Below are 144179 nucleotides of genomic sequence, written 5' to 3'. Positions count from 1 at the left end.
CCCTATCCTAAGAGGATGCTGCTGCTGCTCCTGCTGCTGCTAAGTCACTTCAGTCGTGTCTGACTCTGTGCGACCCCAGAGACGGCAGCCCACCAGGGTCCCCTGTCCCTGGGATTCTCCAGGCAAGAACACTGGAGTGGGTTGCCATTTCCTTCTCCAAAGCATGAAAGTGAAAAGCGAAAGTGAAGTCGCTCAGTCGTGTCCAACTCTTAGCGGCCCCATGGACTGCAGCCCACCAGGCTCCTCCATCCATGGGGTTTTCCAGGCAAGAGTACTCGGATGTACCATAAAGTCCAAAGACCTTTCTTTCTGTGTTCTTCCTGAGTTACTGTATCCATGTCCCCAGTTTCAATTACCAACTACATGTTAGTGACTAGGATTTCTTTCTCCAGACATTTGAGATGTTCTCTGGGCTTTTAGATCTATGGAATTCAGGACAGGGGTCTGAAAAGTGAAAGTGAAGTCGCTCAGTTGTGTCCGACCCTCAGCGACCCCATGGACTGCAGCCTTCCAGGCTCCTCTGTCCATGGGATTTTCCAGGCAAGAGTACTGGAGTGGGGTGCCATTGCCTTCTCCGAAATGTACTGTCTACATCTCACAAAATCCCTTACATCCTGTGGTAGGCTGCCTTCCAAATATATCCACCTCCTAATCCTTGGAACCTGTAAATGTTAATTGATATGGTAAAAGGGAATTTACATATGTGACTAAATTAAGGCCTTGAGATGAGAGATAATCCTGGATTGTAGCATATCCACTGTCCTTGTAAGCAGGATGTAGGAGGCTCAGAGTCAGACAGAAGATGAAGTGATGATGGAAGCAGAGACTGACATGATGTGGAGTGATTCGTTACAGCAGCAAAAACAAACTAATACAGCCCATCAACTTTCTCCTTTCACATTGCCCCTGCCTGGCTCCTATCCTCTATCCATTGCAACCTTTCCACGAGAGTCTCCTGCTTCCAGCCTTGAATCCTCCATAAGACCAACAAAGTTGTCTTTCCCCTCCTCCATGCCCTTGGATGCCCTCCATCATGAAGGTAAAGTCCTGACCCATCATTAGCTCAGCTTTCTGGGTTGGACCCCTCCCCTGTCTCTCCTCATCTGCCTCAATACCTTTAGACTGCTGGCTTCTGAACTCATCTCCTAGTTGAATAAACCCTTGTTCTCCTTCTTTCTGACAAGTGTTTTCCCCTACTTTTTTTCTTTTTTGCCAAACTCCTATTAATATAGCAAAACCCAATGCAGATATAACTTGCTCCAGGAAGACTTCCTTGACTTTCTCCCCAACCACAAGAGGATTAATAAGAGCCCACTTGAACTTCATACAACATATGTTCCTTGACCAAATTCCCACTGTTGTAATTTCCCCAGTAATCCTTCTCCCTACAAGGGAGCTGAGCTCTTTGAAGACTGAAACAGTTTCTTGTTTGCTTTTGAATCCTCAGGACCTAGGAAATACTCCATACATGTTTATTGAATGAGAGCAAATAAACGTTTCTCTCAATTTCAACATTCTATGATTTTATGCTACTGTTTCTTAGGCTTTTCTCCAAATCAGCTGTTCCCTACAAAGGAACAGAAAGACAATTATTTTTTTTTCCATTGCTAGTTCCTGTTAATTCACTCAAGATAAATAAAAATTAATAGGCACTCATTTGTCATGTGGACTTAATAATCCAAAATTACATTTGTCTTGGCCCAGAGTGTTAATACATCACATAGTATTTGTAATTTATGAAGAAAAATTTATGATCCAGCGTCTCTCTCACTTGAATGAATACACACACGCACACAGATCCTGGTTGGGGTCTGCAGGAGCTAGAGCAGGAACACAGCACTGAAGTGTGGACTCTGAGAATCCCAAGGAAGGCCCCTCCCGCACCAGGACACTGGTCATCAGCAATGTCCGCAGTCCTCGGGCCAAAGCTGTTCAAGGAAAAGATGTAGCCAAAGGAACAAAACCATCTTTTTAGCTCCATTTCTAGATATTACACCTCAAGACCCCACTCCTTTCCAAAGACGTATGGTCACTGCCCTAGAAAAGGTTTTTTGGTTGGCACTTCTCTCCCACAGTCCTCTGCCACTTGCCAGGATTCTCTGGGCTGATAGGAAGCATCTTGCCCTCACCCCCACCACCCTTCTGCTTGCTGTTTTCCAAAACCTGTTGTTACCCGCCCCTGCCCAGGGAGGACAGAAGAGGGGAGGTCAGCAGGATACCCAGCAGCCCCTCAGGACCTTCCATGTAGAGTGGGATTACGTATAATATTTGAATGAAGAATTCTGCTTCTAAAAGAACCTCAAAAACCACAGGTTGGAAACTGACACCTCTGATGTTTGAGTTTGATTCTATAGTGAGTATTCTTTCAGAAGAAGGAAAGGGCATGAAGGTTTCATCCACAATCAGTGGCCCACAGCCTTTCACATCCTCTGATGGTTGAAAGGATTTCAGACGATTCTCAAGAGGCAGGGGCAGGAAAGACACAAGTTCCTTAACAGGATGTTGGACAGGGGTCAGTGTGGTTTGGAAAATGAAGCAGAGGATGCGCAGCCCTGCAGATCTGAGTTCAGACCCCAGCCTTGCCCGGCAGCAGCCACGCTGGACTCTCCATTATCACTTAGACATCCTGCCACCCTGACACACAGGAACAGGGAGCTCCCAGGTTCCCCTTCTGCACGGGGTCTTGATGAGCTGCTCTGCCAACGATATCCTCATGTGCTTTTCCGGAAGCGAAGGAGGGGAGAGGACATTCTTCTCTGGAGGCGCTGGAGGCAGACCCACCGGCAATGTGAGCATTGCCTATGCTTCCCAGCCAGCGCCACCCGGACCTGCTCACAGCTGAGGGGTCAGCACGAGCCTTCAGGACGTTCCACCCAGCTTCCAGACCAGCTCTGGAGAACCGTCCATTTTGGAACCTGCAGGATGACCTTCAGGGATGGCATTGCTGCCTCAGCCTCTAATGCCCTGAATGAACACCCTTCATACTTGGAATACACAGCAATTCTGCTCTGGCCTGGCCACCCTCTCCTCCCCTACCAGGCTCCTGTTTCTCTGCCCTTTTACCTGCCCCCTCCAAGCCCACCCCACCCACAAAGGTAAAGAGCCATTTTATTTATGGCTGGTTCTTTGTGAGGGGCTTCCCTGGTGGCTCAGATGGTAAAGAATATGCCTGCAATTCAGGAGACTGGCGTTCGATCCCTGGGTCAGGAAGATCCCCTGGTGAAGGGAATGGCTACTGACTCCAGTATTCTTACCTGCAGAATTCCATGGACAGAGGAGCCCGGTGGACTCCATGGGGTCACAAAGAGCTGGACGTAACTGAGTGACTAATACTTTCGCTTTCCTTTTTTCTTTGTGAGTAATCGTGTCCATGAGACCGACCTGCATGAGGTTCGGCAAACAGTTAATATTATGACCAATAAAAAAAAAGGAAGAGATGGAGCTGAAAGGGACAAGGTAATGAAAAAGAAGAGGTTGGACTTTTGAGAGAGGACCTGATCCCTGACAGGCCTGGCAGGGAAGGGGAGCTCCAGGAGGCAGAGGAGGGAGAGTGTGATGGTAAAGGAGGAAGGGCTCAGCAATGAGTCTGGGGTTGTGGGCCCCGCAGGTGTGCAAACAGAGTGGAGCTGGTTGTTGAAAGCAGTTTCCACCTGATGGCTTCGTTTTCCTGCGAGGCAGGCAGCCCGCGTTGCACTTGGCCTTCTTCACAACCAGAGACGGATGATGCTTGCTTGTCTGTTCCTCACTTCAGGCTCCTGTAGGGCAGGGCCCTGTCTGACTTGCTCAGGACACAGTGGGTGCACAAGGTGCGGGGTGCTGGGATGGGGGGTGTTGAAGATAACACTGGAGGCTAGAAATGGCTGTGGAGGGGACTAGGAGATGGGGCTGACTGCTCAGGAGAGGATTGCCAGGCAGCCCGAAGAACCCAAGGGGATGTGGAGTCCTTGCCTGCTTGTGATGCAGCAATTCCAGGGGATTGTAACAGGGGAGAGGGCTGCCCTTTGGCTCCATTGACAGGGGCAGTGAGAAGCAAGCAGGGATAAAGGACCAGGGTATGGGTATACAAGTATCGACATGTGGTTCCCACAGTCCAGGCTGATGCAGCAGAAACTGACTAAGACAGGAGGAAACTGAGGGACTAGAAGAGAAGAGAAGGATCAGAAGCCTGGAAGACTTGAGGAGACCGAGTATGGTCAGGAAGGGACCTGGCAGCGGCCCATGGGGTAGAGGATAGGCTGCTGCCAGGCTGAGTCCCAGAAAGCACCGCAAAAGAGGATGGCAAGACCCAGCGGCCCCTAACCTGGCTGACTGCCAGCATGCCAAGTCAAACCCAGGGTCCCGTTTCTGGAGTTTCTGGTACCTGGGAATGTAGATTTTATAACCTTTAAGTGGTGCTGATGGTAGCCAGCTTTGGGAATCCTTGGCATTTAGGGTAGAACTGAAGGAGTGAGTGGTGGCATGAAGTGGTGATAATGGCCATCAGATCTGAAAAGGTTTAGGAGGCCCAGGAGGTGTTGGTGATGTCACACACAAGGATAATGAAGGCCCCTGGGATGATGGCAGGCCTTCGGGAGGAGAAAGACTGTGATCAGGCGCCAAAGCCCTGGACGAATACAGGGGCATATAATCACAGGGATGGTGGATATGGGAAGTGTCCTTGCAGCCTGAGCCTCCATAAAAGGATGGAGCTGAGAGGAGGCAAAGAGCATCATGCAGAGCTGCAGTCCCCTCAGAGTTACAGCCAGTCCCACAAGGCCATACAAGGTGTAGACTCTGCACCAGCCCTTGCGGGATCCCACGGAGCTTCAGGAAGGGAGCATGTGGGCACTGCATTGGCACTGGAGCGTGGCATCTAGTGGGGAAGGGACAGCCTCTGCGTCCTGTCCAGTCCTTGGACAGTTTTCAGCTCCAGTAGCATAAGGTGTCCGCCAGAGGCCTTGAGGAGCTTTGAGCCTGAGGTCCTCCCTAGCACTTCGTGCAGTTTTAGGGCCCAGTGGTAACTGTGAAACCAAGCTGCCCAGCGCAGCCACCCCATATTCTCCCTGGGATCTCACCCCCACCTGACACGGCTTAGTGGCACATACCCGGGGGCAATACCCTTGACACAGCCGATGGCTGCAGAGGGGGTGGGGCCGGAGGAACCGGGCGGTGAGTGCAGTGTGACGTCAGCACAGGGGACCCCAGGCTTGCCTGAGAAGACAGCTGGCTGCGCTGCCTGAGCGCCTGGACAGAGAGTGGGGTGCCATGTGGCATCCTTATATGTGCCACTTGGTGAGGGCCCTGGGATGCTGAGGCCACACACACACTGTGTCATTTCTCAGTGGGCATCCACGTCACAGCCCCCCACCTGCTTACCTAGAATGCAAACTCTCAGGCTCCACTCAGGCCAACGGCCTCAGGAGCTCTGGGCAGAAGGGCCAAGAAATCTGCACCATTATGCCGGCCTCTCTAAAGCACTGCTTTGCCCTGAGGTCTTGTTACCTCTGAGGAAAGTATCATTGGGCCCATTCTACAGATGAAGACACAAAAGCTCAGAGAGGTTACCTGATCTGATGTCTTACAGCTATTAAATGTCTGAGTTGGAATGCAAAGCTGAGTCTTTTGATCTCATGTTCTTTCTATTAGTCTCCATCTCTCAAAGAGAGCTGAACATAGGCTGGGCCGTGAAGCCGGGCAGGGTCAGGCGGGTGACGCATGCGGGGCCTGGAGGATGAACATTTACTGAGCACCTGTGACATTACGCACAGCACCATTACCAGATACACAGGCCACCTCACTATTCTCATAACAGCCTGGTGGGCTGAATGTTACTACTCTCACATTGCAGCCAGGACAACTAATGCTCAGAACACTTAGATCAACTTAGGGAATATGATCAGTAAGTGGAGGGACATGGATTAGAACTCAGTTATCCCTGGCTTGAGAGTCAAATCACTTTCTACTATAATTGCAACTGCTCTTTTTTAAACAGTAGAAGCCTCTACTCAGCTGAAATCTCCACGGAATCTCGGGATACAAAAGAGAGAGGAGCAAGGGTCTCTGGAGCCATCATGCCGAACCCAGAGCCGCCTTCCTCATCCCCCTTGCTATCTGCCCCAAGGCTTTTCCATCCACAACGACAGTGCCACCTGCCCTCTTGTTCTTGGCCACAGTGAGTGGCACAAGAGATCTTAATTCCCTGATCAGTGATCAAACTGGTGCCCCCTGCAGTGGAAGCACAAAATCTTAACCAGTGGATTACTAAAGAAGTCCCAAAACAGCCCCTCTGCACATGACCTTCCCAACAGGAAGAGAAACTCACCAGCAGGGAGTCAGAAACAGGCCAAACTGTCTCCAGCCAAGTTTCTAAAGAAATCAGGCAGTGGATCTGAGAAATTCTGAAGGACTTCCATGGCCCTATGAGACATCACCCTTTGGGATGTCCATGTATTCAGCAAGATTCTCGCACCCCTTCTCCTGTCCCATCTAAGGGACAGAGGTGTGAGGAAGGACAGCAGGGGATGAGAGTGAGGCCCCCTCTCTTGGGGTGCTGCAAGGAGAAGTGCGTGTGTTGACTTTGGAAAAAGAAAAAAAAGCCAAAACAAAACCTTTCTGTCCTTCTGTAGCTCCTTAAACACACTGAAACTGCTCAATTCCAGCTCTGCTCTAACTGCCCATGTCTTCCTTCCTAACTAAAAGTATTTCCTTCCTTTGAAATATCTGAGCACATAGGAGCCTTCCCTCCTCCTAAGATGCCACTTCCCTGGAGCCAAAGCCAATGAGTACAGTGGGCAGGACCCACATTATCCTGGCTGCCCAGGGATGGCCTTCTGCCTCCTGCTCCCATCATAGTAAAGGGGTCAACATGCAGGAAAGGAATGTCCCCCCAGGCTCACTTAATGGCAGGTGAGACTGGCCACCCGAGATGGAGACGGGGAGGACCTCACCCTTCACCCACTCCCGTTCCTCCACTGGGTCTCTGCACAAGGAGATGGCCCCTCAGGGATATTTGGCAACACAATGGCAGCCCACTCCAGTACTCTTGCCTGGAAAATCCCACGGATGGAGGAGCCTGATAGGCTGCAGTCCATGGGGTCGCTGAGAGTCGGATATGACTGAGCGACTTCCCTTTCTCTTTTCACTTTCATGCATTGGAGAAGGAAATGGCAACCCGCTCCAGTGTTCTTGCCTGGAGAATCCCACGGATGGGAGAGCCTGGTGGGCTGCCGTCTATGGGGTCGCACAGAGTCGGACATGACTGAAGCGACTTAGCAGCAGCAGAGACATTTCATTTGTCACGCCTGAGGAGGGGGAGCTACCGGCATCTAGTGAGTGGAGGCCGGGGACGCTGCTCAACGCCCTATAACACATAGGACAGGCAACCCACAACAAAGAAAGATCCAGCCCCAACTGTCACTAGGTCTGGCCTAGCCCTCCCCCCAAGCCCCTCCACCTCCAGACACCACCTCCTTTCTCGCTCATTTCCAAGGGCCCTGTCGAGGCAGCCCAAGCCACAAGTACGCATAGCTACGCAAATAGCAACTCCTTACTCACCCTGTTTGCTCAGCCAATATTGACTTTGCAGCCTAACACTGGTGCTATTGAGCCGGGGTTATTCTCAATATTGTTTGAGCAGCATTAGAACAGCCTGTGATAACCGGCAGCAGAACAGGAAGCTGCAGGCACCCCCCTCCACCCCCCACCTCCCGCACCCTCCCTTCCCCAGCCGCGCCCCCTCCGGAGGACACTCCTGTAAAGACAGAGGAACCTGTGTGCTCGTGGAGTCAAGCGGACCTAATGCCTGCTCCTCTGCTGAGCAAACACACAGAGGTTAGCAAGGGAGCACGCTCTCCGCTCTCCGCCTAAGTCAACACTCCAGGGAAGCTGGAGCAACTGAAAAGGTTACAGGCGAGGCTAACCTTTGAGGAGGGCAGTGAAAAATGATGGCGAGGCAGCCCCAGGCTATATGCCAAACCCTGTGGTTGGAAAGGCCCACAGGGACTAGGGTCCTTCAGTTCTGGTGACGAAGCAGTATGATGGTGAATCCATCCATCAACGAAGCTCCCATTAGGTGAAGGCCTACCAGGTGTCAGACGTTGTGCGGATTAGGACCAGAAGCTTGGAATGAGAGGGCCCTTGTGAACAAGCCAATGCAGCCGCCATGTTGGAATGATGAAGGTCTAGGAAAACAGCCTCCTTCTTGGGGTTGGTCTTTGTTGTGGGGGAGTAACCAGCCACTGGGCATGAATTCAGAACTGAGAGCAACCTGGTCCTCAGCAAACAGTCTCCTTGCCAGCTGGATTCAAGTCCCCTTAACAGGAGCCAACAGTGAATATATTGGACTTTCCAGGTGGCGCTGGTAGTAAAGAACCTGCCTGGCAATGCAGGAGACAGAAGAGATGCAGGTTCGATCCCTGAGTTGGGAAGATCCCCTGGAGAAGGAAATGGCAACCCACTGCAGTATTGCCTGGAGAATCCCATGGGTGAGGAGCCTAGCAGGCTCTGGTCCACAGGGTTGCAAAGAGTCGGACATGACTGAAGCGACTTAGCAATATTACTAGCACTAAAGGTGAAAATGCCATAGAGAGGGGCCTTAAACTAAGTTGAGGAGAGGAGCTACAGTCGTCTCTATTTGAATATATCTGGGTGTAAGGAGATGGTTGTTAGGTTCTTCCTGAGAGCTGTCTAGGAGGGGTAGAGGGAACACGAGAGAGAAACCAGTAGCCAGGTCTGCACAAACCACGTGGATGATAGAAGAGGAAGGCATATCTCCGGCATTCCAGAGGGGAATGAAACAAAACTATGAAACTGATGTGGGATCAGGGCTCCTGAGGGATTTTAATGAGAATCATGACCACGGCCACCTCATATGGTTTTGTACCACCTGCCCAACCGCAACCAACAGCTCCACGTAAGAACAGACAAGCCAGAGAATGTTCACAGATGAGAAATCCACATGGAGTAAATGGGGCAGCTTTTCCTTGTCCACAGTAAAGCAAATCTAGGCTTAGCCGTATGTCTGGATCTGCGCCCATGGCATGTCTCTAGGTCAGCATTAAACAAGTTGCCAGAATCATCAAGGGGGCATTCTGAAAATTAACTCTGGCTGGCCCTAGTGGCCTGGGAGCACCAAAATGGTCATTTACCAAAATTAGTCATTAACATTTTCTACTAACTGCTCTCTCCAAAGGCTTGGAAAAAGAAAAGGGAAACTTCCCAAAAATCAGTTATCACGTAGGCCCTTAAGATGACCCAAACTCTAAGCTTCAGAAACTATTCATTTTTTTAAAAGTGCATGCTGGGCCTATCCTTCACATGGTGAAATATTTTATTCTACAGCCAAGTCATTCCACTCTTCCCCTAAAGCAGGCATGTTAGCCAATGTGCCTGCCAGGTCTGTGCCCCCTTCTCTGAGGAACACCTTCCCACCCAGGGGAGCCTTCTCTGTTGCCATATTTATCACCTGAATGCACTCTGTTGGAACAGAGGCAGATACCTGACTAAACAAAGACACCTCATTGGCTGGCCACTGACCAATCAGATTCCTTCCTCTGGGACTTAGGCTTTAGACGCTTGATATCAGGTCTGTGAGCTGAGAGATCACCTCCCAACTGAGGTGAACATTTTTGGACCTAGAGAAGGCCAGTCTGCAGAGAAAAAAGATAAAGCAGACCAAATGAGAGAGACTGAGGTAAAAGACCAGAAGGTGCCAGAGAACTAGGGACACGGAGTACAAGCAAGCACCTGTCTGGGGCTCTGGTAACTTTCCAGTAGTTCCACCTTGAGCTTCTCATGGGGACTGGTGTCATCCCTACCCTTGGGTTCACTGAGATTCCTCACAGCCTTCCAAAAAAAAGTATTTTTATCATTACTGAGAGCTAATTCTATAACTGTTTCTTGTAGCAAACAGTTATTGACCAAGACACCTATTAAGAAATGGCCTGTTTTCTGGACTAAACTTGTTCATCACTGAGCATTTCACCCCATCTTCTTCCCCACCCTTGTTCTAATTTGATTCCTTCCTCTCCTAGGATTTCCATGGAGATTTCTCATGCTTCCTTTGAGTGTCTTGGGTAATAATAACCCAGTGTGCCCCGATGATCAGCAGATGAATAAGCTGTGTAACCTAGACACCGCGTTCCACTCCGTGCTTTGTTTGCTCAGCCTACTTCAATAGAGGCTGTTAGACTACCAGTCAATAATTAGTCACTCAACAAATATCCATCAAGCTATATCCCAGCCCCACCAAAGACATGCTGAAAACATAAACTTTTAAAGACCACAGAGCAAATGTAAGCACATTTTTCCATTTTCCTGTCACAGAAGAGGAAAATTCAGATGTGCTATCAGCCCTAATGCGGCTAAAAGCTATGTTACACCAACCATCCGATCAGAAGAAGAAGTGACAACACGGGCACAGCTTTTTCTTCGCTAACTCTGGACGGGTATTAGCTGCTGTTGCCCATGAAGAGAAACAAATCATGGCCAGTTAATCCTCAAGATCAGTGGAAATATAGCTGTACCACCTGAAGTATCAGGGCTTCCCTCAGGGGCTGCCCACTGCCCTGACCTCTGCCAACAGGAGAAGACCTACAGGGCATTCATCCATCTTATTTTTATTGGGTATCCTTTTATTATGTGATAAGGAATCTCAAGGAAACATCTCCCTTCTCCACAAGTTGTAGTATTGTTCTATGTCTCAATTTTATTATTATTATGATAAGATTATAACCATTAACATAGTAAGATAAAACCACCTAACAAATCATCAGTCTTGCCCTTAATGCAATAAAATCTTTTTTTTTTCATATTACCTTCTACAGGTAGTATTTTCATATAGACATGACCCTAGCAAACATATCAGGTTGTGATTTGCTGTTTGGTCTTATCTGCCACTTTTCTATGTGTAAGCGATGTTCCCCAGGCTTGTGTTCCCCGTACATGACCTCCCAACCCACTAACAGCTCCACCCAGTCACGCCTCCGTGGGGTGCCTGTCTTCTCCTCCTCTGCTTCCCCAGCTCCTGTCTGGTGCCTCTGCTCTCGTAGAGCTTCAGGATGGCACTGCACTGCTTCTCCCAGAGCCCATTGACCAGCCAAGAAGACTCCTTCCAGCAGGGAGGGATTCTCTCTGCTGCCTGCTGCCCACCATCCCTCCTGCCTGCATGCTCTACCCATGCCCATCAGCTACCACTGCCTTCCTAGGTCCCAACATTTCCCCAGGGTGCTCTAGCCTTTGCAGGGGCCATCTCTCTCTTTTCTATCTTTGAACACCCAGCACTTGACACAGAACGTAACACAGAGCAGATTTCAAAAATATTGGGTGAAAAAAATGAGTGAATAAATGAACGAATGGTTTGTGATGAACAAATGAGCAACTGGGGCCCCCAGCTTCCTCCTTCTGCCCCTCCTTCCCCTCTACCTATAGCTCTCTGCCACTCTGACCAAAGTATGTACTTTGAGAGCTCATTCCTCAGACAGCCATGCCCAGACCCTGTAACTTGTACACAAGAAGGGTCAGCCTGCAGGGAACTGGGGCTGGTTCAGTTCACATGGCCTTGACAGAGAAAGGAGCAGCCCAGGGCTCTTCCCACAGTCGCTTGTTCCCTCTCACTCCTTCCAGTCCCACTTCTAGCTTCCTTTCCCATCTTGCTAAGAACTCCTCCTATCACATCTGGGCATTTCCCTTCCCTCATTCTCACTACAGGCAGATTCTTTATCATCTGAGCCACCAGGAAAGTCTGCCTTCAAAGGTGAATCCTCACCCGCAAAGGAGACCCCACACAGGCCCTCAAACCCAATGGGGATCGGAAGCTCGCCTCCCTCCCAGGAAGGGTCAAGGTTGCAATAACGTACATGCTCGCTGGGAGTTTGGGAAAAGTGTAAAGGTAAGGAAGTCACAGAAAGGGGGCCTGAAAGTTCCAGTGACACGCTTTCACAGGCAGGATCAGCTCCAGGTGGATGAGCAGCAGGTGCTGGCTGAGACATCCAGGTCTCTGCCTCCCACCCCATCTCATGCCCTTGTGCCCTGAACGACGTCAGAGGCCTCATCCCCGCCCATGAGCAGAGCTCTCATCCTGTAAGGGGATCTGGAGCCCTGTAGTCTGACCCGCTCAGTTTACAGCTGGAGAAACTGAGCCTAAAGAAAAGCCAAAGGACTGAGTCTCTCTTTCTCTTTAATTTTACACTGACTCCTGCTTTGCAAAGTGCCATTGGGACATATTTATCTCCCCCGATCAAATAATTCCATTTCTGAGACTCTCCTTTGAGGAAATAGTCATCCTAAGCACAGGAAAGGTTTGGACTCAAAGATGGTCGTCGTAGCATCATTCCACCTAAAAGTGCCAGACAAGGGGGCAGGCCAACGATTCCCCTGGATGGAAGACAGGTTGTGGGTGATCCAATAAAAATGATAGTTCCGTCCAGCTTTTAATAAATGGGAAGATTCTGTTATGACACTGGAGGGGAGGAAAAGATACCAATTTTTATATGAGCCGAACTATGTGAGAAAAGCAGCTAGCTGCAGAGAAGCAAGATCGAGAAGGGGGAAAAAATGGTTTTCTTGTGTATTTTGTACCTGGTGTATCTTTAAGTAGCTATCTAGTATAGGTAGTGAGTTATAGGAGAGTCCCCTCAAAGAGACAGAGTGGAAGAAAATGTAAATTATATTTTTAAATGATGATACTGGACAGCCAGTTTACTAGGAAAAGAAAAGTAGTCCCTGGCAACGTGAGCAGTTAAAGTTGCTTCTCATAATTATTGCAAAGGCCACTGTCAGAGCCACTCTTTCCTCTAATCACCCTGTAGGACCCTCGCTACACACATCCTGAGGATGTGAGGACACCACATCCTCATTGGAATGTATTCACGCAAGAAAACTGACCAAGTCCCTACTGGCACAAACAGTGTCAGGCACTGTGTTGGTTGCTGGGAATACAGGAGTAAACAAGCCAGATGAGTCTCTGCCCTCATCAAGCATACTGTCTAATGATCAGGATATTAAAAAGGTCTGTGCATAACTAGCATTAACTATGATAAGCACCACAAAGAACGTTCATCAATCGGGATTGAGTTTGGCTGCCGGGAATAGAAATTCAACAATAGTGATGAAAGCAAATGAAGGTTTTACCTCTTACATAAAATAAGTCTAGAAATAGGCATCCCAGGGCTGGAGTGATGGCTTCCATAAAGCCCTCAGGGACCCAAACTCTTGCTATGCTTCTGATCTAACATATGAGCATCCTTAATATCCTTAACCTAAAAGTCCAAGATAGCTGCTAGAGCTCTAATCGTTACATCTCTGTTCCAGAAATAATAAAGGAAAGACACAAATGGCAAAATGCAAAGGAAAAAATAGTCAGCTGTTTCTCAATTTCTCAGAAGCCCTACCCAGCAATTTCCTGTCAGGAAGGCTATGAGAAGAAGTCTTTTAACTGTACATGTTGCTTCCCTGTTAAATTGGGATTTGATAAAACAAGAAGGTAATCATGTACCTCAGGAAAAGACCAGCAATCTCTGCCCCAGATGATGTTGTGAGAGCAAAACACAGAGAGATTCCACCTGGTCAAGGTGGGAACTCAAAGCCATAATGTTTAAGCTGAGGCCCAAAGAATACAGGGGAGCAAAATAAGCAAAGGGTAGGAGAAGAATTCCAAGCAGAGGGCCAGAAGCTCAACCCAATGAACAACTCTGCTGTAAATTCCGCAAGGCCACAGGGAGAGCCTGAAGTGAGACCAGAAGTCATGGCTTTACGTCCTGACTCTGGGGAGCAGCACAGCCCCCTCTGAGCCTCTCCAGCTGTAAAGTGAGCACTCTGTACTAGGCTCCTATGAAATATTGATCAGGCCTCTGCCGGGTTATACTAGGGCAGGAAGAGGATGTACCACTTTATACCATAGCCCCACTCTCTTGGGGCCTTCGGACAAGGCGGTCAGAGGAAACTCATGCAATCTGAAAGCTGTCAGGGGAGAACTGGATCAGGCAAAGAAACCCAGCCTCACTGGAGGGTTCAGAGGAGTTCACATCTGAGCAACGTCAGCCTCACATCCACTCTGGGACCTCCCACTGCAGAGACCACAGTTCTGTTTGCAGGGGGGCCGGGAAGGCTGCAGGCCTCACCGAGGGCCTCCACTTGACCGAATTCTAGATGATGCCACACACTGGGGTGGACAGTGGTGGCGGTGTGGTGAGGACCACCACTTCCTAAGCATGTTCTGCAGGCTGGGCGCTGGCAGCTTTGCATTTATCATCCCATGTTATCCTTCCAATTGAGCTACTGGATATGTGTGAGTTATTTCCATTTCACAAATGAGAAAGTGGAGGCTCAGAGAAGTCATTTGTTCACTTGATGATTCAGAGTGATGGGAAACACTGGTGAGGTCACCGTGGGGAGAGTCCTTTGAAAACCCAGCTCTCTTCCCAGGACCATGTGACTTCAGTTAAGCTTCCCCTTGGGGTTCAGTTTCCTTATCTGTATAATGGGGTCAGTTTCCCTTCCTGCTTACAGCTGTCTCAGCTTTGGTGCCTCCAGTGTGTGCCACGTGCAACCACCCTCCCCTTGGCATTTCGTTGCATGTCCGTGACGGCCCTTCCAGATATGTGCTGTTTCACCCCAGGTCACGGACAAAGAACTGACTGGGCTTCTCTCAGCTCACTCCACCATGACGGATTGCCCCATGGCAATCCAGAAAAGACAGTTCCCTGTGCTAGGTGAACGCTGCCCCCTGCTTGACCTTTGTCCTCACCAACATCTGGAGCAGGGTGGGGATGCACAGACAGGCCCATGGCTCACGGGCCAGCCGTGGGAAGACACTTAAGGAGGCCCGTCACAGTGTTGCTATTCAGGTCAAAACACCTCCCTGTGTTTAAACAATTACAATCCATAATTAGTTGCCATCACAGTGGAACAAGCCCACTGTGGTTTCAAAATCACAGTGACTGCTTTATTTAGCTAAAGCAACCGCAGCTGGGGACCACTGGATTCTTTGTTAAAGAAAATGTCTCGGGTTTGGCTTACCAACCTTCTCTTAGCCCGTCTCTCCTGATCCCGCAGGCACACACCCAGCCCTCCCATTGCCCCCCCTACACCACTGTCTCAAACTGGGCTCCTCACACCCATCCTTGAGCTCTTCTATGGCTTATCCCTCTTCCTCAGTGTTTCTTCATTCCCTGTCCATCCTTTAAAGCCCAACCTGGGGCCTCCCCGTCCAGGAAGGCTGCTTTGACTACTGGAGCCGCGTTGGCCTCTCCCCAAAGCCCACTCCCATTGTTTCTTCACACATTAGTTGGCTCACTGATCTCCTGGGGGTCGGGGAGGGGCGCTGGGAGGAGAGAAGGAAGGGGGAGTAGACTGTGGAACAGGCGGGAGAAAGATATGCCATGATGCAGGCCTTAGTACCACACTCCTGTCTCCTGTGCTACAGGGAATAGGGAGCCAGGCTGGGTGGGAGGGAGAGGCTGATGGGGCCAGGCCAATGGGTCCTTCCTGCTCAGATGTCTAGGGGCGTCAGCAGGACTCCGGCTATTTCTGAAGGAAGAGATGATCAGGGCAGATATATGATCACGGAGGAGAGACTGGAGACAGGGCGCAGCTAGGTTCGCCCTTAGAGATGCAGAGTGAAGACAGTGTTTTTCTCTCAAAGGCCAGGACTTGCAAGACCTCAGGGCTGAGGACAAAAAATTCCCATGGTGTGGAGAAACATACAGTCACTCCCTCACTCCCTCACCAAATGTTAGAGGAAATGTGGAATTTGTCTTAAGAGAGAACAGCTCAGTGTGTTTCCTCCCAATAGGGCTTTCTAACAGGAATCTAGTGATGCAGTTGGACATCGGGGCTTGGAATCCTTGTTACTCTGAATGAGAGGTGGATTCACAAATAGTCAGCCTGGCCCAGGGAGGCTGGGATAGGTGGCCAGTCAGAGAGGGGCCCAAGAGAAGCTGATGTCTCTTCCCCCTTGCCCAGGGGGAGACCCCTCCCACACTGCTCACTTTTGGATGCCTTTAAGAGCCTCCCATTACTTCCCTCCCAGGCTCCAAAGCAGACACACCTAAAATTACAGGGTGACTTCAGAAATCAGGCAGCTCAGCCTTTATCTCATCATGAAACCCTTCACAGCCTCCCTGATGAGTAGTGGTCCAGGCACAAGACTATTACCCCATTCAACAGATGAGGAAACTGAGGCTCTGAAAGGGAGGACAACTCTTAGAAGGCTGTGAGGAGTCCCATGCTGTTTCGATTCTTGGCTATGCCCCACTTCTCATTCCTGTGGGGTCTGACTCTCAGCTGCTTGCCCATTGACCATGCTGCTGCTGCTGCTGCTAAGTCACTTCAGTCGTGTCCGACTCTGTGCGCAACCCCATGGACTGCAGCCTACCAGGCTTCTCCGTCCATGGGATTCTCCAGGCAAGAACACTGGAGTGGGTTGCCATTTCCTTCTCCAGCCCATTGGCCATACCTGCCCCCCAAAATATGACACCTAACAATGGCTTAAGGCATCAGGTCCAGTATTTCTGAACCAAAGGCATGCACCACTAAAGTATGGTGTGTGGGTCAGGGATCTTGGTCTACCGCCTGGAGTCTGAGCCTCCTTCTCGTGTAACTATCAGGTTGAACTGGTCTCATTTCAGCTCCAGTCTTTTCTGGTCCTCTAAAATATTTTTTAAGGGGGTGGGGGAGGGGAGCGTAACCAGTTCTATACATTACCCACTTACTTTTTACATGTTTCATATTCTTTTAAGTTTTTATATCCAGGGAGACAGGGGTGGGGAGGGAGCTGATGTGGGGTCAGCTCAGTGCCCTCTGAAGCAGCTGAAGGCCAGGAATTGGATTAAAGAGGTGAGGGGCCTGTATGAAACCAGAGGATGAGGTCTTCCTCCTTCCCAGTCCTCGGGAGCTCTGAAGCTGGAGACTCATGGGGCTCCGGCCCACTCCCCAACCAGCTCACCCACCAGTACTCAGGTACTGGCAGGAGGCCACTCAGGCTTAGGCAGCCCCTCTCCCCGAAGGGCCAGGTTAACTGCAGGCTCTGCCAAGCTAGGGGGCTTGCTCCCCCAGGCTGCCCTGTCCTGAACCAGCAGTTATGCTGACTGTGAATGGGACAGGGTGAGGTCCTCATGGGGCTGCTGACCGAGCCAGGCAGGCCTCCCTCTGAGCTTTATTCACTCAGACTGCGAGTCCCACCTTGCTCGTGTGGCCCTCCCAATGACCCCGCTGCCCAGAGCTGCTCCCCTCCTCAGAGCACCTTATATCATGTGTCCCCCTAGGCTGCCCACTGTTCCGCCTCATGGAATGTTTGCTGATAGACACACTTAGACCCAGAGAAGAGGCCAAGACCTGAACTGGGGACAGACCAAAGAGGGAAAGTAAACCAAGCTCTCCTGGGGAGTGCTGGGGCAAGTCAGAAAGAGAAGCATCCAGCAGACGTTCATCCTCCCCTGACCTGGTGTCCCAATTTCATTCATTCCTTCATTCAAAAGAGCTTACCTAACACCCTCTATGTACCAAGCTCAGTGCTAAATGCTGGGCCACCACAGAGAACAAGACACAGCCTCTGACTTCATAGTGTTTATAGATCAGTCAGAAGGGCAGATGTTAAACAAATAATTACACAATGAATTAATTAAGTGCTGTTCTAAATGATTCTGTGAAGAATAAGTAAGGGCAGGTGCTAAGAGAGAACGCTTGCCAGGAGGAGTTTACCTGTGTGAGGGTCCCAGAAAGTTCACAGAAGAAGAAATACCTTAGCAAAGACCTAGGAGATGGCAAAATAGAAACAAACTGTGCAAAGGCCCTGAGGCAGGAAGGAGGAGGGGACAGTCTAGAATCTGTGGAGAGTCAGTGTGGCTGGAGCTCAGAGCCATGAGGGGAAGAGGGGGGCTGTGATGAGGTTGGAATAGCAACAAAGAATCTTGTGTGGGTGGGTGAGGAGCCCATGAAGAATCTTAACAAAGAAAGAGTGCTCTGCTTTTGCACTTGCCCATGCGAAGAGTTGACTCATTGGAAAAGACTCTGATGCTGGGAGGGATTGGGGGCAGGAGGAAAAGGGGACGACAGAGGATGAGATGGCTGGATGGCATCACTGACTCGATGGACGTGAGTCTGGGTGAACTCTGGGAGTTGGTGTTGGACAGGGAGGCCTGGCGTGCTGCGATTCATGGGGTTGCAAAGAGTCAGACATGACTGAGCGACTGAACTGAAGGCAAATTTTCCTCCTGGCCTAAACCATCCCTCTTCTAAAAGGCAACAGACATTGGGACTTGCTCTTTCCAACCTGAAATCAAACCATATTAACAGCCTACATCTGCACCACTCCATCAATGATTGCAGCACTTTGCCACCCCTTATCTCTTTCCATACTCACAGAAACCTCATCAAGGAGGCATTTTTAGCCCCACTTTGCAGATGAAGACGTTAAGACTTAGTGAAATTCATGAACATGCCCAGAGGTCACCTGCACAGTGTTCTGCTTAAGACAACTACCAAATGTTACCAAGCAATAGAAAGTATCAGGCATTCCAAAACAAACGAAAATATTCAGGATTAATCTGCTTTTCTGAATTGCCCACTAATAGACACAGGGACAGATACAGATATCGGTACAGATGTAGAAATAGAAAATAGCTGTAGAATATCAAGAGTTTAAAGAACTAATTTTTTTTCTATAACTCTAGATCTTGTTGTTGTTTAGTCACTAAATCATGTCTGACTCTTTTGTGATGCCATGGACTGTAGCACAACAAGGTCCTCTGTCAATGGGGTTTTCCTTGAAAGGGTTGGCATTTCCTTCTCCAGGGAATCTTCCTGACTCAGGGATCAAACCCAAGTTTCCTGCATTGGCAGGTAGATTCTTTACCATTGAGTCACCTGAGAAACCAAACTCTAGATCTTAAGCTGCTCATTTTGGCTGATGAGCAAATTTTATGATCCTATGTGCTAGCAATGAGCAGGTTCTAAACTAAATTTCAATTCTTAGATTTAATAAATAAATAGGTTAGGGATGTCCCTGGTGGTCCAGTGGTTAAGATCCACTTTCCAATACAGGAACACGCATTTGATCCCTGGTTGGGGACCTAAAATCCCACATGCTGAGGGGCAACTGAGCCCATGTTCCACAACTACCAAGCCTGAGCACCACAGCTAAGACCCAACGCAGCCAGAAATAAGTAAATAATATATACATACAAACAAGGTTAAAGCTCTTCACTTAGAAACACTATTTCAATGTCTGATGCAATGTGAATTAAAATGATAATAAATAATAACAAAGGCATGAATCCTAAATCAGAAACTGAAGTGTGCAAGAAGTGCCACTTTCTTCCATTTTTCTAATGACCCCAGTCCAGGGTCCTGAGCCTCCTCGGAGGAAGGGTTTGAGCCTCCACTCCTCACGGATCCACTCTTACTGCCCGTGTTCAAGTGCAGACACGGAGGAGGCTTGCAGAAAGAGAGAAACAGACACTGTGTTGGAAAAGAAACCCCCTCCCCACAGAAAGCAAAGCAGGAGGAGGCAGATTTGGAGGCAGGGGTAGGGGCTGGGCAAGCCTATCGTTTCCACATAAAACCCTGGGAGCTGGAGTCAGGCTCAGCATTAAAAGTCTTACACTCATGCAAAATTCTGCTGCCAAAACTGCTGTGCAAAGGCACAGGGAAACTGAAATTTAAAAACTGAATCCTCAGTCCTATGGCAAATGAGTCATTCAGCAAATTGGAGTCATTTGGTAAATTGGCTTTTTGCAAATCGATTTTGGAAGGCTGTCCACTGGCCAGCAGAGTGTGCAGAGTCTGGTGGAGGAGAACACAGCTCCCAGGGAGCAGACCTCTTCCCTCTACCCCCGCCCCCCACAGGAGAGACCTCCAGGTGCCGCAGAGGCTTCAAGGAGATCTGATGTCAGGGGATGTGGGCAAGCCTGGGTGCCTTTCAGAGCAGCCTTAGGTCTGATCCCATGAGAAGCACCTCTCCCACCCACGAAATGGACCTTGAAGTCATTTATGGATAGTTAAACCTCAGACCTTAATGTATAAAACCCACCGATCCTCTGCACCTCTTAAACTTCTGGTCCATCCGAATCTGAACATCTGCTTGGCTGCCACGGATGGACGGGATGCACCTCTGCAGGATCCTGCACTTGGACCACACCCACCTTGGTTCTCCAGAGTCACTCAGTGCAGAAGGCTGGCAGACCCACCGACAAAGCTACTCACACTCAAGGGGAATCATCTAAGCAATCGTTTATCCACCTGTTCTTTACACCCAGTGTGCATGCTCTCCAAGGCTTCCTCCTGCTCTGATGTTTTGAGATTCTGAGGCACCGAATCCTCTCCTTTGGGTTACAACCTCCCGTTTTTGTTTTTGTTTTTTTTTAGTCCCTCAGTCATGTCCGACTCTTTGCAACCTCATGGACTGGGGCCCACCAGGCTCCTCACTCCACGGAGGAATGAGGTGAGACTATTGGAGTGCGTTGCCATTCCCTTCTCCAGGGGATCTTCCTGACCCAGGAACTGAACCAGGTCTCCTGCATTGCAAGTGTATTCTTTACCATCTGAGCCACCAGGGAAGCCTCCATAAATTACAGTAAAATAGAGTCATGGCATTAAGTCAGCAAATCCTGCCCAGCCAGCCACTCAGCGGTCATTTAGATCCACAGAGTGATAAGTGGGGGACGCACTCCTACTGAGTAGACACTACAGAGGGTCCATCAGAAGAAGGGAAGAGTGGCATGTAGCCCAAAATGGTGGGCCAGTGATGACAATGTTGATGAACTGATGTAAATGGAAGATGAGGACGTAGAGGAAGAGGCCTCTTTACAATACTCAAAATTCTCTCACGACCTCACCTTATCTTCACAAGGCACATAGGGAAGGTATTGAGTCCCATATTACAGAAAGGGAGGGTGAGTCCCATCAAGGTAAATAGCTTGTCCAAGTTCACCTACCCAATTTTAATCCAAGTCTTTCACATTCATATCCGGGAGCCATCTATGTCCACCCAGCTGCCCAGGTGACCACCTTCTACCCTGGAATCCTTTCACATCCACAAAGGACAGTGACCTGGCCCCTGTCAAAGACCGATGTGCCTCTGCTAGGCACCAGATACCAAAGGAGGCATCCTCTGGTGTCAAGATGACAAAGCAGGAAAACAATCCTAGACCCTATTTAGTATAAACTCTTCCCCACCAGAACAGAGAAGGAATTCCCAGCCTCACAGAATCCCATGCAACAGAGCCTACTGACTCTAGTGCAACATCAGGGCTGGTGGCCTCCCCCAGGCTGCAGCGCTGATGCCTGCCGACCCATCAGCTCCATCCCTCCCCTTCTGCTGCAGACAGTGAGGAACTGGCATAAATACGGCCAGACACAGGCTCTTATCACAAACTCTGCGGCTTGTTCTGCCCACAAACATATAATATTTCATAATCGTAGCATCCAGTGAACACCTCGCCACTCTTTGTTGAATGAATGCATGCACATATCCATGAACGAATGAAGAAAACTCTGGCCTACATACAGCATGTCCTCCTTGTCACAGCACCTTCGCATCCATTATCCCATCTTGTCCTCGGGATACCCAGGTGAATGCAGTATTGAAATCCCTGCTATACAGATGGGACGACAGAGGCTCAGAACAAGGACCATCTCACATGAGCTAATGACAGAGTCTGGCCTAGAATCCCAGCCAGGGTTCCCTATGCTGGCTGCTGACCTGGGCTATGATCTCCAAAGAGAGAAGCTTTGCCTCCAGAGCCCAGCAAGCTGCAGCATCCCTGGTCACCCAGCTCACCACCCGAGGTCACCCAGGAGGCTGGAACTACAGGAAAGCCCCCAGAGAAAAGGAGTTCTCACCTCTTGGCCAGGGAGTACTTCTGACTTTCCAAACAGTCCTCCATGTTTTCCCCAAGTTAGCTCATAATTTCCAGATCCAGATGCAGACCGGAAACCCCCCACCCCCATCCATTACCTGTCTGATCCTGACTCACTCTGGGGGCAAGGAAGTGGGAGGGGTGAGATGCCCAAGTTTCAAGTCTCACCAGTCTTTGGGGTGTTTTTTTTTTTTCCTGATGGCTTTATATTTTTAAAAACAGTTTTATTGAGATATAATTCATAGACCACACAACTCATCCATGTAAAGTACACAGTTTGGGACTTCCCTGGCCACCTCATGCGAAGATTTGACTCATTGGAAAAGACTCTGATGCTGGGAGGGATTGGGGGCAGGAGGAAAAGGGGACGACAGAGGATGAGATGGCTGGATGGCATCACCGAGTCGATGGATGTGAGTTTGAGTGAACTCTGGGAGTTGGTGATGGACAGGGAGGCCTGGCGTGCTCCAATTCATGGGGTCACAAAAAGTCGGACACGACTGAGTGACTGAACTGAACTGAACTGGCAGTTCACTGGGTTAAGACCCTGCATTTCCAATGCAGGGAGTGCGGGTTCGATCCCTGGTCGGGGAAAGAAGATCCTGCATGCTGCTCAGTGCGCCCAAAAAAATAATAAAAATTTTAAAAACAAATAAAGAGTACATTTGGGAGAAACCAATACAATATTGTAGAGCAATTATCCTTCAATTAAAATACATAAATTTAATTATAAAAAAGGAAAAAAATAAAGTGTATAATTCAGTGTCTTTCAATATCTTCACAGAGTTCTGCTGCCATCACTACAGTCAATTTTCATAGTTTAATGACCCCAAAAAGAAAGCCCACACTCCTTAGCGTCACCCCCAGTGTCCCAGCCGATGACCCAGCCGATGACCCAGCCTTAGATGACCGCTCATCTACTTTTTGTTCTATAGATTTGCCCGTTCGATTCTCATCAATCTTTAAAACAAAGCGTCTCTTCTTCAATCCCACAGTCATTCATTCATCAGAGTTTTCCTGACCACATGTTCCCCCAGGGACTGATTGCCCGGTGCTGTGTTCAGAGCCGTGCAGGCAGGGTGGACACGGCAGCCCTACATGTGGGGGTCAGCCCGAAGCCGACGTCCTCTCCTGCCACTCCACTGTCTCGCTCAGGCCAGGCGTGCCAAGGACCTTCCTGCCAGAGCTCCACCCCAGCTTCTCTGCCTTAGTCTTGGACATGTTAATCCTCCTTCACCTTGACCTCCGTCACACCATCCTCAGACTCCGTTGCCCACTCTCTTCCTTGCATATTCTATGCTTAGTCGCTCAGTCATGTCCGACTCTTTGTGACCCCATGGACTGCAGCCCACCAGACTCCTCTGTCCGTGAGGATTCTCCAGGCAAGAATCTGGAGTAGGTTGTCATGCCCTCCTTCAAGGGATGTTCCCAACCCAGGGATGGAACCCAGATCTCCTGCATTGCGGGTAGATTCTTTACCATCTGAGCTACAGGGAAGCCTATTTGCATCCTCTATCCCCTCGTTAAATGCCAGCGCTCCTCAGAGCTTGACCTGGCCCTTTTCTTTTATCTCCCTTTGTTAATCCCCTTTTAATCATCTCATTGACCCCGTAGGGATTCAGGCACTTCCAGATGCCAAGGACACCCATATCAGTTCTCCAAACTCTGAACCAAATGCCTGTTGGTGTAGAGGTGGCCTCTCCTGAGATGGCCACCGGAATCCCAAATTCATTGCATCCATACCTGAATCCATCCTCAGGCCCCACACCCAACCTGCTGCTCTTCTGCCCTAGTCTGGTGAGGAAGGTGTAGCCCCCAAACATCAGCCGCTAGAGTCAGGAACCTGGACGTCAGCCTCAGCCTCTCCTTATTCTTCATTACCCACCATGTCCAAAAGATCATCTGGTTGGATGGCTTCTACCCACCCAGTGTCTTTCAGAGCTGTTCCTCAACTTTACCCGCTGCCCGCCTTAAATGATCTCCTCCTCCTCCTTTCTGAGCTAGAACACTCATCTCCATATGGCCTACCAGCCACCTCTAGACTGCCTGCTCTAATCTGCATCCCAAGGCCCTCCCTAATCCAAGGTCCACCTTCTTCTCAGCCTCATCCTTACTCACATGCATTTGCTCCAGCAGCAATGAACGCTTCAGTCCCAGAACACACCCAACTTTGCTGTGTATTTCACCACTCTCCTGGAAAATTCTCTCCCAGCCCTCAACTGCCAACTCTTACTGCTTTTCCTTCAACAACCAGTCCAAACCTCACCTTCTTGTGAGAGCCCCACCCACAGGCCCCTTACACGCAGGGCACCCTGAATCACAAGACCCACTCAACTCAACCCCTTCAAGGACTGTGTTCTGCTCCTTTATCTCTGTGTCTAGTCCCTGGTAATGTTATGCCCATGGGGCCTCGATGAATGTCTGAAAGAATGAATGAATGAATGAGTAATCCAGGTGGGTGGACTTGATGGGACACAGAGCTGTTCACCAGGGACAGAGCATGACAGCGCCAGCAATCAGGAGAAGGGAGAAATGCACAAACCGTCTGCCTCGCCCTAAGCAGTTTACAACCAGCTCGTGGGAGACCAGGTTCTCAACACATCTGATGCACCAGAGTAGCTTACAGGTAGCACTTAGCTTCGGAGAAGGCAATGGCAACCCACTCCAGTGTTCTTGCCTGGAGAATCCCAGGGACAGGGGAGCCTGGTGGGCTGCCGTCTCTGGGGTCGCACAGAGTCGGACATGACTGAAGCGACTTAGCAGCAGCAGCAGCAGCACTTAGCTTACAGGCAGTATGCTGATTCCCTCTAGAGCTCAGAGGAACCAGATAACTGGGGAGAGCAGAGGAAGTCTTCAGAAGTGGCCTGTCTCCGGGCCTCACCCCAGCTTTCCAGAATCTGAACCGAACGAAGGTTGAAGGGTTGAAGGAGACAGTGTTTCTCCAGGGAAATCCCACCCAGAAGGCACTTTCCAGAACTCCAGGACTCTTGCTGGGAAAAGCTTGGTGTCTCCTTTTCACCTGGAAGCCTGACTAGCTAGTAAGGATCAGGAAAGGGGCAAAAAGACATTTCAAAGCATAACGGGAACGTTCCCTACCCCTTCATTCCCCTCAAGGTCATGGCTTAGAGTTCATCTGCTTGACCTTTTAGAAGACAGGTCTGACTAGGGTTCCAGAAACCAGGCCAGATCCCCTGTCCAAGTGGGAGGGAAGCAGCACCAGGAGACTCAGGAGGTAAGAGCAGCGCCTAAAGGAGGCTAGGGACTTCCCTGGTTGTCCAGTGGTTAGGACTCTGCACTTCCAACGCAGAGGACACAGATTCAATCCCTAGTTGGGGAACTAAGATCCCACATATCACACAGCACAACCAAAAATGGGGGGGTGGGGGTACGGGGCGGAATTTAATAAATAAATATGAGTTAAGAAAGAGGCTGGGAGGAAGGCTGGAGACTTAGGTGCCCCTGGCGACCTCTTCTGTTTGACTTTGGGCCAGCCAAGGTGAGATGTAATAGTCTGACGTGACTTCAGGCTTTATATCTGGAGGAATGTAAACACTGAAACACGCCAACACAAAAGGAAAGCAAGTGGACACAGGCAATCCAACCGCTCCTGGAAAATGTCACATCCAGCTAGTGACTCTCAGTGGCCCAGGTCCCCTCTCCCACCCCCCATCTGCACCCTTTTCCTTCCTAGTAGCTCTCTCTTCTCTCCTTCCCACCCCCTTCCCCAGTGCTGGGCTTTGTCCCCATTCCTGAGTGGCAAAACTTGCTCCCAGAAGCAAAGTTTCATGGCCCCAATCTCTTTCTTACAGCCAAGGAAACTGAGGCCCAGGGAGGGACTTGGAGGCACCACACAGCTGCCTGCCCACCCCCACTGGATAAAGCGCTTTGTACCGATCAGGCTCCCAGGTCCCCCCCTCACTGTGCTGCGAGTCTAGGAACAGCTGCTCCTCACCCTGCCCTCTCCAACCACCACTGCCTCCTTCCACCAAAAAGACAAACAGGGCTGCATCTGAGCACAAACGAAAGCCGTGTGGTGAAGAGACGGAAGTCTAGCTGGAGGATTCAAGGCTTGGAGAGCAGCAGCCTCAGGGAAGGCCTGGTGCACCCTGCCCTGTGCCGTGTGGGCGGCTGTGTGTAAGCCATGCCCAGCACGCTCCATCCTTCTCCCAGCTGCCCCTTCCAGCCTGATGCCGGGCCTGATGTCCAACAACTAAAGCAGAGTCTGGGCCAAGAGAGAAGAGGTGAGTGGAAGACCTGCTCTCTAGAAGCCTCAGTGAGTGAGGCCCCTTGCCTGCTGTTCCCTGGTGTTCTCTGAAGCCTACTGGGGGGTGAGGCTGCATCACGCAGACACTTGCCCACAACTGCAGTGCCACGGAAGAGGAGCAGGCCCTGAGATCGCCACCTGCCTCCAGGGCCAGCTCCCCCAACACCAACATCCTGGATGGCACCAAGATGAGAGCGCTGACATGGGCCTCTGGCGCCCTCTGCTGTTCAGCACTCCTGTCCCACAGCCTGAGGGGCAGCCCTGAGGCTGTGGGGAGACACTCAAGGAGTCACCAGTCCCTGAGGTTGCCCTAGCTCCCAGCAGCCCCCCCATCTACCTTCCCAAAAGGAGCCAGGACAAACGCCACACATAAGCCCCGGAAAGGGCAACGTATCAGTCAGGATGTACCAGGGTGCATCATGGTAACAAACACTCCCCAATCTGGAACAGCTTGTAACAACTTTTATTTCTTGGAACTGGGTTGTCTGGGGTGATGCTCCTTATTCCTTCCTCCAGGATCCAGAACAAAGGAACAGCCATTGTTTTTAATGTTGCCAGTGAGAGAAGGCAGGAGACTGAGGGGCCTCCGTAGATCTTTAAAACTTTCGCTCATAACTCATTGTCCAGATAAGGTCACACGGCCCTGCCCTACACAAGGGGCCCGGACGTGCAACCCCAGCAGGTTGCAGTAACCTGCAGAAGTCCAGGCATTGGAAATATTCAGAGAACAACATGATGATTAGAGGTCAGTTCACTCTTAGGGTCAGCAAACATGTGGCTCCTTCTCCCTCCGTACAGCCCGCAATTCCCCTCTGGCGTACTAGCAACACAGGTACCATCCGTACAGTATCAGGGCGGCATGTTGGGGTATCCTCATCAGCAATGAGATGCCATAACTCCTGTATCACTCACAGATGGGGCATCTCTTGATTTCAGGTCGTTACCTGGAAATCAAAGTTATCTGCCTCCCTTAAATTCAACATTCAGTGAAACAGCAAGGACAAGGTAATGTCAGTGATACGCCCAGTTAGAAAGCGCGTAATTGGGAGACACATCTTGGCAGACGCTGCTCCACAGTCATCCTGACATCCCACGGGCAGACATTTAAGGGTCGCTGCCCTAGGACTGGGGCATCTTCCTTGCTCAGGGACTGGGACTGTTCCTTGGGTATCTCTCCCCGTGGTTCTTTGTGCCCCTTCTCCCCTGGCTGACTGGCTCCCTGGGTTTCTTCTTACTCAGAAACTTGGGGTGTTTATAGCCCTGTAATGGCCACACCACCCTTGCGTCTACTGGACCTCTGAGTTCCAGTGTGACACACTTGCAATGTCCCTTAGATCTCAGTTTGAATTCCAGAGAGAGAGAGCCTGATTGGCCTAGTTATATTATTTAGAACCAGGCACAGGAGTCATGATTACCCTCCAGCTTATGCATGAATGTGCTTGAGAAGGGACCACATGCTGCCCACATAGCCTGGGTTGCCCCAGAGATAAGAACATGGAAGACAATGGATGCTTATTTTCTCTAGACAAATTGCTTAGAGTTGCCTTTGAATGACTCTGAAGAAAACACACAATAAGGGGTGAGAAAGTGGGGTTTGGCCTTCTCCCACCTCAGACTGCTAATTGTTTTCTTTATTTCTCCAAGTCTCAGTTTCCTCATCTGGAAAATGGAACAACAATCTCTGTTTCCCCACTCACCCCTTTTGTTCCCTCAGGTACCCAGTGGAAACAATTGCAGTCTCTGGGATTGCCTGAACTGGAACACAGTCTGGATTTACCTGTCACCTCTCTCAGGAAGTTTTGCATTTGTAATAGAGAACTCTCAGAGACTGAATAACCAGAGAAAGGCACTTCTCTCTCTCTTTACTTTTTGGTCACACCCCGGGGCACGTGGATCTTAGTTCCCCAACCAGGGATCGAACCTGCACCCCGTGCATTGAAAGGCAGAGTCTGGACCTCTGGGGAAGTCCAGAATTCATCTCTAATAGTGAAATTAGCTGTGAGAGAGGTGAAAGGGGAAATAGTTCAGTAGAAGGGAGGGGGGAGAGATGGGGCACTCAAGATCACCTAGATATGAAGTCTGCTCTCCCTTGCTGACTTTCCATTTCCTCCTTTGTGGGAGAAATGAGTCAAGGCTGATCTTGAATGACAACTCTTTTTACCAGAATCCTCGGGTCATTTTCGGTGGTGAACTTGCGTTTGAACCATGTGTGTGGGCGTGGTGCCCACTGCACTCTCTGTCCCCTGTCTTCTAAATTCTACCCAGAAGTGATTCCGGCATAGTGTTGATGATAGCAAAGCTATTACAGCCCACATTTCCCAACCTCAGGGAACGTGATTGCTGGGGGTTTTCTTCAGGAAACTCATTCCTTCCCTGGTCTGTGATAGTCTGAAGATCTGCTGTGTATGTTTATTTCACCCTGTTTCCGAAGCAGAAGTCACATACAAGGGATGACGTGCACTGTCCGTGGGTCCTTGCGCTCAGAGCCCCAACACGGGTTTAAGCAAATATCTTTTGTAGGGTGTATCAAAAAATAACAATAGGGCTTCCCTGGTGGCTCATTGGTAAAGAATCCACTTGCCAGTGCAGGAGACATGGGTTCGATCACTGGTCTGGGAAAATCCCACATGCCATGGCTCAACTAAGACCATACACAACTATTGAGCCTGTGCTCTAGAGCCTGGGAACGGTAACTGCTGAAGCCCTAGAGCCTGTGTTCTGCAACAGAAGCCACTGCAGTGGGAAGCCTGCACACGACAGCAAAGAGTAGCCCCCACTCAGTGCAACCAGAGAAAAGCCCATGCAGCAGAGAAGACCCAGCACAGCCAAAATAAATAAATAAAATCATTTTTAGAATAACAGTAACTAATATTGGTACAGTGCTTTTCAGTCTATGAAACATGGCCACATGTATTATTTTATTTAAGACTACTGATAACTCCAAAAGGGTAATTATTTCACAAAAGCATAAACCGAGGTTCAGAGAGGTTAAGTGACTTGTCTAAGATCACACAGCTAGTAATAAAAATAATAATTGAGATTAAAATTCAGGTCGTCAGACCAAGTACCCCTTCCACCTAATCAGATGGTGTCTCTCCCATACCCCCAGCTTGATGGCCACAATCCTTATTCCCCAGGAATTTATGCCAGAATCAGTAAGAATAGACTTAGGGCATAACCTCCCCTCACTTTCCTGGGAAAGGGGACAGAGGGTCACAGCATCACCACAAAATGAGTCACCTGGATCTTTTTGAACTGTAATAAAAAGGGGGAAAAAAGATTTTAAGGCCTGTCCACATGCTGTCCTATCACTGGCCTGGCTCTCTTTGGAGCAGCTGAGCTGGTTCTTCTTTGCAAGGCCAGGCCAAGTGGAACTCTGTCCACCCACAGTGACAGAACTTCCCCAGGACCAATGCCTGCAGATCTCTCCTCTCTGCACTCCAGTCTGGCACAGTCAGAAGCTAGTTGCACCCTTCTCTGCACCTCTCTACACCTTTCTCTATCTGTAAAATGGGAATGATCTCCACTTTCCTGTCACCGTTCTCCACTAGGAATGGAGAGGAAGACAAAAGGACACGAGCCACAGTTTCTTAAAGGATTTGGTCTTTTTATAGAGGTGATAACTGAATAAAAGGTAAGAGCAAGAGTGATCTCAATGCTACGTAGTAAGAGGACTCCAGAGGAGAAATTAATTCCATGGAATATTCTAGGGAACCAAATCTTCTTCTTTTTTAATTTCTGGCCATATCTCCTAGTCCTTGACCAGGAATCAAAGTCATGCTCCCTGCACTGGAGAGCCAAGTCCTAACCACTGGACTTCCAGGGAAGCCCCATGGGGAACCACGTCTTCTAAATGATTAGAAGCTCTTTTGATTACAACTCTTGTGGCTACAAACCCTTCTACTCCAGAAAGAGAGCCTTTCTAGGGTTGTGACTGGAGATGGCCTTGCTGGTGTGGATTCTGCCTGGGGCCCACCTTCCCAGGGCGAGACCAAGGGGTGACTGTGGGAGACAGTGCCAAGTAGACCTGGAGCTTGGAGAGATTCCATGGCAGCTAGTTCTGAGTCCATAATTTCTTCATTCCTTTGGTTTCTTTCTCAAAATGGTCAAGTATGGTAAAATCTCAGTTGCATATGGGCAGTATTTCACTGTACCACAGCCATAGAAAAATGTACTCAAATGTGTATGAATAATTGCCATTATTTCTGTGGATACATCTTGCCAGTCACCATGATCTGGTACCTTTGTCACTTTGAGAAAAAGCTCTCAGAGACATGGTTCCTCTATCTGAACAATGAAAGAGTTGCCTTTCATTGTCTTTGAGGCCCCTTCCAGAATGAATACTTGCTTGGAATAATAAAACAAAACATCAGGGCCTTTAAGACTCAGAGGGGGAGAAAGAATTCACCACCACTCATCCAGGTTTAGTGGGAATAGATGATGTTGCATGGATGAACCATCTCTGCCTGTTTCCCTCCCTATTGTCTTTCCTTTGAGAGTCCTAACACATAACCCAACATTGCCACTGCTTACACAAAAACTGGCCATCGTATTGAGACCCTCGGCTGTTTCCTATCATTGTCTGCTTCTCTGCTGATGATCCCCCAGGAACTTGCTAACATGTGAGCTTCCTGGGGGCAAGAATCACATCTCCATCTGTATTAGGTCTTCTAAAGAAAACAAATTAAAGGCAATCGGATAGATAGATCAGATCAGATCAGAGCAGTCACTCAGTTGTGTCCGACTCTTTGCGACCCCATGAATCGCAGCACGCCAGGCCTCCTTGTCCATCACCAACTCCCGGAGTTCACTGAGACTCACGTCCATCGAGTCAGTGATGCCATCCAGCCATCTCATCTTCTGTCATCCCCTTCTCCTCTTGCATCCAATCCCTCCCAGCATCAGAGTCTTTTCCAATGAGTCAACTCTTCGCATGAGGTGGCCAAAGTACTGGAGTTTCAGCTTTAGCATCAGTCCTTCCAAAGAAATCCCAGGGCTGATCTCCTTCAGAATGGACTGGTTGGATCTCCTTGCAATCCAAGGGACTCTCAAGAGTCTTCTCCAACACCACAGTTCAAAAGCATCAATTCTTCGGCGTTCAGCCTTCTTCACAGTCCAACTCTCACATCCATACATGACCACAGGAAAAACCACAGCCTTGACTAGACGAATCTTTGTTGGCAAAGTAATGTCTCTGCTTTTCAATATGCTATCTAGGTTGGTCATAACTTTCCTTCCAAGGAGTAAGCGTCTTTTAATTTCATGGCTGCAGTCACCATCTGTAGTGATTTGGGAGCCCCCCAAAATAAAGTCTGACACTGTTTCCACTGTTTCCCCATCTATTTCTCATGAAGTGATGGGACTGGATGCCATGATCTTCGTTTTCTGAATGTTGAGCTTTAAGCCAACTTTTTCACTCTCCACTTTCACTTTCATCAAGAGGCTTTTTAGTTCCTCTTCACTTTCTTCCATAAGGGTGGTGTCATCTGCATATCTGAGGTTATTGATATTTCTCCCGGCAATCTTGATTCCAGCTTGTGTTTCTTCCAGTCCAGCGTTTCTCATGATGTACTCTGCATATAAGTTAAATAAGCAGGGTGACAATATACAGCCTTGACGTACTCCTTTTCCTATTTGGAGCCAGTCTGTTGTTCCATGTCCAGTTCTAACTGTTGCTTCCTGACCTGCATACAGATTTCTCAAGAGGCAGGTCAGGTGGTCTGGTATTCCCATCTCTTTCAGAATTTTCTCTTTCACAAAGTTTATTGTAATCCACACAGTCAAAGGCTTTGGCATAGTCAATAAAGCAGAAATAGATGCTTTTCTGGAACTCTCTTGCTTTTTCCATGATCCAGCGGATGTTGGCAATTTGATCTCTGGTTCCTCTGCCTTTTCGAAAACCAGCTTGAACATCAGGAAGTTCACAATTCACATATTCTGAAGCCTGGCTTGGAGAATTGTGAGCATTACTTTACTAGCGTGTGAGATGAGTGCAATTGTGCGGTAGACAGATAGATAGACACATATGCATATATGTGTGCATATGTGTATCTGTATATATGCTGAGGGCTGGGAAAGTGAGGGAGGGAGAGAGAGAGAAATAAATTTCTTTTAAGGAATTGGTTCATATAGTAACAGGCTGGAAGGTCCAAAATTCATAGTGTAGGCTGACAGGCCAGACGTTTAGGTAAGAGTGAATGTTGCAATCTCCCATTTAAATTCCACAGGATATCAGGCCGGCAACTTGGGCAGCATTTCTACAATGCAGTCGTGAGAATTCCCCCTTCTGAGAAACTCAACTTTTGCTCTTAAGGCCTTCAACTGATTGGATAAGACCCACCCACTGGATGAAGGGTAATCTGCTTCACTCATTAACTTAAATGTTAATTACATTAATAAATAATTACGGCAACATCTAGACTGATGTTTGACCAAATGGCTGATCATCATAGCCCGGCCAAGTTGGCACATAAAATTAACCATCCACACTACCTCTTGTTCACTTTTGTGTGCCCACCTGGCTCTTAGGGGTGGCCAAGCTTGAGCAGATAAACAGTGAGGAGTCCTCAGGGTGCCAGGATATGTCCTGACTTCTCTCTGCTCTAATATTTCTTACCTTCCCATTTTTAATAACTCAGGTCTCCTGAGTCAAAGACTCAGCCCCATTCAGCAGCACCCACTGTTCATCCCTTGACCACAGTCAGTGGATGTTGCAGAAAGAGGTGTTAAGCCTGGATTTCATCCTTGGCTCCACCACCCTTTAGCCCAGGGACCCTGAGCAGGGAGTTTAATCCCTTAGACAGTGAGTTCCATATCTGTGAAGTGGGGCATGTGATGCCCAGGCTGCGGCGGGATTTTTGTGAAGCTCAACGGTATGATGCACATGACATCCCAGTGCAGTGTCTGCCATGAATGAAGCACCCCATCATCTTAGTAATGATTATTTTATTGCTTCTTCACACACAATTAAAACTCACTAATTCAGACCTATCAGAGAGGGCAGTCAATGGCTGGAAAGTCCACATTAAAAAATAATTTAAAAATAATGTCATTTTATTACTTTAAAATATATTACTCAATCCAGGCTAATAAAGTGTTGCACGGTGAGCCCTTGGGGGACTCATGTTAATGAACAAATAAGAACAATTTGAGGTTAGTCTATCAATTATTGGTGTGGGAAAGGGTGTCTTGAAAAGTACTTGAAAACAGTGTACTATCCTCTGTAGATTAAGTGTTTCTCCTGCAATCATCGTAATGCATTTTATTAATTCAACAGCTTCTCCCTACCTTGAGAGCCCTCCAGGCAATTCGGGTGCAGGACTGACTGGGTTTCTACAAATTCTTACTCGGCAGTAACTGAGTATGTTATTTCACTAAGTTAGGTCAAGACCTTTATTTTATGTTCTTGCCTTTTCTTAGAATTCTGTTTCTTAGAATTCTATAGATGACCATCTTCATCTACAACTCCCAGAGGTAGAACTGTTTTTATCAACTAGCAAAGATGCTAGACTTGCACACCTGGACACTGGACTTGGATGGATCTGGGCTCAAATCCCAGCTCTGGCTTTTGTAAGCTGTGTGACCTCAGGCAAGCCACTTACCTTCTCTGAGCCACGGTAAAATGGAGATAAGGTGACCTCCCTCACAGGGTTGCTTTGGGATTCAATAGAGTGATACAACCAAAGTTGCTGAAATATTGACCCTGGTATAGGTGCCAATCTAGAGATGAGTCAGGGGTTATAGGCATAGTCTGAATGAGGCGCTAGGGATAAGGAATGTTGAATTATTAATCTGCATGCTGGGCCAGTCCTTGGGTGAATGACTAAAGTTACCCGTAGACAAACTATGATCCTAGGGCAGAAGCCCAGGAATTATTGTTATTATTATTATTAGCAATAAAAATGACAATTTATAGCTTATAAGAGCTATCCAGCTTCTCCCCAAAGTTCCACTGAGACGATTTATATTTGAGGAAGCTGTACAAGGGCCACGGCATTTGTCTGTTCCTCTAGGCATTCCAAGTCTGGGTTAGTTTCACTCCCAGAGACCCACATGCTCCAGGTCAACTCAGTCCCTGCAGAAAGGCTGTCTCTGAGTGCAGGTAGGGGTTGAGCCCTTGACTGTACCATGCATCAGGGTCAAGAACCACCCGAGAAGGGGAGTGTCGTGGAGACCTGGGAACAGGACATCAGTACTTCCTCTGGGGAGGGGCAGGAGCTCTCCAGTCGCATTAGTCTGTCCTCACTTCATCTGACCGGGAGGTTGGGTTAGAACCGCCTGCCTCAGTTTCTCAGAGGAGGGAGCTCTGAGTCCTAGAATGCAGGGGGACCTGCTCAAGGTCACACAGCTGATGAGCGCAGCGTGTCAGCCTCCAAAGGTTCTCTTCCTGTCTCAGATTCTGCAAAGGCTCCCAGCTTCCTGTGAGACCCTTCGGGCCAAGTTCTCGCACCCTCCTTTAACAGCCCAGACCATCACCCACCAGCCTCTCTCTTGGAACTGCCTCTGCCCTTTCTCTAATTCCAGTCACGCTCCTGAATGTCATTGCGCCCCATGAAGGCAGTCCTGGATCTTATCTGATTTTGCTGACCCTTGGCCAGCACAAGGACTGGGCCTAAAGAACATACGTAATAGGGGTCTGTTGAGTGTGTTGACAAAGTTAATAAGAATTTCCCAGAGACTTCACTGGTGGTCCAGTGGCTACGAATCCACCTCCAATGCAAGGGACACAGATTCAATCCCTGGTCAGGGAACTAAGATCCTACACGCCATGGGGTAACTAAGCCCATGCACTGCAATTACTGGGCCCGAGTTACACAACTAGAGAGCCCATGTGCCACAGCTAAAACCTGATGCAGCCACATAAATAAATAAATTTTTTTTTAAATGTCCCAGGGGCCTGTGGAGAAGTAGTGGACCTGTTTGCCTGTTTGCCTACTTCTAAACATTGCTAACTAAAGGTGGACGGAGGGGCTACTTCGAGCTGGGCAACCCAGGGATAGGTGACAACCCCCCCAGGTCTCCCTGCCCTGTCCCCTCAGGGCCAGGCTGCAGGAGAAGAGAGGATTCTGAGCAGCCCAATACCACTGATTTGAGCCAGGCTACATGGATGCTGCTCCTTATAACAAAAGAGCCCAAAAGAGGTTCTTCTCAAGGGAGTTGGAGCCAGTTAAGGAAGAGGGTCTCCTGGTAACTGACTCTGCCCCCCCTTGGCCCCTGACTAAGGACACCTCCGGCTCCCACGCAGCCCATGTAGTCCAAACAGAGATGGCAAATCAGGGCTGTAACTAGACTGCTTGACATCCGATCATGTTTTTAACTTGAACCTCTTCCATACAACATAATTATTTCCCATAAGAAACATGAAATGCAATGAATAACAATAGTATAGGTACACTAGACAGGCTCATTAGCATTTCTTCAGAATTTTGTTAACTACATATGATTTTGAAAGCAGTACCTACTTTTAATATCTCCAGTCATGGTTTCAATTGCCTCCTCTTTGGCTCTTTTCATTTTTCTTGGTTGAGCTCCACTGAATTCATGTCATTTATGGCTGGCACAGGTGCCCCACTTGAAATTTCTTTAGATCTTCAGAAAAATGATGAACCAGTTGCCATTTTCACAGGAATGCAAGACATTGCAAGTTACCCCAAATCCCTGAGACAAAAAGGCACGATTATTTACACAGTGGTTTTTATACATGCCTACCAGCTTGAACTTTAATCCTTTGGTTGCTGACGTAATAATAACAATTTATGTAAACAATTATCCAGTAACCGATAAGAGCATTTTAATAAAGCTAAAATGTCAACAAAAAAGTACAGTTTATTGATAAATCCACTTTCTGGATTTTGTTCTGTCTTTTTAAAATAATTAAAAAATAAACTTCACTTTAAAAGATCTTATCAAAACTCAGTAAAATATTTCCAGCATGAGCTAAAATATGCACTTACTAAGCAAAAATATGACAACTCACAGTTCACACTCTTGTGCTGTTTCAAATTTTCAACAAAAATAAACCAGGGATCATCCAGAATGGCTGAATTCAAGAACTCAGGTTACCTTTTTCTATCTTTACAATCACTGCATCATCATGGTTCATTTCCGATCTACTTCTTAAGCACACGCGTGTGCAATACCCTAGGAGGCTGGAGGTACAAACTGTACCCGCAGAGAAAGCAAACCATTCTGTAGCCTGTGGGTGGGTCCACGTCTGGGGAGCCGGCTCTGTAACCCGTTCTCCAGATTAACTTCTGTGCACAATAAAATGTTTGTTAAGGGACAAGCAATGAAACTGTCCTAACGTGAAGGATTTATTATTATTATTCAACTCCACCATACTACGATTGTTTACAGCTTAGGCCAGGGAAAGATTTTTCATGGAGGAGAATTTCATCACTGACGTTGGTTACAATTGCCAGTGTACAATGACAATAAAAGCAGGCCAAATTTCAGCCAAATGTATTGTTTTTTATAAAACTCCTCTGTACCTGCTTATCGCCTGCACTGGAGGACGGCGCCCCTCGCCCCACCCTGAGTGCACAGACCAAGACGCCCTAAATAAAGCCCCCCAGGGTGTCTTTCAGAGCTGGCTGGCAGGAACTGCTGTGTATTTTTCCTTCGTAAACAGTGAAAAGCGTGAAACTGATTGTGTTGCCCTTACTTCTTTGGCACCAGGAAGCTCAGAACCAAATTCATGAGACACCTTGGGGGACCTTATGGAATTTTAACTTCTCCCCTTTAATTCCACCCCCTAAGTGCTTAGATGTCAACCTAATGTATACCTTTCCAGTTCTAATATTCAACTTACTATTGTATTTCCAAGTTTTCAAAATCACTTCCCACACAGCCTCATTAACGTGCAGCCTCCTTCTGTTTGAACTTTTCCTTTTGCATCTCAGTGGCTTTAGATGGGGTTCGCAACCTCCAGTTTGCCGCAGTCCCCACCACTCCCTGTAGCCTGTCTCTTTCACACCTTCTCTGCTTAGCCTCTGACAGCCTTGGATTTTACAACCCATGTGTGTGTTCTTGTTTATAGATTTTTGCAAGTCAATTCCTCTCCTTCGTGGAATGGAGAGGGAACTTAGTCCAACTCAGTCTGGTGTGAGACATGCCGTGATCTGGAAAGAGGGGCACTGTGTATCTGGCACCATGCCAGGCTCTTTTGCATCCTCTCATTTAACCCCTCAATAACTTGTTGAGAAAAACACTGGTACCATTCTCTAAGTGAGGCATCAAGGCTCCAAGGAGTGAAACACCTCATCCCAAGTCACAGAAATAGGACAGAAAGCCAGAGGGGTCTGGAGCCTGCTCTGATGAGGGTGGAAGAGGACTGGAATTCTCTTAGAGGGAGCAGGAATGCCTAGGGAAGAGGTGCCCCCACCACTTCCTGGCTCCACACAGCTCCCGCAGAGATAACCACCAGGAGGCCCAACAGTGCCCACCCCAGGGTCTCTGTAGTCTCAAAGGCCCTGTCCTCAGAGGGACACCTGCTGGGCTTTCGCGCTCTGCTGCTGCCATCTGGAAATTCTTAATTTTTGAATAAGGAGCCACACCACCCCCATCTTGTCAAATGACAGCAGCAAGGTGGCCCAGCCGCCACCGGGCTCCCCTGCTCACGGTGTACGGAGGACTCCTAGCACATGTAAAGGCTTCTGGGAGGCCCCACTCATAGACCCCAGCTCCTCCTCCTCCTAGACTGTTTACAGCCAGAGTGCCTTGGTGTCACTGATACCCTAAGCTGTCCGTGCTTTGCTCTAGATGGTCACCACAGCAACCAGAGGTTAGCCTCGGCCGCTGAATGAATCAGCAAATATTTATCAAGCACTGTGCTAGCAACTACGGGGGAAGACGAGCAGCTTCACTGGATAGTCCAGTTTTTTTAAGTATTTATAATAAATGCCCTAGAAGCAAGGGGGCAGGTAATGTTTGTAAGACTCTTCCCTCCCACCCTGGAAGCCGTAAGGTACACACAATAGATAGTTTTACAGGCCCAGACCTTGAAGCCAGAGACTTTGGGGTTCATGCCCCAGCCCCATCAATGGCAGCTGTGCATACTCTCTAAGCCTCAGTTTCCCCTTTACAACGCGAGGACACTCACCCCTGCCCACCTCACAGGGCTCTCTGTCTTTAAGGACAAAGTGAGCTCATGTATAACAAAGAGCTTTGTTGACTGTGCAAATGTTAGGTTGTTCTTTCAATAAACATTTATTAAGCATTTTCTCTGAGCCAAAGCCTGAGTTGGACATTAGGGCTTCTCAAATGTAAACGTTCTGGGCTCATTGGGATTCACTCTTTCTTTTTTCCACTGAGGTGAAAAGTCACGTAACATAAAAGTAACCATTATAAAGTGACCACTTCAGTGGCATTTAGTGTGTTCACACACTTAGCAAGTTCTAAAATGGGAGAAGCCTGTACCCATTACACAGCCCCCTCTTTTAAGGGTATATTTTCTCCTTTTATTACTTCTTATTTTATATTGGGCTTCCCTGGTGGCTCAGAGGTTAAAGCATCTGCCTGCAATGCGGGAGACCCGGGTTTGATCCCTGGGTCGGGAAGATCCCCTGGAGAAGGAAACGGCAACCCACTCCAGTATTCTTGCCTTGAGAATCCAAAGGATGGAGGAGCCTAGTGGGCTACAGTCCATGGGCTCACAAAGAGTCGGACACGACTGAGCAACTTCACTTATTTTATAGAATCCTCCTGCCGAGCAGGAGATGCAGGTTCAATCCCTAGGTCGGGAAGATCCCCTGGAAAAAAACAGCAACCCACTCCAGTATTCTTGCCTGGGAAATCCCATGGACAGAAAAACCTGGAGGGCTACACTCCATGGGGTGGCAAAGAGTTGGACACAACTTAGCAACTAAGCCACAGAAACAATAGTCAATTAACAATGTTGTGATAGTTTCAAGGGTACAGCATAGTGACTCAGCCATGCATGTACACGTATCCTTTCTCTTCTAAACTCCCTCCCCTCCAGGCTGCACTTAACACTGAGCAGAGTTCCCTGTGCTATACAGTCGGACTTCGTGGGTCATCCACTTTAAATATAGCAGCATGTACCTGTGATCCCAAACTCCCTGATCATCCCTTCCCTCATCCTTCCCTCAGGATTTATTTTCTCTTGCTATCATTTTGTTCTCCTTGGGAGTTGATTTCCTGTGCTTGATAATATCCTGATGTCCCTCTGATCACCTATGACTCCAAGTCAACTCCTGGATCCAACCTGAAGCTTCATAAGATAAAACCCAGTTGCCTTTGCCAGGGCTGGGGAAACCAGAGCCCCAAGCTGGCCATTTTTAATTACACCAGGGCTGGATGAGCAGGTAATCGCTGTGTGTTGCAGTAAATTACGTCTCATAAAGAAGCTATCATGTTTGCTCATGTGCCCTGCTTTCCTGGAATCAGTTCCCTGTCTGCTGCCATCACCTCTTCCCAGTATCCTGTGCTCTTGGCGAATGTCCGTCTTGTCAAACCAAGGAGAGTCAGGTGCAGCGGGAGGGGGAGGCATTCGGGCAAATATTGGACTTGGCCACACTTGCTCTCCATATCAGGAACCCGATTGGCCGTATTGATTGACAGATGCGGGGACCAACTGTTTGGAAAGCTGAGCCCCCTCGGATTGGGGTAGGTGTTTCGGCAAACAGCCCTAATACTGGGCAAACAGGCCTGTTGGAAGAAGTGCCCGGCGTGTTAGCAGAGCAAACCCAACGCTGAGCAAACAGCTTAAAAGAATGTGACCACCTCCACGTAACCTCAGTCGAGGTATTGATCCCACTGGAGGCCGAAGAGGGGCTGAGCAGGGAGCAGAGACACACAAACCCCGGCAGAATGTAAATGTTATCTTTAAGCTGTGGTTGTCAGGGCCCTAATGGGCATCTGTTTGGAATTTGTCTTCCTGCAAATCTTTAAATCCAGGTCAGGGCCACGCGCAGAATTTAATAACAACTTTTCAGAGAGATCGGGGCTTGGGACTGATTTCATTTTTCATAAGCCCAACTGGGACTTTCTGATCTTCTTGGAGGTAACAGCCTCACATAGAAACTTTCTAGGTGCAGGTTCCAAGCCAGGAAGAGGCAGATCTTCTGAACATTAGTCTATAGGTTACCAGAGAGGAGAAAATCCAGAAACAAAGGTTCTTTCTCTGACCCATGGACTGGCCATGCATGGGAGCTGGTCGAATGGAAAGAATCATGGAATCGGTACCAAGAAACGAGGGCTGGCTGTAGCTGCCAGCTCCACCTGGCTGGGCCTTCTATCATCACCTCCTGAGGCCTCAGCTCCTGCATCTTCCAAGTGGAGGAAGCAGACCTTGCTAGGGATACAGGAGGGCTCAGGTTAGACAAGACCAGTCTGAGGACATTCTTGCCTGAAAACACTGCCTCCGTGTAAGGTACTGGGCTGTTTGCTGTGAGACCCTGAAGGATGTACTTCTTGGCCCCAAGACCCTCTGAGATCACCGTGGAATGGAATGGACCACAGCCTTGGCTATCATCTGTTGTTTTAGACAAGTGGCTACCTGGGGGACCCATCCGAGAAGTTGGGCAGGAAGAAGGAAATACACAACGTTTGCACATTCCTTGAAAACCTAAAAACCAAGCTTGCTTGTCTTTTAATATTTCTGTAAAAGAATGGAGTGGGAAATACCTGCTCCTCAGTGTCCAAATAACATAAGAGGGCTGGAATCACATGTCATGATTGGTCCACAACTTCTAAGAAGAGTCACAGAAGAGTCACAGAAAGAATAAAACCTTTCCCAGACTGGTCTGGTCCCCTTGAAACTGGGCCTGCCTCAGCCACGCATATTCAAACAAAGAGAGGGCCCACCTACGCTGGGTCTTAGCCTATTCAGAGGACTCATTCCTGTCTTCAGTGGAGGCCTTGAGCAGTGTGGGTAATCCCAGGTATTACTTTTCACTTCATTGAATATGAAAGAGTAAAAGGAGCTTATAAACCATTTTGCCATCTCTGACTTCTGGCATTTGGCCTCATGGTGATGAGAAGAATCAAAGAAGGCCATGATTCAGAGAAGGGAACGCTACTAATGAATCTCTAAACAGACACTTACTGAAAGGCTGTAGGATGCCAAGTAGTTGGGAGCAAGCATGGGCATCAACATAGAGTGCCTGGGGTAGGACCCCCAGCTCTGCCACTCACTAGCTGTGTGATCTTGGGCAAGTCACCTAACTTCTCTGAATGTAATATTCCTCCATGTAAAATGGAAATACTAATACTGACCAGAGTTCTTGATCTTCCTCAATCAACAGAGACTGATGGGAGGCCAGACAAAAAATTCAGGCAAGGCTTAATTGAGGATCCTTCTGCAGCATGGAGGGAGTGAAAACAAATAGGTTCCCGTGCTTGCTGTCTCCCCAAGGCATGCTGGGGATGAGCTGGTTCCTTATTGGGGTGAGGGTAATGGCGTGTCCAGGGGTCGGGTTGGAGGGGTGGCTTAGGTGGTTTGCTCATACTTCAGGTGGTGTTGTTGAGGAGGGGGGCGGAATAGGCAGTACCCTGCTTTCGCTCCTGGCTCTTCCAAAGTGGAAGTTGGGTTTTTCGATCCCTTTGTATCTTTTGTCCAGAATTTGCCCCAGCTGTGCATGCACGCGGTTATTTTCAGTCCCATATGGTTTCTTGGTATTTTGTTGCTGGAGGAGAGGTGTGTCCAGGTGAGAGCATTGCAGCACTGCAGCAAAGGGTCCCGGGTCCCAGCCTGTCTCACTAACATACCCCTGAAAGGATGTTGTGAGGATTCAATGGGCTACTGTGTACTGGCTCCTCGGTGCAGCCCCTCACCTATGTAACCCCTCAGGAAATAGTAGGGACTCTTTATTTCCGTGACATGAGCATGACAGACCCTAGGGAGAACACACTGTCTCTCTCCATATGTGACTGTCAGAGGACATCCTTTTCTCAGTGAGGAAGCCCACCAGTCCTGCCTGGAAAACCGACTGTCAGCCTGGGGTGAGCACGGAGATTGTACCAGGAAAGTCGGGAAAGTCGCTAAGTTTCTAAGAGCACAGCCTGGGAGAGCTTTTCAGATGGACTTGCTCCCCAGAGAGATACTCCAAGGCCTCCTGCTCCTGCACGCTCAGCCCCACCTGGACTCTAGGCAGCCAGAAGGCTGCTTGCAGAGGCAAAGTGTGCTTGAGAGAAACGAGCCACTCTGTTATCCTCTGATTAGAGATGCGGCAGAGGAAGCCCCCAGCAAGGAAGGGACTTGCCCAAAGTCATAAACAAGGTCGATGCAGCTAAGCAGCTGCCCAACAAATTATCTGTAACAATCAGGAAATGGGTGGTTAGACTGGGTCTTCTAAGGCAGGAACACTGACAGGGTATCGGGGAGAAGCGAGAGCTGGCCTTCAGAGAGGGGTGGATGGTGACCTAATTCATTCCCCTCGCCAGAAAGTTCTTAATTAACCAGAGTTCCCTAACTGCAATTAGAAACAAATAAGTGAACTGCCCCTGTGTTGACACGCCTGCCTCACCCTGGTGACTAACCCCCCTCAGTGACACATCTGTACCCACAAGCTTGTCCCCAGACCATTTACTTTGGGAACAGAGTATAACACAGGGACACAGTAAGGCAGGGGCATATTCCTAAGTAGTGACAACAAGATTTCCCAAATCTGCATGGCCTGACATCTGACATAAATACAGAAGAGTGAGTGAGTGAAAGTTGCTCAGTCATGTCCAGTTCTTTGCAACCCCATGGACTGTAGCCCACCAGGCTCCTCCGTCCATGGGATTCTCCTGCTAAGAATACTGGAGTGGGTTACCATTCCCTTCTCCAAGGGATCTTCCTGACCCAGGGATTGAACCCAGATCTCCTGCATTCCAGGCAGATTCTCTACCATCTGAGCCACCAGAAAGCCCAAATACAGAAGATTCCCCCGACCTGTTAAGGAGAAGGCTCTTAGCCAAGGTCATGAATTTGGCCATATATCCAGCACAGCCATCCCGCCTCCCAGACCTCAGGTGCCGGAACTGCCCTAGTGGCCCTGGAGCTCAGGCAGAGGTCAAGGTTCCAGGCCCCTGTTGGACCCCCACTGTCCCTCCCTCCCTTCTCTCCCCTCAGCTCTTCAGAACCATGACATGATTAAACGTAAAAAGGGGGAAACTTGTTCAATGAAACCACTGCCGTTTTCAAGGCCCAGGAAGCATATCCTCTCTGGCCTAGAGGTAGGGAACCAGGGCACACACCCATCACCCCAGCCCCTTGCCCTAACCATCCTCAGGTTCCAGGCCTTACTCTCACTTCTGTTGGGCAAAGTCCTCTTTTCCTGAACAGGGAGATGTCAGCTGCTGTGCAGACCTGGCAGAGCTTCTTTCTGGAGGCAGAAGGCCAGCTGAGCATGAACTTGGTAAGGGTTTCTGGGCACTTCAGCCCAGATTGGATTAAGGAAAAGATAGGGACAGTTCAGAGGCTTCCCCAGTGGCTCAGCAGTGAAGAATCCACTTGCAATGCAGGAGACACAGGTTCCATCCCTGGGTCAAAAAGATCTCCTGGAGAAGAAAATGGCAACCCATTCCAATATTCTTGCCTGGGAAATCCCAGGGACAGAGGAGCCTGACGGGCTACAGTCCATGGGATCACAAAGAGTCGTACGCAACATAGCGACTAAACAGCAACAACAGAGACAGTTCAGAGTGAGTCTTTAACCCAGTGGTCCCCAACCTTTTTGGCACCAGGGACCTGATTCATAGATGGCAATTTTTCCACGGACCGGGGGAAGGGGAGATGGTTTCGGGAGGATTCAAGTGCATCACATTTATCGTGCACTTTGTGCCACTGCTAAGTCAGTCTATCATGTCCAGCTCCTTGCCACCCTGTGGACTGCAGTCCACCAGGCTCCTCTGTCCATTGGATTCTCCAGGCAAGAGTACTGGAGTGGGTTACCATGCCCTCTTTATTTCTAATACAATGCCACCACTGATATGACAGGAGGTACTGGTCCATGGCTGGCCAGTTGGGCACCCCTGCTCTAAACCCTCCTCCATCCACGTTTGGTCACAGGAGCCCAGAAAGTCTTTATCCGGTGCCTGCTTTGTCTCACCTGCAGGGACCACCCCCTCTGAAAGCCTAAATCAAGAGGAAGGGAAAACCTCGCCCCCTGATTCTGCTGCTGCCGCGTCTCCAGGCACAAGCCACATTCCTGGGGCTGCTGAAGATGCAGGTTTGAAAACAGGAGCCACGGTTCCCTTCTATGTCCCCACCGTCTCCTGCCATCGCTGTACTCATAATTACCAACTGTTTACAGCAAAGGCAATTAGACTGACTCCCCTGATAGAAGGGGTTAATTATTACGAGCCAGGAAAAGAGGGACTTATTGTAAGCGGACCCCCATCTACCTGAATATATAGTAACTAGCACTGCTTTTGAAAGCACCCAGGTTAGAAGAGGGTTTTCACTTGAGAAGCCTCAGCTAATTACAACCCTAATGCGAACTACACAGCAGCAGCACTGCTGATGAATCATTGAAAAGGCTGGAGTGATGCTGAGAACGTTCAATTAATGATTCACTTCTGTAAAAACGTACTCCACGGCTCAGTGTCCGTCTCTGGTGCTTTATACTAAAATCACAATCTTGCCTTAAACCACTGAACCTTCCATACAGAGTCTCAATATCTTCGGAACTTTGAACTTTGAAGCAAGTAAATACAAATATTCACTGAACCAGGACTGACCTCGTGAGTCATGGGTCTGTGACCCACACAGCCACTCAGGGCTGGAGCTCAGAAGGCCCCTCATGTGGTTTAACACTCTGCTGTCACTCTCGGGACATTCTTAATAATTTCTGAGAAGGGAAATTATTTTCCCCCAGCATTTTCACTTTGCACTGGGACCTGCAAAATGATGTCACCAGTCTTGCACCAAACTCTTATTGAAAAAAAAAAAAAAAATGACGCTAAGAGAAAGCAAAACATGGGAATCCATACATCAAGCCCCTTTGCAATCATTTGAGTCAAAATGCTCCGTTCTTTGACATTTCTGAGCAAAAGAACATCTGAGCTGCAGAATCCCTTTTTGAAGAAAAGAATTTATTGCATTAAAAATTCCTAATGAGCATGTCTGAACCTGTCCTCCAAACTAAGCCCTTTCCTCCTGAACAGCTGCTGTCAGGAAAGCACCTTTCTGACTTGTTGTATCTGCAAGTCAAAGTCAGGGGGAGTCAGCCTTTGCCAGCCTGCTTCTCAGTTGTTCAAAAATATGCACCCAGGATTTCCCTGGTGGCGCAGGGATAAAGAATCTGCCTATAATGCCGGAGACACACATTCGATCCCTGATCTGGGAAGATCCTACAGGCCGAGGAGCAGTTAAGCCCGGAGCCACAACTATTGAGCCTGTGCTCTAGAGCCCGGGAGCCACAGCTACTGAGCCCGTGTGCCTCAACTGTAAAAACCCACATGCCCTAGAACCTGCACTCCACAACAAGAGAATGAGAAACCCAAGCACTGCAACTAGGGAAAAGCCCCTACAGCAACGAAGACCCAGCACAGCCAAAACTAAATACACTTTTAAAAAAATACTCACCCAGAGTGTCTATAGCAAAAGCAATTTTTGGAAACTCCAGCTCAAAGAAAGTTAATGTTCTGAATTGCAAGACTTCTCAGAACCTTTAAAGAGTTACCAGGATTCTCCACGGCTACTCAGACACCACTTCCCAAGCTTATTTGACTACATCAATCCACCCACCCACCCACTCACGGGACTATTTACCATCAGATTCATGGCACTTAAACTTCAGAGCCTCTCATCTTCCTAGGTCATTCCTAGGCTCTAGAAGGATCCTATCAAAGTGTTCATCGGGTCATCTGTTTATGTAACGTTCAAAGAAGTAAGACCTTGCTGTCTCTATCTTCTTAGAGAGCACCCCAAAAATTGTACGAGTTTTGGACCCCACAAAATGTGCATCCTCCTCTGAGCTCATTCCCACATCCAGAGGCCCCATCCCTATATTATGCCAAACATCTTAAAATGCACTCACAGCCCTCCTCCCTTTGATGTAATTTATAAGTAACTCTAGGAGTTGAGTCAGAGATAGCATAATGTCATTTGCTTAGTAGACATTTAATTAAACATTCTTTCATATTGGTCTTGCTCAGTTGCATGGAATGTTAATTTTGGAGGCAACATTTTTTGCATTTCCATGTGGCCATCATTTCTCAGGCCCTGGGGAAGCTAGGGGCCCTGAGTACCAGGCCTATAATACACAACGCATAAGATGGTGTTGTATTAGACTTCCCTGGCAGTTCAGTGGTTAAGACTTTACCTTCCAGTGCAGGGGGTATTGGTTTGACCCCTGGTGGAAGAGCTAAGAGTCCACGTGTCTTATGGCCAAAAAAAAAAAAAACATAAGTAGAAGCGATAATCTAATAAATCCAATGAAGACTTTTAAAAAATCTTTTTTTTAAAAGTTCCATATTATAAAAAAAAAATTTTAATGGTATTGTACTTTCCAGTCTCAACAGTTTGAGAAATGCTGCCTTAGATTATTTTCATAGTCTTTCCAATTCAGAGGAAATATCTATCTAGCGTCTAATTCAGACTAGAGGGAGATTAGAGTGGTGAGGAGAGAGCAGTCTGGATTATAGAAATGGAACTTTTTTATTATCAAGAATCAGCAGGTTTCCTTGAACTGGGTTAACAAGGTGCTATCTAACGAGACCTGAGGGGCTGCTTTAACATTAGGACAAGATTGTTGTGCAATTAGCTTCTCAAGTCTGTATATGGAAATGAAGGCTTTTAAAATTCTTGAAAACGGCTCTTGCTCTTAAGTAATTGAACTGTTTCCCCTTGATGCAATTCATTCTCTCCTGCTTGGACACTGCTTCCTTTAACTGAACATTAACAGAAATCCACCTTGTGAGAAGCACTCTACTCAGGGGGTAAGATATGAATAAGACCCAGTCCCTACCCTCCACCAGCCAACTGTCTAATCAAGAATTGGCACCCTTTTTCTGCAAAGGGCCAGATAGTAACTGTGTATGGCTTTGCAGACCATCTCTGTGGCAAGAACCCAGCTGGGCCCTTCTAACACAAAAGCAGCCTGAGACCATGGACAAATGAATGGGTGGAGTTATGCTCCATTAAACTTTCATTTCACAAAAGCTACTGGGCTATAGCGTGCTGACCCCTGGTCTAATACGGAGATAGACACATAAAGAATTTACTACATGAAGGTAAAACCTGAGTCTGTGCTAGCCTGGGACTGTGGGTTGCAGATGGGAGTGAAGAAGCAACTGATTGCCAGGGGAAGGAAGGACAGAGGCTTCCTGGAAGAGGGGTCTGAGTTTATGGAGCCATTGTGTCTCAGTTTGGGCCTTTATTCCCTGGTTGCTTTGTTCTTGCCTGATTTTCCTCCCCAGCAAGGCTGGCACTTCTAAGAGCTGGTGTCTTCTCATATCATTCAAGAGGTTTAAATAAAATGGGTGCATATGTCCTGCCTACAAAGTCAGCATCCGGTCACATAAAGTTAATGTTGTAAGAAGGAAACCCTGACACCAGGCTCTGTCCCCCAGCCTTCAGATAACCATTCCTTGTTTGGGAAACCAAACCACCTGTGCCTTTGAGGGACATTAAACAATGCAACCTCTTCCTGTACTGCAATCTTGGCTGTAATTCCTTTATTGTTCTGGAGACACTTTCTCTTTGCATTCTCAATATCCACATGTCATGTAGTTTATTGGGACTTGTTTGCTCAAGGCTGTGCAAACACAAGAACAAAGGCGGCTCTGAGTGTCACCCCAGCCTTTGCCATCACTTCTCTCACTGGGAGCTCAGCGGTCTTCAGCACCCCATCCCCTTCCAGCCTGTGCTGCTTGAGACGGGCCATCAGGACTGGACAGGAGATGAGGCATTCTCTGAATAGGCCTCCTGAGAGCATATCTTAAATCCGCCAGGAACTGGGAAAATGATGATACCCTAGCAATAACAGCAGGTAAATGGCTTCTGCACCCATTACAATGGATGGAACTGATAACAGCGAGACCCAGTGGTGGGTGGGTCAGAGATCTCACCAAGAGACAGCTAAGGAGTTTGGTCCCCGCATCACCGTCATCACCCCCTCTGCAAAGCCTCTCCGTATTAACATCTAATCTACCTGTGAATGCAGCGTGTGAGGTATCCAGAGTACCTTCCCTGAGCTCCTTCTTCAGAGACAGTCTGGAGCCCCCAATGTCCATTCACGCCTGGTATACACTCCCTGGGGAAACAACCCTCACATGGGTGACTCCTCGCCAACACACAGGGGACTCTCCAGGAAGCAAGAGGAAGTCAAACCCGAAAATGCTGGACCTCAAGTATACCTCCTCTCAGTATATCAAAAGCAGTTAGCACATGCGAGCATCCTGTCCCTCCCCTCCTAACCAGTTAGCACCCCAAGCTGCAGCTTTCTCATCTGCAAGAGTAAGCAAGTATCTGACACGACTGAGAGCTAAGCACACACAGCACATCTGTGACAAGCAATTCTCCAGTTTCGAACCCCAGACCCTGGGTTGTGGCAAGATGTAGCTCTCAGCACAGCCCCGCCTGAACCCAACTCCCTCTCCTGTCTAACACTGGCCAGGGTGGTCAGCAGTCCTCAGAGGAATCTCCCCACCAAGATGGCCCTCCTGCTTCCTCTCCACCTTCACAGGGCTTGCCCACCCTTCAAGCTCTGCTTCCAGGCTGCCTCTTCCAGGAAGCCTTCCCATGACCCTAGCTCTCCCACACCACCTCCCTCTCAATAACCTTCTCTCACTTTCAGGCAGGCTCACACAACTTCAAACCTAATAACACCCTGTCCAAGCCTGCAGTCTCATTGCTCTGCATGTGTTCATTATCTCCCCAGAGTGTGAGTTCGTTGGCTGGAAACTATGCCTTCTCTTTTAACCCCCTAAATGCACTGCACAGAGCCAGACAAACAGCAGGTGCCCAATATAAAGATTTGCTAATATAAATCCCAGGGATTTTAAAAAGGTCTGATCCTCCTCTTTTAAAATACATGATCATAGCTGTAACCAATACCTATAAGGCATTGCATATTTAAAAGATATGCCACATGCATTATCTCACTTAATCCACAACCCAGGGAGGTAAGTGAAATTAATCCCACAAGGCAGATGTGAAAACTGACAGCCAGTGCGTGATTTGCCTGAGAGCACAGCCAGTAAGTGACAATGTCAAAATATGAACCTAGATCTTATGACTTCAGAAGCCCACTCTTTTTTTCCCCATCATATGGGGCTGTGAGCCTTCAAAACCAAGAGTGGGTTCAAGGGATGACCGCCAGTTCTGCTATAGAGAAACGACAACCGTCTTTACGGGGACCGCAGAGAAGGCAAGTTTCCCACCAGACTTCAAAAAAGTAATGGAATCTGGATCAAAAGAGAAGTCAGAGGCGAAGTGGCAGGAGCAAAGGCATAGAGGGAGCAAGCAGGGGCATTCGAGGCAGATGGTGGATACCACCAGAGAGCATGGCTGGAGCTGGGCTTGTGGAGGAGCTGTAAGTAAAAGACAAAGCCAGAGGGGAGTAATGCACAGTCAAACCATAAGCATCCCTGGTGGTTCAGTGGTTAAGACTCCGCTTTGCAATGTTCGGGGCACAGGTTCGATCCCTGGTCAGGGGAACTAAGATCCCACATGCCGTGCAGCATGGCCAAAAGATAAAGAATTAAAACTAAGAGTGTCTCAAATCCCAAGTAGAAGATTGTGAGGATGAGATGAGCAGAGCGGAGATGGAAGGTGGGAGGCACTGGTGAGCCACCACTCTGCAGGACTCGAGAGGGACTAGTTGGGGAGAGAAGCAAGTACAAATAAGCCAAGGTCATTCCAAGCACCCGGGGCAGAGAGGTTGCTAAAGCGTAGGTGCCATTAGCCAACATGGGGGTGGCAAAAATTGCCACTGATTTTGACTGGGAAGGAAACAGGCAGTATCACACAATGTCAGATTTAATAATATCCTGTCGCCAGGCACTATCTCATTATTCCACACATGTTCATTATCTCCCCAGATTGTGTGCTAGCTGGCTTTCAGAAACTGTGTCTTCTCTTTTAGCCTCCACAGCTCCTTGTGCAGGGCTGAGCAGATAGCAGAGACCCAAGGAATACCAGCAGACGTACATTTGCAGACCACAAAATAGACCGAAACCCCAAGGTCACGAGAGGGCATTACAGAGAGACAAAAACTCAATATATTCTTAGAAGCACTTTGCAGTAGCAACCAGTAACATCCAACAAAGCCTGGGGATGAAACGCCTCCCATCAAGGTACAGAGCTCCTCTTCATGTGTGGTATCCAAGTAGAAACTAGACAATCATCAGCGGTTTCATGAAAGGAATCCCTGCATGGGGAGGGAGACCAGACAGAACAGCTCCTTCAGCCCCCTCCATCTCTCAGACGCTATCGTTCAAAAATGCTGTGAATTTGATCTCCGGTTTCTTTGGCATGTCCCATTCAGAAATAGCCAGACTGATTTAAAAAAAGAAATCTCCATGCCTCTTTCTATTTCTTTCAAACCCTTTAAATGTCAAGTTCCAGACCACTGCTCTGCCTTGCCGGGTGGTTGGATACCAAACCCATGAGTGCTGGGCTTAGAATAGCACGCCCGGCGTGGCCAGAGGAGGGGTCTGACTTCATGCATTCCTAATGCACGTCTATTTTTACAGCCATGAGACATGTCGCCTTCCTTCGCTGTTCACATCAATATCACACAGGGACGCTGACACAGGGCCATCTGTCCCCGCAGACACATTTTTGGGGGAGAGGAGGCAGAGGGAACCAGAGGGAAATAGATACACGTTTTTGTTCAAGTCTGAAAATTGACTTGGGATATGATAGCTCCAGACTCGAGCTGGCCAGAGACGCCTTTTGCCGATACCTCTTGGGAATAGAGTCTTATTTTTTCACTTCCTTCTGAAGTTTAGTACAGTCGGTCAGTCCACCTACCCACTCACTCATTCATTCATTCACTCATTCATTCATTCACTCATTCACCCATTCATTTGCCTAGGCTTCCAGCTCTGGGCCACACATAACTCTCATCATGCTTGACTCTTCTGGCAGAAGATCTAGGAATGACTTTAAAGAGCCACAGTGGGAGCCTGCACATGTGGGACTTTTTATGGACTCCAGTTCTTAAAGCCTTTGAGGACCCCTCCCACTTTCCAATCTCTCTTCTCTGATATTGAGGCCACTTTTCCCATGACGTGCTACTCCCGGATCCCTGGGGATCCTGCGGGACCTGTCAATCATATGAATCCAGCTTCCCTTGGTAATGATGAGGCTCCAGGCCCAGTCAATCAGAATAGCCCTCCACAAGGCGCTACTGTGATTAATTCAAGGAGGCACAAATGCTCCTGGTCTGGTCAGTTAGAGGCTGTCTTGTGACGTTTCTGCCAGAGCTAACAAGGAAAATAAACTCTCTCAATTGTTGTTGCTAAATTGAGAGAATATGAGTCCGAAACCACCCATCACCCTCTTGCCTGCTCCATAGTGAAGGGACTTGTGTGTGAAATAGAACCAGAGAGCACACAGGCCAGGAAGGAGGAGGAGAGAGAGTCCTGATGATTCAACTGACCCCTGGGCCCCCTCTGCAGAAGTCAACCCCAAACATAGCCATTTACATACGCCAGTACATTCTTTTTCCCCTTGTCCTCAAATGAATTGGATTTGAACTTGAAACCAACAATTTCCTCATTGATTTGCATTGACAACGTCCTTGGCCAGATGGGGTATTAAAGACTAGAACCTCAGGATGACTGCACTAGCCCTCTTTGCATCCAGAACTCTGATCTGGAAGGTGCCCTGGGTCAGGACACAGTTCCAGGGTTTTTGGTCCAGTCTCAGGCGATGCTCGTCAGCCCTGTCATGGGCACCACACTCCAGCAAGGCAGCTGCAGCTCACAGAGCATCTTCTTAGACCCCGCCCCAGACTTCAGCTGTCCTTGACTTGAAGAGCGTCTGGGTGGTACTGCAGTTTTTAGATGCATGGAGCATCTTTTGGCCCTTTTGTTCCAGCTCTGAGAGTAGACTGGCCTGGCCCCTTGTAAGGCTGGGGGATGCCTGGACATTTGAGAGAAGGGAATCTGAGAGGCAGGGCTCCTGGTCACTTGAGCATGTGGGGGCCCAAACCTTGCTCTTTTGGCCATTACTGGGAGGGGCATTGCTTTGGCTCTGAAGTTAGTTACCTCACCAGATCCGCCGGACCACAAGGAAGAGGTCAAGCCTCCAGGCTGTGAGTTGGAGCTTTTACAACATTTAGGAATGGGGAGGTAACTGAAAGCCACGGGACAAACACAGATGAAAACAAGACAAGAGAGTCTTGCCCTCTAGGAGCCCATGACCCTTGGTTAGAAGACCCTCTCCCAAACAGAAAGCTACAATGCAGTGTGGACTGAGGCACATCTTTTTATTTACTTTTTATTTTACTTTATTTACTTTGTGGTAAAATATACATAAACATAAAATTTACTACTTTAACCATTTTTGTGGGGTTTTTTGGAGGGGAATACACTGTGCATCATGTAGGATCTTAGTTCCCTGACCAGGGATTGAACCCAGGTTTCTGCATTGGAAGAGCAGAGACTTAACCACTAGACTTCCAGGGAAGTCCTTATTTTATTTTAACCATTTTTAAGTGTTCTGGCATTAAGTATATTCAGAATGTTGTATATCTATCACCACTATATATATCCAGACGTTTTTCATCATAGAGATGGCATCAGGCCTGAGTACAGAGAGCATTAGGGGTCAAATGGCCTGGGCAGACATGGCCCACAGTAGCTGGGTGGCACTGGGCAAGTTATTCTTCGATAACTCTGTTATCACAAAGTGCTATTCAGCCAGAGGGTCATTAGGGGATATTGCAGTGAGAATATAGTATTGCTGTTATGTGTGAGTTAGCTGTTCCGGCCCTTCTGTCCTCAGTGGGAACTCTGTTATGTTTTTTGAATAAAACTTGCAAAATGAAACACAACTGAAAATGGAAAAATCCCTGGCTGGAGCAGCTCAATTTCCAATGGCCTGGGACATCAAAGTGGCCCCAGTATCTGGGGATTGCTAAAGCACTCGAAATAAAATAGACATTGAACTCCAGCAGCTCATTTCCTTAACAAAGATTGGAGTGATCAGAGAAATGACACTGCAGGAATCTATTTTACAGACCAAGATTGGAAAAATAAGAGAAAATGAAATCCCATCCCTTCAATCTGCAAATTGAAGTTTTTCAACAACCTGGCCAAGAGTAATTGCACTGTGTCTGCTTATCATGCAGCCAGGTCATGTTAGCTGAGCTCCCCTCCAGAAGGGTCAGCTCACCCCAGGGGCCTCCAGGCTCTTGCTGGCCCAACCAGAGTCTGTGCTTTGACCCACAACAGATAGTCCTCTGGGAAATCCTTTGAAATTTCTCCAGAAATGCTGGCTCCTGGCACAGACAATCTTCCCGCAATAGCTTTCATAGTCTGACTCCATTCTAGGGCCTTATGCCTAAGGGACTCTATTCACCTACTGCCTATCACCCAGACGGAAAAGGGCTGGACAAATAATAGCCAACTCCATGATAGTCTTTAAAACATATTGATTCTCTGAACTATGCACATGATCTAAACCTGTATAGGAACACCCTATGAGCCAGCAACTCCTTCCTGGGTTTTGTTAGTTTGTATTAGTTAGCTACTGCTGCATAACAAACAGCCTCAAAATTTAATGGTTTAAAACAATGATAAACATCCTTGATTGCGGTTTCTGTAGGTCAGAGTAGTTTTGTGCAGTTTTTTTGGATGCTTCTAGCTCATGTGAGTTTGCAGTCAAGACATTAGTTGGGGCTATCATCTGAAGGCTAGCCTGAGGCTGAAGGACCCAGCTCCAAGGCATTTCACTCGCACAGAGAGCAAGCCAATGCTGGTTGTTGACAGGATGCCTGCTTCTCACCACATGCATATGAAGCTAGTGCCTTCACAGCATGGCAGCTGCTGTCCTCCAAGTGAGTGATCCAAGAGTGAAGCCTGTTTGTAAGATCATTTATGACTTCACCTTGGAAGTCACATTCCAGCTTTTCTGCAAAACCCTACTAGTACACAGGCCAGCCCTGTTCAAAGCGGGAGGGTGTGAATTTCAGGAGGCAAGAAACACTGGGCCGTCTTGGAGGATGACAATGACGCAGACACATATCCCACAGAAATCCTCACCAGGCTCATAAGTGGACGTGTGCCAGGATGTTCACCGCAACATTACACAGGGTGGCCAGGAGTGGAAGTGCTCTGGGCAGAGAAGGAGATGCGGAGGACATGCATGATGGGTACTGTGCAGCAGGTCAAAGAAAGGGATTAAATGAGCACATGGCAACATGGATGCATCTTAGAAACATGGTACTTTGTTTAAAAAAAAAGTAAACCATAGAGTGAGTTCTATAGCACCATTCCACTTACATCAGTTAAAACAACAAAACATTTTGCAGGGACATATACAGGCTACAAGATACCTGTTAAACCTATTAAAAATAGCTGCCTGGAGCACAGGGAGAAAAGAGAAATGGAAGGTTTTTTGTCATGCTGCACAGCATGTGGGATCTTAGTCCCCCACCAGGCACAGAATCTGTGCCCTCTGTAATGGAAGCACAAAGAAGCCCTGGGGATGGAGATTAACGGGACTAAATAACAAATGCAAACAAACGCATAGGGCTTTATGGGGACCGGTAAGAGGTGTGCCATTACCTAAGAAATAAATAACTCAATCCTCTGCCCCTGAGACTCAAAAGTTTTCCTTATGCCCCTCACACAAGGAAAGATACCCTTTTCCCTACAGCTGGGTGACCTGGAGTGACCCTGTCTACTACACAGCTCCCTTCAGAGTAGCTGATTTGTTGCTGTTGGTTGGTTGGTTTTGCTTTGCATCCAAACCTTTGTCTCCAATCCATGTTTTCCTTAAAATTTCAAACTCCATTCCCACCTGGGCATTACACAAATCAGTTCTCTCTCAGGGCAGGGCCCCACCATCCTCCCAGCCACGCCATCAGAAACCATGCTATCCTCCATTCTCCTGCCCTCTCACTCAGCCCCATGTCTCGTGGGGCACCCTGTACCTAGCAGTTCCAACTGTCATCATCCCTTGCTTAACAGATAGAACCTTTCTGTCTGCAACATGGAAACATGAGTGATACTTGTCTTTCGATCAGCTAAGACACTTTGAGTTGCAAGTAACATACAAATTACTCAAACTGGTTCCAGCAAAAACAAGCAAATGGGTCACCAGGCCTTGGTTTCTACCCTCAGACTCTGCTCTGAGCTCCCCCTTGGGAAGATATCACCCACCCAGAGCTCTCAGAGAGGCTCTCCTCTCATGGTCACAAGCTGGAGGCAAAAACTGGTCTATCCTTTCAACTTCTCATCCTTGAGAAGTTGAGGAAAGAGTCAGATCTTGTTCCCAAGCATCATTGGCTCTCCCTGGGTCATGTGACCATCCCTGAACCAACCACCATGGCCAGGGAAATGCTCTGATTGGCCAGGTCTGAGTCATATGTCACACCTCTGCACTGGGGTAGAGTCACCTACGGAAGCACAAGGAATGACAGTTGGGGAGGATGGCAGGACAGTGACCAGCTAAGTGGCAGATGGAACCCGGGTGGCTCCAGAGTTGACGATCACCACGACCTCATGGAGTGTCATGAGGATGCAGTGAGAACATGTGCCTTGCACATAGAACATTCTCAGCAAAAGTGACTCTCGCCAGCACCAACCTCAGTATCAGCATTATTCAGTTAATATTTGAGCATACTGATATTTTTAAAAGCTAGAAATTCCAAAATTTGGCAGCCCAAGTATATACAAACCCTCAATACCTTTAAAACTTCTCAGCAACTTTAGATAATGGGCAATTAGTACCACCCATAATTCTATTTTGCTTCCATAAATTAAAAAATTTTACACGTCACAGCTTTCTAATGAGTACATGCAGTATCCCAGAAAGCATCTCTGTTGTCAGTTTAAAACACTGTATTAAAGTGAATCAAAGTCTTGGGAAGAAGAAATAGTCCCATTTATCAGAACTCCTGTAGCTCTTCTGGTTGGTTCCACAGAAATAAGTCAAGCCCAAAATTTTATCCAGGATCTTGTCTTATTCTTCAAGTTTTTCTATGTCAAAATCTTCCTACTTCAACTAAGACCTGAGCTCCAAGAAGCTGAGAGCTTATCTACGCTTACCCCAAGTCCCCTGAAACAATCGTCCTGGGTGAATGTTCTGCCTTGGCCGGCTGGCTGATTGGTAGTCTGGCTGGCCAGCCCACTGTCTGGCCGTCCGGCTGACTGACAGTGCAGCCTGGATCCCGGTCGCTGGCAGAATTCCCATCTGTCTGCACAGCCCACACACCCCCAGCCCCCTGCCAACCAGGGCTCAGGCTCCGGCCTTTAGAGACTCCATTTGTGCCATTAATGGCAACTTCAGCGACAGCTGCCGGCAGCAGGCGCAACGCCAAACAGAGCCCGGCTCTGGAGAGAAGTCTTTTACTCGTCAAGCCAGCTGTAGAGACAGTGAAGAGAAGTGGGAGGGGGAACAGTTCTTCCTGAAAGCCAGCTCAGAGCAGGGAAAGTTTGGTCTGGGCCTTTTTCATCACTGAGTCAATCAGTTGGATGGGCCAGCTGGATGGCCACCCAGCCACACCAGAGCCAAACACCCCTCATCACGGGAACTAGGATCATCCCACCTGCTCCTCTCACTGCCAAGGAGTCCTTGTCCCACCTCCAAATCCAGATCACCCTCCTTATAGAGAGAGGAGGGGGCACCTGGGACTGAAGCAAAGGGACAAGCATTTAGAGCCTCCAGCCATCACCTGAAGCCTTGCACATGAGAAATGCAGTCTCTACCCCAGACCTCTTGAGTCAGAATCTGCCGTTTAACAATTTCCCCAGAGGATATATGTGCACATCCAAGTCTGAGAAGCACTGGTTTGGAGACTCAGGCAGTTATTTAATCCTTAAAAAAAATTTTTTTAAGTATTTGTTTATTTGGTTGCACTGAATCTTAGTTACAACCTTCAGGATCCTTCATTGTGGCACGCCACGTGGCGCAAGTGGTAAAGAACCCGCCTGCCAATGCAGGAGACATAAGAGACACGAGTTCAATCTCTGGGTCAGGAAGATCCCTGGAGGAGGGCATGGCAACCCACTCCAGTATTCTGGCCTGGAGAATCCCATGGACAGAGGAGCCTGGTGGGCTACAGTCTATAGGATCTCAAAGAGTCAGACACAACTGCAGTGACTTGCCACCACGCACATGAACTCCTAGTTGCAGCATGGGGGATCTGGTACCCTGACCAGGGATTGAACCCTGGCCCCCTGCATTGGGATTGTGCAGTTTTAGCCTGGACCACCAGGGAAGACCCTAATGCTTCAAAATTTTTATGGAGCTTCCGCTCTGTGCCTGGCTGTATTATAGGCTCCGCAGGTACTTTAGTGACAAGAGAAAATGCCTCAGCTCTGTGCAGCTTACTTTCTAGCGGAGAGAAACACAATCAATGAGATAAATACATAAAAGAGCGTGCTAGTGGGTGATAACTTTTAAGAGGAAAAACGAACAGGAAGAGCAACAAGCAGAGGATGCAAGCCGGGGAGGGAGCAGTTGTAAGGAGAATGCCTTGCTGAGAGGTGGTGATGGAGGGACGGCCTGGGAGGAAGTGAGTCCGAGAGGAGGGGCTGGGGAGTGACCAGATAGTTGCAGGGAGGGAATTCCCAGGAGTGGAACTTTCTATTTTAAAATCAAAGCAGGGGCTTCCCTGGTGGCTCAGTAATAAAGAATCAGCCTGCCAATATAGGAATCACAGGTTCAATCTCTGATCCAGGAAGTTCCCACATGCAGGGCCACAGAGCAACTAACCCCCTGCAGAACTACTGAGCCTGTGCTCTAGAGCCCAGGAACTGCAACTGCTGAAGCCAGAGCTCCGCAACAAGAGAAGCCACCTCAGTGAGAAGCCCGCACACCGCAACTATAGAGTAGCCCCTACTCTCTGCAACTAGAGAAAAGCCTCTGAAGCAATGCAGACCCAGTGCAGCTATAAATAAATAAATAAATAAATTTTTAAAGTAAATAAATAAATAAACCAAGGCAGTCCCGGGCAAACAGGGACAGATGGCTACCCTGGAATGAGGGCAAGGGTGGTAGATGCACTCAGAAGAGGGGGCACCCTCCCGGAGACTCACTACTCACAGCGCGGCCCTCGTCTGTGCAGCGTCATCCATGGGGAGTGGGCTGTCTTATTATTAGAAATGCAGAGTTTCAAGCCTTGCCCCAGACCTCCTGAATCAGAATCTGCATTTCCTAAGAGCCACAGGGAATCCAGTTGCACGTAAGCTCCTTCTGGACATCTTTTCTAATTAATTTTTTACTGGAGTATGGTCGCTTTACAATGATGTGTTAGTTTCTACTGTACAGAAAAGTGAATCCGCTATAGGTATACATATATCCCTTCCTTTTTGGATTTCCTTCCCATTTATGTCACCACAGTTCCCTGAGTTCCCTGAGGTTATACAGTAGGTTCTCATTAGTTATCCATTTGATACATGGTATCAATAGTGTGTGGACTTCCCTAGAGCTCAGGCGGTAAAGAATCTGCCTGCAATGCAGGAGGCCTGGGTTTGATCCTGGGTTAGGAAGATCCTCTGGAGAAGGGAACGGCAAACCACTCCAGTATTCTGGACTGGAGAAGCCCATGAACAGAGGAGCCTGGCGGGCTACAGTCTGTGAAGTCTCACAGAGTCAGATAGGACCAGGCGACTAACACTACTATCAAGAATGTATATGTGTCAGTCTTAAAATCCTAATCTCCTAATTCACCCCTTCCCCCACTTATACAAAGTCTAGAGATCTAGAAGATAAAGCTCTTCTAGACTTTTTATAAGGACTCTGACACTTCTTTTGAGCTGGGAAACCATCACCCATGACATGATTTAGCATTTAACAGGCTGCTGAGTTGAAAATAGATTGAGAGGGGAGGGGGGCCAATTAAGAGAGGCCTGATTACAATCCAGGTGAACAAAGATGGCAACTACTGGTCTCAGGCCGGTCACGATAGAGGTTGTGAAAGCAGTCGGATTCTAAACATATTTTTAAAGGTGAGTGTATACCACGGAGAAGGCAATGGCACCCCACTCCAGTACTCTTGCCTGGAGAATCTCATGGATGGAGGAGCCTGGTGGGCTACAGTCCATGGGGTCACTAAGGGTCGGACACGGCTGAGCGACTTCACTTTCACTTTTCACTTTCATGCATTGGAGAAGGAAACGGCAACCCACTCCAGTGTTCTTGCCTGGAGAATCCCAGGGACGGGGGAGCCTGGTGGGCTGGCGTCTATGGGGTCGCACAGAGTCGGACATGACTGAAGCAACTTAGCAGCAGCAGCAGCAGCAGCAGCAGCGCGAATACCAAGTCTCTGAGGAGATAAGTACATGAGCTACTTTTCACAACATGCTTTCTCTTAAGTTTACCTCCCGTGTATTTCTTGCAGTAATTTCCTTCCTTTGCCAACATTTGGTGGGGGTGGGGGAGAAGACTGGTGGCTGGAAGTCCCTATGCTGCTGGAATGAGGCCGGGTCCATGTGATACGCTCTCTGGTGAAGAAAACCCCAGGGGCTCCAGGAGTCCAAGGGAAGAACCACTCAGGCTGGTTGGGGGTAGGGTTCAGGGAAATGTTCCCCCAAAGGACTTGTTCTCACAGCAAAGCTAAATCTCAAGGAACCTGAGGTGAAGGATGTTGTAGATGCAGGAAGCAGCCCCTGTGAGTCCCCAAGGGCAGGAGAGAAGAACATTTCCAGATGTGGAATCAATGGGGTCACTCTGGCCCTGGGTCCTCAAGTCCCTGCAGCCTCCCCAGTGTCCATAGAAACAAATGCAATCTCTGTAGCCTGAAATTCAGTGCCATCCTCATTCAAGCCTAAATATATTTTCAATTTTATTTCCCAGTTCTCCCTTCCAGATCTAACTCACCACATGGACACACATCGACTCCTGGCTCCCCGCCAGGACCAGCCCTCCACCTGGGCAAGAAGGCCGCTGCCCTGGACTCGGCTCTTCCTGTGGCCCCTCTCTGCCCACACCCCTCTCCTTGGAGTGGGCAGTCTATGGGATCACAAGGAAGTGTCCACCTGAGCCCACATAACCCCTCAATGCTGTTACCAACCCAGGTCCTTGGGCTCTTTAGTCAATAGCAATTGATAAGAGGCCAGACAAGAAATTCAGGCTCGGCTTTCCTGGGACTCGTGCTGCAGATGGGTCAAAAACAGGCAACAGGCGCCCTTGCTTGCTCTCCACTCTCTGAGGAGGGCGGCCTCCTTCCTTAAGTGGCATAAAGGTGGGGTGAATCGGTGGGTCTGGGTCGGGTGAAGGGGCGGCTTAGGTGGTCTGCCCACCCCCTTGGTGGTGCTGAGCACAGGGATCACGCACAGCACCCTGCTTTTGCTCCCCACATCTCAGAAATGGGAGTTCGTGTATGGCCTTTTCGTATATTATTGTTCATAATTGCCTGGACTGCGCATGTGTGCAGTTATTTGTAGCCCCTTATAGATTCTTTTGTATTGTTGTTTGAGGAGACATTTGTCCAGGTGCAAGCACACAAGTAGAGAATCTCAGGTCTTAGGCTATCTCAGTGCCACATTTCAACATCTGGAGCCGCAGAATTCACTGCTCAGACAGCCCCAGCCTCCTTCCACGGCCTGCACAGGCCTCTTTCCAGGCCAATCCCCTGAAGGTGAACAGGGAGGGTCAGCATGTGCACCCCAGGCCAGCCATTTGCAAGGATTCGGACTTTGGATGTGTGTGTGCTGAGATGTCTACTCGATATGGGAGGGAGTCAGGGGTGAAAAGAGAAAGTAAAAGGCTACAGGCTTCCTCTTCTCCATCTCACCCCAGTGCAAAATTCCAAAGATGGTGAAAATTCTGAACAGGAATCTGCCTTCAGGTCATTATGAAGGTCCATGCATCCAGATGAGCAGAGAGATGTGTTTAACAGATTGATAGTGGGAGTTATGACTCTTTAATATTTAGCCATATGGCCTGTGGCCTCCATTTGGGCTCTTGTCTTGGGCCCCACAAAGGTTCCTGTCAGGCCTGTGCCATACGTACAACCCTGCTGCTCTCCTGCAAGGATGCTCCTCCCCTTCTCCACCTCTATCTGAACCCAAAATGCACTCAAGGCCCATGTGGAGATCATCAGTCACTTGAAACTGCCATCAATCCCATCTCCTTTCGACTCAGCTGGTACCTGAAACTTTCTCTTCTGGAAGAAACCCATTCCCTTTGGTTTAGATGGGGCTGAGCAACTAGGGACTATCAAAAAAAGGCTGTCTCCCCGTGATGGAGAGACAAGCCAGCAAGGGAGAAGAAAGCACAAACCATTGTGGAGCAGGAGGGAGACCGAGCTCAAGGAACCTCTAGCAGCTCCTGGATCCATCCAAACCTGATCCTAGAACTCCCTTGGCCTTCACAATTACCTCCAATAAATGCCCCCCTTTTTGATTAAGCCGGTTGGAGTTGGATTTCTGTTACTGGCAACTGAAAAGAGCCTTACTAATCATTCTCATTCATACACTCCGGTGTCAGAGCCTGAAGGAGTCTCAGAAGCCATCTGCCCAACTTCCTCTATTCAACATGTAACAAATCTGGGACTCAGAAAGGTGAAGTAGCCTGGCCCCGTTCACATAGTAAATCCAGGCCAGAACTGAGACAGGAATATAGATCTTATTTTTAAGCCATGACCCCATGTTTCCTCTCCATGTCCCCTTCCTCAAGTGGCCCAAACCACAGCAGTGCGACATCCTTCCTCTCAGCTTGAGGTGTGTTCCTATGTGTCTCTGGATCTTGTCCTGCATTTGTATTACCACTTCATTGGTCCCAGTGGGTGTTGTAGCCAAATTCAAACAGCAAATCCCCTAAGGGAGGAATCCCTGCCTTCCCTTAATCTGAAACACCCCACTGGTCCAAGCACGTCTCCCAGCCCAGGGTAGGCACTGAATGAGCCCTTGGTAATTTGCCAGTCAAAGGCCTTGATGCTTGATTGACCAAAGCCAGCCTCCTTTTCCATCCAAGGCTCCATCTTTGAGTTAATGTTTCTCAGAGGCAAGACTTTCTCAGTTCAACAGGCTATTTCCCAGGCCATTAGGAGCCACTACAATCAAAGGAAGCAGTGCTCTGTAGCTTTTTTTTCTCTGTTTCCTTTTGTTTTCAATTTTCTGCCTGTGGAGTCTTTTTTTTTTTTTTTCTTCCTCCTTCTTTAACAGCCCAACTTGCTAAATTGCACATCGCCAGCAATTCCTGTGAGTTTAGTCCTTAAGTGTTACATTTCTGTAACAGATACTCCAAAAGCTGCACTTATTTTCAGGAGGGGGTTGGTGAGGCACGCTAAAATTACATTTCCATTTCTGTTCCTATGTTTTTAAGCTGTTATTTTAGCATTTCTGACTAGTTCACAGTTGACACCTACTGATGGAAAATTAAATGAAAGTTGGCCAAGAAGGAGCCTTCTCTCTCCTCCCCAGGCTGAGAACTAGCTCCTTTTTTAACGAGACGCAGCTGTGGAGGGGCCAAAAGACTCTTAGCTTTGAAAAGGCAAGATCCTGCTGTCCTGTCCCAGCTCGGCTGCTCACTAGTTCTTGGACCTGGATTGAGAACCGGTTGATTCAGAGGAATCACCTACACTCTCAGAACCTTGTCTTCTCTGTCAAGTGGGAATCATACCTGCAGAAACTGGGTTATCGCGAGGCTTTCTGTTATGTGAAAATATCTGTCCAGACACTGACAACATGAATCTGATACCATGAAGATTCTTGGCACACATTAGGTGCTCAACGGATGTTAGTTTTTTGTAGGTCTTAGTTCTTTTTTGCTTAGCCATTTGATACCATTTGAATTGGCTTATGCTCCAAACTGGCTACCCAGGTTGTGCTAGGGGTAAAGAACCCACCTGCCAATGCAGGAGACCAAAAAGACATGGGTTCGACCCCTGGGTTGGGAAGATCCTCTAGAGGAAGGCATAGCAACCCACTCCATATTCTTGCCTGGAGAATCCCATGGACAGAGGAGCCTGGCAGGCTACAGTCCATAGGGTCACAAAGAGTCTGACACGACTGAAACGACTTACCATACACCAAACTGGCCAAGTGATTAAATATGGATGTTTTTTAAATATATTTATTTATTTGGCTGCATTGTGTCTTAGTTGAGGCCTGTGGGATCTTTAGTTGCAGCTTATGAGATCTTGCCGCATGGGAACTCTAACTTGCAGCATGTGGGATCTAGTTCCCTGACCAGGTATAGACCTTGGGCACCCTGCATTGGGAGCATGGAGTCTTAGCCATGGACCACCAGGGAAGTACCTCAATATGGGAATTATGTGATTCCTCTCCTTCTCAGGTAAATTAGCAAACCATGCCCCCAAATACAGGTGACACTAAGGCCATGGGGTCAGCCTCACCCTACTGTTCTGGAGACCAAGCCTAAAATCTGTAACTACGCACAGCAGAGGCAGCTCCCACCTTCCCCCCCTTCTCCTGCCACACCCCCACCTGGAATCTTTGTTCATACATTTCCACCTGCCCAATAGGCCCTTTCCCTGGCTAACTCCCCTTCAGACTCAGGACAGTTTCATTACACCTTGTCTCTGGGCTTCTACCATGCCTTGCACCTCCCTTTTAGGACTAGTATTGATGGTCTTGCCTGTCTGTGTCTCCCACTAGACTTTGAACCTAGCTGGAAAGAATTGTGCCCTGTTCATCTTTTATCTTTGGTGCCAGCAAAATGCTTGACATACATAGAAGCTCAAAAAATATTAAAGTATAAGCAGATTAATACATGAAAAATAGGTGAGGAAGCTTCCATAAGTAAAGTCAGAAATTCTCCTGCAATTAATATATAAATTCAATGTAACTCTAACCTATATTCTAATGGGGTTTTAATTCTGAAGTTTGTCTAAAGAGTAAATTCATAAGAAAAAGCAAAATAAACTTGAAAACCTATTCTTGAAAACATTAAAATATGTTATAAGGCTTTACCGATTAAAACAGTTGATTTTGGTAGAAGAGTGGGCAAGTGGATTGATGAATGTAATTCAAAAGTCCAGTTACTAATATATGTTAGTTGCTCAGTTGTATCCGACTCTTTGCAACCCCATGGACTAGTGCCCACCAAGCTCTTCTGTCCATGGGATTACCCAGGCAAGAATACTGGAGTGGGTTGCCATTCCCTTCTCCAAGGGATCTTCCTGACCCAGGGATTGAACCTAGGTCTCCTGCATTGCAGGCAAATTCTTTACCATTTAAGCCACCAGCGGGTTCATAGGTTCATAGGTATATACTAAAATATATACCTATGAAAATATGAGAATTGAGGAAGTGATAAGCATGGCGTTTTATATCAGCAGGAAAAGATGGCCTATTTTTAAAAAATAGAAAATCAATAATCAGCTGTTCATATGGAAAAAAGCAAAGATACCAGCCACAATAGGCTATACTGCGTCATGGTAATACACTGCCTCAAAACCTCAGTGACCTCACACACTGAAGGCTGAGGCATGGCTCAGGGCCCATGTCTGTTCGCATGCTGGTAGCGTGGCTCTGCTCGTTAAAATAGCACAGGAACCAGCTGATGAAGCCGCCACCATCTCAAACGTTGCCATGGAAGGGCTGGGCATGGACTGGAAGGTCTTACATTATCAATTAAGTGCTTGGTCCTGAAGTGACCCCATCGATTCTCCTCACAACTAGGGCTAGAGCTAGTCACACAGCCCCACCTGACCACAAGGAGTGCAGGAAGTCAAATTCTCCATATGCTGTAGAGAAGAGAACCAAAAGGGTGCTGTGGTGAAGAGCACAATGACTATGTACTGCCTTCCCCAGTTAATGCTTTGGTCCCTCAAAAAAGTACTTTTAATTTTTTTAAAGCATTAGAAAAATACAGGGTACTTTTTTTTTCTTTTACTCTTGGAACGGAAGATGACTTCCTATTCAAGGCATTAAATTCAGAAGCCATAAAAAAAAACACTTTTGCATGTCAAAATATAAATGAAGGTAAGGGATAAGTAATAGACCAGAGAAAATATTTGTACCATCATTCATAACTGACAAAGGGTATATGTCCATAATATACAAAAAGTTCTTAAAAATCAATAAGAAGAATCAGTATGTAGAATAATAGGCACAGGGTAAATGGCCTTATTTAGAGGATTTGGAAAAATAGACATGTTCATACACTTGTTAGAAGTAAAGTGATTTTTTTTTTCTTTTCCAAGAGTAGTTTGAAAGTACCTATGAACGTGTCAAATGTACATACATTTCATGCAGTAATTCCTCAAAGTCCTCATACAAAATACTATCTGTGAATGTGTAGTGCACAATGTTATCATTAAAATGTTATTTACAACTGTATTTAGACCCTGCTGATCATTACAGAATTACCAGTAATGGGAAAAAAGTATTAATTTTAAAACAAAATTTTTAAATTAATTCATGTATTGTGTTTGACTGTGCTGGGTCTTTGTTGCTGCATGGGCTTTTCTCTAGCTGCAGTGATCTGGGTCTACTCCTGGGTTGCGATGTGAGGGCTTCTCACTGCAGCGGCTTCTCTCGTTGCAGAGTACAGGCTCTAGAGCTCACAGGCTTCAGTATTTGCAGCACATGGGCTCAGTAGCTGTGGGACATGGACTTAGTTGCTCCGAGACATATGGGATCTCCCCAGACCTGGGAGCAAACCCGTGTCTCCTGCATTGACAGGTGGATTCTTTACCACTGAGTCATCAGGGAAACCCCAAAAGTATTACCTTTAAAAGGACAAAAAGACAAATATACTGCTTTTAAACAAATATGGTACCTGCATGCTTTGAAATACTATGCTGGCATTAAAAGTATGAGGTAGTGTTATAAGCATGGGCATGAGAAAATGTTCATGATACACTTATTGTGTGAGGTTTCTGGAACTCGCTGATCACCCCTCCTACCCTCCAATTTCTAGCATAGTTGTAAAGAATCCTAAGATCCAAGTAAGATCAGCTGTATCAACAATGATGTGGAGTGAGAGGACTCAGTGAAGTGTCCAGCCACATCCCATGAGCCCAGACCTGACTCTTTACAAATTAGAAATCAATTTTGGCTTTTTTCAAGAAGTCCCTATAATTACAATATTAGTTCTTCTGGAATTTTTAAACATAGAAAGAAAAGGGCTCCAGGGGCCACTTAGCCTTGGTGTAAAATGATATAATTAATTAGCCGACGCAGGGTCACCCACCAGGTGAGTGGCAGACAGGGATTCAAATTCAGATCCGATAGTTGGACGCCTCAAAGCACTTTCTCATTTCTAGGTTCCTTGTGTTAAGACAAATCACCAAGAAGCTGCACTCCTGGGGTCAAGTCTTTGATATTCTTCCCCCAAACCAAGTTCTGACTTTAACAGTGTGATTTGACCTTCATGACTATTACCTCTGCTTTTGCTCTAAAAACTGAATCCAAAGAGGTCCCTCCTGGTCAGCGTGCCCCTTGGGGAGATGGTGCTGGGTTCTTGGGTTGTCCCTTGCTCTAGCAGTGAGAACTCCCTTCCCCTGCTGGCGCCCCTCCCCTCCCCCACCAGCCTCCTCCCTTAGGAAGCACGGAATCATACTTTGCCTTTAACAGCAGAAGTCTCGTCAGAGTTATGGGATGCAGTTTTCTACACCCAACTACCTCTTTTTTCTCTATATTTTGTTCTTCTGTCTGGTGAGTTCCAAGCCCATGGTGCCTGTATTCTGTGACACTTCCATGTGGCCCAGGTAGCCAGGGATGAAGCCCAGCTCCACGAGACCTAGGAAGGTTCAGTTCTTTTTGCCTCAGTTTCCCTGTCTGTGCAATAGGAATGCACAGTATCTCCCATAGAGGTTAAAATCACTATTTTATTCTAAATGGTTGAATGTGGCAGTTTCATGTCACAAAAAAACCTAACTGCTTTTTTGACAAAAGTCAGCAGGCTATGAGGCTTCCCTGGTGGCTCAGCAGTAAGGAATCCACCTGCCAGTGCAGGAGACATGGGTTCGGTCCCTGGGTCAGGAAGATCCCCTGGAGAAGGAAATGGCAACCCACTCCAGTATTCTTCCCAGGGAAATCACATGGACAGAGGAGCCTGGTGGGCTCTAGTCCACTGGGTCGCAAGAGAGTCAGACAACTTAACGACTAAAAAACAATGACCCACAGTACGCTATAAATAAAGGCGATGCGCTTTCTCTTTTCTTGTACAATTTTTATTTTCTATTGGAGTATAGTTGGTTTACAGTGTTGTATTAGTTTCGGGTGTACAGAAAATTGATTCAGTTATATCTGTTCTTTTTCAGATTCTTTTCCTAGATGGTTATTAGCATATTGAGCAGAGTTCCCTGTGCTATACGGTAGGTCCTTATTGATTATCTATTTTTATATATACTAGTGTGGATATGTTAATCCCAACCTCCTAATTTATGCCCCCTCCACTTTTCCCCTTTGGTAACTGCAAGTCTGTTCTCTAAGGCTATGAGTCTGTTTCTGTTTTGTAAATTTATCTGTATCATTTTTTAGATTTCATATGTTTGATACCATGCTATTTGTCTTTGGCTTACTTCACTTAGTATGAGCACCCCTAGGTCCATCCACATTGCTGCAAATGGCATTATTTCATTATTTTTTATGTCTGAGTGATATTCCATTGTATTTGTGTACCACATCTTCTTAATCCAGTTCTCTGTTGATGGACATTTAGCTTGTTTCCATGTCCTGGCTGTTGTAAAGAGTACTGCAATAAACATCAGGGTGTATGGATGTTTTCGAATTTTCATTTCCCCTGGGTATGTGCCCAGGCATGGGATTGCTGGGTCATGTAGTAGATCTCCGTTTTTAGTTTTTTAAGGGTCATGCAGTATTGCTATTTTAGTTTTTTAAAGAGCTTCATACTGTTCTCCATAGTGGCTGTACTAATTTGTATTCCCATAAATAGTGTAGGAGGGTTCCCTTGTCTCCACACCCTTTCCAATATTTATTGTTTATAGATTTTTTTAATGATGGCTCTTCTAACTGCTGTGAGATGATAGTTTGATATAGTTTTGGTTTACATTTCTCTAATAATTAGCCATGTTAAGCATCTTTTCATGTGCTTTTTGGCCATCTGTAAGTCTTCTTTAGAGAAATGTCTATTTAGATGTTTTTTCTCCCATTCTGTGGGTTGTCTTTTCATTTTCCTTATGGTTTCCTTTGCTTGCAAAAGCTTTTGAATTTAATTCGTTTCCATTTGCTTATTTTTGTTTTTGTTTTCATTACTCTAGAAAGTGGATCCAAAAAGATATTCCTGTGACTTGTGTCTAAGAGTGTTCTGCCTAAGTACTCCTCTAAGACTTTTATAGTACCCAGTCTTACATTTAGGTCTTTAATCCATTTTGAGTTTATTTTTGCATATGGTGTTAGAAAAATGTTCTAATTTCATTCTTTTACATATAGCTGTCCAGTTTTCCTAGCATCATGTATTGAAGAGACTCTTTTCTCCACTGTATATTCTTACCCGCTTTGTCATAGATTATTTTACCATAACTGTTTGGATTTATTTCTGGGTTTGGATTTATTTGTGTCCTGTTCATTGATCTCTAAGTCTGTCTTTGTGCCAGGACCATGCCGTTTTGTTTACTGTAGTTTTATAGCATAGTGTGAGGTCAGGGTGGAGAAGGCAATGGCAACCCACTCCAGTACTCTTGCCTGGAAAATCCCATGGATGGGGGAGCCTGGTGGGCTGCAGTCCATGGGGTCACTAGGAGTCGGATGTGACTGAGAGACTTCACTTTCACTTTTCACTTTCATGCATTGAAGAAGGAAATGGCAACCCACTCCAGTGTTCTTGCCTGGAGAATCCCAGGGACAGGGGAGCCTGGTGAGCTGGCGTCTATGGGGTCGCACAGAGTCGAACACGACTGAAGCGACTTAGCAGCAGCAGCAGCAGTGAGGTCAGGGAGCCTGATTACTCCAGCTCCATTTTTCTTTCTCAAGATTGCTTTGGTTATTTGGCATCTCTTGTATTTTCATTAAAACTTTAAGATTTTTTATTCTACATTTGCAAAACTTGCCATCGGTAATTTGTTAGGGATGGCATTGAATCTGTAGATTTCCTTGGGCAGTATAGTCATTTTAACAATATTGATTCTTTCAGTCTAAGAACACGGTATATCCTTCATTTATTTGTGTCATCTTTGATTTCTTTCATCAGCATCTTACAGTTTTCAGAGTATAGGTCTTTTGTTTGCTTAAATAGGTTTATTTCTAGGTATTTTATTCTTTTGAGGCAACGGTAAATGGGATTGTTTCCTTAATTTCTCTTTGTGATCTTTTGTGGTTAGTGTATGGAATTGCAACAGTTTTCTCTGTAGTGATTTTGTATCCTGCAACCTTGCTAAAGTCATTAATGAGCTCTAGTAGTTTTCAGCTGGCGTCTTTAGGATTCTTTATGTATGGTATCATGTCATCTGCAAACAGGGACAGTTTTACTTCTTTTCCCATTTGGATCCCTTTTGTTTTTCTTCTCTGATTACCATGGCTAGGACTTCTAAAACTATGTTGAATAAAAGTGGTGATTGTAGACATCCTTGCCTTATTCCTGATCTTAGAGGAAATGCTTTCAGCTTTTCACCATTGAGTATGATGTTATCTCTGTGCTTGTCATATATGGCCTTTATTATTTTAAGGTATGGTCCCTCTTTGTATAGTTTCTGGAGAGTTTTTTATCATAAACCAGTGTTGAACTTTGTCAAATGCTTTTTCTGCATCTGTTGAAATGATCAAAGGATTTTTATTCTTCAGTTTGTTAATGTGGAGTACCACACTGATTGATTTGAAGATACCGAAAAATCCGTGTATCTCTGGCATAAATCCCACTTGATCATGGTGTATGACTCTTTTAATGTATTGTTGGATTCAGTTTGCTGGTATTTTGTGGAGAATTTTGCATCTATGTTCATCAGTAATATTGGGCTGTAATTTTCTTTGTGTGTGTGTGGTATCTTTGCCTGGATTTGGTATCAGGGTGATCGTGGCCTCACAGAACGAGTTTGGGAAGGTGATTCACTTCCTATCCCATCAGTCATTGTTGGACATAGATGGTTTTCTATCTGGTAACTTTGGAGGCCTGGCATACCTTGCAGTGACCTGGGGATAGGAAGGAGGGGCAGCCAGGGGGCAGCTGAGAACCTGAGGACAGGAGACAGGAGTCTCTGGAGGGACCCTGGGAAGCAGCAAAGGAAAACTTTCTCAGCTCGGATGTTGCCCCAGCACATCCTAAACCCTGAGCCTCTTCTGCTCCAGTTGTTCCCAAAGCCTGCCCAAATCCCAGCTGGTCTTCAAAAGGCAACTTACCAGACCACACTCAGCCTTGCCACCCCCTGGATGTATGCCTCACTCCCCACACCCCCATAGCATGGCTTTGCAAGGGGCCAGGATCTCTACCCACTGACAAATGTGCCCGCCTCCCCGCGGATGGTGTACTAGGACATGCAGACCCCTGTACCACCTGTGTAGCCCCCTAAGGCTTAGCTTGGTGACTGGAACAGAGCAAGGACTTAGAAAACAGTTGCTGAAATGAAACTTCACTGAGCTCACAGTTTTCCCTGGGGGCCAGTCCTATCATCCTAGTGGGATATTGATCTTATAAAGCTGTTCCACTTGGGAGGAAGGGAGGGAGCAGGGAAGGGAGATAAAAGAACTCCTGTAGGCAGGCACCAGAGGCAGCTCAGAAATTTCTATCCAGAGAACTGAGGGGCACTCCCAGTTGGGAAGGGGTTTGCTTAGAACTTCTCTCAAAGCCACATGGACATAGCAAGCTGACTGCTTTAACTTAGATGGCATGTTTATTTGGGGTGGCTCGGAGGGCAGCTGATAGAAACTGCAGCTGGAGCCAGCAACCCTTCCCCCAGCCATCCAGGCTCACAACCTGAAATGCATTCTTTAACGGCTAAATGTTAATGCAATCCTTTCCCTGGCAGGAACCCTCCAGTGATTTTAGATAACAAGCGCCAGCCTCTGATGGTAAACCAGGCTTCATCTTGGCCTCATCCATGCCAGGTGACCTTGGCAAACCCACTTAACCCCTGGGACCTCAATTTCCCCAGCTGTAAATTGAGCTCAGCTTCTGTGGCCCTCCTCTGCGTCTTGAGCCAAGCCCAAGAATCCTGCAACCCACCTCTTTGGAAACCTCAGCACAAAAGGGAGCGATTTAAAAGTGGAGCCCTGGTCTATGGTATCATGGATCTGAGACAGCATTCCACCCCCGTGAGAGGCATAGGCTGCAGCTGGGGGATTACAGAGCCGCCTCCGGAGGCCACCGCCGGTGGCACGCCAGCCCAAGAGGCCCCACTCTTGTCAGAATATTAACACCCTGGATGCATTTGTGTGTTACTCATGATTGCGACCACGGTTCCAAAAGGATTATGCAGCATGCATATTTATGAGACAAGCCCAGACAAAGACTACCACATTTTAAAAGATGCAATTATCTCTAAAAAGTTCAGCTTTATTTTCATGCTAATGAATACAATATTTTTAAGCAAACCTAATTGGTTTGCCTGGGCTCCCATAAAAGCTCTCAACTCATTAGAGCTCCGAGGTCCCCTTCAAAGGGGGCTTTAGAGGGAGCTGGGGGGCCAAGGAGGGGGCTGGCACCCAGGCAGCGTGTTTTCAGAACTTTTCAGCCCATGCATGCTGCAGACCCCCACCTCCTCCCCTTCCCAAACCCTCCCGCTGGGTGGATGGCTGGTGAGGCCTTTCAGGAGGGGCCACCCCAGGGGTCTGGCCCCTGGGAATGTGGAGAGCCTGGGGGCAAAGGGAAATGTCCTCCCTTCTCTCTGCAGAGGGAGCCAGTGTCCCCATTCTACCCCGCCACCCCACAACACTCACCACTGCCACAAAACCTCTTGCTCCCTGGTGGATGCTGGAATTCCACCCAGAGATGGGGTCTTCCGCCCGGCCATTGGCTCAGTCCTCGGGCTCGGAGAGAGGCAGAAAGAGAGCTTCTCAGACGCTAAGCCTCTGTCCCAGATACCCCTGTGCTGTGACATCAGATCATTAGCTTGTATTAGGCTGGCCAAAAAGCTCATTCGGGTTTTTCCATAAGATTGTACAAGAAACCAGAAGGATTTTTTGGCCAACCCAATACTTCTCCAGCACTTCCACACCTATTTTCTCATTACCAGCCCTTGTAAATTACATGTTGTTTTCACCATCTTACAAATGAGGAACTTGAGCCCAGAAGTTGCAGGGTAAGTTTGTGGCCCCCTGCAGACTCCAGGTACTCCCTATGACAAGCCGGATGCAGGGCTCTCTGAAAGAAAGGTTGTCTTGGCTTATTTCCTGCCTGAGTTCTTGTCCAGCTTCTTTCCTTTTCTTAGCTACCTCCCTGCACTTGGGTTGGGTCTTTTCCTTACATGCTTAAGTATCTCCACTGGTTTGCAAGGCACCGTGTATAGCTGTGTGGGCTGTGCAGTGTGCAATGCCAGGGGACGGAATAGTCTATGAGTGGCGCCCCCTGGAGTTGTGTGGCACTGCTGCTGCTGCTAAGTCGCTTCCGTCGTGTCCGACTCTGTGTGACCCCATAGACGGCAGCCCACCAGGCTCCTCCGTCTCTGGGATTCTCCAGGCAAGAACACTGGAGTGGGTTGCCATTTCCTTCTCCATGTGGCACTATGTCCTCCCTGAAATGCAGCCATGAAATTAAAAGACGCTTGCTCCTTTGAAGGAAAGCTATGACCAACCTAAACAACATATTTAAAAGCAGAGTCATTACTTTGCTGACAAAAGTCTATCTAGTCAAAGCTATAGTTTTTCCAGTAGTCATGTATGGATGTGAGAGTTGGACCATAAAGAAAGCTGAGCACCGAAAAATTGATACTTTTGAACTGTGTTGGAGAAGACTCTTGAGAGTCCCTTGGACTGCCAGGAGATCCAACCAGTCAATCCTAAAGGAAATCAGTCCTGAATATTCATTGGAAGGGCTGGTGCTGAAGTTGAAGGTGCAATACTTTGGCCACCTGATGCAAAGAACTGATTCATTGGAAAAGACCCTGATGCTGGGAAAGATTGAAGGCAGGAGAAGAGGATGGCAGAGGATGAGATGGCTGGATGGCATCACCAACTCGATGGACATGAGTTTGAGCAAGCTCCGGGAGTTGGTGATGGACAGGGAAGCCTGGCATGCTGCAGTCCATGGGGTCTCAAAGAGTCAGACACGATTGAGCAACTGAACTGGACTGGACTGACTGTCCTGTTATAGCCATGCGTTCCAGGAAACAAACTCACTCAGAAGGACAATGCAGATAGTGGAGTGCAGTTTATTACAATGGCGGGCCCAAGGCAGAGTCTCCTCTTAGCCAAGGACCCCAACCAACATTTGTGAAAATCTTTTATACCCCATGTGTATGTGTCTGAACCCACCACTCCAAATTCCTTGAGACTTACATAAACCAAGGAAAATACAATCCCAATAACCCATCATTCACGTGCTATGTACTCATGTGCTCAAACAGTCAAACAATTAGCCAATAATCAATAAACCCGAGGTTACACGACGATAGATACAGAAAAATTTATGGCCTGTTTGGAGGAAGGGGTGATTAGTGTATGTTTTCTCTTAGGCGATGAGTAACCTAGATACGATCTTCAAGGTTCCCCTGTCTTCAGGGGGTCTTATCCTTCTGTTGTTGTTTTCATAGGCACTAAACACAGAGTTCAGAGTCCATTGGAAAGGTGGCCGAGCATGATCAGCATGAACAGGCCTAAGATAGAGTCCAGGCCCTATGAATTCCTTCTTCACTCCCTACTCAGAGTCCTTACCTTCCACTGGCTTCCTGCTGGGCCATTTGGGGATCTTGGACCTGTGAGTTGAACAGGAAATCCAGGCAGCTGGATTCCAGAGTATTGTTCAAGTAATGACAGGCTCAGGCTCAGGGGGCTCAGCAGGCTCAGCAAAGGGCAAAGAAGAATTGGAACAGAAGAGAAACAATGGAAAATACAGTCTGGGGTAAATTCTGGCCCAGAAGTGAAGAGATAAGGGAGCCAGGCCTGACCCCACCACTAAGTGGCCTCATGACTCCATTTCCCCCTCCATGAATGAGAGTGTTGGGCCTGCTGATCTCTGAGAGCCCATCCAAGGGAAACATCTTTTTTTAAAAATAATATTTATTTATTTATTTGGCTGTGTTGGGTTTTAGTTGAGCCACACAGGGTCTTTCATTGCAGCCCAAAGGCTTACTTGTTCCATGCAATGTGAGATCTTAGTGCCCCAAACCAGGGATCGAACCCGCATCCCCTGCATTGGAAGACAAGTTCTTAACTACTGGACCACCAGGGAAGTCCCTAGAAGAGACATCTTTTGATTCTACAGCAGATTTTCCAGACAATCCCTGAAAGAAACAATGACATAAAACTAGAATGTTTTACGCCTTATAAATTAACCACGTGGAGTGTGATTCCATATACCCATCCCCACTCCTGGCTGGGAACACAATTCCAAGGTCAGGCTCAAGGTGCTCAGGGAGGTGGCCCAGGGGCCAGCAGAGCAAATAGGAGAAGCATCTAGAAAGGTGGGCATTGACTGAGCCTGAAAACCTAAGCCAGTTAACCCGAGAGGAGCAGGTAGGATGTTCCAGAGAGGGCTGCACGGCCCCAGCGACAAGGGGGATCCAGAAATGGTGGTAAGCTGAGTGGCCAGGCCAGGAAAGCTGACCAGCTGCTAAGCAAGGGGGCGAGAGCAGCAGGGAAGCCTCAGCGGGGGGCTGTGGTTTCCAAAGCCCCGTAGTCATCATCTCCTGTGATGCTCACAACTGTCTGAGCAGGAAACTGCTGCTTCTCATTTTATAAGGGAGCACACGGAAGCCCACAGGGTCGCGAAGAGTCGGGCTCGGCTGATCTACCAACGCACACACGGATGGAAGGACAAAGAGGCGAAGGGGCATGCGAGGACTCAGCACGGGCTGACCCTCAGTTTTGTGATCATTTGCCCTACATTACCAGGAGACCAGATTCAAAGGGTCTTGAATAATAAGATCAAGGTTTGGGATAAAACAGAGGCTTATGGACAATAGGGAGACCCTGAGAGTCTTTGAGGAGACAAATGCCCTGGTAACCCAGAGTTTAGGAATGAGCATGAATGGCTGGAAGGGTAGCAAGAAAAATGGAGGCAAGCCTGCTTAGGAGGAAAGTTGTTTGGGATTTAGTGAGAGATCTGTCCAAGGCCCTGTATGGTTTTGCCTTGGAGAAGCTGAGTTACGTGCTCTCCATTGGGCCTTCAAGAGGTTCCCAGGGGCATGAAACTGAATTCTGGACCCAGGATGTCCCGTAGGGACCCAACCTAAGCTCAGAGCCAAACCCCACACCCTAGTTGCTATGCCGCCTAATTGGCTTAGATTTATCAAAGTAATTTTTAAGGGAGAATTTTATATGAAGGTAATTACGCTCAGCTGAACTAATTTTATTAAACAATGCTGCCTTAATGACAAACAAATCTGTTATTAATTTGTAACCAAGCAGCTATTTCATTCAATTTGTAGCCTCAGTAATGAGCCCTGTGGCCAGAACAGCCCATAAGCACCCGTTTCGAAACAAGGCAGCATGGCCTGGAGGCCAGAGCCACAACCCGGCCCAGCCCGGCTGCGGACTGGGTGTAGCTCTCCCTGGCCCTCTCCTCTCTGGGCTGTCTCTCTGTAAAACCAGGGCTTGGAGAAGTTCCCAGAAGAAATTCCCACTTGCTGCTTCAGGGCCTGAGAGTCTGTTTGGATGGCCAGTACTTTCTGAGTGCCTCAGTCTCCTCATCTGTAAAGTGGGGAGAATAATAGTGCCCATCTCAGAGGCTAATTGTGAGGATTGATTTAGTCCATATAAAGCGTTGCAGCCAGTGCCCAGGCATGTGGTTTTATTGTTGTTTAGTCGCTAAGTCGTGTCTGACTCTGCGACACCATAGACTGTAGTCCGCCAGGGTCTTCTGTCCCTTAAATTCCCCAGGCAAGAATATTGGAGTGGGTTGCCATTTCTTTCTCCAGGGGATCTTCCCGACCCAGGGATCAAAACTGCATCTCTTGTGTCTCCTGCACTGGCAGGCAGATTCTTTACCCCTGAACCATTGGAAAGCCCAGACTCATTATATAAACACGTCTTATTTTTATTAATATTCCCAGAAGCAGGAATGTGGCCTGGGAAAGGCCCAGAGCCCACTGCCATGGATGGCATGAATGAGCGCTCCTGCTTCTCCTAATAGCTATCATCCCTTGATTCTGGGCTTCCTTAGCTCCGAGGCCTCCCACCTGCAGCTAGGAGGATAAGGACAGTGGAGACAGGTGAGGGAGTAAGGTTCCAGACTCTACCCTGCCCTCAGGTGACCCTGGGCATTGCCTTGGCCTCTTTAGCTCTCTCATGTCGGTTGACCACCCTGCCTGCCCAATTGCTGAACCATCCCAGGGCACGACAGGCTCTTCAGGTGGCACTTGAATGTGCAGAGTGGGTCAGGATAACCCGGAGCACTTATAGGAAAATGCGGATTCCTAGGCCTTGTCCCAAGAGTCTTGATGCCATGGATGTACCCCAGATCTATGCACCTGGTATACCTTCTTAAGAACCACTTCTGACACCCTCCTGTAGGTCTGCAGGGCACTCTATACCCACTGCCTTGGGGTCTTACTGCCAACGTTCAGTTGAGGAAAGAGTAGCTTCTTGGAGTTAACTAACTTGCATAGATAAGGGCAAGTGGGGGGCAATACCCATTGCCAGATCCATGGGTTCCCCATCCTCCAGAAAGCACTGGAGTGGGAAATGGGCAGGAAGTTTGTGCAGATTTCAGTCACCTTGGGGCTATGCTAACATGACGCCTCTGAGTCCACCTGCCTTACAGACCCACCATCTTGGTGGCTGCAGAGCATGAACCACTTGAAAGTCAGCCTTTCAGTGAGTGGCTATTTCCATACCATCCATGGACTGCCACAGTCTCCTATCCTGGGTCCCAAGAGCCCCCAGGCCATCACAGTGCCTGACCTTCTGCAGTTAGGGGAGGAATATTATATCTCTATTCCATCCCAAGATATAAATGCACACATACCATTTAGCCCCGTAGCAATATCTGAATTTTGTCCAGAAACTTCTTCCTGAAGTTCATTGCCTAGAGCCGTACAGATATGTAGAGCCAGCTTCACACAGCACCCTTTACCCAGATGGAAAGTGAATTCTGCTCAAGAGCATAGGCTGGGGTTGAGAGAGCAATAGAGACTCCCACTGACCCCTCTGCACTGGCGACAAGAAGCAGACCACGAGAGTTTGGGGGCATTTCACCTCAGCTGGGACCACTCTGTCATCAGAGAAGTTTCACACAAGGCCCTGGCAGTCTTTTCATGGTGTGCAATTGGCTGGAAATGAGGCAGGCAGACGCCTCCAGACCTGTCACTGGCAAAGGCAGACAGGAATTCTATGACTGGCTTGGACCAATCGTGCACCTTCCAAGCTCTGCCCTGAGAAAGGTGTTCGCTTACTTTGCTCTGATTTTGTCCCTTGGGGCGGCATGGTTTCAGATGCAGAGGGCCTGGCGTGGAGTCCCTGCTCTATTACATCGGCCGCACGAGCCTGGACCACGGGGTTGCCTGTGCAACCCAGAGCAAGTTCAGCTATCCTCTTTGTGAGAATTGCTACTTCACAGCATTCTGAGGACTAGTTGAATGTGCTTTATAATCTGTGGAGTGTTAGTCCCCTGTACATTCTGATCACTGCCATTTGCCCTGGGTTTTGGGTGAGGGACCAGATACCACCAGAGGTTGTTTTGTCCCCTCTTTCTTCTCATCTCTAATTTCCAACACAGAGCACTCAGCCAAAAAGAGGAGAATTGGGCACAGAGGCCAAATCCCCAGCATAGAAACAGTAGTGCCATTGTAAATGCCTCCAGCAACGCACCCCACCCAGCTGAGGGAGCCTCGTTCCCAACCCCGCTTAACAACGCACAGCCTGATTTAATACGAGCAGCTGATCTCATTGCTTCCATAGCAAGTTTAATTTGCTGGGAAAGCGAGTTGGTGAAGTTCTAATAATGCAGAGCTGCAAATAATACCGAAGAGAGTTTGCATTATGATAACTTTCCAATTAAAATGGATTAATGGAGGAGAAACGGCAGCAGTAGTGTCTAGACAACATATTACTAAATCCTTGGAGAGGGAGATGGAAAGGAGTTGGGGGAACGGGAGAAATAAACAGGGGAACTTCATGAGTTGGAGGCACCCTTGTGTGATGTGACAGGAGGTACCAGGAGGGGCTGCCTTGTCCCTGGTACCCTATCTGTTACAGAGCCTAGAGTTGCCATCAGATGGGAGAATCAGCCTTTCAGGACTCAAACAAAGGCCTTTGGTCTTTGGACATCCTTCATTAACATGCAAATAGCACCTAGTTTCCTTGGCTGGGCTGTCACTGGGATTAGACTGCTGCAGTGACCGGAGAGTGGTGTGCGACAGAGCGAAGGCGCTGACTGCGAGTCAGGGGCCGGCCCAGACCCGAGGTGCACACCCGTGGCGGCAGATGTGTCTGGGCTTCACCGTAGTAACTCCTCCTTGTGATGCTGACCCCTGACCACTGACCCCAGAGGGTCCATTCAGGACCTCTCTCCCAGGGACCTGTATCTTAAACCTGAGAGATACGAGGCCTAGAAGGACCTGGAGGCAGGGCTTGGTCAGGTAGGGGCTTCCAGGAGACAAAGGGCCACAGCCCGCCAGCCACCTGTGGTTCTTGTGCGGCCTCGGGCCCCAGCCTTCTGGGCCAAGCCAGTCAACTCTCTTGCCATTCTGTAATATGCCCCAGGATTCACTTTCCTCCCCTTTGCTTAAGTTACCTAGTCATTTCTGTAGTCTGCAAACAAAAGAAATGTAACTTCTTATCTGTGGGACCTAGGGAAAGTCACTTAACCTCTCTGAGTCTCCATTTTCTCTTCTGTAAAATGGGGATACACACACACCTGCCTTACCAGGTTGCTCGCCCCCTACTTTGGTTAAAATGTATTAGGGTTAGATCTCCATCTAGGTTCCTCTCAGGTCTGAAACTGGGAGGTTTTATAAGTGACTCCTTGAGGGACTGGAAAAGAGGTTGCGTGGAATCACAGGGACCAAGAAGCCCAGGAGCCCAGTTTAATCAGCATCACTACCTTACAGGGAAGAATCATGAGTGTCTCAACACTAGAACTGAGGTTCCTTCTCGAAATTTCCTTCCAGAAATCTTCAACCCTCCCCTGTGCCTGGGGAGTCTCTTGATTTCTTGCAAAGTCCATAGGCCCCTGAGCCAGTCCCTCATGGTGAAGTACTGGCCAGGTGCTGCCCCCTGCAGGCCTCCCTTTCTCATCAAATAAGCAAAGAAAAGGCCTACTGGATTAAACACAGTCGCGTGTGGAGTGTTTGGCATGCATTGTCATCCCCTACTTTATCTCATTCTCCCAAGTCCTTCACTGTCCACAGGTGGATATGAAACTACCATTGAAAACAAATAATTCTGAGGATAAGGGAAAATCAGTTCAGTCTCTCAGTCGTGTCCGACTCTTTGCGACCCCATGGACTGCAGCACGCCAGGCTTCCCCGTCCCGCACCAACTCCTGGAGCTTGCCCAAACTCATGTCCAACGAGTCGGTCCATCCATCGATGCCATTCAACCATCTCATCCTCTGTCGCCCCCTTCTCCTCCTGCCTTCAATCTTTCCCAGCATCAGGGTCTTTTCCAATGAGTCAGTTCTTCACATCAGGTGGCCAAAGTACTGGAGTTTCAGCTTCAGCATCAGTCCTTCCAACGAATATTCAGGACTGATTTCCTTTAGGATTGACTGGTTGCATCTCCTTGCAGTCCAAGGGACTCTCAAGAGTCTTCTCCAACACAGCAGTTCAAAAACCTCAATTCTTCAGTGCTCAGCTTTCTTTATGGTCCAACTTTCACATCCATACATGACTACTGGAAAAGTCATAGCTTTGACTAAACGGACTTTTGTTAGCAAAGGTTTACTTTTTAATATGCTGTCTAGGTTGGTCATAGCTTTTCTTCCAAGGAGCAAGTGACTTTTAATTTCATGGCTGCAGTCACCATGTGCAGTGATTTTGGAGCCCAAAAAATAAAGTCCTTTACTGTTTCCATTGTTTCCCTGTTTGCCATGAAGTGATGGGATGGATGCCATGATCTTAGGTTTTTGAATGTTAAAATTTAAGCCAAATTTTCACTCTCCTCTTTCACTTTCATCAAGAAGCTCTTTAGTTCTTCTTTGCTTTCTGCCATAAGGGAGGTGTCATCTGAGTATCTGAGATTATTGACATTTCTCCCAGCAATCTTGATTCCAGCTTGTGCTTCCTCCAGCCCAGCGTTTCTCATGATGTACTCTGCATATAAGTTAAATACGCAGGGTGACAATATACAGCCTTGACATACTCCTTTCCCAATTTGGAACCAGTCTATTTTTCCATGTCCAGTTCTAACTACTGCTTCTTGACCTGCACACAGATTTCTGCGGAGGCAAGTAAGGTGGTCTGGTATTCCCATCTCTTGAAGAATTTTCCAGTTTGTTGTGATCCACACAGTCAAGGGCTTTGGCTTTCTCATAAGGGAAAATATGAGACAAGAAATCCCGAGGGGATGAAGATCACCACTTACTTCATATTTAAGTCACCCCACTATCCCACCTACACACACATACACACACTGAGTCAGAACTGGGTCCAGTGCAGCCTTGAGGGGGAGAGAGCGGTCACATTCATTGCACACCTGCTCTGAGTCATGCATGCTATCCGCCATCATCTCATTGTTGGCATGATCTTTCAAGACAGGTAACACCAATCCCCATTTTACAGATGTTGAAACTGAGGCTCAGAGCATTGAACTTGCCCTAGGTCAAGCAGTTCACATGTGTTTGAATTCAAAGACTTCCCTCTTCACCAAAGGTTTCCGACTTTTTAAATGTAGAGGCTGTGTTCTCAAATTAAATCTCAGGCCCAGTGCATAAAGAAATAATAAAAGCAGAACTCTCTAGTTGATTGGTTTGGTGGTTGTCTACAGAAGTGAAGAGGAGAGCTTATCCACCCAACCTGTCTCTCAGCCCTCCCCTCTCCTGTGTCCTTTGGGCTCATACGCTGGGTTCTGCTTCCCTTCCAGGCAGGTTTTGTTGGAGGTCCTAGATCAAACCAGCAAGGTTTTCCACTTAACCGAAAAGAGCTCCAGCTTTGGGGATCTAGGTTGAAATTCTGGTTCTGCCACTTACTAGCTATATAAGTTTCTCAGCTAACCTGAGCTTCCTTAGAATACTGTACTATCAATAGAAAGATAATATGAGCCGTGTACGTATAATACTAAATTTTCTAGTAGCTTCATTTTTCAAAAAGGCAAACAGGGATTTCCCTGACAGGCCAGTGGTTAGGGCTCTGTGCTCCCACTTTCCACTGGGGCACAGGTTTGATCCCTGGTCGAGAAACTAAGATCCCACAAGCTGTACTCCAAGGCCAAAAAAATGGCAAAAAGGTGAAATCAACAATAGTATTTTATTTAACCCAATATATTTAAAACATCATGTCAACATGTAACAGTACATAAAATTATGAGTGAACTATTTCACACTTTCTCATACTAAGTCTTCAAAATTTGATACATGCTTTACCCAGTACATCTTAACTCACATTAATAAATCGGCATTGGAAACCTTTGATCTGGACTTAGATTTTGTAAAATTTGTAGTGAAAGAAGTAAATTCAATAAACCAAGTTGTTCCAAACATTTTTTAAAGTTTTCCAATAACTGGAGGAACTATTTGTTTTTAAATAGAAATTAAAATTTTAAAAAATTTGTTTGAGGCAAGAAACAGAGACCCTCTAAGAATGTCTTCCTACAATGGTCTGAGGGTGGGAAGGCTCCAGGAAGCTGCCATGGGGAACCAGGATAGGAGCTGAAGTCCAGCTGAACCTTCTGATACCTCTGGAGAAGTAGGGGCAGGTGAGGCCATGCTGAGCCAGCGCTTCTGACTCCAGGGGCCCCGCCAGCTCCTCACATGTCTTTGACCCATCCCCAGAGGTCTCTAGACACTGCCTCCAGATTGCCCAGATCCCCCAGTAAGTACTGCTGTCCTAGTCAACCAGTACGTTCACAATACCGGAAGAATATTGCAGAAAAGGCTCCTCTTCTGCTTGTTTTTTTTTTTTCCTGTTTTTAAAAATTGTGCTAAAGTATACATAAAATTGGGCTTCCCCAGTGGCTCACTAGTAAAGAATCCACAATGCAGGAGACACAGGAGATGTGGGTTCAATCCCTGCATCAGGAAGACCCCCTGGAGGAGGGCATCTCAACCCACTCCAGTATTCTTGCCTGGAAAATCCCATGGACAGAGGAACCTGGAGGGCCATGGTCCATGGGTTGCAAAAAGTTGGACGTGACTGAAGTGATTGGGCACGCATGGGCATACATAAAATTGACCATTGTAACCGTTTTCAGGTGTACAGTTCTGTTTTATTGAGTACATTCACATTCTTGTGCAACCACCACCCTCTCCAAAACTCTTCCGTCTTTCCCAACTGAAACGCCATATCCATTAAATTCAAATTCCCCTTCCTCCTTCTCCTAGCCCTTAGCAACCATCCATCTATTTCCTGTTTCTATGGATTTGACTCTTCTAAGTACCTCATACAATGGAATCATGCAATATTTGTCCCTATTTCACTTAGCATAATGTCTTGAAGATTCATCCCTGGTGCATGGTGTAAGTATGTGTCATAATTTCCTTCCTTTTAAAGGTTTAAAGGAATTCCATTGTATGCATATGTTACAATTGGTATTTCCATTCATCCATCAGGGGATACTTGGATTTCTTCTTCATTTTGACTAGTGTGATACTGCTCCTATAAATATGTGTGTATAAATATCTGTTTGAAACCTTGTTGTCACTTCTTTGGGGTATATACCCAGAGTGAAATTGTTAGATCATGTGATAATTCCATGTTTAATTTATTGAGGACTTGCCATACTGCTTTTCACAATGGACACACCATTTTACATTCCCAAAAGCAATGCATAAGGGTTCCTATTTCCCCATACACTTGTCAACACTTGTTTTCTCTTTTTTTTTAATAAAACTTCCATGGTCACTGGAGAAGGGAATGGCAAACCACTTCAGTATTCTTGCCTTGAGAATCCCATGAACAGTATGAAAAGGCAGAAAGATATGACACTGAAAGATGAACTCCCCAGGTCGGTAGGTGGCCAATATGCTACTGGAGAACAGTGGAGAAATAACTCCAGAAAGAATGAAGAGACAGAGCCTAAGCGAAAACAACACCCAGTTGTGAATGTGACTGGTGATGGAAATAAAGTTCGATGCTATAAAGAACAATACTGCATAGGAACCTGGAATGTTAGGTCCATGAATTAAGTTAAATTGAAAGTGGTCAAACAGGAGATAGAAAGAGTGAACATCACCATTTTAGATGTCAGTGCATGAAAATGGACTGGATGGGCGAATTTAATTCATATGACCATGATATCTACTACTGTAGGTAACAATCCCTTAGAAGAAATGGAGTAGCCCTCATAGTCAACAAGAGTCTGAAATGCAGTACTTGGGTGTAATCTCAAAAATGACAGAATGATCTGTTTGTTTCCAAGGCAAACCATTCAGTATCACAGTAATCCAAGTCTATGCCCCGACCAGTAATGCCGAAGGGGCTGAATTTGAATGGTTTTATGAAGACCTACAAGACATTCTAGAACTAACAACCCAAAAAGATGTCCTTTTCATCATAGGGGACTGGAATGCAAAAGTAGGAAGTCAAGAGATACCTGGAGTAAAAGGCAAATTTGGCCTTGGAGTACAAAATGAAGCAGGGCAAAGGATAATAGATTTGGCCAAGAGAACGCACTGGTCACAGCAAACATCCTCTTCCTATACATGGACATATACATGGACATCACCAGATGGTCGATACCGAAATCAGATTGATTATATTCTTGACAGCCAAAGATGGAGAAGCTCTAAACGGTCAACAAGACCAGGAGCTGACTGTGGCTCAGATCATGAACTCCTTATTGCAAAATTCAGGCTTAAATTGAAAGGGGGGAAACCGACTATTCAGGTGTGACCTAAATCAAATCCCTTATGATTATACAGTGGAAGTGAGAAATAGATTTAAGAGACTAGATCTGATAGACGAGTGCCTGATGAACTATGGACGGAGGTTTGTGACATTGTACAGGAGACAGGGATCAAGACCATCCCCAAGGAAAAGAAATGCAAAAAAGCAAAATGGCTGTCTGAGGAGGCCTTACAAATAGATGAGAAAAGAAGAGAAGCAAAAAGCAAAGGAGAAAAGGAAAGATATACCAATCTGAATGCAGAAAGTCCAAAAAATGACAAGGAGAGGTAAGAAAGCCTTCCTCAGTGATCACTGCAAAGAAATAGAACTATAGAATGGGAAAGACTAGAGATCTCTTCAAGAAAATTAGAGACACCAAGGGAACGTTTCATGCAAAGATGGGCTCGATAAAGGACAGAAATGGTATGGACCTAACAGAAGCAGAAGATATTAAGAGGAGGTGACAAGGATACACAGAACTATACAAAAAAGAGCTTCACGACCAAGATAATCACGATGATGTGATCACTCACCTAGATTCAGACATCCTGGAGGACGAAGTCAAGTGGGCCTTAGAAAGCATCACTATGAACAAAGCTAGTGGATGAGATGGAACCCCAGGTGAGCTATTTCAAATCCTGAAAGATGATGCTGTGAAAGTGCTGCACTCAATATGCCAGCAAATTTGGACAACTCAGCAGTGGCCACAGGACTGGAAAAGTCAGTTTTCATTCCAATACCAAAGAAAGGCAATGCCAAAGAATGCTCAAACTACTGCACAATAGCACTCATCTCACACACTAGCAAAGTAATGCTCAAAATTCTCCAAGCCAGGCTTCAGCAATATGTGAACTGTGAACTTCCAGATGTTCAGGCTGGTTTTAGAAAAGGCAGAGGAACCAGAGATCAAATTGCCAACATCCTCTGGATCATGGAAAAAGCAAGAGAGTTCCAGAAAAACACCTATTTCTGCTTTATTGACTATGCCAAAGCCTTTGACTGTGTGGATCACAATAAACTGTGGAAAATTCTTCAAGAGATGGGAATACCAGACCACCTGACCTGCCTCTTGAGAAACCTATATGCAGGTCAGGAAGCAACAGTTAGAACTGGACATGGAACAACAGACTGGTTCCAAATAGGAAAATGAGTACATCAAGGCTGTATATTGTCATCCTGCTTATTTAACTTCTATGCAGAGTACATCATGAGAACGCTGGGCTGGAAGAAGCACAAGCTGGAATCAAGATTGCAGGGAGAAATGTCAATAACCTCAGATATGCAGATGACACCACCCTTATGGCAGAAAGTGAAGAGGAACTCAAAAGCCTCTTAATGAAAGTGAAAGAGGAGAGTGAAAAGTTGGCTTAAAGCTCAACATTCAGAAAACAAAGATCATGGCATCTGGTCCCATCACTTCATGGGAAATAGATGGGGAAACAGTGGAAACAGTGTCAGACTTTATTTTTGGGGGCTCCAAAATCACTGCATATGATGATTGCAGCTATGAAATTAAAAGACGCTTACTCCTTGGAAGGAAAGTTATGACCAGCATTGACAGCATATTGAAAAGCAGAGACATTACTTTGCCAACAAAGGTCCGTCTAGTCAAGGCTATGGTTTTTCCAGTGGTCACGTATGCATGTGAGAGTTGGACTATAAAGAAAGCTGAGTGGCGAAGAATTGATGCTTTTGAACTGTGGTGTTGGAGAAGATTCTTGAGAGTCCCTTGGACTGCAAGGAGATCCAACCAGTCCATTCTAAAGGAGATCAGTCCTGGGTGTTCATTGGAAGGACTGATGTTGAAGCTGAAACTCCAATACTTTGGCCACCTGATGCGAAGAGTTGACTCATTGGAAAAGACCCTAATGCTGGGAAGGATTGGGGACAGAAGGAGAAGGGGATAACAGAGGATGAGATGGCTGGATGGCATCACCGACTCAATGGATGCGGAGACTCCGGGAGTTGATGATGGACAGGGAGGCCTGGCGTGCTGTGATTCATGGGGTCGCAAAGAGTCGGACACGACTGAGCAACTGAACTGAACTGAACTAAGTTATTCCTAAGTAATTTTTATGCTTTCACTTTCAGTTTTTTTGCTATTTTAAATAAATGGCTTTCTTGATTTTCTTTTCAGATTTTTCATTGTTAATGGATAGAAATGCAACTGATTTTTGCATGTTAATTTTTTATCCTGTAACTTTGCTGAATTTGTTTTTCCCTCTTTCTTTCTCATGCAGGGTGGTGGGTATATGGTTTTGTATGTCTGGAATATTTTATTAAAAAACAAATGCCCTGAGCCCAAAATATGCTCCTGCTAATGTAACTTTCTTCCAACTACAATTGGAGGAGGGGTCCGTCTTTGAGTTCTTATTGGCCCCATAGAGAGCCTATCACCTTTCTGTACCCTAGAAGATACCAACTTCCCAAAACGTAAAGAATGCTTCTTGAGGCTGAGCACCACCACCAGGGAACTGTCTAAAGAGGCAGAGGGGCCTCCTGACCGAGTCAGATCTCTGAGTGGGAAGGCGGGCTCCATCACTTGATGGCTGTGGCCCCCTGACAAATCCCTACTGGGCCTTAGTTTCCTCCTCTGCCAGATAAGCAGTTAAGACTCAGTGGTCTTTAGGGCCTCTTAACTATAAAGGAAGTAAGAGGTTGGGCAAATGGAGAGAGTATGGGTGGAGTCGCCAGGCTCTGGTGGCAGTGAGGTTCCTGTCCACAGCACTGCTCTGCAGGGTCCTCACTCACCGAAGGAAAATGCCCCACAATTTTCAGCAACTTGTCACTCCTTCATTCAATCTTTGTGGTTTTAAAACAACAATAAATTATGTGTACTATAATGATTATTATAAGATCCCCTTGCTGTGCAGTTTGTAAAGCACTTTCATATCCATTACTCATTTTACAAATGAGGAAACCAAATGCCAGAAAGGTGGTATCCCCTGCCCTAGCTAGACTGGTAAACAGCATACCTGACCTGGATTAAAATGAATCCTAGCTCAGCTGCCCAAAATGCTGTGTCAGTTCAGTCACTCAGTCATGTCTGACTCTTTGCAACCCCATGGACTACAGCACACCAGGTTTCCCTGTCCATCACCAACACCCAGAGCTTGCTCAAACTCATGTCCATCGAGTTGATGATGCCATCCAACCACATCATCCTCTGTCATCCCTTCTCCTGCCTTCAGTCTTTCCCAGTATCAGGGTCTTTTCTAAGGTGCCAGTTCTTCACATCAGGTGGCTAAAGTATTGGAGCTTCAGCTTCAGCATCAGTTCTTCCAACAAATATTCAGGACTGATTTCCTTTAGGATTGACTGGTTTGATCTCCATGCAGTCCAAGGGACTCTCAAGAGTCTTCTCCAACACCACAGTTCATAAGTGTCAATTCTTTGGTGCTCAGCTTTCTTTATAGTCCAACCCTCACATCCGTTCACGACTACTGGAAAAACCATAGCTTTGACTAGATGGACTTTTGTTAGCAAAGTAACATCTCTGCTTTTTAATATGCTGTCAGGGTTGGTCATAGCTTTTCTTCCAAGGAGCAAGTGTCTTTTAATTTCATGGCTACAGTCACCATCTGCAGTGATTTTGGAGCCCAAGAAAATAAAGTCCCTTACTGTTTCCACTGTTTCCCTCTCTATTTGCCATGAAGTGATGGGACTAGATGGGAATACCAGACCACCTGACCTGCCTCTTGAGAAACCTATACGCAGGTCAGGAAGCAACAGTTAGAACTGGACATGGAACCATAAACTGGTTCCAAATAGGAAAATGAGTACGTCAAGGCTGTATATAGTCACTCTGCTTATTGAACTTCTATGCAGAGTACATCATGAGAAACGCTGGGCTGGAGGAAGCACAAGCTGGATCAAGATTGCCAGGAGAAATGTCAATAACCTCAGATATGCAGATGACACCACTCTTATGGCAGAAAGGGAAGAGGAATTAAAAAGCCTCTTGATGAAAGTGAAAGAGGAGAGTGAAAAGTTGGCTTAAAGCTCAACATTCAGAAAACAAAGATCATGGCATCTGGTCCCATCACTTCATGGGAAATAGATGGGGAAACAGTGGAAACAGTGTCAGACTTTATTTTTGGGGGCTCAAAAATCACTGCAGATGATGATGATAGCCATGAAATTAAAAGACGCTTACTCCTTGGAAGGAAAGTTATGACCAACCTAGATAGCATATTCAAAAGCAGAGACATTACTTTGCCAACAAAGGTCCGTCTAGTCAAGGCTATGGGTTTTCCAGTGGTCATGTATGGATGTGAGAGTTTGACTGTGAAGAAAGCTGAGCACTGAAGAATTGATGCTTTTGGACTGTGGTGTTGGAGAAGACTCTTGAGAGTCCCTTGGACTGCAAGGAGATCCAACCAGTCCATTCTAAAGGAGACCATTCCTGGGATAGTTGACCCATTGGAAAAGACTCTGATGCTGGGAGGGACTGGGGGCAGGAGGAGAAGGGGATAACAGAGGATGAGATGGCTGGATGGCATCACTGACTCGATGGATGTGAGTTTGGGTGAACTCCGGGAGTTGGTGATGGACAGGGAGGCCTGGCATGCTGCAATTCATGGGGTCGCAAAGAGTCGGACACGACTGAGCGACTGAACTGAACTGAACTGAACTGAACTGATGGGACTAGATGCCATGATCATACTTTTTGAATGTTGAGTTTTAAGCCAACTTTTTCACTCTCTTCTTTCACTTTCATCAAGAAGCTCTTTAGTTCTTCTTCACTTTCTACCATAAGGCAGGTGTCATCTGTGTATCTGAGGTTATTGACATTTCTCCTGGCAATCTTGATTCCAGCTTGTGCTTCATCCAGCCCAGCATTTTGTATGAGGTACTCTGCATATAAGTTAAATAAGCAGGATGACAATATACAGTCTTGAGGTACTCCTTTCCCAATTTGGAACCAGTCTGTTGTTCCATGTCCAGTTCTAAATGTTGCTTCTTGACCGGCATACAGATTTCTCAGGAGGCAGGTAAGGTGGTCTGGTATTCCCATCTCCTTAACAATTTTCCACTTTGTTGTGATCCACACAGTCAAAGGCTTTGGCATAGTCAATAAAGAGAAATAGATGCTTTTCTGGAACTTTCTTGCTTTTTTGATGATCCAATGGATGTTGGCAATTTGATCCCTGGTTTCTCTGCCTTTTCTAAATCCAACTTGAATATCTGGAAGTTCATGGTTCACATGCTATTGAAGCCTGGCTTGGAGAATTTTGAGTATTACTTTGCTAGCGGGTGAGAAGAGTGCAATTGTGCGGTAGTTTGAACATTCTTCAGCATTGCCTTTCTTTGAGATTGGAATGAAAACTGACCATTTCCAGTCCTGTGTCCACTGAGTTTTCCAAATTTGCTGGCATACTGAGTATAGCACTTTCACAGTATCATCTTTTAGGATTTGAAATAGCTCAACTGAAATTCCATCACCTCCACTAGCTTTGTTCATAGTGATGCTTCCTAAGGCCCACTTGACTTCGCCCTCCAGGATGTCTGAATCTAGGTGAGTGATCATGCCATCGTGGTTATCTGGGTCATGAAGATCTTTTTTGTACAGTTCTTCTGTGTATCCTTGTCACCTCCTCTTAATATCTTCTGCTTCTGTTAGGTCCATACCATTTCTGTCCTTTATTGTACCCATCTTTGCATGAAAAGTTCCCTTGGTATCTAATTTTCTTGAAGAGATCTCTAGTCTTTCCCATTCTATAGTTTTCCTCTTTTCTTTTCAGTGACCACTGAGGAAGGCTTTCTTACTTCTCCTTGTCATTTTTTAAACTTTCTGCATTCAGATTGGTATATCTTTCCTTTTCTCCTTTGCCATTAGCTTCTCTTCTTTTCTCATGTATTTGTAAGGCCTCTTCAGACAACCATTTTGCCTTTTTGCATTTCTTTTTCTTGGGGATGGTCTTGATCCCTGCCTCCTGTACAGTGTCATGAACCTCCGTCCATAGTTCTTCCGGCACTCTGTCTATCAGATCTAATCCCTTGACTCTGTTTGTCACTTCCACTGTATAATTATAAGGGATTTGATTTGGGTCATACCTGAATGGTCTAATGGTTTTCCCCCTTTCTTCAATTTAAGTCTGAATTTTGCAATAAGGAGTTCATGATCTGAGCCACAGTCTGCTCCTGGTCTTGTTTTTGCTGACCATTTAGAGCTTCTCCATCTTTGGCTGCCAAGAATATAATCAATCTGATTTCGGTATCGACCATCTGGTGATGTCCATGTATAGGAAGAGGATGTTTGCTGTGACCAGTGTGTTCTCTTGGCAAAACTCTATTATCTTTTGCTGCTGCTGCTAAGTCGCTTCAGTTGTATCCGACTCTGTGCGACCCCATAGACGGCAGCCCACCAGGCTCCCCGTCCCTGGGATTCTCCAGGCAAGAACACTGGAGTGGGTTGCCATTTCCTTCTCCAATGCATGAAAGTGAAAAGTGAAATGAAGTCGCTTAGTCGTGTCTGACTCCTAGCGACCCCATGGACTGCAGCCTACCAGGCCCCTCCGTCCATGGGATTTTCCAGGCAAGAGTACTGGAGTGGGGTGCCATTGCCTTCTCCGGCTGCTGACCTAACAAACCTATTATCCTTTGCCCTGCTTCATTTTGTACTCCAAGGCCAAATTTGCCTTTTACTCCAGGTATCTCTTGACTTCCTACTTTTGCATTCCAGTCCCCTATGATGAAAAGGACATCTCTTGGGGGTGTTAGTTCTAGAATGTCTTGTAGGTCTTCATAGAACCATTCAACTTCAGCCCCTTTGGCATTACTGGTCAGGGCATAGACTTGGATTACTGTGATACTGAATGGTTTGCCTTGGAAACAAACAGGTCATTCTGTCATTTTTGAGATTGCACCCAAGTACTGCATTTCGGACTCTTGTTGACTATGAGGGCTACTCCATTTCTTCTAAGGGATTGTTACCCACAGTAGTAGATATCATGGTCATCTGAGTTAAATACACCCATTCCAGTCCATTTTCATTCACTGATTCCTAAAATGCCGATATTCACTCTTTCTATCTCCTGTTTGACCACTTTCAATTTAACTTAATTCATGGACCTAACATTCCAGGTTCCTATGCAATATTGTTCTTCACAGCATCGGACTTTACTTCCATCACCAGTCACATCCACAACTGGGTGTTGTTTTCACTTAGGCTCTGTCTCTTCATTCTTTCTGGAGCTATTTCTCCACTGTTCTCCAGTAGCATATTGGCCACCTACCGACCTGGGGAGTTCATCTTTCAGTGTCATATCTTTCTGCCTTTTCATACTGTTCACGGATTCTCAAGGCAAGAATACTGAAGTGGTTTGCCACTCCCTTCTCCAGTGGGCCACATTTTGTCAGAACTCTCCACCATGATCCACCTGTCTTTTGTGGCCCTACAAGGCATGGCTCATAGTTTCATTGAGTTAGACAAGGCTCTTATCCATGTGATCAGTTTGATTAGTTTTCTGTAATTGTGGTTTTCATTCTGTCTGTATGGCCATACCTGAATAATAGGTTGTTATAGGCAAGGGGAACAAGAGAGAATGAAGGAGGAAAGGAAAAAATTAAGAAACTCAAACCATCTATTGATTTAATACAGTTAATTTTCCATAGCGTATAAAAGAAATGGTAAATCAAGAGGTAGATTCAGAATGTAATGAAATAATACACATATATACACGGTAGTCCTGATCCAGTTTTAAAAGAAAAGACCAAGCCTACCCTCCTGTCCCACTCCAGCCCTGAGGCTGCTCCTCCTCTCTGTGCCAGAGCACTTGGCTGGTAAGAAATGGCAGGCCCCCTCCTTACACGGCATCTCTTCATTTGGCTGATCACATTCCTCAAGGCACACCCCAATTCCATCACTTCCCTTCCATTTATAATGCTAGAATAGGAAGACAACAGGTAAGGAATGTAGGTAAGTAGACATATGTCTACAAGATAAGAGAACAGTGGAAACAGAGAGATCCTGTGAGAGAGACAGGGAGATAAAGAAACACAAAGAGATTATTATTGACAGAATGTCTGACAAGTGTGCCAAGCACATTCAGTGGGGGAAAGAGTAGTCTCTTCAACAAAAGGTGCCAGGACAACTGGATATTCATATGCAAAAGGATGGAGTTAGACCCTTAGCTCACCATTTTTATTGCTGTTGTTTAGTTGCTAAGTTGTGTCACACTCTGTGCAATCCCATGTAGCCCGCCAGGCTCCTCTGTCCATGGGATTTCCCAGGCAAGAATACTGGAGTGGGTTACCATTTCCTTTTCCAGGGGGTTCTTCCCCACCCAGGGATCAAACCCACGTCTCCTGCATTAGCAGGAGGATTCTTTACTGCTGAACCACCAGGGGCTTTCCACCTCACTCTGTATTCAGAAATTAACTCAAATGGATGGACAACTTCAATATTAGAGTCAAAACTTTATAAAAAAAACAATTAGAAGAAAACATAGGGGTAAATCTTTATGGAATTGGATTTGGCAACAAATTTTAGACTTGACACTAAAAGCATGGATAGCAAAGTAAAAGATGGGTAAATTGGACTCACAAAATTTAAAAAATTTGTGCATAAAGGCATTATCAAAATGTGAAGAGACAACCCATAGAATGGGAGAAAATATTTGTAAATCATGTGCTTGATAAATATCCAGAATGTATAAAGAACACTTTGACACAAAGACAACAAGATAAGCAGCCCAATTAATAAAAGAGCAAAAGGGACTCACCCAGTAGTCCAGTGGCTAGGACTCCATGCTCCCAATTCTGGAGGCCTGGGTTCTATCTCTCACCAGGGAACTAGATCCACATGCCAAAACTAAGATCCTGCACGCTGCAACTAAGACCTGGCACAGCCAAATGAATAGAAATAAATAATTTTTAAATGTGAAAACCATTACAAAATAAAAGGGCAAGATATTGGAATAGGCATGTTTCCAAAAAAGATATACAAATGGCCAACAAGCACATGAAAAGATTTTTAACATCACTGGTCATTCAGAAAATGCAAATCAAAACCTCAATGAAATACCAAGTCAAACCCACTACTAGAATTTTTTTAAATGAGTATTTTTTAGTTAGTTAGGATGTGGAGAAATAGAAACCCTCACAACATCGCTTACACAGGGGGCTAGGGTTACAGAATGGCCCAGCTACTGCGGAAAACAGAACGGAATTTCCTTATAAAGTTAAACATAGAATTAATATGTGACCTAGCAATTCCACTCTTGTGTACCCAAAAAAAATGAAAACATATGTCCACATATAACCTGTACATGAATGTTCACAGCAGCATTATTCATAATAACCCAAAAGTGGAAATGACCAAAGTATGCATCAATAGATGAATTTAAACAAATTGTGGTACATCCATACAGTGGAATATTATTCAGCTATAAAGAGAAATGCAGTAACTCACATGTGCTAAAATTTGGATGAACCTCAAAAACATGAGTGAAAGAAGCCAGACACAAAAGTTCCCAAGTTATATGATTCCTTTTATGGAAAATATCCAGAATAGGCAAATCTGTAGAGACAGATTTAGTGGATTAGTGATCAACAGGAGATAGGAGAAGGAAGGAACAGGGCATGATTACTTAATGGGCATGGGGTGTTCTACTGAGGGGGGGTGAAAATTTTTGAAACTAGAGAGAAGCTGGGGTTACACAGCATGGTGAAGGCGTGAAGGCACTAAATGCCACTAAATTGCACACATTAAAATGTTTAAATGTAAGTTGTATGAATTTCACCACAGTTTTTCTAAGTGATGTAGAGATAGCTGGACCAAGACAGAAGCAGGGATCTGGAGAGAGGGATGGAGAGAGAAGAGCTGGGGAAACCAGGACAAGCTGCGACCTGTTACAAGAAATTTATTAGTACCATTCTGTCAGCGGGTTGCCAGCTAAATTTAATATAGATCTATATACAAAGAAAATGCCTCTTTCCACATAATGAATATTTAATCATGCATGGGTCAGGCAATTCCACAGAAGTAATTAAAAGCAGTCTTTTGTTTATTGCTCAGAAATGATAGTGACCCGCTGACCGGAGCTGCAGACACAGTGACATATTGAAAACGTTACCTACTGACATATGTTATTAAAGAGGAATTAAAGGTCACTTTCTTCCCCTCCCCTTAAAAGCTAATCTTTCCTAAGCCTTCTGTCTGCTTACATGCAGAGGACAGCTCCAAGGGGGGGGTCCACCTCCCAGATGAGGCTGGAGAGCTAGGCTGGCCCCCCTCCATCTACAACCTTCCCTCCACAACCATAAATTGAAACAGATGAGATGGTTATTGAGAAGACCATCGAGAGGAAATAGATGTGGAGTCTCTTTGGAAAGTTCTCCCCACTGGCCTGCCATATCCAGCCAGTTGCAAAAACCTGTCAATCTGACCAATTCTACTCCACTGATACTTTCTCACAGTGTCTCCTCTGTGCCCTTGAAGTTTTGTTCCTCCCTGTTCCAGTCTACTACTGACTCTTCCTGGATCTGTCAATCAAGGCACTACTTCACTCATGCACCTCCCATGGCTCCCCATTGTCCATACTCCTTCTCACCCTGGCATTAAAGGCCCCATGTCTGACCATGGCTCCAGCCGACCATTCTGCATCAGGGTTCTGGGTTGCCAACAGCAGAAAGTGACTGTGTCTGACTTAAGGCAGAAAGACCTTGTTTCCTGAGGACACTGGGGCACTCACAGAATCGATGGGAAACTAGGAGGTCAGCCAGCAAAGGGCAGAAATAAACTCACGTGGACCAGGGGGTGGTCCAACCAGGATGCCACTGCTGACACCACCCCTGCTGCCTTCATCCAACATCCCTGCAGCCCCCATGAACCAGCCCTCAGCGTCTCCACCTCCTCATGTCAACCTCCACACTCCCAGTCCTAGGTGGGAGTGTCCAACCAACAGAGCCTGGTCTCCTTCTGCAGCCTCATCACCACCATCCAGGGAGAAAGGAGCTGGTCCTCTTTGCTTCCACAGGGAGAGGCAAAGCCCTCACTTTCCAGACATCCTGCCTGTCCTACAGCTAAACCAACATTTCCTTCCTATGCCCCATCCTCTCAGTGCTCTCCCACCATCCCAACTCTGCTCTTGTCTTCTCTCCCCACAGGATGCCTCAGCCTCACCTCCTCACAACCAGTTGGATCATTCTTCCAATGACATGAGCAAATATCACCTCCCCTAGGAAGCCTTCCCTGATTGCAGCCACCATCCCCAATCCAGTTGTGATGCCATCTGGGTCTCTCTGGTGACACCGAAGTCTCTCCACTGTGTTTTATAGCTTGTCACACTCCTGGGTGACCCTCCTCTATGAGACTATATGTCCCCAGAAGGCAGAACTCATGACTTCTCTTAGCCCTAGAGCTCAGCATAGAGCCAGCCTGGTAGTGCTCAGATGCCTGGATGGGCCAAAATGAGGTCTGGCCCAGGATTTCTGTTGCATTCCTGGTCTGCAACAAATGGTTTGGATGTCCTTTATTTTCCAAGTGTGTTTTGCAAACTATAACACTGTAAGGGCCCATGAGGATGGGGATAACATCTTTTCCTTAGATATCCCCTCAATTGATAGCACAGGGCTGGTAGCACATAGTTGGTGCTTAATAAACACACAGTTCACTCTTCCCCTTTCTTGCCCCAATGTGTTTTTTTGAGCTTTCTAAAGTGCGTCACCATTAAGTTGATACTGAATCAAATCAAACCTAGAAGAGCTTAATAGCAATCACAACCTTGCCGGTTTTTTTTGCACATACCTTCTTCTAGCTCATGACAGAGAATGCCAGCTGTCAGTCAAAATCCCTTTCCCCTCCTCCAGAGTATTAGTAGTATAGCCCAGCATACCATGACCTGGTTTCGACCACATTTCCCAGGCTCCTCTACACTTAGGTGTGACCATGTATCCAAGTTCTTGACAAAGGAACATGAGAAAAGACTCCAAGCCTAGTGCTATTGTAGCCTGCCTTAAGGATTGCCCAAAGCTACCTTAGTGAGAATTCCTATTAAAAGCCTGAGTCAAAACAGGAAGTCATATGACATTCAGCAAGTCACTTTGCCTTTCTGGGCCTCTGTTTCTCCATCAGACTCCCTTCCAGCTCTCACACTGGATGAGTCTAAGCTGAATCTGCAATTTCCCTCCTCACCTTTCCCCTTTTCAACTGCCCCTACTCGCTGCCAGGCAGGTGGGCTAATATCGTGTTTGGGAAACAGCTGTCCCTGGATTCCCTTCTAAATCATCAAGTCCCAACTCTCTCTGACTTTTAAAGACCTGCATGCCTCCCTTCATAATGTTTGAATTATAGTTCAGTTCTTTTGATTTCCTGGATAAATGTAGTTTTCTCATATAGTCTGCTGCAGACTGCCTCTCCCTAGAATAGAAAATGCCAGAAAGCCATCCCAGGTGAGCTCCCTCTCCATAACCTGTAGCCATGGCCAGTACCACCAAGCCTTCCACTGACCTACCTTTGGGCTGAGGGGAGGCCAGCGTGGGAGCAAGGAGGAGCTATCCGTATATCCAGCAGGAAGATGTGGCCCATATATAGCAATGCAGCCATACCAGATAAAATATTGAGATGCTTCCCAGATGGCGCTAGTGGTGAAGAACCTGCCGGCAATGCAGGAGACGTAAGAGATACAGGTTCTATCCCTGGGTTGAAAAGATCCCCTGGAGGAGGGCATGGAAACCCACTCCAGTATCCTTGCCTGGGAAATTCCATGGACAGAAGAGCCTAGTGGGCTACCGTCCATAGAGTCACAGAGAGTCAGACACAACTAAAGTGACTTAGCACACATGCTAGGTTTGCCGTAGCTTTTGGGCTTTCCTGTAAAGAATTTGCCTGCAATGCAGGAAACTCAAGTTCAAGCCCTGGGTCAGGAAGATCCCTTGGAGAAGGAAATGGCAACCCACTCCAGTATCCTTGCCTGGGAAATCTCATGGACAGAGAAGCCCGGTGGGCTATATTCCATGGGGTTGCAAAGAGTGTTAGTCACAACTGAATGACTAACACTTTCACTTTCCATGAATAACCACTGCCCCCAGGCCGCAATGAGTCCAAGGCATCACCAACTCAAGGCACATGAGTTTGAGCAAGCCCCAGGACATGGTGAAGGCTAGGGAAGCCTGGTAGCATGTTGCAGTCAGTGGGGTCGCAAAGAGTTGGCCATAACTGAGCAACTGAACAACAACAGGCCTCCTCTGAATACCCCTAGGCTAGCCATCCCACCATCTCCCATCCTCACCTGGTAAAGGACATCCACACAGGGCAACAGTGTCCATATTATTATTCTGGATTTTGTGATGCTTATGGTATTTCTCAACTTTTTTAGTTTTTGTTTTATTATAATTTATTCTCTTATTCTAAATAAACATTCACTCTCGTATTCTTTTTATGAAACTGTCAGCCAGGTGTGGCCACAAGATGAGACAGAAAAGAGGCTCGGGAAAACAGTTTATTGTTCTCCTGTGTCCTAGGGACAGGAGGCAGGGTTCACATGCAGGGCCACATGGGGAAGCACCAGGCTCAGAAGACAGGAATGAGGGAGTGCTCATACCACGGCCTTTACTGAAGTTTCCATGGGAAAGGAGAGGCAGGGAATGGTGAGCGGCTCAGGATTGGCAAGTTTAAGTAATTCTAGCAGGTTTGGGCCATAGGTCTGTCCCTACCTACCTGAATGATTAAGGCAGAGAAATATCGCCTCTGGGATACAAGGGCCAGGCAGAGAAGGTCGAAGTCTGCATTGGTGAGTTCACATATCAAAGGCCTGCTCTCTAAGAACTGGCTAGCCCCCAGGAATGGCAGTCTCTCCTCAGCCAGAAAGGTTTTGGAAGATGTCAAAACGTCATAAAATATAATAAACTATAGATAGATATAGGTACAGGTACAACTTTATACCTATTTTTGTATTCATAACTGTGTATTCTTTTTCTTAGAGAGAGCCCCCATGGGGAGGGAAGGATTGGGAGTTTGGGATGAGCAGATACAAACTGTTATATATGGGATGGATAAGCAACAAGGTGCCACTGTATACAACACTGAGCTATATTCAATATCCGGTGATAAACCATAGTGGAAAAGTATGTAGAAGAGTGTGTATATGCGTAACTGAATCACTTTGCTGCACAGTGGAAATTAACACATTATAAACCGATGGACGACAATAAAACTTAAAAAAAAAAAAAAAAAGACAGCCTCAAGCAGCATGGGCCTCAATCCCTACAAAATCCTGGCTACCACCCCCCACCCCCCCGGCCACATCTTGGTGATCATTGGCCGCAGGGTGCAGATAATGCAGAGATACATACACCTGAGGGCAAAACATCCACCCACATTCCCTCCATCCATTTCGTGAGCTCCGCCTGTTATGGGTCATAGATTAATCTATGTCCCCCCAAAAGATATGTTGAAGCTATACCTCAGAATGGGCTTCCCTGGTGACTCAGACGGTAAAGAATCTGTCTGCAACACAGGAGACCTGGGTTCAATCCCTGCGTCAGGAAAATTCCCTGGAGAAGGGAATGGCTACCACTCCAGTATTCTTGCCTGGAGAATCTCAGGGACAGAGGAGCCTGACGGGCTACAGTCCATGGGATCACAAAGAGTCGGACATGACTGAGCGAGTAACACTTTCACACCTCAGAATGGGACCTTATTTGGAAATAGGGTTGTTACATGGGCCACTGGTGGAGATGAAGTCATGCTGGAGTCGGGTGACCCTATTCCATAATCCAATACGATTGGTGTCCTTATAAGAAGAGGAAGGGAAACACAGGCCAAAGAGGAAAAGATAGTCAAGTGATGAGGGAGGCAGAGGTTGAAGGGCTGTAGCTGCAGGTCAAGGATCACCTGCATCACCAGAGCCTAAAGCAGATTAGGGACAGAATCTGGGATAGATTCTGCCTAGCTCTTCAAAGAAGTGGGGTCCCGCCAACACCTTGACCGTGAGAGAATCCGTTTGTTGTTGCAAGCCCTCTTTGTGATGCTTTGTTACGGCAGCCCTAGAAAGCCAATACGCTCCAACAGGAAGCCCCTTTCTAGGTGATATTCAGAGAACTTCTTTCTCCAACTATTACCAGCACAGATGACAAAACAGAACACAAAACAGATGGCAGACAGAACTAGGGCAGTGGGTTTGAGGAAGTAGCAAAGGGCTGGACAAGCCCTTTAGGCCCTCAGCTCAGAGCACGAGATGGGAGGAATCAGCAGAAGGGTTTGGCTGCAACAGGAGAGTGAACCCTGAAAATGGCCCACTGTGCTCCGGGAGGCACCCAGTCCTTCCTCCAGACCAGGCTCCAAGGAGGTGCTGGGCCAAGTCCAAGGTCAAATTGCTCCCATTGGCAGCTGGAGCCACCTTTGTACCCAAGATTTGAGTGATCTCTGCTTCCTAGGTGGCACAGTGGTAAAGAACCCATCTGCCACTGCAGGAAATGCAAGAGACCCAGGTTCAATCCCCAGGTTTGGAAGATACCCTGGAAAAGGGAAATGGCAACCCACTCAAGTATTCTTGCCTGGAGAATTCCATGGACAGGGGAGCCTCGTGGGCTACAGTTCATGGGGTCGCAGAGTCAGACACGACTGAGCATGCACACACATGTCACTAAGTGCCAGGAAGCACAGTGACCCAGGCAGCTGGAGCCCAGGGAGAAGCCCACAGGCTGCTCATTCAGAGCCCACAGTCAGGGACCAGTGGATGGAGCGGCCGGGCCATTGAGTCAAAACTAACCGGGGGCACCACATGGCTGACCTTTCTGCTCACAGCTCTCCCAGCAGCCCGGCTGTACATAATTGAGGTCTGTGAACAAAGAAAGATGCCAGCTACATGAGCTGGAAAGGGACTTTAATATGTGATACCAGAGTACTCAGGGTAGAGAAGGGGGTCACACTCATGACCGGCAGGACCTGCCCTTAGCCCAGTTGTCCTCAAGATGAAAATGAAAGAGATCAATTCAATTATCTCAAAGGTCCTTTCTGCTTCAGTTTTCTCAACTATGGTACCCCATGCCCTGCCAGGGGCCTTGCACCCTCATGCTCCCTCCTAGTTGCCCAGCCCTTCATCCATGTGTTGCAGATTTCATGTCCTTAAGCGCATCATTACAACCTGCCAGGCCCCCAGCCCAGCCCAGCCCAGGTTCTGCTCTGCTGCAGAAATTCTGCAACAGCCCAAAAGCCATTAAACTAATCAAGTCATGAAAGTGGGGTACAGGCAACCTCTCAATAAGATTTTGCAATTAAAAAGGAGGCAGACTGGGGGACTTTCCTGGCGGTCCAGTGGTTAAGACTCCATGCTCCTATGCGGGGCACGGGTTTGATCCCTGTTCCGGGAACTAAGATACTGCATGCTGAATAGCATGTCAAAAAAAAAAGGAGGCAGGGTGCTTGAGATCAGGGGCCATGGCTTCTTTTATTCACCACTGAATCCCTAAGCCAACCACAGATATGACAAACTGCAGATGTTCAATATATATTTGTTGAATGAATGAATGGGAATCTCAGTCACTGCAACAGAATATGCAAAACTGGTATGGGGAGGAGCAGAGGCCTTCCTGCTGCTGCTGCTGCTAAGTCGCTTCAGTCATGTCCGACTCTGTGCGACCCCAGAGACGGCAGCCCACCAGGCTCCCCCATCCCTGGGATTCTCTAGGCAAGAACACAGGAATGGGTTGCCATTTCCTTCTCCAATGCATGAAAGTGAAAAGTGAAAGTGAAGTTGCTCAGTCGTGTCCGACTCTTAGCGACCCCATGGACTGCAGCCCAACAGGCTCCTCCACCCATGGGACTTTCCAGGCAAGAGTACAGGAGTGAGGTGCCATTGCCTTCTCCAAGAGGCCTTCCTAGGATGCTTCAACTCAAACTGTTAAACATAGGGTCTTCTGTCTCCCCCGAAGTTGGAGATTAGTATTGAGCCCGTTAATGCTCCAGCCTCTCTCATCTCCCAAGCGGCCAAAAAGATGGTGCCCCAATGCCTGACATCAACCCAAAACAAGTGGTGAGGCTTGCGTGGTTGTACACATTGCATATTTTCTCAACCATCTGGGGCTAAATACAAAACAATGAAAATGAAAAGAGGTGGGGAAGGTGACTTGTTGACAGGAGAAATCAAAGAAGAACCAGCCATCAGCTTATGTTTAGCAATAAGCAGGATAATCACATAGGAAATTAAAAGTGAGTCTCCTTGAAGAAGAAGAAGGAGGGGGGAAAAAAAACTATAATTGGTTCCCTCTGTTCTGAAGTCACAGCACCTGCTCTCCATCTGCACCCAGAGGAGAAGTGGCCAGAGGTCAGGGATTGGATCTGCCAAAACTCTTTCAGGCAGTCTCGAAATGCAAACACACGCACTTTAAAGTGCACAAAGCTGGACTTCTCTGGTGGTCCTGTGGTAGAGAATCCACCTGCCAGTGCAGGGGGCACGGGTTCAGTCTTTGGTCTGGGAAGAGCCCACATATACTATGGAGCCACCAAGCCCCGTGTACCACAGCAACTGAGTCCCTGTGCCACGACCACTGAGGTTACATGCTCTAGAGCCTGTGCTCCACGGCAAGAGAAGCCGCCACAATGAGAAGCCCACGCACCGCAACCAAGGGTGGCTCCCACTGGCCGAAACTAGAGAAAGCTGGTGAACAGCAACAAAGACCCAGCACGACCAAAACACAAAATGTTTTCATTAAAAAATTGACTTTTGAAAAATGCACTAAGCTTCAGTACTTAGAGGCCAACATTAGGACCCATCCTCCCATCTTTTATTTTTTACTAACCCTTCAATCACCTGGAAGGAGAATTTACAGGTTGAGGTATGGGGACCCTCTGATAGGCAATTATGGGCTGTGAAGTATGGTGCAAATGATGTTACTGACAATTAGATGTCAAAGTTCAGGAATGACTTATATAATTGTATAAATTGGAGAAGATTCGGAGTTAAAACTATAGCAACATCACTTTTTAAAATTTAAGTATAGTTGATTGCTGCCTCATAAGGCAGTTCTATTTCACACTGAGGAAACCAGAATTGAAAGAGACACGTGTACCCCTATGTTCATCGCAGCACTGTTTATAATAGGCAGGACATGGAAGCAACCTAGATGTCCATCAGCAGATGAATGGATAAGAAAGCTATGGTACACATACACAATGGAGTATTACTCAGCCATTAAAAAGAATACATTCAGTTCTAATGAGGTGGATGAAACTGAAACTGGAAGAGTGAAGTAAGCCAGAAAGAAAAACACCAATATAGTATATTAACACATATATATGGAATTTAGAAAGATGGTAACAATAACCCTGTATACGAGACAGCAAAAGAGACACTGATGTATAGAACAGTCTTTTGGACTCTGTGGGAGAGGGGGAGGGTGGAATGATTTGGGAAAATGGCATTGAAACATGTATAATATCATATATGAAATGAGTCGCCAGTCCAGGTTTGATGCACGATACTGGATGCTTGGGGCTGGTGCACTGGGACGACCCAGAGGGATGGTATGGGGAGGGAGGAGGGAGGAGGGTTCAGGATGGGGAACACATGTATACCTGTGGCAGATTCATTTTAATATATGGCAAAACTGATACAATATTGTGAAGTTAAAAAAAAAAGTATAGTTGATTTACAACATGGTGTTAGTTTCAGGTATATAGCAAAGTGAATCAGTTACATATAATTTTTTCAGATTATTTTTCCACCATAGGTTATTACAAGATATTGGATATAGTTCCCAACACAGTAAATCCTGTGGCTATTTATGTATAGTAGTTTATATCTGTTAATTCCATACTCTTAGTTTATCCCTCCTCCAAGCCTTCCCCCTTTGGCAACCATAACTTTGTTTTCTATGTCTGCAAGTCTGTCTCTTAATCACACATATGCCCTTCTGCTTTCTCAATGGACAGGCAGGGGTGGAGTCAACAGTTAGGATGCCAAGAATGCGATTTACTGACGGGTGAGCAGTCCTTGATGGTCTCAGCCATGGGTCTGTAGCGGGCAAAAGATGTATAGTCTCTAGTCCAGAATGTGGACCCCAGGAGGCAGGCAGAGTTGAAAACACATCTGAGAGAGGGGAACTGGCCTATCAGCAACCAATTTTAATGTAATTTTAAATTAAATTAAAAGGACCTGGGGCCAGAGGCCGGTGGAATCAGCTGATCTAAAAGTGAGCGAGGGCAGGTCAGAGGGAAATAGGGAGGGAGCCAGGTCCCTGTTGGCTACAGGCCTTTGTGAAGCTGTCCTGGCCTGCATTGCAACCCACCTTGCTTAAGCCAGTTTAGTAGAATCCTGTGACGTGCAAACAAAGGTGCCTCAGCCAAGGCCCATTCCTCCCCTCACCAGCTGCAGAGGGGTGGATAAGAGGGCTCTGTGGATCTCCCAGGGCCACAAGAAGTTAGGAGAACACATGGAACCCCCTGGGCTGTGCAACTGAGCTCCCGTCTGGAGAATCCCAGGGACAGGGGAGCCTGGTGGGCTACCGTCTATGGGGTCGCACAGAGTCGGACACGACTGAAGCGACATAGCAGCAGCAGCAGCAGCAGCCACATCATGCGTGGCTGGTGATGATGCCAGTGCCGTGTCTCTGCGGAAGGTGGCCCTGCTAGGCCCTCGCCCACAGGCAGAGGAGGCCACTGGGATCCTTCGCAAGTGGAACCCCCAGGAGCAGCAGAACCACATTATCAGCCTCAGACTCAGAGAGCAACCCAGAACAAATGCTCCTCACAGAGAGGAGAGCCCTGCCATGAAGACCCATGCTGGGTGCCCCACGGACACTGTGAACAGGGCAGAGTCTCAGGGCTTCTGTCGAGGAGGAACTTTCAAAGACCTGCTAAGCCAGCGCCCGTCTCACAGAATTAGAGGCCGGAGACCCAGGGAGGGAAGGACTTGCCCAAGACCACAAGGTGAATAACTTGTCACCTGCCCCTCCCTCGGGATAGTGTCTCCTACAGAGCCAGCTTGGTCTTTCTCTAGGTCACTGAGCCAAGTGTCCAAAGACTCAATTTCTTTCTTCCAAAGAGTTGCCGGTGAGATGCGGACAGAGGTGGGAGGGAGGTTTAAGATGGAGGGGACATATGTATACCTAAGGCTGATTCATGTTGATGTATGGTAGAGGCCATCACAATATTGTAATTATCCTCCAATTAAAATTAAATTTTAAAAAAACCACAAAGGGTTGATGAGCACGGTCAGCCCCCTTCCCCTCTAGCTTTGGGAATCTGTGATGTGAGGCCAGAGCCTGGTCCAGGATTGGCAGCTGGTCTGTCTCTACAGGACATCATGGGACAGTAGAAGGAATACTAGGATTGGTGTCCCAAGCTGTCTTTTACGTGACTCTTCTGTGTAACCCCAAAGGCATTACTTAACCTCTGGTTTCCAGTCACCTTGTTTGTACAGTGGGTGGTACAGTCTGTTGCTCTGGTTTCTCAGGCCATGAGGATTAAGTAGGATGGAGTCTGGGACCAGGCCAGCCACACCAGTGTCAAGGATGGATGGTTACTCTCTCTCCCCCAGCAGAGCCTGGGGCTCAACTGCCTGATGAGGCATTCCTGGTACCATACCCATCTCACAGAAATCACCTAAAGCAAATGCCTTCCCGCAGTGCCTGGCATGGGCCCTATACATCAATATTCAAAACAGCCCTATCTTGTTCTTATGGGGTATGGGGACCAGGAACCATCTTAGCTGAGGCTTCTAAATATGGGATCCCATGCTGCCAGGGACCCATAAAACATGGCCCTGGTACCTCCAGCCTATTATCAAGTTTTCAAAGTCTTACAGAAGATACTTCCCTAGGTAAACTCAAGGGCAATTTACTTTGCTTTGAGCTAGACTTCCCTGGTGGCTCAGATGGCAAAGCGTCTGCCTACAATGTGGGAGACCTGGGTTCGATCCCTGGGTTGGGAAGATCCTCTGGAGAAGGAAATGGCAACCCACTCCAGTACTCTTGCCTGGAAAATCCTATGGATGGAAGATCCTGGTAGGCTACAGTCCGTGGGGTCTCAAAGAGTCGGACACGATTGAGCGACTTCACCTCACCCTTAGAATGTTCTTTCAGAGTGTAGTAATAACATCATTATCTCATGTTAGCCAGAAGCTCAGCTTGGTAATACAGATGTTTCTGATTAATGTAAATGTGCACCGTTAACTAACTGTTATATGATACATGAGGTTTGTTTGGTAGGAAGAACTTTTTTCAAAAAATTTACAATCCCCAGCAGTTCCACTTTCAGGTATTTCTACTAAGAAATAACTACGAATACATGCAATGATTTATGAACAGGCTATCTGTTGATATATGGTGTACAAATATTTTTTTAATTCAACAACTGGTTAAAAATTATGGTGTCTTCAAATGATGGGACTATATGCAGTCACTAAAAATCACCTTATAGAAGAATATTTAATAACCCTGATGATTATAATTTGAATATTGTTAAGCAAAGGAGAAAAGCTTACAAAACAGTACATATAGTCTGATTTCAAATTTGTGCATTAAAATGAAAGATTATATAAACCAATGTTAAAAAGTTATGCCATCAAAAGTGACTTTTATTGTACTTTTCAAGTTTTTTACAAAACATATGTATGATTTTTATAATTTGGAAGGAAAGGCAGTAAATGTCCTTTTGAAAATCTCTGCAAAAATTGTCTCTAAAAGGGTCTTGAGAGCTGAGAGTTCAAGGAGACCCCAAGGGCAGGCACTGGGAAGCCTCCTCCCCAACTTGTAACATAACAGCTGGTTTTCAAAGCTTTCATACCACCATTTGTCAACATCGCAAGCTTGAAACACCAAGTGTTAGCGAGGATGTGGATCTGTGATATCCGTTACACGTTGCAGTGGAGTGTAAATTGGGCCAACCACTTTGCAAAACCCTTGACTTTTATCTCCCAAAGCTGAACACTCACATGCTTAACACTCGACAGGGAACGCATGTTTGTCGGTAGACATTACGATAGTGATCATAGCAGCACCATGTACAGTAGCAGAACCCCGGAAAGACCCTTGTTCATCAACACACGAATGAGTAACCTGCGGTGTGTTCCCACCATGTGCAGTGGTGTAAAATCAAGGTAACTGGTGCTTCAGTTTGAGAAAACGAAAAAGTTCTGGATTTGGATGGTGGTGATGCTGTACTGCACCATGCATATACTTAACTGCCACTGAATTTGACATTTAAAAATAGTTAAAATAGCAAGTTTTACATTATATGTATTACCATAATAAACAAATTCTTATACATAGCTAACTTAATCATGATAGCCCACCAGGCTCCTCTGTCCAGGCAAGAATACTGGAGTGGGTTGCCACTTCCTCTTCCAGGGGATCTTCCTGACCCAGGGATCAAACCCACGTCTCCCACATTGCAGGCGGATTCTTTACCACCGACCCACAGAGGAATCCCCCCCACAAAAAAATTACCATATATAATTAATCATGATGATACCAAGTAGAAAGTTGAAATTGCCAAAAATGACATACAACATGATGTCCTCTTTGTGCTCAGTCGCTCAGTTGTGTCTGACTCTTTGCGACCCCATGGACTGTAGCCCGCCAGGCTCCTCTGTTCATTGGAATTCTCCGGGCAAGAATACTGGGGTGGGTTGCCATGCCCTCCTCCAGGGGATCTTCCCAAACCAGAGATCAAACCCAGGTCTCCCGCATTGCTGGCAGATTCTTTACCAGCTGAGCCACCAGGGAAGTCCTTTATAACATTAAAACAACTAAAATTTAAAATAGGCTTTTTGAGAAAGCAAATAAAACACAGTACAACAAAATAAGCAAAGCAAGAGAATGATGAACACATTTAAAAGTGGGCATTTAATTTCCATGGGGTTTTTTAAGTATCCTTGATATTAATTTCTCAGTTTGATATTAATTTCTCATTTAAATATTTTCTTCTCTGCAATCACCCTCTGTGTTTTTTCAGTCTTTTTACATTCTTGAGGCTTTCAATGGCTGAGTCAAATATCCCTCTTGGTAAATAACACATTGCACTTGAAAACATGTGGGTTGTTATCAAATCTTTTGATATTGATTTCTAATATGATTTTACAGCGCTAAGAGAACAGATTCTATGATTTCAATACCTATAGACCATGAAATTTTTGCACCTTATTTTATGTCCCTGGATATGTTCCAGTGTCTCCTAGTTTATAATCTATGGGAATTTGAATAGAATTTCGTACCTTGCTGTGGTGTGAAAATTGTGTAAATCTTAATTATGTTGAATTGGTTCATAGTGCTTTTCAGGTCTACTATCCCCTTACCAGATCAGATCAGTTGCTCAGTCATGTCCGACTCTTTGCGACCCCATGAATCGCAGCACGCCAGGCCTCCCTGTCCATCACCAACTCCCGGAGTTCACTCAGACTCACGTCCATCGAGTCAGTGATGCCATCCAGCCATCTCATCCTCTGTCGTCCCCTTCTCCTCCTGCCCCCAATCCCTCCCAGCATCAGAGTCTTTTCCAATGAGTCAATTCTTCATATGAGGTGGCCAAAGTACTGGAGTTTCAGCTTTAGCATCATTCCTTCCTCCCCTTCTACTTTCTATTAATTCTATTAATTTTTGAGAGCTTGACATTGAAACTCCAACTAAAAATCTTTATCTACTTAAAAAACAATTATAATATATAGTGGAACTATGAAACTTTGTTCTGTATTTTCCAAGTCTCCTGTAAATGTGTTATCATACTTTCATAATTTAAAAAATTTAAAATAACAGAATCACAAACCTGGAAGTCTGGGTGGTTGTTACCTGGATTAGGGAGGGCAGCCTGATACAGGTTATTATTAAGATCCCGACGTTTGCTGGGTGGTGGAGCCACAGGTGCTTTTTACATTAGAAGAAAGAAAATGAAGCTGTGTAGAGGAAGAGAGGATGGGAGGGAGGGAGGAGAGGAGGAGAGAAAAGTGTTGTACACAGGCCAGAGGTAAGGGTATGCCAATTCTGGGCACCTAGGGTCCTTTTAAAAAGCTAAATGAAAAACAGAACTATCATATGACCCAGTAATCCCACTACTGGACACATACCCAGAGAAAATCATAAGTCACAAAGTTACGTGTACCCTAATGTTCACCGGAGCACTATTTACAATAGTCAGGACATGGAAGCAACCTAAACATCCATCAACAAATGAATGGATCAAGAAGATGTGGTACATATATACAGTACAATATTACTCAGCCATTAAAAGGAACAAAATGGGGTCATTTGTAGTGATATGGATGGACCTAGAGTCTGTCATACAGAGTGAAGTAAGTCAGAAAGAGGAAAAATAAATATTGTCTATTGATGCATATAATGGTACAGATGCACCTATTTTCAGGGCAGGAATAGAGATGCAGATGTAGAGAACGGCCTTGTAGATGGGAGCTGGGAGAAGGGGGACAAACTGAGACAATGGCATTGGCATATGTACACGTGCTTGTGCCTGCTAAGCTACTTCAGTTGTGTCTGACTCTTTGCGACCCTGTGGACTGTAGCCCACCAGGTTCCTCTCTCCATGTGATTCTCTAAGCAAGAACACTCCATGTGTAAAACAGATAGCTAGTGAAAGCTGCTGTATAGCACTGGGAGCTCATTTGGGGTGGGATAAGGAGGAAGTGAGAAGGAGGTCCAAAAGCGAGGGGATATATATATACATACAGTTGATTTATGTTGTTGTACAGTAGAAACTAACACAACATTATAAAGCAATTGTACTCCAACAAAAAACAAAAATGCTAAACAGAGCATATAATGTACTGTTTAGTAATATATAAGTGAAAAGCATTTGTAAAAATTAAATGCATAACTTTGGGGGAAGGTGTTCTAGAATAGTGCCTGTGCACATAATAGGTGCTCAATAAACATTTGCTGTTTGTTGGAGAGGGAAAAAGTAAATGGTTGTTTAATACAACATTTAACATAGTGATTGCTCTGGGATGAAGAAGAGGATATGTTTGGGGCTTCCCTGATCCTGGCATTCAGTATCTTAAACTCAGTCATGGATACACAATTGTTCATTATCATTCCTAAAACATACATAAGACTTTATATGCACTTTATGTATGTATGATTTATTTCACAATTTAAAAAGTGAAAAAGGAGAAAGGAAGCATAAATTAATTAAATAGAATGCAAAGAAACAAGAGAATTTTTAGTGCTCTCTGAAAACACCAATAAATAATCAAAGCTCTGGAAAAATGGATCAAAAAAGAAATAGAGAAGGCACCGATATTCAGAATGAAAAAGAGGATAAAACTCCAGATACAGTAGAGTTGTTTTTTTTTTTTAACTCTTTAAAGTATACTAGGACCACTTCTGGGCTTCTAAAGAATCCACCTGCCAATGCAGGAGATGCAGGCTCAATCCCTGAAGAAGGAAGACATCCCAGAAAAGGAAATGGCAACCTACTCCAGTATTCTTGCCCAGGAAATCCCATGGACAGAGGAGCCTAGCGGGCTACAGTTCGTGGGGTCATAAAAATGTTGGACATAACTTAGCAACCAAACAATGATTTATCTATGGGCAATAAGTTTTCAGTTCAGTTCAGTTGCTCAGTCATGTCCGACTCTTTGTGACCCCATGAATCGCAGCACGCCAGGCCTCCCTGTCCATCACCAACTCCCAGAGTTCACCCAAACTCGTGTCCATCCAGTCGGTGATGCCATCCAGCCATCTCATCCTCTGTCATCCCGTTCTCCTCCTGCCCCCAATCCCTCCCAGCATCAGAGTCTTTTCCAATGAGTCAACTCTTCACATGAGGTGGCCAAAGTATTGGAGTTTCAGCTTTAGCATCAGTCCTTCCAAAGAACACCCAGGAATGGTCTCCTTTAGAATGGACTGGTTGGATCTCCTTGCAGTCCAAGGGACTCTCAAGAGTCTTCTCCAACACCACAGTTCAAAAGCAACAATTCTTCGGCACTCAGCTTTCTTCACAGTCCAACTCTCACATCCATACATGACCACTGGAAAAACCATAGCCTTGACTAGATGGACTTTTGCTGGCAAAGTAGTATCTCTGCTTTTCAATATGCTATCTAAGTTGGTCATAACTTTGCTTCCAAGGAGTAAGCGTCTTTTAATTTCATGGCTGCAGTCACCATCTGCAGTGATTTTGGAGCCCCCCAAAAATAAAGTCTGACACTGTGTCCACTGTTTCCCCATCTATTTCCCATGAAGTGATGGGACCAGATGCCATGATCTTCATTTTCTGAATGTTGAGCTGTAAGCCAACTTTTTCACTCTCCGCTTTCACTTTCATCAAGAGGCTTTTTAGTTCCTCTTCACTTTCTGCCATAAGGGTGGTGTCATCTGCACATCTGAGGTTATTGATATTTCTCCCGGCAATCTTGATTCCAGCTTGTGCTTCCTCCAGCCCAATGTTTCTCATGATGTACTCTGCATATAAGTTAAATAAACAGGGTGACAATATACAGCCTTGACGTACTCCTTTTCCTATTTGGAACCAGTCTGTTGTTCCATGTCCAGTTCTAACTGTTGCTTCCTGACCTGCATACAGGTTTCTCAAGAAGCAGGTCAGGTGGTCTGGTATTCCCATCTCTTGAAGAATTTTCCACAGTTTATTGTGATCCACACAGTCAAAGGCTTTGGCATAGTCAATAAAGCAGAAATAGATGTTTTTCTGGAACTCTCTTGCTTTTTCCATGATCCAGCAGATGTTGGCAATTTGATCTCTGATTCCTCTGCCTTTTCTAAAACCAGCTTGAACATCAATAAGTTTTAAAAAAGACTAAGCCATGCTCTAGAAAAGTGTGTAACAAGATATCAAAATGGGACTTTCTCCATCTCACCTTCAGCTGAGGGTCCTGGGACCAAGAACTAGATGCAGTTGCAAAATGCTTTCCCATTTCTAAACGAGATGCCAAACCACCTCACCTCTGTAGGCTGAGCAAAGGTTCTGTGAAACCAGTTCTGCCAGTACTGGTCTTCAGCAGGTAGAGCTGTTTGTTGTTGTCGTTCAGTTACTCAGTCACTCAGTCGCGTCCCTTCTTTGCAACCCCAGGGATTGCAGCACGCCAGGCTTCCTTGTCATTCACCGTCTCCTGGAGCTTGCTCAAACTCGTGTCCATTGAGTCAGTAATGCGAGCTGCTAAAAGGGTACAAATTGGAAAGGCCTGGCAGAAAGGAGGGTGTCTTTGGTGATGGGCGGGTAGGAGCTTCCTCTTAACCTCAAACCAAGTGAGCTTGACCAGGACCACTCAGAGGGCTTGAAGGGCCCCCAGGACGAGCAGTCATAAAGGCTTCTGTGTACCTGAAAATCCTAAAGCCAGCCATGGTGAGCTAGCATCAGAGGGAGTGTGAGGAGCAAGGACTGACTTGGGGAGCTGCACTCAGTGGGCAAGGAAGCAAAGGGTCAGAGGGGAGGACATGAAGGGAATGGAGTCTGTCCTCTGGGGGACAGGCTCAAACAAATAGGGTCTGGCAGAGAAAACCAGAGAGCCAGCTGGAGTCAAGATGTCACCATGCCATGGGCATCACACCTGGAGGCCCAGTGGAGTAGATGGGGCTCCGAGACAATCCAAATAAAGAGCCTGCTTTAGACATCAGCAAGCCTAGAAAGTGCCAACCCCTCATAAGAGTACCTGTATGAGGTTCTTACAACAGTGCCCTTTCCCCCGTGGCCCCCTGCCCAGGCAGTCCCACAGATTGAATGTGGTAACCTATCCATCCGCCTATTTATACGTCTATCATCTATCTATCCTGGCCAAGGGACGCTTATCCCAGAAATGCAAGGAAGGTTCAACTTCAAGAAAATGTTTAACGTAATTCACCATATTACTGGAAAGAGAGAAGAAAAACTATATGAAAAAAAAGTTTGATAAAATTCAAACCTGTAAAGCAACTATACACAAATAAAAATTAAATGAAAAACAAAAAAGAAGAAGAAAAGCTCTTAGGAGGCCACGTGAATCAGCTCCAGAACAACACTGGAAGGGTGCCTTCCTTATAACAATTCACTGAGCTGTACGTTTATATATTTTTTTGAATATTTTGAAGTGAAAAAGATAAATAAATTGCACCGGATAAATGGCTAATTTTGGACTGGAATGGGAAACGTATAAGATGAGCCTAGAGCATCTTTAATGTCAGAAAGTAAAGAAAAAAATTCAAACTTACTTATACTTTAATTCAAAGCTTCATGTTAAAAACAAACTCCTAGAGCATTAGGGCCAGTGAGATCTTCCCTAACTTCCCAAAAGGGTATCCTTGGAAAACACGCAGCAAATCTCTCAGTGGTGAAACATCAGATGTATTTTCTTTACAATGACAAATCATGTTATCTGGTGCTAAATCTAACTAAAATAAATGCTCAAGACCTATAAGGAGAAAAAGGAATGTAAAACTGTATTGAAGGAAAGAAATAAACAATAGAAATGACACTTGCGTGTGAAGTCGTTTCAGTCGTGTCCAACTCTTTGCAACGCTACGGACTGTAGCCCACCAGGCTCCTCTGTCCCTGGGATTCTCCAGGCAAGAACACTGGAGTGGGCTGCCATGTCCTTCTCCAACAGAAAAGATAGAGCACATCTACTGATGGAGGGACTCTACATCTTAAAAATAGTGCATTTCCCCACTTCTGTCTATAAATTCAGTGCCATTCCCACTAAACTCTCAAAGGGTTTTTATCACAGAACTTGATAAGATTATCTTAAAGTTAATATGGAAGGAAAGAGGGCCAAGAAAATTTTGAAAGAACAAAATTGAGAGACTTACCTTGCCAGATATAAGGAATTATTATAAAGCTATTATAATTTAAAGTGGTGGTATTGCTCCAGGAATAAATAAATAAACCATGGAATAGAAGATAAAGCCCAGAAATAAACCCATAAACGTAGCTTATATGTAACAGAATTACAAATCAGAGTAATGAATTATTCTATAAATAATAGATGATTAGATGAATTATTCTATTAATGGTACTGGAAAAATTGTCCATTTGGAAAAAAAGTAAAATTAGGCCTTTTCCTCACATTGTACACACACACACACACACACACGTGACAGGAACACACAATCCAAGGAGATTAAAGATCGAAATGTGAAAAAAAAATCTTTTTTTAATTTTCAGAAAAAAAGGAAAAATATAGAAGGATATTTTATACCATCAGCATAAGATTTTTAATCAAATTTTTATCAAGATATATTAACTACAACTATAAAGGAAAGTTTTGTAATGTTGAAATACATTGAAATTTAAAACTTCTGTCTGACAAAAACTTTTGTAAATGATATTTGAAAGATAAGTTGCAGACTGAGAAAAGATTTTTTTTAATTTTATTGAAGTACAGTTGATTTATAATGTATTCATTTCTACTGTACAACAAATGGACTCAGTTATACATACATATATTCTTTCTTATTCTTTTCCATTATGATTTATCACAGAATATTGAATATAGTTCCTTGTGCTATACAGTTCAGCTCGATTCAGTCGCTCAGTTGTGTCCGACTCTTTGCGACCCCATGAACCGCAGCACGCCAGGCCTCCCTGTCCATCACCAACTCCTGGAGTCCACCCAAACTCATGTCCATCCAGTCGGTGATGCCATCCAGACATCTCAGTGGACATTGTTATTTACCCACCCAATATACACTAGTTTTCAGCTGCTAATCTAAACTCCCTATCCTTCCCTCCCCTCCCCACTCCCCCCTCTTAGCAACCACAAGTCTGTTCTCTGTCTGTGAGTCTATGTCTGTTTCATAGATAAGTTTGTGTCATATTTTAGATTCCACACATAAGTGATACCATATGGCATTTGTCTTTCTCTTTCTGACTTACTTTGCTTAGTATGATAATCTCTAGGTCCATCCATGTTGCTGCAAATGACATTGTTCATTCTTTTTGATGGCTGAGTAATATTCCATTGTGTATATATCACATCTTCTTCATTCATTCATCTGTCAATGGCTATTTAGGCTGTTTCCATATTCCAGCTATTGTGAATAGTGCTGCTATGAACACAGAGGTGCCTATATCTTATCAAATTATACTTTTGTCTGGGTATATGCCCAGGAGGGTGACTGCTGGATCATATGGTAGCTCTATTTTTGTTTTTTTGAGGAACCTCCATGCTGTTCTCCATGGTGGCTGTATCAATTAACATTCCCACCAACAGTGTAGAAGGGCTCACTTTGTTCCATACCCTCTCCAGCATTCCTTATTTGCAGACTTTTTGATGATAGCCATTCTCACCAGTGTGCAGTGCTACTTTGTTGTAGTTTTGATTTGCATTTCTTTAACAATTAGCAATGTTGAGCATCTTTTCATGTGCCTATTAATCATCTGTATGTCATCTTTGAGAAATGTCTGTTTAGGCCTTCTGTCCATTTTTTGATTAGGTAGTTTGTTATTAAGTTGTACAAACTGTTTATATATTTTGGAAATTAAGCCCTTGTTGATCACATCATTTGCAAATAATGTCTCCCAGTCCATAGGTTGTCTTTCATTTTGCTTATGGTTTCTTTTATTGTACAAAAGCTTATAAGTTTGATTAGGTCCCATTTGTTTATTTTTGCTTTTAGAGAAAAGATATTTGCCCACCAAAAGATTAGTATCCAGAAAATATAAAGAATTCCAACAAATCAGTAAGCAAAAAACAATGTAACAGAAGTGGGCCAAACATATGAACAGATAATTCACAGAAGAAACAGGGAGGTGAATAATCATATAAAAATATGCCTAACCTCACCAGGATTCACGAGAGCAAATTGCAACAACAGAGAGATTTTATTTCATACTGATTAGATTAGCCAAATCATGCAAGTCTGATAACAGAGTTATAAGCAATGTGGGAAAGGAACTCCTATACTTGTTGATGGGAGAGTGTGTTGGGACAGTCACTTTGTGGAGGAATGTGAGACTATCTAGGGCTTCCCTGGTGGCTCAGAGGTTAAAGCGTCTGCCTCCAATGCGGTTCGATCCCTGGGTTGGGAAGATCCCCTGGAGAAGGAAATGGTAACCCACTCCAGTATTCTTGCCTGGAGAATCCCATGGACAGAGAAGCCTGGTAGGCTACAGTCCATGGGGTCGCAAAGAGGCGGACAAGACTGAGCGACTTCACTATAGTAGATCTTAAGATCATCAAGCCTCACAACACAGCAAAACCAAATCTGAGTAACCACTCTGAAGAGAATTTCAGACGCACAGAGAGACAGGTGTGAAAATGTTCACTGCAGACCTATTTGTAATAATGAGAAAGCAGAAATAACCATTAGGAAAATGGAAATCTAAAAATGTGGTTTATTCACTCAATGAAATATCATACAACAGTTAAAATGAAACTAGATGTATGTATATTACCTCTCACATTTGCTCCTTTCACTTTATAGATTCCACCTCTTTGATGTCTGTAAGATCTATTTCCTCGCTTCCACCACTCTGACAATCCCCTGCCTCTGTTTTTGCTTAGATGATGCAACAGACACCTAACTGACCCCCACTCCCCACTGGCCCGGGACAGCCATCCAGCAGCCAAGAGCATCTTTCTTAGGTGCCCATCTGACATTGTCATTCACCTGCTTTAAAACCTTCCAATGACTGTGGCCTAGATGACAAGTGCAGATGCCATACCAGAGCTTACAAAAACCTCAACTTCCATCTCATCCACCCTTCTAATTCAGCCTCACAGGACTGTTTGTGGTTCACCAGACAGGCCAGCTGTTCTGCCACCTTGCCTGGATCACATGACATGCTCCGTCCACCAGAAGGGAGGTTTCCTTTAACTCAACACCTTCCTACCTGCACTGATCCACTTGGCAAAGTGGATCAGCCTGCAAGCATCCATCTTCAAAATTCAGCTCAAGTATCTATGTGAAGAATTTGTCCACATATGCCCACAGACCCCTCTCCCCACTTTTTGTTTCCCCAGTGATCCCCTCAGCCACACTTGAAGGCATAAGACTGAACTCTCTTCACTGGGAACCAAGGCAAGTCATTTCCCACTCTGAGTCATCCATCATTCCTTCTAGCCTCTCTGTAGGCCAGTGCCTGCTAGAGAGCAGGGTGAGAGGCCAGTTCTCACCTGGATGCCGGGGTTCCTCCCCAGTCTTGTCAAACAACATCACTTTTCACTTTCCCTGGCTGTTTCCCTGTTTCCTTCTTTCTCATCCCTGCATCAAGTTCATAGTCTGGAACCAACCCTGAAGACCCAAAAGCTGAGCCCAAAGATCCAGGTGCTCATCACAGGAGAGCTTCAGTAGGGGCAAACCCCTGAGCCCCACCCCAGGAGGATCCCTGTGAGCAGATGCTCAAAGCTAAACTCCATGTCCTCCTCCACTTCCCTCAAACATGGCCCAGAGAATTGGCTGAGGAGGAGGAGGAGGAGAAGGAGCCTGGCTCAGAAGAAAGGAGGACAGCCGGCAGAGTAAAGTTGGACACGGCCAAGCTGGAAGGAACAGTGTCACATCCTAGCGCATGTTCTCCTAGACATCTGCCTGAAAGCACAGGCTCCAGCTGATGGACAAGGAATCAGAAGTATGTAATATTGTCACCCCAGTCCTGCCTAAGCGGTGTTAGACTGTAGCCTTGTACAGTAAGACCTTTAAATTTTTATTAATTTACTTATTTTTGGTTGTGTTGGGTCTTTGTTGGTGTGCATGGGCTTTTTCTAGTTAGTGAGCAAGCGGGGGGCTACTTTTCGTGGTGGTGCATGGGCTTCTCATTGCAGGGGCTTCTGCTGCTGCCGAGCACAGGCTCTAGAGCACAAGCTCGGTAGTCGTGGTGCATGGGGATCAGTTGCCTGGCAGCAGGTGGAATCTTCATGGACCAGGGATCAAACCCGTGTCCCCTGCATTGGTGGGCAGATTTTAAACCACTGGACCACCAGGGAAGTACAGTAAAAACCTTTTTTAAAATCCTGTTGATGACACCTTCTGTCTATAGAAGGTTGGTCCTATTAAGTAGAAGTCTTTTTGCCTGGCAAGTACCCTGACAGGTTTGATGCATACACTCACAGGCTGGAGCAACTAAGTGCTAGAACTGCTCTGCAAAATAGAAGGAAATGAATTTGGACATCTAGGGAATGGAAGGGAGAAGGCAATGGCAACCCACTCCAGTACTCTTGCCTGGAAAATCCCATGGATAGAGGAGCCTGGTGGGCCGCAGTCCATGGGGTCGCGAAGAGTCAGACACAACTGAGCGACTTCACTTTCACTTTTCACTTTTATGCATTGGAGAAGGAAATGACAACCTACTCCAGTGTTCTTGCCTGGAGAATCCCAAGGACGGGGGATCCTGGTGGGCTGCTGTCTATGGGGTCACATAGAGTCGGACACGACTGAAGTGACTTAGCAGCAGCAGCAATGGGGAATGGAGGGGAGGAGTGTCAGAAAAGGAGAGGAAGAAAACAGTAAGTGGGGGAGGTTGGGCAGTTGGGGTGAGAAGGTGAATCAGCATTTTAAAATAAGAAAGATCAGGGTGAAAAGATTCTAAACCCCCTGCTGTGGGATGCTCTGTGGGACCCCTCTCTGGAGGTGGGAGAGATCTGGAGGTGTCACGTTCAAAGATCTTGGTGCAGGGATGGAGTGATGGATCATGTGGGGTGAAAGAGAGGGGTCTTGGATCTGTACCTTGAGAGCCTGGAGTCCATTGGGGATCTGTAGAATTCTTCAGAGAGGTGGAAGGGGCTTCAGAATCAGATTTCAAGACAGTCTCATCTCAATCCTAAGTGCCTTCAGCTGACATCTGGATCACTCATTAATTGCACAGCATCTAATAAATTTAGAAAACACTATTCACCTTTCCTAAGTCCATCAGAGCCCTCTAACCCATCATTTCCTCAAGAATAAATGGATATAAATAAGAAAGATTTCCTTGATGGTACAGTGGATAAGAATCCACCTGCTAGTGCAGGGTACACAGATCAACCCCTGGTCTAGGAAGATTCCACGTGCTGTGGAGCAGCTGAGGCCGTGTGCCTAGAGCCTGTGCTCTGCCACAAGCGAAGCCACCAAAATGAGAAGCCCACACACCACAGCAAAGAATAGGCCCTCCTTGCCACAACTAGACAAAGCCCATGTGCAGCCACCAAAGCCCAGTGCAGCCATAAATAAATAAATAGATTTTTGAAAAATAAAGAAAAATAAAAGAATAAACGGATGTGTGCACATCTACCATGCCTGGTGTTTAACCCCCCTTCCTTGCACTTAGCCACAGATCACAGTCATTCAGAGCTGTGGAGGCAGGAGAAATAAGCCCGGTGAAAGCCTGTTTAAAGACCGAGTATTAGAGACCCAGAGAGGAAGAGCAACTTTCTCAAGACCACACAGCTAATGGAGGAAGAGCTAGGGCTTAATTTTTTCTGCCCCCAGGTTTGAGCTCCCCACTCCCCTCCCTGAGGACTGCAGCTGCTGTGGGTTAGGATGGAGCCAATTTGGGTCTGAGAGCAATTCATTAGAACGTGTCCTGAGAGTCAGAGGGGGAGACAAGGAGGCCTTGTTTTCTAAGGGATTCTTCCCAGGGCTCCAAGCTCCAAGCAAACACATTCCTGAATCTTTGCCACCACATTTAAAACCAGAGGAGAAAAGTTATAAATGGGCTTTTTCTCTCTGTAGATAAGAGAACCACAGGATATCAGGTCTGTGAGAGACAGGCTAGCGAGATGTCTCCCTGCCCAGACTCCCTTCAGCCTATGAATCTGAATTCTCTCCGTGCACCTTTAGAGTTCCATAGGCAGAGAGGTGTGTGTTTAGTAGCTTCTTCAACGAACACTGTAAATATTCTTTTAATTTTTACTTCTTTTATCACAGAAAAACTATATATATTGAATAAGGTACATTGAATATTTTTCAAAATTCTGATTTACTTATCTTGGCAAATTTCTTGGGACCTGGATACACTGGAGGGAGGGTTATTGTACTATTCTTTTTATTTTTATGCATGTTTTCAAAATTTTGTAATAAAAAGTTAAAACTGCATGTGTATATTTTTTAAATCTGCTTCTTAAATGTCAGAAGAAAGAACTTCCATTGTAAATATTCTGCATGTTGGTTTAAAAAAAAACACACACCAATTTGCTATCAACAAACTCCAGTCTGTTGACCCGTGCTTATATCGAAGTTCTCATTTTTAAGTTACAATCAAAGGAATTCCTGGGCAGTCCAGCAGTTAGGACTCTGTGCTCTCACTGCTGAGGGCCCGGGTTCCATCCCTGGGCAGGGAACTAAGATCCCACAAACCATGCAGCACAGCCAAATAAATAAAGGTACAATTAAAAGTGTTTCCTTTAAAGTGGCAATTTGGGGCACTATATAACCTATACCGTAAGGTGAGGCAGCAACTAAGTCTCATTTCTCCTGTCACAATCATTTGACACTTGTGGGCAATCACACATGAAACATCGGCAGTGTGTGGATGGAGTCCATGTTGATCACTCACACTGCTGGGCTCTGTGTCTCCCAACAGAAGCGGGTACCCCCACAGCACCGCATCTATCCTGCTAACCTGTACCTGCCACATGCTCTTAGAATTCTTTATCGCTTATCTGCTCCCCAGCTACCTGCTGAGCTACATGAAGGCATGGATGAGGCTGGCCCCACTGTGGGTCCTGGGCTGGGACCCTGCCCCACACAGAGTGGGGACTCAATAAATAAATGTTAGATGATATAAAAGTCAAGCTGTGTAGGATTCTGGGCTTGGACTAGAGAATTGGGAGAAAAACAAGAGGGAAGTGACCTGGGACATGGAGCAAGATCGGGGCTCCTCATTTCACCTGATTATCTGTGGGGCCTCTGTCTTTCCATCAGCAAAATGGGAAAAAAATGATCTTTACTTTGCAGAGTCATGGTGAGGAAGAAAGATGATGGCTATGCGGTACCTGACACACAGTAGGTGCTACAGAAAAGGCTGCTGGACCTACAGTGATGATCCTGGGATGAAGAGGACATCTGATGCGGAGCTTGGGACAGTGGTGAGTGCTTTAAGCACAGTCAATGAAGGGTTACCTGCATGCTCAGTCACTTCAGTCATGTCTGACTCTTTACAACCCATGGACTGTAGCCTGCCAGGCTCCTCTGTCCGTGGGATTCTCCAGGCAAGAATACTGGAGTGGGGTGCCATGCCCTTCTCCAGGGGATCTTCCCAACCCAAGGATCGAACCCTTGTCTCCTGTGTCTCTTGCACTGCAGCCAGATTCTTTACCCACTGAGCTACCGGGGAAGCCCTACTGAAGAGTTTCCAGGCTGTAGTTAGCCAAAAACTCAAGACCTTTGAATAAAAGTCAGGGAGGAGAGAGAGAGTTCGCAGGTATTTATTGTTTTATATGCCACGACTTTGACTAATCCTCACATCAACCTGTGCAGTGTGTGGTCTGTGCCCAAGTCCGCGGGAGGGGAAGAGGAAGCATGAACACAGGGAGGTGCAGCCTCCCAGGGCGGCCAAGGCTGGAATCCCTGGCATTTGGAGCAGGAAGTGCTTCTGGGCTCCTAGTACTCTCCCTATTCTTTTTAAATCAAATCAAGTCCTGGAAGCAGCTCAAGGTTCACCCACTTTGGGGCCCAGTCCCTGTACCTTTGTTTAACAACAAACACGGATTCATTCCAGGCTGGCCTAGTTTAAGTTGACCTGGGCAGGGCTTTGCCTGAGAAGTAGAGAGAGCCTCCCAGGCAACAGTCCAGTCCCCAGTCAGAGGACATGACCTACTGTCTTCTCCCATCTTTGGAACCCTGCTCGCCCTGGGTTCACCTCTGAGTACCTGATCCTGGGAAACCTCTTACCCCTTGAAACATGGAGTACAGAGCTTCCAGGGGCTCCAGCGACAGAGGGGGGCCTTGCAGACACACCTTGAGTCAGGGGATAGGACAAACCTGGGTGGACATCTGGTCCTCTACTCCCCGGCATTGTGACACCTGGTTGAGTGACTTCAGCCCACTGTGCCTCAGGTACCTGCAAAATGGGTACAGTGTTGCCTGCCTCAAAGGTTGCTGTCAGTCTTTAAGATGACAGTGTGTAGAACACGCCTGGTGCATAGTAGGGACTCAATAAACGTCCATTTCCTGGTTTGTCATCCTGGAATAGCCCACGCTTCCATCATGGTGGCCTTTGCCATTTCTGTGCAACACCAATATGAGTCTCACTTTTTTCTATGTGGATTCACTTTTTAAATATTTTTATTTATTTGGCCGCCCTGGGTCTTGGTAGCAGCATGTAAGGTCTTTGGTCTCTGTTGCAACATGCGGGATCTTAAGTTGCTGCACACAAACTCAGTTGCAGCATATGGGATCTAGTTCCCCGACCAGGGATCTAACCTGGGTCCCCAGCATTGGGAGCGCAGAGTCTCAGCCACTGGACCACCAGGGAAGTCCAATGCATTGATTCACTTTGAAAACTCAGTCTCACCTCTGCAAATAGAAAACCGGCAGCACTTGGAAAGCACTCCTTCCTTTGTTTAGTCAATATTTGTTGAGGGCCAGTCATGTACCAGGTACTGTTCTGGATGCTCAGGGTGTCACAGTGAACCAACCACTCCTCACCCTGATAGAGTGTGCATTCCAGTGGAGAAGACAGAAAATAAACAGAGATAGAGGGTAACAACTGGTAGTATTGCCCCATCAAGAAAAAGAAACCAAGGCACAGGGCTAGACTAGAGAGAGATGAGGGAGAGGGAAGGGGGAATCCCATTTCATTTAATAGGGCTGGCAGACATAGATTCACCTCGAGGCTAATAAAGCTCAAGCTTCAGGCTCTTGGTGTGCTCAGGTCCCCTCTTGTTCCCAATTCCAGAACTTCCCTACCAAACTTTGTATCCACAGTACTAAATTCTTTTTTCTAAAGAGCATTCTCAAAAATTAGGTAAGCTTCAGGCCCCACAACGTCTGGTCTGCCCCTGGTGATCAGGACAGGCCTCTCTGAGAAGGTGACATCTGAGGAGAGACCACGATAAATAGAAAGTTGCCATTAACATGAGCACAACAAAATCATTGGCCCTGTGGGAGCCAGTGATTCTAAAAAGGCTCCTAGTTTATCTGCTCCGCTGAGTTGAAAGGCTGCATTTGAAATTCCATCTCAGGCCAGGTCTCCAAAACAAGTTGAGCCTAAAAGTTTCCATGTCTGCCCAGATGCCACCCAGGCTACTGGCCTACACCAGGCCAGAGAAGCAGGGCAGAGTGGGTGGGAGAGTCTGGGAGAACGGGAGGCATTGACCGGCAGGCTTTCAGTCTCCGGGAATGACAGGGAATTGAGGCCAGTAGGAGGAGAAAGGAACCCAGACAGACAATATCAAGTGCTGATAAAACTATGGAGCAACTGAACCCTCGGATGCTCCTGGTGGGAATGAAGAGTGGTCCAGCTACTCTGGAAAGCAGTGTAGCAGTTTCTTACAAAGTTAAACACCTACAGTTGACCTCTGAACAACTTGGGTTTAAACTACGTGCAGGGGTTCACTTATATGTGGATTTTTTCAATAGTAAATAATAAGTACTACACGATCCATGATTTGTTGAATCCCTAAATGCAGAGGAACCTTGAGGTGTTGACGCCCCAACCTCAACATTGTTCAAGAGTCAACTGTATACTTAGCATAATGACTCAGCAATACCCTCCTTGGTATTCATCCTAAAGAAATGAAAACTTCAGCTCACACAAAAACCTGTACACTTACGTCATACGAGCTTCATTCAGAATAGCCCAAAAGTCGAGAAAAGCCCAAAACAGCCCAAATGTCCTACAGGTAAAGGGATGTACCAATTGTAGTGAATTCATGCGATGGAATAGTCCTCAGCATCACAAAGGCACAGGCCACTGACACATCCAGCGACGTGCATGAACCTAACAGGCGTGCTGCCTTCTGGAAGAAACTAGACGTGAAGGAGTCTATCTGTAGGATTCCATTATATGCCATTCTAGACATAGGAACATAAAGCAGGGGAGATTAAAAGGAATCTTGTGATATATGCATTTGTCAAAATCACTGAACTGTGTGCTTAGAATGGGCACATTTTGTCATACATAAGTTACAGCATAACTCAGATATAGCTTAGTAAAACTGATTTAAAAAAAAAAATCATATCCCAGGCTGGTAAAGAATCCACCTGCAATGTGGGAAACCTGGGTTTGATCCCTGGGTTGGGAAGTTCTCCTGGAGAAGGGAAAGGCTACCCACTCCAGTATTCTGGCCTGGAGAATTCCACGGACTGTATAGTCAATGGGGTTGCAAAGAGTCGGACACGACTGAGCGACTTAAAAAAAATCACATTTCTACTCGTTGTCCACTGGAAAAACCTTCCTTGAGGTCAACCATCCACTCCTTTCATTTTGCACGTCAGGAGACAGAGGCCCGGAGAGGAGGGTGACTCATCTACGTCACTTTCTAAGCGTCACATTGTGAGTCAGGACTATTGACAACGCACGAGGGAATGGGTAACTGAGGCTGATAGGGTGCTTTCTCAGCCTCTGACCTAGTGCTCACTACGCTTTGTGAGGCAGCAGCTGTGCCATTATGCCCAGGTTACAGAGGAGCACACTGAGCCCAGAAGGGTTGGAAGACTCGCCTGAGGTCACACAGCCAGCTTTACCATGACTTGGTTATCAGGGCAGCTGCCAGCGCAAACTCAGGTCCTCAGCACAGATCTACCCTCTTCCCCACACATCCGCCTCCTCGCATTGGGGGTGTAAGCTGGAGACCCTTCACTGCCCAGGGGTCGGCAGAGGAGAGAAAAGAGAGCGTGGAGCACTTATGAGCTTTCCGTGGGGAGGCTGTGGGCTGGGCAACAGGAGCCACTTCTGTTCCCGGTGGGGCACACCCAGTGGGGCCATGGAGTAGGTGGGGAGACAGCCCTGGCTGTGCTCAGAATAATCCAGTTTCCCCTGGATACTTTTTCCAGTGTGGTCTGCCAGGAGAGATTTTGATCGCAGAGAGCAACACGATGCTCTGGAGAAAGAGATTAGTGGGTTCCGGGGTGTTTGTGTCTCCAAGAAAGGCATTTCGTTTGGGAACCGACTCCAAGTTACAGATGAAACTGTGCTAGGCCCCACTGGAGCTGACATAAGGGACGAGAAGTCCCCTTAGGCAAGGAGGCCAAGCACAACGGGCTGGGGCCTTCCCGAGAGATCCATGGAGGGAGCTCTGGGGTCCCCGGTAAGCCTCGCTCCAGCGCCTCCTAAGGAGGAAGGGCTCCATCACAGCGGACCCCTGGGTTTGCTGAGAACATAGATGGCCTTCACCCTGCAGAGCTAGCTTGAACCAGGAGGAACCTAGCTTGTTTTCTCCAGAGTGGGAGGGTCAAGACCCAGAGGGTGGGGAAGGGCTGGTCTCAAGAGACAGAGGGGGAAGAATAGCCAATTAGCCTGGAAGCTGGCAGAACTTTTTAAAAACTGAAATGTGTAACATAAAACATTACTGAGGCTACCATCATATAGGGCACAATGAGACACTTCCTGGTGATCCAAGAACCTTCAGTAAGGTTTCTACTGCTTGAGTGACTTTAGAGTGAAAGATATAGGAGAATGACCCAAGCTCTGTGTTGGGGTAACTCCAGACAGAGAGAGGGCACAGCTGCAGGAAAATTAGATCCCATGGAGGCAGGTGCTGGAGGCAGAGTGGATGGTGACAATTTGTAGGAATTTGCATCTTAGAGGGCTTTGGGTTCCCCAGGGGCTGGAATGAGGTTTCAGTCTGTCTCATTCAGATCTCCAGGAGCTGGGGACTCTGGGTGCCATCTGAGTTACATGCACTCCTGCCAGCCACACAGGGCGGTGGGGGCGGGAGGAGACAGGAAAATGGAGGTGGCTTGCCTCGTGCCCCTCAAGAGACCCAGCGGAATTCAGCAGATAAGACAAAGTACACAGCCAGGGTATGGGAGTAGAAGAGGGCGCACACGGTGAGCAGAGAACGGTCGGGGGAGACAGGGTGGGGTGGGGAAGAGCCAGGGAGGCAGACTGACGCTTTTCTGGCCGAGACACGGTAACATAAGGAAGCCTTCTGGAGGACATCACATTTAGGCCAAACTGTTTGAAAGGGTAGGATATGGCCCCAGGGATATGTGTCAGGGGCACTCCTTGCAAAGAGCACTGCCTAAGCAAAGGCCCAGAGGGACGAAAGCTGGGCGTTTGCAGGGCGCAGAGCAGCTGAAGCCGTGGCAGCACAACCGGGGACCGCTGGTCCTTGCTGGTCATGCCAGGAGCTTGCTGGAGGCTTGCAGTCTAGGGAAGTCAACACATATTAAATAATCTCACAAATAAATACAAGGTTATAAATAATGGTAGTGTTACAAAGACACAGTCTAAGGAGGCATTTCAGAGCCAATAACAGAGACTGCTGATTTATCCAGGCCCTGATGTCTGTGTTCAAAGCTGATGGATGAGCAGAGAGTTAAGGGGGTGAGGAGGTAGGTGGGGAAGAACACTCCAGGCCGAGGGAACAGCCATTCAAAGACCTCAGAGGCAGGTGGGAGAATGCCCCACCCATCACCTGCAGTTCAGAGACTCCAAAGGAGTTTTCTCCTCCTACCTCCCGCTAGGCGCACAGAGAATGTTCTGGAATTCACACAACCCACCCCCCACCCCACCCCACCCCCACCACGTTTATCCCTTCCAGCCACCTGTACTGATTGCTACCTGACACCAGCTTCCCATCCCCTTGACTTCATTCCTTACCCCTCTGGCCCCAAGGTCACCAGCTCCCCACAAGATTTGCTCCATTCTGTGAAGGTGCTGCCAGCCTGAGTCTGGCTTGAGTCCCCCTCACGCTCCCTCCTCATTCATCTGCCCCAGCCCTTCCCAGGATGCCTGGGGAGCCGAGTGGCATGAACATGCCATGGTAACCCCGGATCAATGGGGGAATGAATAGATGGCATCCCTCCTTCCCCCACAGGATGTTCTGAGACTTGTTCTGTGGATTTTGCAGACAGCCCCGTGATACAGAGCAGAGGCAACACCAACTTACATCCAGTACTGGTTACCCCTGCCCTGCTCCACTCGCCCACCCTGCACTCTGCTTCCTGGGCATCACATTCCTAAAAAAAACTCCTCCAATACAAGCCTCTAACTTGGGCTGTACTTTAGGGTGCCCAAGCTTAGACCCCTCCCCATCAGGATGAACCTGCATCTCTAAAGTGGAGTGGGAGCATAACTGTCCCCATTTCCAGCAACATGTGCATTAGTAGGCATTTCAGATCCCTGGGTCCCAAGCCCCCAGCCTCTCTGCTCAGCTGCCACATCCCTGACTTGACCATGTTCAAATGCCCAGTCTCATCCCCGTGCTGATTTCTCTAAATAGCCAGGCAGCAGGTTCACCAAGAACACTTTGACACTTACTTTCCAGTGGCAGGGACAGCATGGTAGATTACTTGTTGTCTGGAGGTTGCTTGCTCAAAGGCACAGTGACCAATTCCCCAAACTTATCTGGTGGCCTGTGTTTCCACAGGCAGCTCCAAAGCCAGCCTGAAGTCTTGCGGTAGAGCCCCGAGTCACTGCTTGGATGCCAGCAGCCTGGGCTGCCAGCCAGATTCTGCCACAGGCTCTCTGTGATCTCAGGCAAGCCCTGGGTTCCTTTGTCTCTTCCTCGTGAACTAAAGGAGAGACTTTCTCCAAGGTCCATTGAGCTCCAACCAGAGAATCATGCTCCCTCCAGTGCCCAGAGAAGCTCAAGTTCAGGTCTGCCCTACATACCATGCCCCTGGTTACCATTTTTCCTGTAGATCATTCCTTTATAGAACCTGTGCGTCTTCAATACGATCCTTTCTGGCTGATAATTTTACATGGGAGGGAAAAAAGTAACTGTACATCGCCAAAATTTAATATAACTTTTTTTTTGGCCATGCCACATGGCTTGCAGGATCTCAGTTCCCTAACTAGGGATTGAACCCAGGCCATGCCAGTAAAAGTGCCAAATCTAACCCCTAGACCACCAGGGAACGCCCTAACACACTTTTTAATGAAATAGGGTTCAGGAGAAGAATCAAGGTACATCCCAAGTACAATTAGTAGAAGATTCGAATCAAGTTGTGTTTTGAAAAACGTGAAAGTAAGGAAGTGGATGGTGTCACTTGGCTGGCACTGGCACCAAGGCCAGATTCCTATGTACAGAGCAACTGCTTAGTTTTACTTCTTGTTGTTTGCTTTTATTTTTAAAGAGGATTCTATAGTCCTGTTGGAAAGAAAATACATAAACACAAATATGAGCATATCAAGCCACGTGGTCTGGTTGAATGAAGATTGGATTTATCTGACAAAGCTTGTACGGGGCACATTCTTTTTTTTGTTGTTGAAGCATAGTTGATTAACAATGTGTTAGTTTCAGATGTACAGCAAGTAGTTCAATTATTTATGTATATAGTATATATTATGCTTATATATGTTCTTTTTCAGATTATTTTCCATTATAGATTACAAGATGTTGAATTTAGTTCCCTGTGCTATACAGTATATCCTTGTCGTCTATTTATTTTTTAGAATAACTGCTTGTTAGTGTCCCTATTGGAGAAGGCAATGGCACCCCACTCCAGTACTCTTGCTTGGAAAATCCCATGGACGGAGGAGCCTGGTGGGCTGCAGTCCATGGGGTCGCTAAGAGTCGGACACAACTGGGCGACTTCACTTTCACTTTTCACTTTCATGCACTGGAGAAGGAAATGGCAACCCACTCCAGCGTTCTTGCCTGGAGAATCCCAGGGATGGGGGAGCCTGGTGGGCTGCCGTCTATGGGGTTGCACAGAGTCGGACATGACTGAAGTGACTTAGCAGCAGCAGCAGTAGCAGCAGTGTCCCTATTAATTCTAGGTGACCAGGAAGCAGAGCTTTAAGCATCTTACAACCTAACCTGATCCTTTGTTACATATATAAGCATTTTGCAGCATTATAGTTAGACCTAGGAAATCAGTTAAGGGATTGGGGTTGACAGATAACAATATAATTTTCTCCTTTAAAAAAGAAAGGAAAGAAAATGAAAGGAAAGATGTTCCCAGAAGCCTTTCACACAGAAGCTCTCATTTTCAGGACTAGATAACTGACATTAAGCAGGAGATGACATACCATCTTCCCAGTTCACACAGTAGTTATATTCCTGGGAAATTCAGTGGACATTAAAATCTTGAAAATATACTTGGTGTTTATTATGTAAAGCAGAGTTTAGTTTTGAGCTCAGATAATCATCGACATCAATGTCCTGAGAGACATTCAGAAGTCTTATAGAGGGTATATTAAAAAAAAAAAAAGGCAGCCTCCCTGGTAATGGCTAAGACTCCACACTCCCAATGCAGGGGCTAGGTTCGATCCCAGGGGGGAACTAGATCATGCCACATGCCATAAGTAAGACCCAGTGCAGCCAAATAAATAAAAATAAATAAATTTTTTTTTTTTTAAAGTCTTATGGAGGGGAAAGCAGTTCTTCACCATGAGCTGGCCCAGGCATTGCAAAGCGTCTAGCATCCCTGGCTCCTCATAGCCCGTCCCCTACCCAGCAGTGCTCTCCTCGACAGTGGGACCACCAGAAATACTCCCATTGTTTTCAGTGCCCCTCTGGGGCATTCCTGCTTGCAGGGAGAAGTTAACCTTAAAAAAAAGGATAAGTGGTAATTTTAGTGTATTCACAAAGGTGTGCAGCTATCACCCCTACCTAATTCCAGAGCACATTCACCAGCCCCAAAAAGAAACCCATCAGCTGTCGCTCTTCATCCTCTCCCCCAAGTCCTAGCAACAGCCAGAGTCCACTTTCCATCTCTGTATATGCCTAGTCTGGACATGCCATACACATGGAATCATATAATATGTGGCTTTTTGTGTTTGGCTTTTTCACTTAATGTTTCAAGTTCATGTATGTCATAGCGTGTATCAGTACATCATTCCTTTCAGTGGCGGAGTAATATTCCATTATATGGATAGACAACAATTTATTGATTCATCAATTGAGTGGTTTCCTCCTTTTGGCTCTTATGGATGTTTAACTGTATGTTTTTTCCCTCTATTTTTACTGAGACATAAATGATACACACCACTGCATAGGTTTAAAGTATACAGCATAATGATTTGACTTACGTACTTGAAGCGATTACCACAATAAGTTTAGTGAACATCCATCATCTCATAGAAACACCAAACTAAAGAAATAGAAAAAAATGTTTTTCCTTGTGATGAGAACTCTTAGGATTTACTCTTTTAACAACTTTCATGAATAAAATAAAGCTGTGTTAATTATATTTATCCTGTTGTACATTACATCCCTAGTATTAACTGGAATTTTGTATTTTTGACTGCCTTTATCCAATTTGCTCTCCTCCATCCCTCATCATGTAAGTTTTTGAGTAGATATGTGTATTCAATTCTTTGGGGTATATACCTAGAAATTGCTGGGTCAAACGCTGGGCTGGAAGAAACACAAGCTGGAATCAAGATTGCAGGGAGAAATATCAATGACCTCAGATATGCAAATGACACCACCCTTATGGCAGAAAGTGAAGAGGAACTAAAAAGCCTCTTAATGAAGGTGAAAGAGGAGAGTGGAAAAGTTGGCTTAAAACTCAACATTCAGAAAACGAAGATCATGGCATCTGGTCCCATCACTTCATGGGAAATAGATGGGGAAACAGTGGAAACTTTATTTTGGGGGGCTCCAAAATCACTGCAGATGGTGACTCTAGCCATGAAATTAAAAGAAGCTTACTCCTTGGAAGACAAGTTATGACCAACCTAGATAGCATATTGAAAAGCAGAGACATTACTTTGCCAACAAAGGTCCGTCTAGTCAAGGCTATGGTTTTTCCTGTGGTCATGTATGGATGTGAGAGTTGGACTGTGAAGAAAGCTGAGTGCCGAAGAATTGATGCTTTTGAACTGTGGTGTTGGAGAAGACTCTTGAGAGTCCCTTGGACTGCAAGGAGATCCAACCAGTCCATTCTGAAGGAGATCAGCCCTGGGATTTCTTTGGAAGGAATGATGCTAAAGCTGAAACTCCAGTACTTTGGCCACCTCATGCGAAGAGTTGACTCATTGGAAAAGATTCTGATGCTGGGAGGGATTGGGGGCAGGAGGAGAAGGGGACGACAGAGGATGAGATGGCTGGATGGCATCACTGACTCGATGGACGTGAGTCTGAGTGAACTCCGGGAGTCGGCAATGGACAGGGAGGCCTGGCGTGCTGCGATTCATGGGGTCGTAAAGAGTCAGACACGACTGAGCGACTGAACTGAACTGATGGTTAGAAAGTTAGAAAGTTAAGTCGCTCAGTCATGTCTAACTCTTTGCGACCCCATGGACTGTAGCCTACCAGGCTCCTCTGTCCATGGGATTTTCCAGGCAAGAGTACTGGGGTGGGTTGCCATTGCCTTCTCCAATGGGTCATATGGTAGGATATGTGTTTTCAATTCTCTTGGGTGTATACCTAGAAGTTGCTCGGTCATATGGTAACTCTATGCCTAACTTTTTGAGGAACTGCCACACTTTTTCCAAATAGTGATTACACTATTTTAAGATTCCACCAATAATTCCACCAATTTCTCCACATTCTCACCAGCACTCACTATTGTCTGCCTTCTTGGTAATAGCTGTCCTAGTGGATGTAAGCCTCTCATTAAGGTTTTCATTTGCATTTTCCTAATGACCAATGACGTGGAGCATCTTTTCATGTGCTTTCTGGTAATTTACACATCTTCTTTGGAGAAATGTCTATTCTTTTGTTCATTTTTCCTCATATTAAATTGGGTCATTTGACTTTTTGTTGTTGAGTTGTAAAAGTTCTTTATATATTCTGGATACAAGTCCTTTATCAGACATATAATTTACAAAATTTCTTTCCCACTGTGTGGAATGTCTGTCCACTTTCTTGACGATGTCTTTTGAAACACAAAAGTTTTAAATTGTGATGAAATGTAGCTCACCTATTTTCCTTTGATTGCTGTATGCTTTGAACCTGTTGTCTTAGCTCCAACTCAAGTCCAAGGCCAGGAAACGGAGGCTGCTGTGACTGAGTGGAAGCAACATCCTTCCAGCTTCAAATGCTCCTCATGGGATTCCATAAATAATTTCTCTAGATTAAAGACTCTATCCCTGCCAAGTTCAGCGCCCTCCAAATGGGTAGCACCAGACCTCCTAGTCATTCATACCCTAGAGATATGAGTCCTAGAGTCTATCAGATGCTTTTCTAAGAGCAGACCATGCTAGTGGTGGAGAGAGAGTATGGAGACCTTGAACTCCACCACGTGGGTAGAGGAACACAGGAGAGGCAAGCTGGATGTGAAACCAAGGTCACCTCTTGGGTGAGGGAAGTCACCACCCAGTGTCTCCTCCATAAGCATCAGCTAGGAGCCTCCCCATTCCCTAACCCGGGCCCATACTTTGGGTTTTGCAGCAAAGGACCCTGCTCCAACATCAGTGTTGGCAGGATGGGGACACAGTCCTAGATGGCTGGTGCTAGACTGGAAGGATCCTCCATGCTTATCTCCTGCAGCCCCTTCAACTGTGCATGGAGAAGTGGAGGCCCAGAGAGGGCAAGGAGCTTGCAGCAACTCCAGGGCAGGGCAGGGACCCCATAGCCCCTCAAGCTCCCAACTGCCCTCCGGCTAGCATGTTGGCCCAAATGGGATTCACAAGCCTCTGGGAAAAAGCAGTTCCCAGACACAAGCAGTATCCTTGGGGCACAGGTAGTTTACTTGGGCAGGAGGAGGCCCAGATAGGTCAGTGTCCCAGGGGTGTGAGCCCATGAGGGGCCACAGTAGGGGCGCAGAGCAGCAGAGGACCTTGGGGGCCAGGGGTCTCACCTTTTTGGGACTACCCCACTAATTGTGTATCTCTTAGTAATAGCTGCCAAACCCTGGGTGCTCATGAGGTACCAGGTGCCATGCCAAGAAATGTACCCACCTCATTACATTGATAGCCCCAAAAAATAGGTTTTTTGTTTTTGATGAGGCCACTGAGGCGCCAAAGAGGTGAAGAGACTTGCCCAGGATCACATAACTAGAAAGAGCTGAGCAGACTTTCAAATCCAAGGCTGCCAGCATCAAAGTGAGTGCTTTCAATGCCCATTCTGACTGATTTCTGGAGACCCCTCTCTATCTCAGTTCTCAGGTGGAAGGTCCCCCAGGAGCCTTTAGACGCACGTCCTCCTGCCAGCGTCATGCAGCTGAGCTTTGCCCTGAGTCTGTTCCCAGGGAAGCTGCAGCCCTCTTTCTGTGTCACAGCACCCCCTGCTGCTCACTCCCACTCTCTTCTGAAGACCATTTAATGCCAAGGGGCTGCTGGTTAATAGACTCTGGTGCATTCGTATGTGTTCAGTCGTTCGTGTCCAACTCTTTGCGACCCCATAGACTGTAGCCCGCCAGGCTCCTCTGTCCATGGAATTTTCCGGGCAAGAATACCAGAGTGGGTAGCGATTCCCTCCCCCAGGGGATCTTCCTGACCCAGGGATCAAATCCAGTTTTCCTGCATTGCAGGCAGATTCTTTACCGTCTGAGCCACCAAGGAAGCCTGGGGATTCCCCTAAAGAGGAACCCCCAGTCTCTCATGAACTGTCTTCTTGAAAGTTCTTTAGGTTTGGGGCAAATCAGAGAGAAAAGTCTGATGTAATTTCTGGGCTTTTAGGTCTGTACCTAAGGGGTCCAAAAAACCCCACACTCCTATCTTCCTGTTACATAGTAGGCAGAGAACTCTGGACATTGTGTTAGACCCTGGAGGTCAGCAACCCAACTCTTCATAGTCCTACAGATGTGTATAAACTGCGTGTCAGTTCCCAGATCTGCCAGCTGGTGACAAAAGTGCCCGCCTCTCTGCTGGGGGAGTCTAGAGTCTAATACACGGGCAAGGCATCTCCTTCCTAAGCCTCAGTTTCCTCATCTGCTGATGTTTACTGGTCACCTGGCCTTCACCCACAATGCCTCACTCGATTATCGCAGCAATACATAAGGTAGAATAAGGAGAGCTCAGAGCAGTCAAGCAAGTTGTCCAAAGTCACACAGCTGGCAAGTCGTGAAGCCAGCATCCTGACTCAAACAGCCTGGCTCCAGGTTCAAGGTTCGTAATGGCCTTGTTGCAGGGCCTTCCAGTAGCGCGATGCCTTATATACTATGAAATGTGCAGAGTCTGTGCAAAGCTGCAGAGACATGAAGCAGGAAAAAGTTAGAAAAAAAATAGGACTTAGAAAAACAAAGCCACAAAGGGAAGAGTCCAGCGGTTTGCATCTATCTTCCCCAGGAAGAAAGTCCCTGGCCTGGATTTACACTTTCCTGCCATTTCCCTCTGGCCAGCCCTACTGGATGTTTTTTCTGGTAACTCTTCTCTCAGCTGGGGCAAAGAGAAAGAAGAAAGACTTCCTTTCTCCCCACGTCCCAGCATCCAGAAGTGGTCAAATGGAGGTCACTTGGGGAATGAACCGGCCTTGCTTGGGGAAAGATGGATTATCTATGTCTCTGTCGCCCCCTCCTGCCCCAAAGGAGAACTTCACCAGACCACAGCCCTTGGGGAACACCCCAGGGCAGGGGGGAAAAGGGGTCCCCTGCAGGGCTTCCTAAGACATCTATGAAGAAGGACCAAACTGTCATTTTCTTTCCACTTTAAATCTGTCGTGGATCAATACTTCTTATTAAAATTCAATAAAAACAAATTACTTTTTAAAAATAAAATGCTGCTTGAATGATGTGGCAATGTCAAATTGCTATAAAAGTTTCTAAATGCTTCCTCTCAAGTTCTCAGTGAGTACCTCTGGTTCCTGTCTTCAAGTAACAACAGTCTGTGAGGCAGCAGAGTTCAGGGACCACACTTTGAGTGGCACTGGTCCAAATGGCCACTGGGCAAAAAGGTCTGCTTGAGGTCCTATGGCCAGGTATAAAGGAATCCATTCCCTGGGGCACTGACTCAGCAGAGGCAAGGACTCTGTCATGCTGAGACTTGGGTCCTGATGCTGACTCACGGTGCATCCTTGGATGGGCAGCTGGAGCAAAGGGATAGCTTAGGCCTTAGGGATCCCCGGGGAAAGACCCCAAAGACAGTGCTTAGAAAGCAGATCCCTCCATCTGCAGGAAAGTTGAGGCTGTCGGAGCCAAGGAGGCCAGTGGGGACACAGATCCTTCCCCTGGCAAGCTGGGAGGCATGGGGTGGGGGTCTTAATCTGATGTAGGGCAAAGGGGAGTTTGAGTCCAAAATTATATGGTCTATGACACACAGCGCAACCAAAAGAAAAAAAAAAATGGCCTTACTCTTTGGGACTTCCATGGTGGTCCAGTGGTTAAGACTCCTCGGGTCACAAGGAGTCAGACATGGCTGAGCACACACGCACAAGAAAAACACTTCCAGTGCTGGGGGCACGGGTTCGTTCACTGGTTGGGGAGACCACCAGTGAATGCTGTACACGAGGCCAAAAACTAACTAGATGGTCACATCACCCTGCCACTCTGAGCTTCCTCTTCCACAAATGCTCTCTGAGATCCCTCCTAAACCTAACATGCTGCTGGTCTGGGGAGATGGGCAGCAAGGCTAATCCACTGCCAAGAAGAGAAACCAGACCGAGAGGAATGAAAATGGACAGTAGTCGTGCCTGGCAGGCTGACCCCAGAGGGCAAGGAGGATCCAGGGCTGGAGAAGCCAGGGAAGGCCTCTGGGCAGGGTATGCCCAGGGGATGCCTCGGAAGGGAAAGGTGCTTTGGATCAGCTGGGAAAGGCACTTGGTGGAACTGAAGGAGCACTCGAGGGAAGCAAGGCCAGCCCTCTCCACCTTAGCAGCAGCTGCCTACACAGCCACACTCAGCTGGCCCCACTGTCTCTGGCCCCACCCCCGCCTCTAAGGAAAGCAAACTCAACAGCTCGAAAGAAAGCAAACAGCTGCGGAGCGGAGCGGGGAGCGAGCTTCCTGCCCCTTCCCAGTCAAGGTGAACAGGCTGCGAGTTTGTTGACAGAGAAAAAAAGTCATCAATTTTTCATGAGCCAGCGCAGGCAACAGAACGTCTCGGGATGTCAACAGTTTCCAGGCAACAAAGACAAACCAAATACAAAGTCCCCTCACCTGAAAAGATGTTTCCTTTACAAGCATCAGCTTGGATGGGGAGCCGGAGAAGGCGGGAGGTGGAGGCAGGCGAAACCCCTTGGCAGCAGCCCCGGCTGGCTCAGACGTTGGGGGTTTGTGGCTGTCTGCAATGACCCCGTTAGCAGATCTTGTCAGACGATGACTCAAGGCCACGCCAGTCTTCAGGGACGATTCAGGCACTAGAGCAAGGCAAGAGGGATCAGGTGGTATGTCTTATTCATTCGTTTATTCAACAAACATTGTTGAGCGCTCTTAGGACCTATGCTTGGGCCCAGGGCCCTGTCTAGCTGGGGAGATGAGAGAGGAAACCACTTCCCCTCAACGATGGGTGGGAAAACGAAGAGCCAGAGAAAGGAAGCAACTGTCTCAGAATTACAGGGCCACCTAGACACCAAGCTGTACTTGAACCCCCAGCTCAGGTTCTTTGCAGCTGTGCCCAGAAGGAGGCTGGTACAGACATGGTCCCATCGAGAATGAACATGGCAAGCTTCCTAGAGCCCCTTACCCTGAATTCAGTCGTTAAGTCGTGTCTGACTCTTTGAGACCCCATGGACTGCAGCACGGCAGGCTTCCCTGCCCTTCATTGTCTCCCAGAGTTTGCTCAAACTCATGTCCATTGAGTTGGTGATGCCATCCAACCATCTCATCTTCTGTAGCCCCCTTTTCCTTTTGCCTTCCATCTTTCCCAGCATCAGGGTCTTTTCCAATGAGTCGGCTCTTCGCTTCAAGTGGCCAAAGTATTGGAGCTTCAGCTTTAGCATTAGTCTTTCCAATGAATATTCAGGATTGATTTCCTTTCGGAAGTGTCCAGATACTGAATCTAACAATGAAAAGGGGCGGGGTTCTTCCCTGGTGGTCCAGTGGTAAAGAATTTGCCTTCCAAGACAGGGATGCAGGTTCAAACCCTAATCAGGGAATAAGATTCCACATGCCTCGGAACTAAGCCCACGTGCTGCAAATACTGAGCCCATGCACCATATACCTCAACTAAGATCCCACATGCCTCGACTAAGACCTGAGGCAACCAAAATAAAAAAATAATATTTTTTTTTAAAAGGGAGATCATTAGAATGTCGTGGTGCAGTACATGATTGTTGTTTTTAACTCTCGAGATGGTTTTAACCAACACAGAAAGGATGGCCTTTTCCAGAGCACTCTGTCAGGCCTGGAGCTCCCAAGATGTCTCCTGTGTTTGCATTAATGTTTCCCAGTGAATGTCAACGGAGACTCAAGAATAAGTCAACACAGGTCCTCACAGTAAATGGCAAGGCTTGTTAGCAGAGTAAACCGTGTGCTTAGCCTGTCTTAAAAGAATCTTTGCTGAGTAAACAAAAGGAAGGCTTTACTTGAGAGTAAACAGAGCCAGGAGCTGAGGTGCGCCCGAGGGCTGGAAGGCAACTCTGCTGGCATAGGCTGCTCTGTGGGGCCCTGGGAAGGAGCTGGGATTGGCCGCGTGTGAGGCAGAAGCGTCTTTGCAAGCAATTCATGCAAGCTGTTCATGCCGGAAGGGCGTGGGGTGGGAGGATCAGAGAGGTCATGGGATTTACCGATTATCACACAGTCAGATGAAGCAGAAATAGACCACTCTTACCCAACAGCCTCTGCTCCCCCACGGAGCCGGTTCTCTTGGTGAGGAGGCAAAAACCCAGACTCTGAAAGGACCCTTACAAAGGAGAATCTGGAAGTCCATCTCATTTGCTGCTGCTGCTGCTGCTAAGTCGCTTCAGTCGTGTCCAACTCTGTGCAACCCCATAGATGGCAGCCCACCAGGGTCCCCCATCCCTGGGATTCTCCAGGCAAGAACACTGGAGTGGGTTGCCATTTCCTTCTCCAATGCATGAAAGTGAAAAGTGAAAGTGAAGTCGCTCAGTCGTGTCCGACTCCTAGCGACCCCATGGACTGCAGCCCACCAGGCTCCTCCATCCATGGGATTTTCCAGGCAAGAGTACTGGAGTGGGGTGCCATTGCCTTCTCCGTCTCATTTGCTCTGACATGTCAAAGAGCTGATGTCTTAACCTTCCCAGGACAATTTTTATACTTAGAGACAACTTCAAGGAAGTGAAGCCCTAATGAAGACAGAAGTGGGAAAATATTTTTGGTCCAAATAGGTGACCAACTTTCTGTCTCCAAATATTAACACTGACTCAATATTATCCTTAATGGCAGTGGCTAAGGAAACAAACCTTAATAGCTTCTGGTCCTTTGCCCACACCTCATAACTTCCTTGACAGCCTTGTTTACATGAGCTTCTCATTTTCCCAAGTGGAAAAAAAAGAAATTGGGGTATGAAATCTTTGACCCATAAACTTGTCAGTCTCCAAAACCCAAGTGCAACCACTGACTTAAAATTGTCTCAAATAACTTTTCACACGCACACATACACAAACGTCAACCAATTTGAATCATTCCACTTTTTGTTTAATTTTTTGACTCCTTTCCTTGTTCTTGAAAGGGTATGAGAACAGAGATCAAAGTATGCTGTGAAGTCATTACAAGAGCCACACAGACACACACAAAATTTTTTTAATCAATACCAAGAAGAGGATGAGGAAGCAAGTCCATTATCCATTTAGGTCAATTTAATGGCCGAGGTTGGGCATCAAGCCTGGTGTGGTTTCTCAGGCACAGAAGTGAGTGTGATAAGTCACAGGGCTCTTTTATTATAAAGGAGGCATGGCTACCAATTCCCTGGAGGGTACAAACTTCCTCCTGGCCCTAAACTTAAAAGAATTCTTCACACAAGACCCCATCTGGGAGACAGTAACAGCACAACAGCCTCCATAAGTTTTATGGCAAAAGCAGAAGCTGTTTTCAAAAGGCTGTTTCTTCCAAGAACCTTGGAGGAAAGCCAAGCCTACACCAGCTTGCGCAGCAGCTCAGTAATGTTCTTCCTTGTTTTTAGACAAGAAATGAACTTAAGCACACTAAGAGGAAAAGTCAAATGTGCCAGGGAAATTACACAGGAGGCAAAACCATATGAAATGTGCGTGGTTTCCTCTTAACTGGGTCACTGGTGGGCACACAAACATGCCTTTCCTTTCAGATGTGTGGACTGACTCACTCCCCCTGGGCCAACAGCCCGCACCCCTACCTGCCTGCCTCATAACCCCCAGCCCACCCAAGCTCTCCTATCAAAGAGGCAAACTTATCCGTGTAGTTATTCCTATGATTGACCACAGGGTAGCAGCAATGAGCAAGCATCTGGAAGAAAAAACTTCCAAAATTGCCTTTGTAAGCAAAGCCATCCAGCATGAATGCAATTCTACCCATCTTCTAATCCCATTAATCCTGATAATCCAATATATGACTGTTTCTATAAATATTTAAAGGGTGTAAAACTAAAACAGCCGCTCCAATATGAGGAATTATTTCTCAGATGCTCTTTTTAATTTTTTAAGTGTCAGCCCATCATATGAGATAGCAAAGAAATGCTAATATTTTTAAAACAGGAACTGTGCTAAGTGTTGTACATGTGCCATCTCATTGAATCCCTCAAGAACTCTATGAGGTCGGTATCACCATCAACCCCATCAAGCATATGAAGAAACGGAGGCACAGAGAGGTTAGACGACTCACCTAAGGTCACACAGCACTGTTGAGAGGCAGAGTGGGATTTGAGTTAACACAAGTAGTCTGACATCGGAGCACTTAAGCTTGTATCCTAAAAGACCAAAGGGATCTCATGGCTGGAAGAGGTATCAATCCACACTCATTCCCTAAACAGCGGTTGTCTTCTTTATATCAGCCTCAGACTAAATGCCCAGCAAAGTTTTTCCTTATTTTGATCTAAAACTCTCTCAAAATTAGTCACAGTTCTTCCCTCTGGAGCTCTTTGGAATAACGTGAGTTTCTCTTCCATACTAAAGCCCCTTTAATTTTTGAAGAATTAGTAATAGCATTCACTGTTGCTCCCTAGCCCTCAACCAGCCCTACAGCAAGAACAGGGTCATTATTTCCCATTTACAAATACATCCTAACCTGCTGGCTAATGAAAAGTGCTGGACGATCCTGACATAGAGGTTTCACAACAGATTAGTTGCCTTAAGCCACTCACTAGCACCATCGACCACATTACCATTACTAAACCAGACTTGCTGCTGCTGCTGCTAAGTCACCTCAGTCGTGTCCGACTCTGTGCGACCCCATAGACGGCAGCCCACCAGGCTCTGCCTTTACTGGGATTCTCCAGGCAAGAACACTGGAGTGGGTTGCCATTTCCTTCTCCAGTGCATGAAAGTGAAAAGAGCTATTAAAAGTAAAAGCAAGTAAAAGTAAGAGCTATTAAAAGTAAAGCTCTTTTTTAAAAGGCATATTTAAATGCTCATGGTTTTTTTAAATGCAAGCAATATGGAAAAGGATAAATTGAAATGGAAAAAAATCTCTCTCCTGCCCCATCCAATCTATCCTCTCAGAGGTAATCACTCCAGTTACTTTTGAATCTTTCCAGAAATTTTCTTTACACACATAAACATATGCATATGAAATTTTAGGGTCATATTATGTATAACACTCTGCAACTTGCCTTTTTTCACTTCAGGTATCATAGATATCTTTCAATAGCAGCTCTCCTGTTAATGGCTACATAAAAGCCTCCTCTCGTTCCCTTAAAAAAAGCCTCCTCTTGCAAATAATGCTCCAGTGAGACTGTACATATGTTTTTGGATGGATTCCTGTAAGTGAAATTCCTGAGTGGAAGGTAAGGACACTTATTAACTCTGTGAGAGAGAACCCAATTACACTCCTTAAAAAGTTGTAGTCATTTTCACTTACAGCAACAGTCCGTTTTCCAAGTGCTGACAACATGGTTTATATTGTTAAATCTTCCTTCAGTGTCTGAAGATAGTTATTAATTGTCATTCTTTTTATTAATTTAATTTTTACTTTATATTGATTTACAATGTGTTAGTTTCAGATGTACAGTCACTCCTTTAAACAAGACTTATTACCAACCGTTTTCATGGCAGGCCCTGCGTAGGAGCTGGGTTTGCCCCAATCCAGGAGTTCCCAACCCTACTCGGGAACCTGTTTAGTTGTTTCTTTTATTCAGGTTTTTTGTTTTGGGTCGTTTTAACAGCTTCCCAGATGACTCAGCGAATGATAAGCAGCCAAAAGTGGAGCAAAGCTCGCTTCCTTCTCTGGGCAAAAAATGGAAACCATTTTCCTTGGTTTTCCTTGGTTTCCGTTCCTCTGGAAACCAAGGTGCTGGGAACAGTCAGGATCCACTTCCCCCAAAATAACAGAACAGGGAACTAACTCCATTATGTTAACTAGTAATACCCAAACGTCAATATCTATTATTGCTCCCAACCCCTCAAAAATACAGCCTTGTGGCAGGAACAGGCTCATTATTCCCAGTTTACAAATATGCCCCATCCCATTCCTGTTGGTTGATGACAAAGTGTAGGAATCGCCTGTTTCACAACAGATTACTTGCCTCGATCCAGTAACCAGCGCCCGCTACAGCGATACTGTCCTCAATCCAGACTTTAAAAATTGTTCGTGGAATTGATGCTAATGGCCATGGGTCCCTTGTGGCTCAGCTGGTTAAGAATCCGCCTGCGATCCGGAAGACCTGGGTTCGATCCCTGGATTGGGAAGATCCCCTGGAGAAGGGAAAGTCTATCCACTTCAGTATTCTGGCCTGGAGAATTCCACGGACTGTATAGTCCATGGGGTCGCAGAGTCCGACACGACTGAGCGACTTTCAGACAGATCAGAAAAGCCCAGAGGAAGCATGCGCGCCCCTAGCGGTCAATAGGTCCCAGTGCAATTGAGGAGTTCGGCTTGCCTGGGCCACAAGCGGCTTCTACCCCCGCCTCCCGTCCCGCCCCTTCCTCCCAGCGGGAAGGTTGATTGGCAAGAGGCGAAGTACAAGACCCTGAGCGCGGGTGTTCCAAGCCCAGCGTCGGTTCCAGTTGAGGGAAAGGGATTTCTACGGAATATAAGGCTGAAGTGGGCTGAGAACACTTCACCCGGCCGCCTGGTCTCAGTCAGCAAGCTTTCCTGAATATTCTCCTTCATCCTAGGCGATGTGAACGCGACGGGGGAAGTGACAGGTCACCGTGTTCAGAAGGAAGTTTGAGGGCTGCCCGGCGCCACGCTTTGCTTCCGCTGTCCTACCTACTGAGAATTCCACGTTCGTCAATATGGGCTGGCCGGGCATCACCTGGGGGAATGACGAGATGCTCCCGCTTGAGTCGGAGAAACCGGGTCCTGCAGGTAAGGAATGTGTAAAGCCAGACCCGGCGACCTGGCGTTAGCATCATCTGGGTCCCTGGGTTCCCACCTCAGGACGTGAGCATCCACACCTGTACGTGGCAACCTGGAAGGTGAGCACTCAGTGAGAATTGACTGAATGAGGTTGGTGGTAGGGAGTAGGCCTGCTGCAGTGGAAAGGGCATTCACGGATCCAGAGACGGGTTCCAGTTCCAGGCACTGCTGCTGAGCAAGGTCCTCCTCCTTCCTAGGCCCTGATTACCTTCCATGTGAAAGGAGAGAGCTGGGCTGTGATAAATAGTAAATGCCAACAATGAGCCAGGCGGCGTGATAAGTACTGGGGGTGCTGGTGAGCAACACAGACAGCCTGATCCTGGAACTCACTATGTGGAGGTAAGAAGATATTGAAGTCATAAATGCACAACACATTTACTTTTTACTCCCTGGTATACAGGGAACTTAGAGCAGGGATTTAATATAGCCTAGGGTGGACTTCCTGAGTCTGGAAGGAGTAGAATTAACTGGGGTAGGCAGTGGATGGCCCAGGGAGATGGGGGACACAGCAAGTACAAAGATCTGGAAGGTGAAAAACATATTTTTTACCTTAATTGGACATCATAATAACCCTCAAAGTATACAAGTAAAAGGAGTAGAAGTTTCAGTAAGCTAAACTGAGTAGAACTTGATTTTCTGGAAGCCCATAACTATTTGAGCAATCCTGTACAACCATGGGATGGCCCCTGAGCCTGTGGACATGATGTGACAGGGGAGGTGACGGGTCACTATGTCCAGAAGGAAGCTTCAGTTCAGTTCACTCAGTCGTGTCCAACTCTGCAACCCCATGGACTGCAGCACGCCAGGCCTCCCTGTTCATCAACTCGCAGAGTTTACTCAAACTCATGTCCATTGAGTCGGTGATGCCATCCAACCATCTCATCCTCTGTCGTCCTCTTCTCTTCCTGCCTTCAATCGTTCCCAGCATCAGGGTCTCTTCCAATGAGTCAGTTCTTCCAATCAGGTGGCCAAAGCATTGAAGTTTCAGCTTCAACATTAGTTCTTCCAATGAATATTCAGGACTGATCTCCTTTAGGATGGACTGGTTGGATCTCCTTGCAGTCCAAGGGACTCTCAAGAGTCTTCTCCAACACCACAGTTCAAAAGCATCAATTCTTTGGTGCTCAGCTTTTTTTATGGTCCAACTCTCACATCCATACATCTCACATACATACTACTGGAACACAGTAATATTCCAGAAGATTGTTGAATCTGGTAACAGCCCAAGTTCCATGAAGCATTCTCTGTGGTGTCTGTACAGGTTCTGACTTTGGGGGGCATCTTCTGGCTATTTCAGAACTAAAAACATCAATCCTCTCTTAAAAACAGCTCCCAGCTCAAGCTTATGTGTCCAGGCTTGATTGCAAAAATAAGGAAATGAGAGAGAAGCGGCTTGTAAACTGACAGAGAAAAAAATCAAGTTGATTGCTGTACCTTGCAAAAGCACACGTGTGGAAGGGACACCAGGTCTGGTAGAACAGCTGATTTGAGACAAATGAGGTGGCAGGCCCTGTATTAGCTGTGTGAACTTGACCAGGCACGCAAACTCTCCCAGGAACTGGTTCTTGATATATGAAAGTTAAAGTGAAGTCACTCAGTCGTGTCCAACTCTTTGCAACCCCTTAGACTGTAGCCTACCAGGCTCCTCTGTCCATGGGATTTTCCAGGCAATAGTACTGGAGTGGATTGCCATTTCTTTCTCCAGGGATCTTCCCAACCCAGGGCTCAAACCCAGGTCTCCCGCATTGTAGACAGACGCTTTACCGTCTGAGCCACCAGGGAAGTCCAATTTTTCATATGTATAGATCCTTGTAAGTATCATAAGCAAGGCTAATTTTCTTCTGACATGCAAAGTTCAGAATGGGAGAATGTGTGAATTATTTATCAAGTCCTAAGCAACCAAATCAGCAATCACCTGGTCACAATGCTACCTCAGAATTTTACTGTATATACTCCTTCAAATTATGAGGAAGAAAGGATTTGATACATAATATTTAAATTTAGAGTAATATACCAAGTTGTTTTGTTGTATATTTTGAATTCTTTCAATTCCTTTTCTCCTTCCCAAAAGGTGGTTTTAAAACCTCACATTTTACACATGAATCCTTTCCTCATCAATTTTTGTTGAGAAGACCACCACCACCAACAAAACATTATTAACAGCTGACAGGAAGGACATTTAGATTTTTTTTTAAACCTATCCCATTGTGCAACACATTCAGTGAAAACATGGATTTTTTTGTTTGTTTTCTTAGATGGTTTGTCAATGACCACGTTCGTTCCTAAAATTCTTCTAAACATGAGAATTAGAGCCATATTGCTCCTTGGAAGAAAAGCTATGACAAACCTAGACAGCATATTAAAAAGCAGAGACATTACTTTGCCAACCAAGGTCCATCTAGTCAAAGCTATGGTTTTTCCTGTAGTCACATACAGATGTGAGAGTTGGACCATAAAGAAAGCTGAGCGCCAAAGAATTGATGCTTTTGAACTGTGGTGTTGGAGAAAACTCTTGAGTCCCTTGGCCTGCGAGATCAAACCTGTCAATCCTGAAGGAAATCAGTCCTAAATATTCATTAGAAGGACTGATGCTGAAGCTGAAACTCCAATACCTTGGCCACCTGATTGGAAGAAGTGACTCATCAGAAGAGACCCTGATGCTGGAAAAGATTGAAGTCAGGAGAAGGGGACGACAGAGGATGAGATGTCTGGATGGCATCACCAACTCAACGGACATGAGTTTGAGCAAGCTCTGGGAGTTGGTGATGGACAGGGAGGCCTGGCGTGCTGCAGTCCAGACCGAACAGTTCAGTTCAGT

At 46.6% G+C, this 144179-nt stretch overlaps 2 long non-coding RNA genes across 3 annotated transcripts; one reads left to right on the top strand and one right to left on the bottom strand.

Annotated features, from left to right (window-relative positions):
• Positions 1 to 35475: 35475 nt before the first annotated feature.
• LOC129620978 (uncharacterized) lies at positions 35476 to 138861 on the bottom strand. Of its 2 annotated transcripts, XR_008698967.1 has the most exons (5): positions 135071 to 138861; positions 117723 to 117864; positions 92900 to 93016; positions 36160 to 36350; positions 35476 to 35754 (listed from the first exon to the last, which is right to left on the bottom strand). It is a non-coding gene; the product is annotated as an uncharacterized LOC129620978 (long non-coding RNA). The 2 variants fall into 2 exon arrangements; XR_008698966.1 differs by lacking the exons at positions 35476 to 35754; positions 36160 to 36350 and adding an exon at positions 91757 to 92061 and having other exon boundaries at positions 135071 to 138847.
• LOC129620979 (uncharacterized) lies at positions 59050 to 95796 on the top strand. The gene is made up of 3 exons (XR_008698968.1): positions 59050 to 59178; positions 67407 to 67460; positions 95286 to 95796. It is a non-coding gene; the product is annotated as an uncharacterized LOC129620979 (long non-coding RNA).
• Positions 138862 to 144179: the final 5318 nt, after the last annotated feature.

The sequence above is a fragment of the Bubalus kerabau genome, chromosome 10 (assembly GCF_029407905.1).
Source record: "Bubalus kerabau isolate K-KA32 ecotype Philippines breed swamp buffalo chromosome 10, PCC_UOA_SB_1v2, whole genome shotgun sequence".
Taxonomy (NCBI): Eukaryota; Metazoa; Chordata; class Mammalia; order Artiodactyla; family Bovidae; genus Bubalus; species Bubalus kerabau.
The sequence above is the reverse complement of the archived record's forward strand: the minus strand, read 5'-3'. Positions and strand labels throughout refer to the sequence as shown.